This window comes from Trichosurus vulpecula, chromosome 7 (assembly GCF_011100635.1).
Source record: "Trichosurus vulpecula isolate mTriVul1 chromosome 7, mTriVul1.pri, whole genome shotgun sequence".
In the NCBI taxonomy this organism is placed as follows: domain Eukaryota; kingdom Metazoa; phylum Chordata; class Mammalia; order Diprotodontia; family Phalangeridae; genus Trichosurus; species Trichosurus vulpecula.
Window position 1 is genome coordinate 100,251,056 of NC_050579.1, and position 144,179 is coordinate 100,395,234.

At 37.9% G+C, this 144,179-nt stretch overlaps 1 protein-coding gene across 1 annotated transcript; it reads left to right on the forward strand.

Annotated features, from left to right (window-relative positions):
* The first annotated feature begins 13,866 nt into the window (after window positions 1-13,866).
* Window positions 13,867-111,636, forward strand: NOX3 (NADPH oxidase 3). The gene is made up of 13 exons (XM_036768963.1): window positions 13,867-13,911; window positions 14,528-14,623; window positions 14,725-14,835; window positions 16,835-16,919; window positions 44,204-44,349; window positions 46,210-46,391; window positions 52,627-52,756; window positions 65,909-66,001; window positions 71,305-71,558; window positions 73,968-74,130; window positions 86,294-86,440; window positions 92,247-92,371; window positions 111,510-111,636. The coding sequence occupies exons 1-13, from the start codon at window positions 13,867-13,869 to the stop codon at window positions 111,634-111,636; spliced, it is 1,704 nt and encodes a 567-aa protein (XP_036624858.1).
* The last annotated feature ends 32,543 nt before the right edge of the window (window positions 111,637-144,179 follow it).

A 144,179-nucleotide genomic window follows, 5' to 3' on the forward strand; every position in this document is an offset into this window, starting at 1 on the left:
GATGAGCTATAAGGCCTCTTCTTGTTCTAAGTCCTATGATGCTATGAAAATAATCACAATACAAATACTGATAGCTTAGTACTAAAATGAATTCCATCCAAGATGACAAATGGATGGCAAATTGCTTCTTATTGAAAGGGAGAGCTCTTTGATCCTGCTGAGTGACACTGACAGCCTGCTCTGTGTGGTGTGGAATGCTTTCTCCACCTGACATTTTTCATTTCTGATGAAAAAGAGTATGACCCCATTAAAAAAAATTCAAACCTTTCTTTTGGAACCTATATGAATTGTATTTGTCACTTCTCCCTTACTTCCTGGTTTCTGGAGTTTTCCTAACTGATCCCACAGTTTGGCAACTAAACTTAGGATCAAAAGTAAACTTTCAAGCTTGTATTAAAGGATTATGAAATCGCACTATTTCAATAGATACTCATTTGCTTTCTTGTTTGCTATCAGAAAATTCATAGCTGTTATAACAGATATTTATTTATAGAAAGGGATTTTTTTTATTTTATTTCATCTACCTCCTGTCTATTAAATCAAAAGGGTGTAATTCATCATTTGAATCACCCAAGCCCTTCACCCTGCCATGCACTGTGATGTAAAGCAGAGGATTTGTGAGGGTACAGCAAGAAATAGCAGGAGGGAAAGATGGTTTTGCAAGCGATCTCCTCATCACAGATATGTATCTTCAATATTTAGTTGTTGTGGCAGGAAAACAGCAACAAATACATGAACTGTAAACCATCTGGCTTGAAATATGTTCAAATATGAATGTTCATCTTGAAAAATGAAATCTATGGAATTCTGGCATCCACTTTGACTTTTGAGAGATGAACAGCTTGGGTATGCAAAGGAGGGATCTAGAGACTAGCCTTTTTACATTTTATTTTTTTCCTGAACAGAGACATCGAATGATTCACTACCTGGGAAAGAAAACTTCCCCCTAGCTTTTATTTACTTTCATGGAAACCACTATGTCACTGTTGTTCTTAATCTTAGTTACTGTATCCACATAAGAGGATTGTTACAATCCTATCTCATATTTTGAGAAGTAAAAGAAACAAAAAGTATCATCATCTCACACTTCCTGGGGACCGATATGTGCTAGACAAAACACCACACACGTAAAGAACGTGGCAATTAATCCTCGCTTCCACCAAACTACGCTGAGAAGAGAACAATATAACTTTATAAATTAAAAGCAGCCTGGCATAGTGGGGAAAAAACATATAGCTTAGTTTCAGGATGCCTGGCTTTAAGCCCACATTACTTAACTTTTCAGAACCTCAGTTTTAACATCTGTGAAATGGGAATAATTAGACTTGTACTAAATACTTCATGGGTTGGTTGTGATTTTTGAATGAAGTAAGGTATATAGGCAGTTTTGTAAACACGATGCACTGAGTAGCATAAGTCTTTACCCCTTTAAGATTTAGACGTTGTTTTCCCTGAGTTGGAGGTAAAAAATTTAGTTATCAATTCATCTTGCCTTTCCCTTGGTAGTCCAAGGTGATTCAGAAGTTCCTTGAATGTTGGTTTTGACAAAGGTAGAGTAATGAATGGTGGAAATCAAGGGGTTCTATTCATTGCAAACCCTGTTAGCTCCCTAGTCCTAGCCCTTATGACTTCTCACCTGAACTATTTTATTATCCTTCAAATGTATGCACTACTTTGTAACAGAATATACCCTGTATAGACTATACCTTGTGTGTTTGTACACAATACACCTTGAACATCTTAGAAATTCTTCTGGAGTAACTCCAGGTAGGGGCAATCGACCAAACAGAAAATTCCCTGTTTAAAGGATAGCCCCCAGGATCCAACCCAATTTGGAGCATCTCAGACTCTTGGGAGAGATCTTTTCATCATCCTTCTCCCACCAATGTCCTGATATTCAATTTAGCTCAATAAACATTTATCAAGTGCCTACCATACGAATACCACTATATTAGCCAATGGGTATACAAAGACAAAAATTAAGCAATACTTACTTTAAAGGGCTTACATTCTACTAGAGGAGGATATGACATGCACACTAGTGAGTAAATACATACTATATACAAGGTAACTTCAAATGGGAGAGGGTACAGAAAAGGCTCATGGAGGAGATAACTCCTGAACTGTGCTTTAAAAGAAGGTAGAGATCATATGAGGTATAGGCAAGAAGGAGGCACATATCAAAAATAGTATACTGCTTATGCAAAGGCAGGCAGGTGAGATATAGCACAGAAACAGCAGAACCATTTGACTGAAACAAAAAGTATGTAAAAGGGAATCATATAAAATGACTAGTATTGTAAGCGGGAAGCAGATTGTGGAAGGCTTTAAGTGACAGGCTGAAGAGTTTTTATTTTATCCTAGAAGTAATTAGGGAGCTATCCAATATTTTTAAGTGGGTGGGATGGGAGGAATAATGTGGTCAGATTTATGTTTTAGGAATAGCAATTTGGCAGCTGTGTGGAGAATATATATTGGAAAAGGAGAGAGATTGGAACCAGGGAGACCAATTATAGATCTATCAAAATAGAACAGTTGATACATTATAATGATATGATACCAGACCAGGCCATGAATGGAGAGAGGGAGGTGAATTTGAACAGTATGGTGGTGGTAGAATTCAACCAATGTGACTTGGCAACTGACTGGATACTGAGATTGAGGGAGAGGGAAGAATCAAGGATGATTCCTAGGTTTCAAGTTTGGGTCACGAGAAGAATGTTAGAGCCTGTGTGGTTTGGAGAAAATATAATGAGTTCCATTTCTCTCATGCTGCAGAGACATCTATGGGACATCTAAGTGAGAAAAATTAGCATAGTAAGCACTTGATAGACGCTTATTGAAATGATTCCTTGCAAGGAATAAAGATAAGTGAATAGACTTTAGAGACCATCTATTCTAATACCCTAATTTTACAGATAAGGAAACTTGAATTTGAATCCCACCCTCAGACACTTCATAGTAATTGGGAAATGAGCAAATTGCTAAATTTCTCTGGACCTCAGATTCTCCACCTGTAAATTGAAAACATTAGACTCAAAGGAAGGTCTCATCCAGGTCTGAATCAATGATCCTTTAAGAGGCCTCACTGGAGGCACAGGTGGTAAATAGCAGAACCAAGATTTGAACCCAAATCTTCAAGCTTCAAATCCAGTCATCTTTCCACAGTACTGGAATAACTCTGTACAAGTAAAGGATTTTTGTTTTTGTTGTACTGGAGGAGAATAGAGCCAAATCAAGGCAGAGGAAGAGGTGATTTAGAGATTGTTGGTTTGGGTTTTGTGCCAAAGTAGCTCTCTTATGACCAGGACTAATAATTCAGGGCCACAGGAAATCAGCCTTATTGGAATGCTTTCCCCCAACCTCTCACAAATTCATTTTCTCCATTTCTTTCAGGTTCCATCTCAAGTCATCTCCTTTAATGAGAGTTCCCTGGCCAACCCATTACGCTGATCTTTCCCTTTTGAGATCCCCTACTCCCTGTGTACATAATTTGTGCAACAACATTATTCCCCCTCTTTGTATTTGTGCTCTATTTTTGTCATATGTAAATTTTACCTCCTAATTAAACAATTAATTTTTCAAGAATAGAGATGGTATCATTCACCTCTTGGCTTCCTTTTTAATGCCCAAAACAGTGTTACTATATTCACAATATTCTCAGTTAATCCTGGTTGAATAAAAGAAATGTTGAATGAACCAGAAATTAGGAATTGGTTGTTGAATTAGCCTAAATGAAGATTGGCCCAGATGAATATTCTTAACTACAATTGTAGCAAAGATGATTTAAAAATTGGACTGTATAGGGTTCATTTTACTCCAAGAATGAAAACAAAACCTACCCAAGTAATAATAATTGAGATTTATATGCCCATTAAGATTTACAAAGCACCTTCCTCACAATAATTTTGTAACTATGTGATTATTTTTCCCATTTTACAGATGAAAAAACTGAGGCTTCATTAAGCAACTTAGCCATAATTGCAAAGCTGTCACATAAAGAATTGTAATATACACGGAGTTTCATAAATTTTGAGCTAAGAGAGACCTCCGAGGTCATCTAATCCAAACCTCTTCTTTTAAATTTTTTTTCTAACCAAGTTCTATTTTCTTTCTCTCCTACCTCTCTTCCAACCCAATTTTATTTGTTTGTTTGCTGGTTTCTTCATTTATTTATTTATTTATTTATTCATTCATTTATTTGTTTGTTTGTTTGTGTGTTTATTTATTTATTCGCAGGTGAAGAATAGAGGCTCAGAGAAGTAAAATTTGTCCAGAGTCTTGCCCAGTCACATAAGCAGGAAGGAGCAGAGCCAGGATTTGGAATAAGAGGATCTTGGTTCAAGATCCCATACCAATCAATCAGTCAATGAACATTTATTAAGCATCTTCTATGTGCCAGACACTGTGCAAAACACTAGGGGTACAGAGAAACTTAAAAGACAAAAGACAATCCCTGCTCTCAAGGTGCTCACAATCTAATGGGGCAGATAATATACAAACACTATGTAAAAACAAGACATATCTACAGGATAAATTGGAGGGAAGGCACTAGAATTAAGAAGATTGGGAAAGACCTCTTTTAGAAGGTGGCATTTTAGCTGAGTTTTGAAGGAAGCCAGGGAAACCAGGAGACAGAGATGAGAATAGAGAGCATTCCAGGAATGGGGGACACGGAGGGAAAATGCCTGGAGTCAGGAAATGGAGTTTCTTGTCCAAGCTACAGTAAGGAGGCCAATGTCACCAGATCAGAGAGTACAGGAGGCAGGGTAGGGGAGAGAAGGCAGCAGTGACCAGAGATGGAAGAGGTAAGAGGCTGATAAAGTGGGAGGAGGCAGTTTATAAAAGGGCCACCAACCTCTCCATCGAGCATATTAAATAATGTTTGTGTTGCATTTGTTCTTTAATTAAGCTGCTTGAATATAAAATATCAATTTAATTTATAGTTTCCTTTACCGTTTTTCCAGGTTCTTGAGTCTTTCAAAAAGGAGAAATGAAATCGACAAAATGATCACTGTGAATATTCCTTGGAAACAAGGACACCTCAATTGATGTAGGGATTTGAATTCTACTAATCCTAACACAGCACTGTGCACAGGGAGGTGCTGACTAAGCATTTGTTTTGGATCCCGATGATGATATTTGGTTATTGGGAACAGGGACAGGCAGATGTTTCTTTAATGCTTAGTTAGAAGAGAATGGCTTGCAGGTGCTGCTTTTTCTAGGATGAACTCCTCTGCACTATCTACGGGGAGCTCGAGTTTTTAGTATGCAGCAGCAAAAGCTTCCCAATGATCAATCTTGCCCTTGAGGATCAAAGAGTTCCTTTGTTGGGTCAGCCACTCTTTAACTGTGAAACACTAAAGCAGCTAAAAATAAAATGCTGAAGGATTCTAGTCTAAGAGAGCTTTGTAACACAAGCACTGGGGCTTTCTATTTACTATAAATCTGTTTGCTTTTAGGATTTCATCCCTCCAACTTAAACTTTCTGCCTCACTTTCCTCATCTGCAAAATGGGAGAGATAATTGCGTGCACTTCACAGGTTGTTGCAAGGACCAAATGAGATAAAATATTTAAAGCCTTTGCAAGCCTAAAAGTGCTATATAAATTCTAGCTATTATTATTTTTTCACTCAAGAAGAATAATGTAGTATCAATTTATATTGAGAGGTTTTTCTAAAAATCCACATTATCTTTAATTTGGGGCTAAGGCAATTTTTCTCTTCTTTCAAGGCTGGGCTCAGGTGCCACCTCCTACGTGAATTCCCAACCTCCATCGGCAACTGACATTTTGTCTAGATCTTGTCCTTTGCCCCTATCACATTTCATCTTATTCTATATGGATTTTTAGTGAGTCAATTAGCATTTATTAAGCACCTACTATGTGCCAGACACTGTACTAAGCACTGGGGATGCAAAGAAACAGTCCCTGCTCTCAAGGAGCTCATGGTCTAATTAATGTGGGAGACAATATGCAAACAGCTATGTACAAACGAGATATATATGGGATATATTGGGGGTAATCCCAGAGGGAAGCCACTGAGATTAAGGAGAACTGGGAAAGGCTTCTTGCAGAAGTTAAGATTTCAGCTGAGGCTTGAAGGAAGCAGGGGAAGCCAGAAAGTGAAAATGAGGGGAAGAGCATTCTAGAATTGAGGGCAAGCTAGTGAAAATGCCTGGAGCCAAGAGATGGAGTGTCTGTGCTGGGGTGAAGAGTATGGAGGAGAAAAGGCTTAAGAAGACTGGAAAGCTAGGAAGAGGTCAGGTCATTAAGGTGATAAGGAGTCACTGAAGTTTACTGAACCGAGGAGTAATACGGTCAGACCTATGTTTTAGGAAGATCGTTTTGACAGTTGAATGGACAATGGATTGGAGTGGGGAAAGATGAGGTATAGAGACCAAACAGCAGGCTATTGTGATAGTCCAGGTGTGAGAGGAAGAAGCCTTGCATGAGGGGACTTATATACGTGTTGTACCCTCCTCGTAATCTTCATGAGATCAAGCGCTATGTCATTTGTCATTTCATGGAGTCACAGGATCTCACATCTGGGAAGGAACTTAGAGGACATTGACTTCCTGTCAAGAAAACCCCAAATGGGGCCATGAAGAGTTGGACACAACAGAAAAATAACAACCCTTGGTTCTTCTAGGACATACCAGAGAATCATTGTTATTGTTCAGTCGTTTCAGTTGTGTCTGACTCTTTATGACCCCGTTTGGGGTTTTCACAGCAGATAACTGGAGTGGTTTGCCATTTCCTTCTCCAGATCATTTTACAGATAAGGAAACTGAGGCAAATAGGGTTAAGTGACTCGCTCAAGGTCATACAGCTAGCAAATGTCTGAGGCTGAATTTAAACTCAGGTCTTCCTGACTCCAGGCCAGACACTCTGTCCACTGTGCCACCTAGATGCCCCACCTGAGAAGTAGTTCAAGCATATAATAATAATAATAATAAACAAACATTGATAAAGTACTTTAAGGTTTACAAAGCACTTTTACAAACATGATCTTATTTTATTTTTCACAATAGCCTTGGGAGGTAAGTGCTATTATTATCCTCATTTTATCCACTTTACAGATGCAGAAACTGAAGTAGGCAGAGGTTAAGTCACTTGCCCAGGGGCACAGAATTAATGCGTATGTCTGAGGCCAGATTTGAATTCAGATCTTCTTGATTCTAGGTCTAGAACTCTGTCCACTGCGCCACTTCCTTCCTTCCCTTTGTTCAGAGACTTCCAGAGAAGGGAGATATATTGCATCCTCAGGCAGTGCATTCCATGCTTGGACAAATATAACTGTTAGAAAGTTTTTCCTACTATGCCCAAAGGGCTATAAAACCATGCATACCCTTCAACTTAGCAATACCACAACTAGATCTGTATCTCAAAAGAGATAAAAAAAAAACAAAAGGGAAAATAACCTAAATAGATACAAAAATATTTATACCAGCTCTTTTCTGGGGGCAAAGAATTAGAAATAGAGGGGATTGCCATCAACTGGGGAATGTCTGAATAAACTGTGGTATATGATTATGATGGAATACATTGTACTGTAAGAAATGGTGAGCAGTGTGTTCTCAGAAAAACCTGCAAAGACTTACATGAGCTGATGCAAAGTGCATGTACTGTGTACAAAGTAACACCAATATTGTGCAATGATCGGCTGTGAATGACTTGGCTATTCTCAGCAATACGATGATCCAAGATGACTCTGAAGGACTTATGATGAAAAATGCTATCCATACCCAGAGAAAGGACTGATGGTGTCTGAATACAGATTGAAGCATACTTTTTTAATTTTATTTTTCTTGAGATTTTTTGTCTGTTTTCTTCTACAACATGGAAATGTTTGGCATGACTACACATGTATATATGCATACATATATACCTATATCGAATTGCTTGCCTTCTCAATGAGAGAGACATGGAGGGAGGAAGGGAGAAAATTTGGAACTCCAAGTTTTAAAAGTGAATGTTAAAAATTGTTTTTAGATGTAACTGAGGGAAAATAGGATACTAAGTAAAGCATAAAAAACAAAAAAGAAAATTTTTCCTCACATCAGGCTTAAATACATCTCTTACAACTTCTGCCTATTATTCTTCCTTCTCTCCTCTGGGAAAAAAGTAGAATAAGTCTAATCCCTTTTCCAAATAATAGACCTTCAAATACTTGAAGACAGCTATCACATCTCCCTACATCCTCTATGGTATGTAGGACTCATAATTAGCACTTAGCTCAGTACCTGGCACATAACAGGCACTTAATAAATGCTTCTTGATTAACTGGTTAATACTCCTTGTAGAGTTGGAGGGCTAGAATCCTGTCTCTGTCACTTACCATCTGTGTGACCTTAAGCATATCATTTAACCTCTATGGCCCTCACATTCCATATCTATAAAACAGAAGAACTGGGCTAGATGGTCTCTAAGGTTCTTTCCAGCTCTAAATCTAGAATCATATGTTCTTGAGGTTCTCCTGACCAAGGCAGAAAAAGTTTTTGTATCCCTAGTCCTGAGCACAGTGACTTAGACATCGCGGGTCCTTAGTGAATGTATACTGAATACAGTGGTGGACACTGCCTTTTGCATTAACAAGACTGATTACATCCATCTTTCAAAACAAATAAGGCAACATTCATTTCACTGGCTTTCAGGCATTTGTGACTAATAGGCAAGGGAATGCTGTCTAGTTCACAGCACATGTGCTTTTAAGAACCATGGATGATAGCAGTGCCTACTTAAAATGAAATGGTTTGCTTCTTTGCAGAAGTGGAGGATTGTGGGTGTGGAATATTACATATACTTCTCAATTTGTTAATTGGTTTTGTTGATGTGATTTTTTTTCTTTTTAATCTTTATTACAAGATACAGCAAGATGGTACAGTAGTTAGAGTGCAGGAGGATATGAGTTCAAATCTGGCCTCAGACACTTATTGACTGTGTGTCCCTGGGCAAGTCACTTTGCCCTGTTTTCCTCAGTTTCCTCATCAGTAAAATGAGCTGGAGAAGGAAATAGCAAACCACTCCAGTATCTTTGCCAAGAAAACCCCAAATGGGTTCATCGGAGAGTCAGACAGAACTCAACAACAACAACTCTTCTGTGTATAAGGGAACCAAAAGAGACATGTTTAGAGATGAAACTAAGGTGAGGTAAAAACAAATGGTAACTATTAAAATAAGATTTTGAGGGTTTTGTTAGTGAGTTTTTGAGTAAAGCAAGTGATCTTCATTCAGCATACCTAACTTTCATCCCTGTCATTTAGCACAAGATTTCCCCATGTTCAAGATTCCCTGGCATTCCATAAATTTCTTTGGCTACATTTGCATGGGTAACTAGCTCAAAGTGTTTCCTCTACCTCTACATCCTGTGCAGCCTCCATCATCCTAGTCTGCAAGGAATTCCTTAGGCAGTCCTTTGAGATACCTTGTCCTATCCCATGTGCTTCTTTTGAATATTGAAAATAAGGGGCAGAAGTAGTTAACCATATTTGCCATTAACCACAATCTGACCATATTTGCCTTATTCCAGCTTCCCTTTCTCCCTTCCCTGTCCTGACCATTTTTTTCTCCGTCTGACTTTGCCCCAGATAAGCACTAGGAATTCAGAGGGGTAGCAATTGTATCCATGGTCCTTGCAAAGTCCTTTAAAATCACTTTGGCTAAGACAAACCTCATTATCCTAAACAGCAGAACCTGTCGATATTTGTTCATGATGTGTAGGCATAAAATGTCACGAGGAAGCAGACAGAAGATAAGAATCCTAGAGCACCTGGCACCTGCAGAGCCCTCAATGCACTTTGTGTTGTCTGTCACAATCCCCGCATCAGAGACAGAGAGCACAAGGTGCAATTGAAGTTGGCTCTTGTTCTCAAGATAAGAACTGACATCTGAAATCTAATCAACTTGGAGACCAACGATGTAATCTGATGGCTTGGGATGTCTTTTAACTGAGAAAGAGGTAACACCCTCCACAGGTCATGGCTATGAGACTGGAAGGACATTGATGTTTAACAATAAGAGCCTGTATCTAGGTGGCACTCAAAAGTTTTAAAGGGCTTTCCCAACACTTAGCACAATGCCTGGTGAATGGTGGTGGTGTTGTTGTTGTTTGGTCATTTCAGTCGTATTCAACCCAATTTGGGATTTTCTGGGCAAAAATACTAGAGTGGTTTGTCATTTCCTTCTCCAGCTCTTTTTACAGACGAGGAAACCAAGTTAAGTGACTTGCATCTGTGAAGCATCTGAAGCTGGATTTGAACTTGTGAAGATGAGGCTTCCTGATTCCAAGCCCAATGCTCTATCCACAGTATCATCTAGCTGCCCATCCAGGTGAATAGTACACACATAATAAATGCTTATTGAATGAATAATTGACTGACTCACTGACTTCTCCCAACAATTTTTTGCAGGAAATAATATCATTCCCATTTTGAGATTTATTTGAAAAAACAAATACACTGGTCCCTAGTACCACAATAATTTTTAAAAGGAATGTTTAAAAGCCCATGTTTAAAGCTTATGTTTAAATGTCAGAGACTGGACTAGAACTCAGGTCTTCTGGGTCCAAGGTTCTGCTAGTAAACTGCCCTGAGTTGAGAAGAGAAGGTTTTAACATTTATTAAGAGAACTTGTTGAATACTGACTGAATATGACAGTTTGGGGTGGAGGTGGGGGTGGGGTGGATCTTATATTTCTCTTTGGTCCTAACCTTGCCATTCACTACCAGTATGACCTTTGACAAGTCCATGACTCTTTCTCAGTGCCTCAGATTCCGTATCTGCAAAATTAAGGAGTTGGATTAGATGGTGTCTAAGGTTCCTTCCAGCTCTGGGATGCTGTGATATAATTGGCTAAGTGTAGTGAAGTTGTGGTCAGAGTACCTGGGCTCAAATCTTCACTCTGCCACTTTCTGCTTGCGTGATCTCAGGAAAGTCACTTAACCTCTCTGGCCCTCAATTTCCTCATATGTAAAATGAAAAGATTGGACTAGATTACATCTCAGGTCCATTATAAAGATGAATCTATGATTCTATGACCACAGTATTTTCCCTAAAAAGAAAATCTCTGGAAAAAAAATAATGAATTAAAATATGAGCTACCCAAGGCACATTTTCACAATGCAAATCATAACTGCTTCTTGGTAATAAGTCCCATGGATGCTATGAATGAATAATAAATATAGCATCCAGTTAATTCAATGTAGTTCTATGTATTCAAATGGGAATTAGCCAACCTTATTTTTAAAGTAATGATGGACATCTCTTTAAAACTAAGTCATCAAATGATGTTTTTAATGTGGGTCTGGAAATACGCTAAGCAATTAACAAAAATTGTGGCCACCCTTTATTACTCCATAATATGTGTCTTTATTATTTGGATTACTACGTGAAAGATATAAAAGCCTAGAAGTTTTCAAATCTGCCTCATACTCACCAGACCAAAAATAGAAGAGATAGCATAAAACTGTAGGTATATTTCCCTCTGAATTAATTTTTATAACCCAACCAGATAAGACCTCAAAGATATGTAAATCCTAAACACTTCAGGAATAATAACAAATTATTTCACGATGGAAGATTATTGGCTTAGAGGAATGAATATGAAGATTTCAAATCTACAGTAAGTGTACTTTAAAGGAAATGACTGTAGCAATTTCCCTAGCCAAGCTATAATCTCAAGTTAATATTGCCAGAATACCTGTGATTTGATCCATTTCTACAAGGAAACAAATCAGAAAGAAGGCTCGTTTCTGTAGCTTCTAAATAAAATTGAAGTTTAAAATATTTTTACTGGCATGTGAAAACATCAGACTATCCTTGTCCAAGAAATCTTGCTCGTCTCTGAAAACATGCCTGTCTGCTTGTTTGTCCATCTAGGCATCTGTTCATTCTGACATTGTTTATGGGAAGCCAGAAGGCTTGAATGAGGGATGAAAACATTTAGCAACATTTGATTTGAATGAACATTGAACTTTTCTTTCAAATCTTTGATGCTGTACAAAATCAAAGTGTATGTGGGGTAGGGGAGGGAGAATAACAGGAAGAGAGAGGAAGTAATGCATGATCCATATGGCACATAGAGAGGGTCAACCTAGTGAAATGGATAATAGAGGGGATGCCTTAGAGTTAGGGAAAGCTGAGTTCAAGTGTTCCTCCTGACCCATTTTAGCTATGACAAGTCCATACTCTAAGAAAGTCTTTAAGATGGTAAGGTAAGGATGAGTTATCCACCACAGTAGTAAAAGGAGTTTCTGTAATAGAAATTACATATATTAGTATACATTGGTTTATATATTTATATATAATATTTATGTATTGTATATTTATACACATATTTTATACATATAATATGTATAATCATTGGTTTAAACCCATACCATAAAATTCATATTATAATAATAGCTAATGTTTATATAGTACTTTATGATTTACAAGATGCTTTTAATATTATATTTCATTTGATTCTCCCACCACACCTATGAAATACAATGCTATTATAATCTTCATTTCACAGACTGAGAAAAGTTGAGTAACTTGCCCAAGATCACAAAAGATGCCTGAGATAGGATTCAAATCTGGGTCTTCCTAAGTCTAGGTCCAGTTTTTCAATATGCCAAGTTAAATTGAATGTGTATTTAATACACTGAATTTATTTAATATACTGAATGACTATGCCCTTATTCATATTTGAGTGTTGTGTATTATAGACAACAATTAATGAAAGACACATAATAAATGCTCATTGATTGACTGACTGATTGATATATAAGCTATATTGACGAAAACATGGAAGCTAGATCTTCAATGTGTGACCTTGTGCAAGTTTCTTCACCTCTCAGAGCCTGTTTCCTCCTCTGTAAAATGGAGGGTCGGACTAGATGGGCCCCTGAGATCCCTTGTAGCTCTGTCCCTTTTATCCTATGATCTTAAGTTGCAAGAGGAGCTTAAGCCATAAATCAGATAACAACCCCCATATTCCACTTTTTTCCTATTATTTCATCTTCAAAACTTTTGACCTGAACCATCCAGAGAATTATCCCCATATCCCTCCACAAATCTAGCAATAGGTATAATCTGTGTCCTAGGAGGGAAGAAAGAGTCACAAAAGTGACCCTGGTTCGGGCAATTTTAAAGAAATGCCAAGTCTCACAATACTGGCCCTGAGAAAATAAGGCTTGGTAAATATATAGATTGTGTGTGCATGTTAACACATAAATACAGAGTGATGAGGCATTTTCCAAAAACACACACAGCTCAAGCTCATTCTTTTATGTCCATATGTTGTACATGTATAAAATTTCTTATGTATAGCAATTTTCCTGTTCATCTCTGTCATATCCTTCTTCATTATTATCAATTAATATTCATTGAGCTCTCAGTTTTGTCTAGAATCAAAGGTTTTCTAGAAGATGGGATAGCAGGGACAGATTATATAAATACTAAAAATATGAGGGGAAATGTTTTTTCTTCATTTAGTTTTCCAAGTTCTGTTATTTATTTCATGAATTTGTCCAATTAGTTACTATAATCTTGACTGCAACCATGTAGAAAATGGAGTAGAAAGTATATGAGGATAATTTAATAACAACAGCTTTCCTTGCTTGTGAAATATTTTGGAGAAAAGAATCATTAGAAGGAGGTTTGCTTTTTATTTACTTAGGTCATGAGGCATGTCAGCTTGGTGATCTGCTCTTGGCAGGAAGTCCTTAATTAGAAATTCCTAGAAAGCGCATCTCCCAGGAGGTGCCTATTAAGACCTCAAGACAAAAGGAGTTAGTAGGAAAGCCCTTACGAAGGGCAGAAAATCCAGGCTAAGGTAAAGAAAAAGAGTAACTTGCTTCTCAGCATAAAAGCAAAGCCATTCAGATGGGGTGCTGGATTTTGAATGAAAGTCTGTCTGTCGTGTTACTAGTAAGTAGCTCTTTATTTTTCAATGTTACAAAATATGTTAAACATAGTTTGAATTTGAATGTGTCAGAATGTTAAGTGATTTCAAGTGTGATACCAAAACAGAGATCTGATTAGAAAACATTCAATAGTCATATTTAATCTACCCTTAAAGAATTATGTAAAGTTGTTTGTGTGAGCAAGTTCATTTTCAATTATTTTTAAAGTCAAGTATTTTGTTCTTGCATAATGTATGAATTGGCTTCTGGAAATCAAATAAGGTCTTCAAACCAGCCTGTAGGATTGGGGTCTTTGTCAAGAACTTTCTGAGGTTTTTGTCTCCCTTCTAGATGTCATTGACCTTTAGCAAGGTCTTGGGAATTTCCAAACTTCTGCGGTTTTAAAACAGCTTGGAGTACTTCCATGGGTTTTTAAACATATAATAAAAATATTTACAATTTATTACTCTTATAATTACCATTAAGAACAATTTGATAATAAGGAAGGGGGTGCCGCATTTCTGATTAGCATGATGAAATTCTAATTTAATTTTTAAAGACTTGTGAGTGATTCTGAATACAGGAAAAGGTTGATGATGGTATTGATTGGCTCTCTCTCTCCACTCTCTTCTGTATTCCAGCTGTCATGGTTGGGAGGGAATTTCTATCTGTTTATTGACACATTCCGTTGGTATGAAGAAGAGGACGCTTTTCTTTACACACGGGTTATTCTTGGTGTAAGTAAAAGTTTGTGGATTTTTGGAAAATAATATTCCTTTATCATCAACTTCCTTCTTTTTAATGTACCTCTGTTTTTTGTACTTTTATCCACATACAGTCAGCCTTGGCTTGGGCAAGAGCATCAGCTATATGCCTGAACTATAATTGCATGTTAATTCTATTGCCCGTCAGTCGAAATTTCATCTCATTTTTGAGAGGGACCATCATTGTAAGTACCACACCCAACTTGACTTTTCTCTGTGGTCAGCATGATTATTATTTCAGCGTCAGACCAGGGACTTCCATGCTTAATAAATGTTTGTTGAGTTGAATTATCTAAATTTGGAGGAGAAGGGTGTCTAGATTTTTGATTTCATGCACTTAATGGAACTCCCAGGGTAAAATCTCCCTTTACAGACCTTGTGGGGGCAGGTAGGGGGTTCAGTGGATAGAGTGCCGGCCCTGAAGTCAGGCGGATTTCAGTTCAAATCTGGCCTTGCTATGTGACCCTGAGCAAGTCACTTAACCCCTATTTACCTCAGTTCTTCATCTATAAAATGGGGACACATTGGAGAAGGAAATGGCAAATCATTCTAGTATCTTTGCCAAGAAAACCCCAAATGGGGTCACGGAGAGTTGGACATGAGTGAAATGACTCAACAGCAACAACAGATGTTGCCACCTTTCTAGATATTATCAATCTGTAGCCTATAGTGTTACAGAATCACTTGGGGCACCGAGGGTTCAACTGAGTGGCCCATGATCACACAGCTGGAATGTGTCAGAGGTAGAAGACTGCTCCCCTTATGTACTTATGCAACATTGCCTTTCTAATCCATGTTACCCTAGTCAAAAACTAAATGTGCTCCATATAAGTCTTAGTTTGCTCAAAAGATCTGTGTGTGTGTCCACAATGGGGAGCTCCCAGTGTGGGAACTCCTTCCACCAACCCTTATCATACATCATTATAATAAATATTGAGGTAAGATTTGAACTTGAGGTCTTTGGCTTCCAAAATCTGCTTTCTATCCACTGTGCCTCATTCTCTCTACAAGTCTTAACATCCCTTTTAAACTATGGTTTACGTCTTCCTCCAGTGATTAAGCCAGGAAATCAGAATTTCTAGTTATACTCTCACTTCTACCATTTACTCCCTACAAGATATTGGCCACATCATTCAGCCTCTCTGTGTCTCATTGGCTCTGTCTGAAAAATGGAGTTAATAAACTTGACCTGATTCACAAAGGTAAAACTACTATAGCAGCATGAATTCTCACCATTTCAAATTCAAAGAACTTACATAAATAGTTCAGCAGAGAGCCCACAAGGAAGCATCTTACCGAATAATGGAATTTGAAAAGCTAAGTCCCTGGACTTCTCAGAGTTGAATCTTATCCCAAAATCACAGCTTTTTTCTTAATTATACTTATTTCAAAATGTTTAGTCCTCAGCCATACATCCTGCCAAAGAGAATCACAACTTTTACAAAACTACTTTTTGACAAAGGAAAAATGTGGGGTTCTCAAATCTCAACATGAATGGAAATCATTAATAATAAGTTAGTAAAAAAAATCCATATAATCTTTGTAAAGTCTTTCTCTAAGTAGCTTAAAAAATTAATGGGTCATTTAATCTGTATAGGATTATTTTCTATAGATGGGATAAGATATGGATTCTATTTTTCTAAATGCAGAAACCAAAGAATGGATGTTAGCAGGTTTGCCCAAGATCAGTGAGGCTCATTCAGGTGACATGGTGGACAGAGGGCTGGGCCTGGAATCAGGAAGAGTCATCTTCCTGATTTCAAATCTGGCCTCAGACATTAACTAGCTGTGTGACACTGGGCAAGTCACTTCACCCTGTTTACCTCAATTTCCTCATCTGTAAAATGAGCTAGAGAAAGAAATGGCAAACTATGCCAGTATCTTTGCCAAGAAAACCCCAAATGGTGTCTCAGAGACTTGGACATGACTGAAAAATAACTGAACAAGGAATTCAGATCCATCGACTTTATTTTTCCCCCTGAATTTGACTAAATTGGCTGTCCTTCCTTCTTCCTATTGAACATACTGAAGGAAGAAAGAGAAGTGAATAAATCAACTGGTTGTTTTGACATCATATAGACACCAGTAATTCAATGGCAGAGAAAAAGACTGAGCATTCAAACTTCCTGATTCTCATTCCATTATCCATTATCTTCAAAAAAATGATCATGTTTTCCCATCCAGTGTTGCAGAGGACCATGGAAGAAACAATTAGACAAAAGCCTCAAGTTCCACAAGCTGGTGGCCTACGCAATAGCTATTCATGCAAGTAAGTGTTTCATTATTTATGGATTTTCTCTTCTTCCTGATTTATGCGAATTGGGATTTTCCAAAAGGAATTCCTAAGAACTGAGATATGATACCCAAATAATTAAAAAAAACTGAACTAAACTAAGAGAATCAGGGTTTCACCTTGGGTAAGAAAAATCTACAGCAAGGCAACCTTGTGTTAGAACTAGCAAAGTATAGTGACAAAACCCTAGATTTTAATCAAAGAAAATGGGCATGAATGTTTTACTATGTGCTTTCTTTGTGACCATGGAGAAGTCATTCAATCTTTCTTGTGCTCATTTTCCAAATATTCCATAATGAGAGATCTCTAAGCCACTTTCTTTCCCTAAATTCTATGATTTGCCTTCTGTGGGGCCATTAAAATCCAGAAAGAATAATTTGGTATTTAACCTTTTAAAGTCTATTTGCTCAGATATTCTTACTGCCCCATTTTCTACTATTTAGTATGGAATAGTTGATTAACCACTATTTTCAATTATGAATAATTAAGCTTGGGGGTTATTGTACGCTCAATTTCTCCTTAAAAGTAAATATGTCACTTTTTAATATGGTCCAATGGGATATAGCACTAACTGGCGCAATGAATTGCATTTATGGTCACACAAAAATAATTTTTTATGTTGTAACAAAGGAAGAAATGAGAGAAGAAGAGAAGGAAGGAAGCAACGAAGGAAGGAAGGAGGGAGGAATGGAGGAAGGGAGGGAGGGAGAAAAGAAGAAAGGTTGGGAAGGAGGAAGGAAGGAAAAAAGGAGAAAGGAAGTAGGGAAGGAAGGAGGAAAAGAAGGGAGGGAGAGAAGAAAAGAGAGAGGAAAAGAAGCAAAGTTCTAGAAATTTATAGACAGTTATGAAAAAATGGATATAAACTGCTTTGAAATGGTATAAAGCATCATAAATATTTAAGGTAGATACATATTTTTTTCAAAGGCACTAAAATTAGTATATGCCAATATGCACCAAAAATAAAACAAGAAAACAAAGATGTTGAAATGAAGGCTACACAAATGATAAAGAGTTATGATTCAGGACTGTTTCCCTCAAACCAATTTAACTATAAAATGTTTTCCTCATTTGTTTTTATCCTCCCATGCATAGAGAATACCAGAGTAAAAGGAACACTCCAAAACAAATGTGAATTTAATTAAGCAACAAGCTATGACAGACTGTGCAGGAGTGCCAATTAACATAGACTTGGGGTGTGCAATGAGACATGAGGCAAAGATTCTCCCAATTGATTTTTTTTAACACTAGATTAAACTAACCAGGGAGATGCTTTGAAAAAGACTTTGTGGTTTATTAAGGAATAGGGGTAAAGAGATGCAAGACTCAGAAGAAAAAGAGCTAAAAGGGAGTATCAAATTAAACTAAAAGGAAAGATTCAAAGCCAGGAAAAAAAATGGCAGTAAGAACCTCTGATATTTTGTGCTATGAACTGGGCTGGAACAAGGGCACCAGAAGGCCCTTTCCCTCAAGTCAGGGATAGGGATTACCCTCTGGTGCTAAAAATTTTAGGTGAATCCCTTCCTCCCTCATTGAGTAATCACAAACCACTTAGCTGCTGACCAGACCATGAAGAGCATTGTGTTCCTTTTCCCAAAAAACATTTGTCTGATCAATCAGTAAGCATTTTTGAAGTTAAGCATAGTACAGGGCTCTAAAAATACAAGAACAAAAATGAAGCAGTCCTGGCTCTCAAGGAACTTAATTTCAATCAAAAAAATTTTTTTAATTTCTTATGTTAGCTTTGATTTGGTTTCAAACAAGTAAACATAACTTTTGAACATGTGCTTCTAGGACAGAAGAATGGGGAGACTAATCTTAAAGATATTCAGAATAAAAATTATAACAACAATAACAGCTTGCTGGCATAGTGGATAGAGTGCTGGGCCTAGAATCACAAAGGCTTGAGTTTAAATCTGATCTCCAGTTCTATCTAGCTGTGTGACTTTGGGCAAGTCATCTAACCTATTTCTGCCTCATTTTCCTCAACTGTAAAAAGGAGATAATAATAGCACCTACCTCCCAGGGTTGTTTTGAGAACCAAACCAGATAACATCTTCAAAGTTTCTAGCACAGCGCCTGGCACATAATAGATACTTAATAAATGTGTGTTTGTTTCCTTCCTTCCTTCCATATTAACAGTGTCGGGGCACAATAGATTGATTATAATTACTAAATTTTGCTGAACAATCGCCTTACTGGAAGTTCCCCACAAGCTGTTAAAATTAGTTTATAAAACTATATTCACATAAAAAGGCACAGAAGACAAGGCCTGACTTAGGCCACAGAGTTCTGAAATAAAAAACTGCTGAGGGTATCTCAGGCGAGAGGGCCCCAGAGAGGTGCAAACTCTTCAGTATCTGATCAACCCACCCCAATTTTTTTAAAAGAAGAATTACTCCTAATACACCCTACAAAGAAAAGTGAAGTTGAGAAATATAAGATCAGTGACTCTCTAGGAATCAGATAAATGCACAAAGTCTTCCCCAGTGCTTGTAGACAATGAATTGGATTTTCAGAACCACTACAATGGGCTCCCAGAGCCAGATCCTTTTTTGCTGAATAGAATCAGGTTAGTGGCTAAAGGAATAAGTGGTGGTTAAAGGAATAAAAGACATTCAAGCAGTACTATTTTTTATATTTTTTTATATTTAATAGTGTATGTGAACTAGCCCTCTACTATACTGTATTCATTGTTTAATCATTTTCCCCCACAAATTCCTACTGCAATGCCTCATTATGGTTAGGAAACGACCCTGAGTTCTTGAAGTCTATGCCAGTGGACTGTAGGTTCTGGAAGGTTCTTACATATTGGAAAAGCTTCAAGTATGATCCTGCCAGCTGACTGTGTCTACTTTCTGAAGATTTAGCTAAGTACAGAGAAACTCATCGTGAATAGACTGGTCGCATGCTAATGAATGATTTGGCTTTGGCAACTCAAGAATCAAAGAAAATACAAAATGATCCTTATTTCCATGTGGCTGTTTTGTTCTTCCATGATGAATGTGTTGGAAGGGCAGAAAGGGAGCTATGAATCACATTCTTTTTAGACTACCAATGGACTATTAAGTTAACTGTAGGTTTTCTAAATGTTTGATCTCTGTCCAATGACTAATGAATTCAAAAAATCAATTTCACAAATACAATATGGGAGAAGCATGGCTAAACAGAAGTTGAGCTGAAAAAATTATCTGAGGGTTTTAGTGGAATGCAAATTTAATATGGATCACCAATATGAAATGGCAGCCAAGAAAACTAATGTGATATTAGACTACATTAGGAAAGGCTTAGTGTTTAGGAATAAGACACCACATCTAAAGTATATGGTTCAATTCTAGATACCACATTTAAATGAGGGCATTCACAAGCTGGAGAATATCCTTAGGGGAGCAATCAGGAAGGGATTCTTCTTCAGGTCTAAATTAGACTAAAGGGCCATTGAAGTTCCTTCCAACTCTGAAATTCTGTGATCTTCTAATTGACTTACTATAAGAAAATATGAGCTATACCAGTATCAATATTCTCAGGATAAATGAAACCAGAAAACAAAATAAAATTTCAAATTTCAGTTAAGAGGCAGGGCCTCCTTATAGAGGAAAATGAAGAGTTACCAGAGTTCTTTTTTTTAATGCCCTTAAAGAAAACCAGAAAGATCATCTCTTGGAACAATTGGTCTTTTCATTTTGTAATGCTTAATGATGAGCCTGGAGCAGCTAGGTGGTACGGTAGATAGAGCACTGGGCTTGGACTCATCTCTCCAAGTTCAAATGTGACCTCAGACACTTACTAGCTGTGTGACTCTAGGCAAGTCACTTAACCCTGTTTGCCTCATTTTCTTATATGCAAAATGATCTGGAAAAGGAAATGGCAAACCACTCCAGTATCTTTGCCATGAAAACCCCAAATGGGTTCACAAACAGCAAAATATGACTGAGAAAACAACTAAACAACATGAACAAAAAGGATGGGCATAAGTGAAAAAGACTACCTTGAAGATAATTGCAGCTTAAGCACACTATTTTTTTTAGGGATGAAGAATTAGGAAAATTCTACAATGAAATTAGTGAGATCCTTCAAATCAAGTCAATGTACACTATTGATTACTTCAATGCCAAAAAAGTGTAGGAAAGGATGGCAAAAAAAAAGAAAATACTGGTAACTGGAGATATGGGTAAGGTAAAGGTCAGCACTGGGACTGTAAAATACAGCTCAGATTTGAAAAAGGAAAGATTTCCAAAACTTGCCCAGGGGTCATATAGCTATTAGAGGTCAGAGGTAGGCCTTAAACCCAGGACTTCCGGGCCAGCTCTCTACCCACTATGGGATATGGTCTCTCATAAGAAAATGTTTAGATAAATAAATACAAGATAATTCTATGGGGAAGAAGGCAGAAGAAGAAGAGAAAAGGCTTCTTATAAAAGGTGGCATTTGAACAGAATTTGGAAGAAAACAAGGGGTTCTAAGATACAAAAGTAAGGTGAAAGCATTCTAGGCATGAGGAAGAGTTCATAAAAATGTACAAAGACAAGAGATGGAGTTTCATGGATGAGAAACAGGGAATAACAAGTTGTTTGTTTAGTCATGTTTGACTCTTCAGTACCCCATGGATCATAGCACGCCAGGCCCTTCTATGCTCCACTATGTCCCAAAGTCTATCCAAACTCATGTTCACTGCTGCCGTGACACCATCTATACATCTCATTTTCTGCCGTTCCCTTCTCCTTTTTTCCTTTAATCTTTCCCAACATCAGTGTCTTTTCCAACAAGTCCTGTCTTCTCATGTCCTTCCAAAGAACAGTCTGAGTTAATTCCTTTAAGTGTTAGCCAATGGGATATCCTTGCTGTCTAAGGAACTCTAAAAAGTCTTCTCCAGCACCACAACACCAGATTAATTGAACCTAAAGTGTAAGAATGGGAGTAATGTAGAATAAGGATGGTAAGGTAAATTGGGACCTGATTGCAAAGGGCTTTAAAAGCCAAAGAGAAAAGCTTGTGGTTGATCCTAGAGGCAATGGCAAACTAGCCACTGAAGTTGACTGAGTACAGAAATTGTATGGTTAGACTTGCCTTTTAGAAAAAAATTGCTTTGAAAGCTGCATAGAGGATGAATTGGATATAATCTACCCAGCTGAGGCTGGTAGACCAATTTGGAAGTTTCGTACAATAATCTAGAGCGGTAGTGATGAGGATCTGAGGTAGGATGATAATGGGGGTAGAGAGAAAGTGATGGATGTCAGAGATGTTATAAAGACAGAAATTATAAGATTTAGCAACTGGTTAGATATGTGTGGTGAGGGAAAGTGAGGTGTTAAGGATAATAATAAGAGCTACCATCTCTATAGCACTTTAAGGTTTACATACATCTCTTTTAATCCTTACCACAACCATTTAACTTAGGTGCTATTCCCATTTTACAGATGACCAAACTGAGGCCAACTGACTTGACTAGGGTCACGCGGCTAGTACAAGTCTGAGGCAGAATTCAAACCCAGTTATTCCTGATTCCAAAGACAATGCTCTATTTACTAGGCCCACCTAGCTGCCTCTAACACTAGGAGAGGGAATTTTTACTTCAGTGTGTCCAGAGATCCATTGAAATATTAGAATGTAACTTTTTTGAGGAACTACATAGTATTTCTATGTAATAAAAATATGCATATATATACACATATTACCTCTATATGATACATATACATATTATATGTTACTATGATACAGATATAATAATGCTAGATATATGTATATATGATATATATATATATCCTCTGTCTCATAGTTACATCTCATATGTGTATATATAGATGCATGTATATACATATATACAGTGTGTATGTCTATATTTACACACATATACATATCCATATATGTGTGTGTGTGTATATATATATATATATATATATACACACACATACACATATAACCCTCCAACCTCACCCCCTTCAACTGATGGTAGAGATTTCTCTCTACTGGTTTATATGTACATTATTTTTCCTTCAGTGCTTGAAAGATTTGATTTCATTGACATGGTTACTTTCTCCAGCAGTGTAGATCACAACCTTTCCATGACTTAGTAAACAGTTTTATAAATTGCTGTGGTTTTAAAAAAAATCACTTGATGGCTAGCCTTCCAATGATGAGTCTCTTTGCCCAGACTCATGTCTGTCATCAAGCCTGTACTCAAAGATTGTCCAGCTTGGGAGGACTCACCAGACCTTGAGCCCCACTGGCATAGCCTCAGAGAACCCAGCGTCACCTCCACATTACAAGGAAGCACAGGAATGGAAGTAGAGAGGAAGATTTTTAAATACATTTTTTCTTAATTTATACACACTAATACCATACAATAGAAAGGATTTAACCGCATAAAAAATAAAAATCCTAGCCAAAAAAACCTTCAGCTCTAAGCAAATAATAGATTCTGAGTAGATCAAATAGTTCCAGCATGTAGATGTGTATGTATATGTAGGCATATGTCTTATGTGAGTATAAGGAACTGGCAATTACTTCAGAGGTCATAGGTTAGTCAACAAGCATTTATTAAGTGCTTCTTATGTGCCAAGCACAGTGCTAAGCACTTAGGGATATAAAAACAAAAATATGGGCCCCAACCTCAAAGAGTTCACATTCTAGTGGGGGAAATAACATGCAATAAACAGTACATAAAGTCAAATCCAAAATTATATTTTTAAAAATGTCCTTCTCCCTGGCACCTATGTCTGAGAAATGACCGCAGGGACCCATAATTTACCATTTCTATTCTCCAACATTGGGGGTGGGGGCAGGGCAGGAGGCAGTGGTTTTGGAGAGTTACAAAAGTAAAAAAAGGGAGAAAGAAGAAAACTTCTTAGGGATGAGAAAAGTACTCCTGTGACTTCCTAGGGGATCAACAGGAAAAACTAAGCCTTCTAGAGTCCTGTCATGCAAGCAATGCAAACATTTAATTGAAGTTTTAATGTGCTTTTTAAATCTACATTGGTTTAGAAGGCACTTAGAAGTCTGGCAGCAAATCCAGTGCCATCAGCTAAAAACATGGAAATCCCCGAGGTGCATTTTGTGGACTTTCTCTGTAGCTCCCGTACAGAGGGAGCTGCTCAAGCCTTTGAAGAGTCCACGGTGAAAATTCCCAGGATAGGCCCAAGTTTACCAGGCATTTAGCTGAAAGATGCTGCAGCTGAATCTTACCTTAAGCAACACCATCTATTTTCTTACTAAAGCCCTTTTAGAGTTAAAAGAGAGCAGGAATCTTGGAAACACTACCCATGCACATTTAATTAGTGAGCTAACTCCAGAGTTCAAATAAGAAGCTTTTATTGAAGTGGGGTAGAGGGGGAAATTATAAGGGCTACAATTAAGAGTTCAGTTGCCCTAAGTTCTTTTTCTTTTCTTTACAAAAATAAATAAATAAAGAGGATCAAAGGGATAGTAATTGAGGAAGATTCTTGGAAGTCTGGTCAGTCCTTGCTATCTTTCTGCCTGCCTGTCAGTGATAACAATCATTTTGGAGTCAGTCACTTCCTAATTAACCACCCTTTAGAAATGAGATCCCAGGGACAAATTTTGACTAGGCTTCAGCGACCAGAATTTGGCCCCAAACTTCTAAATCTGTGGTCCAATGTCTGCAGGACTGTGTGCTGACTGTTGGGCAGTGTGAGTGGCATTCATTTGTAAATCCCATTAAATCTTATTAACCAGGATCTGGACTAGAGTTTTTAGAGAATTCCCCAAGTGCCTCCAGCAGACCTAGATTTGGAATAATTTTTTTTTATTTTATTTTGATATTTTATTTGGAAGAGGACATGATGAGGGTCAAATACTAAAGAGACGGAATATTTGCAACTCCGGAGTCCTTTCCTCCTGAATTGCCTCTCTTATTTCAACACCCTAGAGCTAAGACCTAGGCCAAGCCTGCTTCTGGAAGACTCCCCCTATTACAGCTTGGCAAACTAATTTTCACAGTTTATTGGGAACTGCCAGTTTGGTAATTGCCTAATACTAGAACCCGGAGGATGAAAGAAACTGAGTCTGAGGGTGGAGTGAGCTTTGCACAGGCCATTATCTCCAGCTCCCTTTGAAGAGTAACTCAAGTTCTAAAGTATTTTCAAATGGAAGGTTCCTCAAGGTCTACCTGGAACAGGGAGTCTAGAATACTCTGCATTAATAAGAACGGAAGGGTGTAAAAGTAGGGCTTGATATAACTGGGGTTAGAGATCTCTGAAAATGATTTATTAGGAGGGGATTACCTACCACCCAGGCACTTCTTATCATAAGTAGGCATGCTGGAAGGCCAGAAGGTAGAAAGCCAGGCTAATCAAAATTCCCATCACCGAATTTACAGAGCTGCCCAAGATTCCAGATAATACTGTTTTGTGATCCTCCCCTCTCCCTTCTCTTCCTCCTCTCCTCTCCCACCCTCCCCACCACTTCCCTTCTCCTCCTTCCCCTTCTCCCCTCCCTTCTTCTCCCCTTCCTCCCTAGTATTCTTCCATCAGTTTCTAATTGCATCCTTTAGCAATATAACCAATAAAAGCCTGTGGCTCAATCCTAGAGGAGAATGGGTTAGAAATTAAAGGTTGGTGCACTAACTTCAGAGTGGATGTGCTCCCTCCAAGGTTACCCACCTCTATTAAGTTAGGTTCGAAGTGCACAGTGACAAGCTGCTCTGGACATGGGGGCAGGACGTTCTGGGCTGTTTCCCTAGGAACAGAGGCAGCTCAGGACAGCTCTTAGCAAAAGGCAGAGAGAGCAAGGCAATCACGGCTCAGTTTTCTTGGGTTCCCCACCCCCCACACCCTTTCTAAAACCACAGGTGCTGGTCAAATTTCTTATTCAGGAAAGAAAGCTTTGAAAATGTAATAATTGCTTTGTCAGGGATGAAGAGACAGGAAGAGCATCCCCCACCCTTCTGAACGGAAGGAATCTGCAGGGCTGCTCGTTGCCATGGAAGTAGCAAAAGAGAGAGACACTTTATTATCAGATGCAGCTCTGACCCTGCGAAGTCAGGCAGCCTCAGGAGCGGGTCTGGAGAGGGGCAAAGCAGAGATGGCCTCAGATATAAGGGCTCCAGCAAAAATGTCTGGGTCCAGATTTGTGAGCGACAAATCCCAAGAGAGAGGTCCCCGTTTCCCCTGTTGCTGTAGAATGAACTTGGGGTGTGGAAGAGGCAATCTGAATGTATTGCTCTCCATCATTTTGGATCTTTGTGTTAAACCCTGGTTTAGTCCTTCAATAAACATTTATTAAGTACCTAATATATGCAATAGTGCCTGAAGTAGTACTCATTAGTGTACTAGGGGCTGGACTACAGATCAGGAAGACCTGGGTTCAAAATTTGACTCAGAAGACTTTTATTAAGCTTATTATTAAGCTCTGTGACCTTGGGTCAGTTGTCTCTGTTCCTCATATGTACAAAGAGGAATACGATTCAGTTGGACTAGATGAGCCTTCTAGCTTTAAAATCTATGGTGTGTGTGTGAAGGGCAACATGGATCAAAAGTGTCTGAGTCAGGAAAACCTGAGTTCAAATCCAGCTTCTGATATGTATGTAGCAGCATGATTCTGGGCAAGTTATTTAACCTCTAAGTGCCCAAGTGTGGGAAATGGTTACTGATCTGTCTTGACAGAGAGTTCCCTTCACTAATGAAATTAGAGGTCTGGTACACAGGCAGCTAGACAGAGGCCTAGAATCAGGAAGACCCATATTCAAATTCAGCCTCAGGCACTTACTAGCTCTGTGACCCTGGGCAAGTCACTTAACCCTATTTGCCTCCGTTTCTTCATCTGTAAAATGGGAATAATACTCGGTCCTACTGTATCAGGAAGGCAATAGCAACGTAGACTATAATTGTCAAAATGCCTATATAGTTCTGTATCACAAAATATACAAGACTCTCCACATAGAAGGTAGAAGAAGTAAACCATTTACTCAGATTCCAGAGAGCCATATCCCACAAGCCGTCTACCCAGCCAGTCCACTTCATCATAACAGCATTTCCTGTAATATAACTTCCTTTTCCTGTCAGGAAGCTCCTCCTACCACATGTGACTTAGGCTTCCTGTGACATAAGCAGGTCACATGGCCTATTAATGGGTGGGAAAGATCTTCAAATCTAATTGCTACTACACCTGCCTCCCAAGGTCGTCAAATGAAATAATATTTTTAAAGCACTTAGCATGGTGTTTGGCACATTTTAAGTGCCATATTAATGGTGTTTTTAAAAAAAAATACAAAATATATAATATAGACACAGAACCTCTAATTCAACCCCCTCCCAACTCATCTAACACTTTGTTTTATACCTTCAACATACTTTTTAAAAAAAACTTTTTTAGTGGGGTAAAAAGACTTAGTACCATCCCTGGAACATAGTAGGTACTATATAAATGCTTATTTTCTCCTTTAAATTTTTTCTCCTTCCATTGCATTTTGCTACATTATGAACACAACTCTTCATAATCTTATACTATCCTTCTCTGTATGATCTTACAAACTCTATCATCTAAACAGGTTTATTCTCTAGAGGATGCCGTCTTTGGCTGGCATATCTCTTATTCCTACACTTGGCGAGGAAATTACGTGTTCTCTGACTGGGAAGATTTTAGGCTCTGCTGATCTCCTTATGGCAATTGATCTACATCAGTTAGGAAATGGATATCATCAGTGCCAATGGCCACGTACACAGATAAAGTTAATACAGATTAGAATGTCTTTAATAAGCGAATATGGAGAGATGGGGATTCATGAAAGAATTCTCGGAAGAAGTGGCTTTTGAGCTGAACCTTGAAGCATGAATTTGCTTTAAATATATGACAGACTTAGAAGACAGATTAGAATTTAATTTGTAAAGCAAATGAAGGGGTTGGACTAGATAATATTTAAGGTCTTTTTCAGTTCCAAATCCTATGGGCATCCTTGCCTTCTACAGAATTCAAAGAGCCATATAGATATTAAATCCATAAACAAGATTCATGGAGTTGATTAGAGACAAGTATTACTTTTCCCATTTTGTTAGATAGACAGATATAAAGCAACTTTCCTGAGGTTACTCAACAGACCGTAAGCAGAGGTAGGAAGGAAATTTGATCACCTCCAATGCTTACTACCTATGTGATCTTGGACAAGCCACACCCTCCCTATGCCCCAATTTCTTCATCTATAAAATAAAGGGTTAGACAAGATTGTCTCTGAGGTCCCTTCCAGCTCTATACCTATGACCCTATGACATGACTCTGTCCCAGTGTTCTATATGCTAGAGTACGTGGTCTCTTATGTTTAAAGTATGTTTGAAGCTATTTCCTGAAGCCACAGATGTTCTTTAGTACAAGGAGGATGTAAGGAAAAGAAGATTTTCCCTTTCTAAAATACAGCATTAAAGTTATCAGGCTTCCCTACTGGTAGCTATGAATTATAAAGACAGGAATATGTACTAGATGGGTGAAGGACATTGAACTTGTCTCCTTAGTTTGACTTTTATTCTAGCTAAAATACATTCCCATGCTAAACTAGAGAGAATCTTGGGAGTATTTAACCCTAAGTTAAATAGTTACCATAACAAAATGCTTTGATCTCAGCCTGAGACTTAGGGGTAGAAAACACAATTTCAACTTGGGGCCACTCTACTTGGCCTTTTATTTCCCTGGGTGTTGGCGGTTATGATTGTTAACCTTCCCTTATCAATGGTGAGGCTCTGGTGACTAAACCTAGAAGTCTGAAATTAAGATGACTTTTTCTGACTCTGAAGAGATGAACCCAGAATATAGTTGTTACTGTTGTTCAGTTGTGTCTGACTCTTCCTGATACCATTTGGATTTTTCTTGGCAAAGATATTGGATTGGTTTGCCATGTCCTTCTCCAGATCATTTTACAGATGAGGAAACTGAGGCAAATAGGGTTAAGTGACTTACCCAGGGTCACACAGATAGTAAGTGTCTGAGTTCAGATTTGAATTCAGGAAGATGAATCTTCCTGGCTCCAGACTCAGCACACTATCCACCGTGCTATCCAGCTGCTCCCCTAGTATATGCTAGCAGGGAACAATTCTCAACAGAGACTACGCTCTGAAGCTGCTGCAGGAACACTCAGATGAGATCAGAAGAGAAACAAGCCAACAGGGATTTGGGGCACGGCCGTCAATAACACAAGGCCATCACCATGAGAAATAACAGAACCAGAAGAATGTAGGAAAGAAATTTTCATTCCTAGAAACTTTTTTCTTTTTTCCATTTCATTAAATGTCTTCACTTTAAATTGTTTCCTCTGGCTAATAAAAGCTAGAATAAATACAAAAGGTAAATACATTGGTGTGGCCTTGATACCCCACAGATTATCTTGACTCTATATAGCTGTGTGAGGGCCTGGGGAGGGAAATATGAAAGGAGAGTGTCTCCAATGCAATGCTATATTGAATTTACATTGGCAGGCTAATTTAGAACCAGTTACAGCGCCTGCCATACAGACATGCCATGCCACACCTACTAGGGAATAGACTCAATAAGAACATTGTGATGACACCAGAAGATACTGATGGTTGTTCTAAAAAACTATCAGCTTAAATTGCCCCTCAGCACATGCACTGCCTAACCAAATGTGTTCCTCACATGTATGTGTCCCCTTATGTGAGATCCCCTTTTTGTGCTCATTCTCCACATCAGTAATGTTTTGGGGGGAACGTGCCTTTGGTATATGGGGGTAATGTTCCATTGCCAATTCTTCTTTCTGTTCTATTTCATTAAATGTCTTTGCTTTGAACTGATTGTGTCCTCTGGCTAATGGAAGCCAAAATAAATACAAAATGTAAATACATCGATGGGGGCTTGCGGTCACACAGATTATCTTGAATTTATACAGCTATTTGGGGAACTGGGGTGGGGGAGTATGAGAGGGGAGTGTCTCAGGTATTACACTGATATTGCACTGGTAGGCTATTTTATATCAAATTACAGGGCCTAGCACAATGCCTTGTACATAGTAGACATTCACTGAATGTTTGATTCATTTTGAGAAGGTTATAGAAAACATTTTTCTTTTGTTTTTTTAAAAAGCAGTTCAATTTTTTAAAAAAAACATTTTTGGGGGGGGCAGGGCGATTGGAGTCAAGTGACTTACCCAAGGCCACATAGCTGGTACACATGTCAAGTGTCTGAGGCCACATTTGAACTCAGGTCCTCCCGACTCGAGGGCCAGTGCTCTACTCATTGCGCCACCTAGCTGCCTCTAAAAAAAAACATTTATTAAGCTGCCAGGTATGCAGAGTATTATGCTAGGATAAAAAAAAACCAAGAAATAATCCCCACTTTCAACGAAATGGTACTTTATTGGAAATACAAAACATATATATTACAAATAATTTAAGATCTCCTAATCAGAGAAATACAAATCACTAAAACCTTAAAATACTACCTTACATCCGTTAGAATGGAAAAAAAATCCAACATTGGCAAGGTTGCGGGGAAACGGCACTTTAGTGCATTAATGGTAGGACTGCAGACTAGGACAAACATTTTGGAGAATAATATGAAAATATGCAATTAGTCACAGAACTGATCCTACTTTTGGAACAAATATCTGGCTCAAATGATTGCATTTGATCTCTCAATCAAGCATTTATTAAGCACCTGCTATTTACTAAGCACCATACTATAGTGTCCTTGAGGACACAAGGTCAAAAACAAAACAAATCCTGTCCCTAAGGAGCTTACATCAAGGAAGTAAAAAACACATTTACATACAAGCAGATACAAAATATTTACAAAGGAAATCCAAGGTAATTTGGGTGGAAGAGAAACTAGCAGCTGGGAGGTTAGGAAAGCTTCCAGTAGAAGATACCACTTGTTAGAATTCTAGCCCTAAAATATCATATGAAGGGGGTGAGGGTGGGGGGAAGGGCCTATGTATGTGAAAATATTTCTAGTTGCTCTATCAATAAATAGAAATCTAGAGGCAACCTATGTGTCCAATAATTAGAGAATAGCAGACAAGTTTGTAGTATAACAATATAATGGAATATTTTAGTATCACAAAATTTAATACATGACATGTACAAGGAAATACACAAAAGCTTATATGATTTGATTTGGAACAAAATCAGCAGAATAAGAATTATATATAAAATAGTTATAATTATGTCTATGTATGTATATATAATATATATTTAAGAAAGAAAAAGAAAAGGGAATGGAGGGAATACAAATGGAAAATGGAGCCAAAAGTTATGGAATTTTAGGTAGGCTCAGAAGGCATCATCAAACAAAAGCATTTTCTTTACCTATTTATTGTTTTGTAATTCATTTGGCTTGGCTTTGCTAAGATTTGGAGTAAGATTTTACCCCTTCTTTTGCATATGTATTCAATTATGTTGTACATAATAATATAATTTAAAGTTATTTTAGGAGGGAGAGATCAATTAGGGGGATTAGGGAAGGCTTCATGCGAGAGATGTAAGGGTTCTATGAGGAGGATATATCCTCTGTCGGGGAAGTAAAAAGGGACAGTGAATATTTGGGCAGATGCTGAAACCAGAACACACAGCTTATGAAGGAGAACAGTGTGAAATGAGACTGACAAGGTAGGCTGATCATGAAAGGCCTTTGTAGAATGTTAAACTGTAAAAATGACAAAAGCTGGAATAACCAATGTTGGTCTCCTCTTGGGATTCAATGACGACTGAGGCATATATTTCTAATTTGAAAGTATTCATAACCTCAGTATGTTAGTACCATGACCTGATTATATTGATGGTTATTTCCACCCAAGAATGAAAAATGAGACATGAAAACAAGTGGCTTCCCAATATGCCCTCATCATGGTGTGACCTGTTACTGATTGGGTACCGTAGTCCAAGGGGCCTGTCATGCTTTCTCTAGTACAATCTATTGTTCCATAAAAATCCCATTGAACTATTTGGATGTTCAGCTCGTTACACCAATACAAGTGCTTTTAGGTACCATGTCTGTGTCTAACTAACACTTAAAAAATTGTAGGAGAGCTGTATCCCTAGAATATGCTGCCCTACATTCCATGCATTTTAAACTGAGACATACAAGTAAATCTCTTGCAGGGATGATGCCTACCAATATTAGGAGGTTTGGCTCTGAAAATTAAATGGAATAGATAGAAGAATATAGCTTTGATACTGGCATGTTATGCTTTGCAATGTATTAAAATTCCCCACACATAAGAGATCCTAGAGCAATGATGAATTGTTAGATATAAGAAATATGATCTGTATTTGGAAGACTAGATGCCTTTATGCTCCCCAAAAAAGAGAATTAAATATTTTTATTTTAATTGAGGATTTTTAAGCCCTGCCAGTATATGTATAATAGGAATTTGAGAGCATGGACTTCATCAGAATGTAATTGCAAAGTAAACAATTGGCACTTGAGTTAAACAGGTTGTTCCTGGGTGTTGGTTGGACCAAACAAAGATATTGAGGATCTCTTGGAAAAAGAAGAAGAAACATAATTTGGTGTCTCCAAGCCTCTAATCTTCCTAATGTTATTATCGCCTCCACCCACATTTTGTCACAATGACAAACTGGCCAAGGTTAGCTGGACGCAACTCTCTTAAAATAATAGAAAGTACAGAGGATAGAGCATGCAGTCCTGCTAGGTCAGCAATGAAAGTTCACGCTGGAACTTGCACCCATGTTATGTTGTAGAAACGCTATTATCATTTCATTACTTCTTTCTTAACTCTGTCACATTGGATGCACCTCAACTTTTCAGAATTCTCTTTTCCTTTAGCAAATGTCCCGCTGAAGACAGACAGGAAATTGAGGAACTTACCTTTTCTTAAATCTGTAGTGGTATAGTACCTGTTCTGTTGCACTATTAGCCAAATTTAATACCTATGGTGCTTATGACCAATACTGGCGTATAATGAAATCCAAATCACTTGGAGAATATAAAGAAGACATTGACTAATGTAATGAGCTATTTTACAGATACGTAAAATGTAGAACTAAATTTCTCTTCAGTGGAAAACCTTTCCAGAAATAGCCATTAATGTAGCCAGGATAGGCACCTCACTACTTAATTCTATTGAGACTCAGCACCTTAGCTTCTGCCCTTTTATAAGCCTCTGAGTCCCACACTATCACTATTAGTGATGAAAAGCAAAGTTTACAAACTTATAGCCATAGCCTTAGCTCAATATACTCCATTATACTGATCTCTATGGTCCTTTCTAGGTCTAAATCTATTACCTGAGGTCCACTTGTACCTGCAATTCAGTGGAATAACATAAGCTTCTTGAGGGCAGCAACTTTGAATTTTGTTTTTGTGGCTCCTGAGCTTAGCACATCATAGTCATGGAGTAAAAGTGACACAGTAGAAAAATTCTGGAGCCAGAGGACCTGGGTTCATATCCTATCTCTGATACTTAGTACTTATGTGACCTTGGGCAAGTCTGTTAACTTCCCTGGATTCCTTGTCTGTAGAATTGGACTAGATGGTCTTAGAGCTCCCTTCTAGATCTCAGCCTGTGATTCTGTGACTTGGTGAATGTTGGTTGAACTGAATTGAACACATCTACCTACTCTCTACATTCTAGCAGAGAAAAATAAAAGCAACTAACCTTGAAGGTGCTGGGAATCTGTTTTTAAAGTAGTGGGGTTAATTTTTGAAAAAGCAATCTGAAAATAACATATTAATCTATAATGATCAATAAATTAATAAAAAAGAAGTAAAGCAATCTATTAAGTGTCTCCTACTAGTCAATCAGGGGCCATTGGGGCAGCTAGGTGGCACAGTGAGTAGAGCACTAGTCTTGGAGTCAAGAGGACCTGAGTTCAAATCCGGTCTCAGACACTTGACATACTTACTAGCTATGTGACCTTGGGCAAGTCACTTAACCCCAATTGTTCTGCCCTCCCCCCTCCAAAAAACAAACAAAAATAAGGGACCATCTCCAATTGTCTTGATCTATATCTGGCCACTGGACCCAGATGGCTCTGGAGGAGAAAGTGAGGCTGGTGACTTTGCACAGCCCTGCCTCACTTAAATCCAATTCACTTGCAAGTCATGGCATCACCTTCCTGATGTCACTGGACCTCATCGAGAATGAAGGACAAACAACAATACTAGTCAATCAAAGTGCTAAGTGCTTTTACAACCATTACCTCACCTGATCCTCACAACAACCCTATGAGGCAGGTGCTACTATTGTCCTGACTTTACAGGTGAAGAAGCTGAGACAGAGGTTAAGTGATTTGCCCAGGGTCGCACAACTAGTGTCTGAGGGCACATTTGAACTTGGGTCTTCCTGACTCCAAGCCTTCTGTCTACTGAACCACTTTCTGGCCAATTAAAAGCATTTAATTTTTCCCACTTAATAGCATTTTATTTTTTCTAATTACATATAAAGATAGTTTTCAACACTTTTATAAGGTTTTTGAGTTCCAAATTTTTTTCTCCCTCCCTCCTTCCCCTCCACCCGCCCCCATACGAGAAGCAATCTGATATAGGCTATACATGTACAATCATACTAAACATATTTCCACATTAGTCATGTTGTAAAAGAAGAATCAGAACAAAGGGGAAAATCCACAAGAAATAAAAAACAAAAAAAGAGGAGAAAATAGTATGCTTCGATCTGCATTCAGACTCCATAGTTTTCTCTGGATGCAGAAAGCATTTTCCATCATGAGTCTAAAGGCATTTATTGAGTATCTACTGTTTGCTAGATATTGGTGATACAGAGACAAAAATTCAACAGTCCCTGCCCTCAAGGAGATTGCATTCATTAAATGCGGAAAACAATATGTGTACATGGAAGTATGTAGATAACATATATAAAACAAATACAAGGTCATTTGTGGGGCAGGTAGTAGTTGGAAGAGAGGGAGAGGAGGGTCAGGAAATACTCTATTGTAGGAAATATCACTTAAGCTGAACATTCAAAGAGACTAAAAATTCTGGGAGACAGAGGTAAGAGGAGATTTCCTTATAGGTAGGTATGACAGCCTAGCTAGCCAAAGCTAAAAAGACAGGAAATGGAATGTGGTATGAGAGGATCCATAAGAAGGCCAGTTTGTTCAAATCCTAGAGTGTGTGAAGAGGACCAGGGCACACCAAACCCCAAATGATTTATTTGTTGTTGCTTAGACATTTTTCGGTCGTATCCTACCATTTGTGACCCCATTTGGGGTTTCCTTGGCAAAGATACTGGAGTGGTTTGCCATCTCTGTCTCCAGCTCATTTTACAGATGAGGAAACTGAGGCAAATAAGGTCAAATGAATTGTCCAGGATCACACAGCTAGTAAGTATCTGAGTCCAGAGTTTTTGAACTCAGAAAGATGAGTCATCTTGACTCCAGGCCCAGCACACTATCCTCTGTGCCACCTAGCTGCCCCTCAAATGATTTATAGCATTAAGCAATATCCATATGGAAAAACCAGAATTTTCAAGTTTCTGGCAATGTTCCTAGAAGTCATCCAACTGTGAGAGTGGAAAATCCTTCTGGGAGTGACAATTTGCCATATTATATTTGGATTCTCTTAGTAGCCTCATGATATTTGGGGGTAGCAAGACATCCCATTCGCTTGCTCTATTTTAAACAATGAATAATGAATTAACTGTTTACCTCCATACTTTAAGGAGCTGTGAATTCCTTAATGTGGGAATTCCTTCCACTGATAGTGATTACAGTCCCATATCTCTTGATCTTCTTGAAAATTTGTCTCAGGGTGACCATCCTACTGATCTGGTGATATGTCCCTCTGAACATAGCAAAGCTTGTCCTCAGATGTCAGGCATACAAATTCCTCCCTGTAAAGTGAAGGTATAGGATTTGATGGACTCTGAGATCCCTTCTAGCTCTACCCCAAAGCCTTTCCAGGTTGGTGGGATTTGCCAAGACATTTCTATCACTGGCGTAGTCTTTGAGAACACAGAGTAACCTCGTGCCACCACAAGACTGGAAAATAGGATTCAAACAGGGAGGGGATGAGAAAAATCAAAGGGAAATAACCTGAAGCAATATACAAAGCCATATGCTCTCTCTTCCCTACACAATGACTTGCAGGGTGAGAGGCTTAAGAGCATTAAATATAGCCACTATTAGCTCACAACAAAAGCAAGACCATGGTGGTTTTCATTGGTCACCCTCAGCCAAACAATGAAAAAAGAATATGTGGAATTTACTGAAATACTGAAATTACACTGGAAACATTCTCCGTGTGTGTCTCTGTCTCTGCTTCTGTCTCTCTTTAAGTACATAGTTGTTTTTTTTCTTTCACCAGTCTTCTGGCTAAGTAATGCTTTTAAAACAGCTTCCAAGGTATATATTTTCTAGCATCTCCAGAAAACTATAGATACAGAAAAAAGCCATGGCAAAACTTGCCTCAATGACAGTCACAATTTGGAAATTCTTGTCATCCCAAAGGAATCCTCCCTTCTGTAAGCCTCTCCAAGCAAAGCCAGCCTTCCCCTCTTTTTTTGCCAGCATTTCCTCCAAGTCCATGATCACTTAGCCCACCAGTATCTATTATTTGAAGGCATTGTTTCCTCTGTGTATATTCTTTTTCTACACCTCTATAAATATTTCTTTATGTGATTCTGAATAGGGCCATTGGGAAAATGCTGATAAGTCTTCCCAAGTGAATTCTCTGAAGACACTATCAGAAGATGGCTAGGATCCTTGGGCCCACCCTAGCTATCCAGTCACCCCCACCCCCACACCAAGCCTTTATTAAATAGCCCCAGGGTGGGGGTGGCATAGCGAATACCTACCTCCCTGCCACTGCTACCAGCCAGTACAAAATACCCCTTCCTTCCTCCTTCCTTGAAAACATTTTGAACATAAAACTTTGATACTAATTAATGAACTAATGTAATGTAATGTGAAAGAAAAGAGTGTTTTAAAAAGTTATCTCTTTCATTCTATTTTTCATTTTGCTCCTTTCCCCAGTGCATCTCAGAAATATCATGTCATGTCCCTACTTTCTGCCTATTCTATTTTTACTGCCTTCTCTCAGGAATACAGCTCTTCACTGGAGTCACTATCAGAGTCATAACTAGGAATTTTTGTGCCTGGTGAAAAGGTAGGGCCTTAAAGAGAGACCATGAGGCCCTGCGTGGGAAGGAAGCAGAGTATGGCCAGTGCAGGGAGGAACAAACCTGGGGTGCAGGAAAGCCTTGAATCCCACCTTCAAGCTGCACAAATATTCCACTATAGTGCATCAGGGATGACTTTCAGGTAAACTAACTAGGTCTAGTCATGTCTTGGAGGAAGCAACCTGTCTCCACAAGACTATGCTTCCTATACCATGCACAATGCAAATGATGAACCTCCACAAGATTGATCTCCTTTAACCCTAAGCTGCATCAAGAATGGGAAGGAAGGAAGGAAGGAAGGAAGGAAGGAAGGAAGGAAGGAAGGAAGGAAGGAAGGAAGGAAGGAAGGAAGGAAGGAAAGAAGGAAATAAGGAAGGAAAGAAGGAAGGAAGGAAGGAAGGAAGGAAGGAAGGAAGGAAGGAAGGAAGGAAGGAAGGAAGGAGGGAAGGAGGGAAGGAGGGAAGGAGGGAAGGAGGGAAGGAGAAGGAGGGAAGGAAGGAAAAACCATTTTTGGTGCCAGATATGTTGCTAAGAACTGAGGATACAAATACAATCAAACATAATAGTCCCTGCCTTCAATGAGCTTACATTCTAATGAAGGAAAATCAAACATAAAGGGGCCCTATGGAGGGGGTACAGTTACTGGCAGCTATGGCAGAATGATTTGAAAATGGTGGGAAAGTACTGGATCTGAGAAATTTGAGGCAAAAGTTCAACTATCAGAATCCAGGGTATCAGGAGCAGAGGCCGAGGCTCTAAATCGAGGGAGTGAAGGAGTATGTTCATAGTGTATGGAATTGTGGAAGAGGACAATGGTCAGTAGGGTGGTAGCCAGACCCAGGCAAGGGAGCTGGGTTGGTTGTTGTCAAAACAGAGCCTGGTGGTCATGGGGTAGCACAGAGTTAGCCGCAGATAGGAGAATGCATCCCTCAGTTTACGCCCCACATCCTCAGCCACCTCAGCTTCCCATTCCCATACCCCAGACTCTTTTGAAACCCTGTCTGGGTTGCCATGGTAACTTCTCTCCTGCTCAGGTGTCTTGGACAGATGGTGATACTGAAACTTTTGAAGCTATTCTGGAAATCTTCCCCTTTGCTTACCTTAGATGTTGGGAGTTAGAACGGATGGTTTCTGCAGCAGAAAACTGTGCCTTGCCTAGGGCTTGCTAGGAGCTCAGGCAAAGACTACTTTATATAACAATAATAGTTTTCATACTTAGCTGATAAAGTGAATGGGGCTAAAACTTTGGACCAGAATCTCTAGGGGACTTACCTGCAATGTAGATATGACTCACTGTTGTAACTTAAGTTTGCTAAGGCATCACCTCCAAAAAGCTTTGCCGTGACATTTGTGTGTTAAAGGGATTTTTTTTTATAAATGTGCTACTAGAAGAGAGAAATGGAATAGAGTGTGAAGGTTATTTAGAGCAGAAGATGGTGGGAGCAAATAGGAGGGAGCCCCATCCATATCAGACAAGGGATCTGGGAAACAGGACTGCCTTTCATTGTCTGACTTTTTTATATCTGATGCCGATAGCCAAATTGCCACTGAGGGAGGAAGTGGCACCCACCTAAATTTCAGTACCGGCACAAATTCCCATTTCCTCTACTCTAATTCTAGCTCTGTCTGTCCCTTGTCTTCTATTCCCACTGCCACTATCCTAGTACAGATCTTCATTACCACCCACCTGGAGAGGTATAATAGCCTCTTGACAGGCCTTCCTGCTTCCACTCTCCTCTCTCCAAATCATTTTTTACAATGCCATCTGTCAGACTTGTTTCCATGTTCACCGATCAGGTCATGTCACATCTCTTGTCGAAACTCCTAAATGGCTCTCTATTGTCTACTGAGTAATAAGCAATTACCCAAAGCCCTCCACAACCTGATGCCACTCTACTGTCCCAGCCTTAATCACAAACCACAGTAGCCTAAAAACTCTCAGTTCTTACCAAAGTATGTGACCTCGATCATGGATTTTGTTTGTGTTACTTGATCTAGTCCAAACTGTACTTCTTGTCATCTCTTTCAATGCTTTTCCACTTCCTCATCAGAAACTGAACTTTTAGGGCCAAAATATGTTGATTCTACTGTCATGGATAATGCAGAAAAATTGTACAGAATTCTGACATAACTGCTTTATTTTGCCTCTGTTTACTTTTCTGTCTACTTTCATCTGTAGTTGCTTTGAGGATGAACTGCCTTAGTTGGGTTTCATGCCTAGGTTTCTGCAGATTTGTTTTCTCTCCCACTCTTCTTTGTTGTTTTGTGAAATACTGTGGCTCAAAATTTTCTACCACTCACAACTGTGTTTACATTCTAAAGTAGTTACATGTTTCATACATGTTCCTCTATCTAACAAAGAAGCAAGTGTTCCTTGGTTGAGACGATCTCTAATTTCCTTTGGGCTCCTCATCATGGTGATTACTGTATCAGCAAGAAGAGAATATACCAAATGACTGGAAAAATCCATAGATGGAACTATTACCAAAAAAAAAGTAATCAAGATGACATTAATCACTATTGATCCATATGACTACTTGCTCATTTCTATAAAATCTTTAGGAGAATTATCTAAGGCACTTGTTCAGGGTATGTTTGCTTGAAAATATGAGGTGAGAGCAGGCAGGCTTTTGGAAATAATTTCCTGCTGAAAACCACATCTTCACAGGCAAACAATGACTTGAAATGAGTAGAGAGTATAAGATACCACGGTGCACGTTGTTAATCGATTATTTTTAAAAGGAATTTTTACTATGTAGAGCTCTCCTCCAACAAGGTATCTCCCATGCTTATGTTAAAATCATGTAAGATTGCTTGAAACATACAGAAATAATTTGTGTAAAGGTATGAAGAAATATCCCAAGGTAATTTTGTTTGGAGATTCTCTGCTTTTTGAGTAAGGGACAAGGAAGGGAAGCATCCTTCCTAAAGGTTGCCACAGCATGCAAGATGTCCTGCAAAATCCAAATGGAAGGAGGATCCCTTATAAATTATGAGGTTCACCAGTTTCTCCTGGTTGTGAATGATTTGTGTTGGTCACATCAATCCCCAGAACACTACAGTGATTCTTTGATAAGATCCATGACTACCCCAAGCCATTTACACAGAGATCCGCTGAATGGATGAAGAATGCCTACCAGCCAAACCATGAATACAACTGTTATATCTACTTGGTCATTTAGACAGTCTCTGAAAAAGAAAAATTATCTCAGCCCAGATTTGGAGAGTGAGAGAGAGATGGCTAGATTGCATTTGAATAATCTTTTTCCAAGCAACAACTTCTTTTCTAAGCAGCAACCTGACACCTCAAACCCACATTAAAATAAACTTTTAATAGTCTTTTTAAAAAACCTTTTGTTGAGCTTATATGACCATAAAAAATAGAATATCATAATTTCTAAAGAATTAAGTTTGCATGTGACTCAATGGTGAATGGAAAAGCACATATTGGAAATGTAGCATGATGCACACAGTTGGTTGTAGCATGTTAACAAAGATGCTTTTAATGCAAGAAATAGTATAAAAAGATATTTAGTAAATGTATTGTGAGAAAAGGAGGTAGGCTAGTCATTTAGCAAGAACAAGAGAAAACAAATGAACAGCTTTAATGATACATTGATACCCATGGAAAGTTAAAATCCCTATTAAAAAACAGAAGGAAGGAAGGAAGGAAGGAAGAAAGGAAGGAAGGAAGGAAGGAAGGAAGGACGGAGGGAAGGAAGGAGGGAGGGAAGGAGGGAGGGAAGGAGGGAAGGAAGGAGAGGAGGACGGAAGGAAGGAAGGAAGGAGGGAGGGAGGGAGGGGAGGAGAGAGGGAAGGAGAGAAGAAAGAAGGGAAGGAAGGAAGGAAGAAAGGAGGGAAAGAGAGAAAGAAGGAAGGAGGGAAGGAGAGAAGGAAGGAAGGAAGGTTGGAGGGAGGAAAGGAAGGAAGGAAAGAAGGAAGGAAGGAAGGAATGCAAGAAATAGTATAAAAAGGTATTTAGTAAATGTATTGTGAGAAAAGGAGGTAGGCTAGTCATTTAGCAGGAACAAGAGAAAATGAATGAACAGCTTTAGTGATACATTGATACCCATGGAAAGTTAAAATCCCTACTAAAAACAGAAGGAAGGAAGGAAGTAAGGATGGATGGAAGGAAGGAAGGAATGAAGTATGGAAGGAGGGAAGGAGGGAGGGAGGGAAGAAAAAGGGAGGTAGAGAGTAAGGGGAAAGGAAGAAGGGAGAGGGAGGAAGGGAAGGAAGGGAGGGAGGGAGGGAAGAAGGAATACTTCTGATCAGGGGTGTGCTGGAATCAGCTCAAGTTGGGTTGAAAGTGTCAATTGTTAAATTTTTAATGTGAGCATTAACAGCTCAGGTATCAGCAACTTACAAATCAGGGCTTAATTTATTGTTTTGCTAATTGTCTTTTTTTAAAGAAAGAGATAAAAAATGTTAGTCATGCAGCTTAAACTTAAAATAATGTCTTATACTTTTTGTGGATAACCAGTTATTAAGCATTTGCCAACACAATCCTGGCCTCCACTTCAACCATTGAAGATGTCAAAACATCCCTCCTGTTGCACAGATTGACTGCCTCACCATAGGCCTGTGGATTACCCAGCAGTTCTAACTCTTCCCTAAAGAGAAAAGGAAAATATAGTAGGAGGGTTAGACACCTCCTGGGTAGGATAACCTGTGGTCTCTCCCTTGAATCTGCTCCCCAGTGGTAGACAACATCTGGCCCCCTCACAGGTATCCCATTCTCAGAGTGTCCACCAATATATCAGTGCCTCTGTGTAGTGACTGCTGACTACTCAACAGATTTCAGAAGCCAAGAATGAACAGCTTTAGAAGTAAAGCCCTCAGGCTGAATGAAGATATGATTTTATTTTTTTGTTTTAAAGTTCAAACGTAGCCATTTCCCTGAATGTTAGCTGTGTAGTCTTGTCCTTAAATACATGCCAAAAAGGAGGGGGGGGTGTCTCTGATATGATATGAAGAGTGGCATATCTCAGTCCATTAGGGATATATCTGATAAATATATCCGTGTATACAAATCTATTTCAAGTAGAGGAATTCCCCATCCTTTAGAAAAATCAGGCATGGATACACAATTAATAGAACCCCAGAGAAAGAATCTTCCTAAAGAAAGAGGCCATGGCCCACATAGTTACTCGACAGAGTTAGCAGGATTCAATGCCAAATCAAATCAGAAATCACAAAGCAAAGAGATCCAAGGGGTAAATGAGAGGCAGGAAAGAGAGGTTGTTAATAGATACCAAGCCATGAAAGTAAGTACTAGCATATGTCCTTCATGGGGTTATCACATGCTGGTGACTGGCAATCACAGTGCTAAGGCATGATCTTGTTCTGGTATAGCACCTAGGGCATCTTCCCCTACTTTAAATGTGATGCACCTGGCTTCATGGTACTCATTGAAAATTAATCCACTAAAACACATGATCAGTGAGAAAAGTGGGACATGCAAAGAGAGACACATACATGGGGGAAATGTGTGGCCAGGGTAAACTTGTCAATGAGCAACTCCTGTATCTGAAACTTCAAGGCCAACAACACAGTTGGGCTATGTAATCACACTGCTCCAGCTGGGCACATCCCCAACTACACATTGTCTATAGTCTCTTCCAGGTTTTATGGGTCATTAGTCCAGTGAGGCTGAGGCTGGATGGTGCTCCATTAGTATGTTTTCATGTCTCCTCTGGTCTCATGGAACCTGAGTTTCTCTCTGATACCAACTCATAGTTGATTTCATCTCTTTCAAGTTCCTGCTGATCATCTCAGTTACTGCCTGTTAATGTGTAAAGACTAGAAAGCCTCTCTCCAGACTGATAGTTCTTTTTCAATAGCAAAAAATACAAGCAAACACATTCAGCCTCAGACTGAATGCTAGCAGAGTGGCTTCCAAGCTAAGATTGTCTATCTTTTGACCCCTATACCTAGACTTGAATCACAGTCCTTTGCCCCAAATAATTATTTATTTAGAGTTAGAAGTTCCCAAGATCCTCTGCAACTTGACATACATACAAACTTGAACCAGAACAAAAAACAAGTAAAAGAGACAGATGAAATAAACCTAATGCCCACTTCACTTGGACCCAGTATATACTTTGCTTAGACACAAAATATACTTTCCCTCAGTTGAATGTAATAGAAAGGTCCTGTTACCTGGGGACCATTCTCCAAGGGCTGCCTCCTCCCACTTACCACCCACCCCCAACCTTTCAGGTATGAGTAGTACAATAGGAAGAATCCTGAATTTAGAATCAAACAAGGTGGGGTTCATATATCCAAATTCTGCCATTTACTCCCTGTGTGACCTTGGGCTTACTCCCTATGTGATCTTTGCCAAGTCTCTTTATCTTTTGGGACTTCCGTTACCTCATCTGTAAAATGAGAGTTTTAGGCTTTGTTCAGTCATTTTGGTCTGATTCTTCACGGCCCCATTTGGAGTTTTCTTGGCAAAGATACTGAAGTGGTTTGCCATTTCATTCTCTAGCTCATTTTATAGGTGAGGAAACTGTTGGATTAAGTGACTTGCCCAGGGTCACGTAGCTAGTAAGTGTCTGAGACTGGATTTGAAGTCACAAAGATAAGTCTTCCTGACTCCTTCCTGGCTTGTGCTACCTAGCTGCCTTCTTGGTATTAGGCTAGATGGCCTTTAATGGTCCCTTCCAGCCTTACATTGATAAATAATCTGATGATCCTATGGCCCGAGGTAGGAGGAGGGAGGGATTGCTGCCTCCTCCTGAACCAAGTGCACCTTCATAACTATCATTTGAGCGACTATGCTCCACCTTCCAGTATGAATGGAGGAGGGTGGCAGTCATGGGGAGGCTTACCTCCTGACCGTTGTGCCATCCTCCCCCATATCCAGTGAAAGCTGCCCCTGGTACAGTTTCAGCTAGCTATGCCTCTTACTAATTGCATGATTTCATGATGCTCACCATCATCCCTGCAAAGTATTATATGAAATATATTTTTCTATTAATGTTTTAAATAAAAATGAATGAAGATTAATTTCACTTCTTAATTTTGTGACTAAAGATTTATTTAGAGAACTTTACAATAGCTCCAGAGAATGGTGAGCACCCCTCTTCCCCGGGTTAGAAAACCAAGATGGTAGGCAATTCTAGAGAGGCATTCCATAGCGACCTTAGCAATGATTCAAGGGAGCCTATGTGAATACCTATACATTTGTCCTGTTTTCCTTTAGCTATCCACATTGTGGCACACGTGGTTAACATGGAGCGCTATCACATTGGCCAATCCAAAGAGGCTGGGGAGCTGCCAAACAAGCTTTCTTACCTTGGCAACAACCCAAATGAAAGCTACCTGAACCCAATCAGGAAATATGACACAGTGAGTTCCCCTCAATGCTTGTCCATTTTTCTCATCTGAGAAATCTTCCTCTTTTGATCTCTCTGTCAGGAAAACTATATTTCAAAGCCTTTTAATAAAAGAGAGCGAGGCAGAGGGTCTGCCAAATGCTAACATCAATTTCAGCTAAAAATGTGAATTTTTTTTACCATAAACTGCTGAGAGGGTACACAGCAAGGAAAAAAGCAAGGAATGGCACTTAATTAGTTTATTGGGGGAAGGGAGAGTAGATTAGGTCTAGTATAGAATGCAATAAACCTGTTAAAATGCAATATTTTACATTTTAAAACCTTGCGTAAGAGAACTTTTTTTTCACCCCGTGTCAGACTCATAACTATGAAGTATCATCCAGATTCAGGGAATATAAATTGGATGTCTTCATTTTCAATTTGCAAATTGTTTTCTTGACCCACTCTTATAGGCCTCATATTTTGGCATACATTTGAATTGCTGGTGGTGTAGATCTGATATTGGGGAAATGAGCTAATTTTATGGCCAGTGTTACCATTAGAAGTAACTGTGACTGCACAGAGAGGCTGATTATTGAAGGAAGAGGATGATAAAAATGTAATCACCCAAATTGTCAATAATCTCCACATACACATTGTGTAAGCTACCTTTTTCTTGGGAACACAAAAAAAAGTATTTTAATGAAAGAGTCCTGGATATGAAGCCTGAAGGCTTAGGTTCAAAAAATCCTGGCTCTACCACTAAGTAATCACTTTTAACAAGTCAGGGACAAGTCTCCTACAGTGTTTTCTAGTCCCACCTCCACCCTAAAATTCTGAGTTTGGGATCTGATTCCACTATCTACTAGTTGTGTGAACCTGGGTAAATCAGTCAATGCCTTTTAGCTTTGGTTTCCTCACCTATAAAATGCAAATAATGGTGATCATGGACACAATAATTAGTAATAATAATATTTTTTTTCAAAGATGCTTAAGGATGTTTAAAAACAGTTTATTCTCTTAAAGGTCTAAACATTCCACTTTTTTCTTGCTTATGCTATTACTTTATGCTATTCTTGAATAAAGCATTTGCTAAAAAAAGGTAAATTTCAGGCTATTTCCCAATAAACTAAAGTCCTTTATAAACTATTAGCTGATTATAACTGAAACCTTCCTCTAGAGGAGGGGTTGACAAACTACGGCCCTTGGGTCAAATACAGTCGTTGTAAATCCTGGGAGCTAAGAATGGTTTTCTAACATTTTTAAATAAAGTTTTATTATATTTTTAAAATGTAAAAACCAGTCTTAGCTCTCAGGACTTGCAAAAACAGGCCAGCTGATTTGGCCTGACAGCAATAGTTGGTCTTTTCTGCTGTTGAGGAAGAAGGGAACTGCTTCTCTAATTCCCTAAGCTAAACATGGTCCCTCAGTCAGCCAGTCTGTCAGTAAACTAGCATTTATTGGGTTTTTACTATGTGCCAGGCCTTGTTCTAAGAGCTAGGGATATAAAGAAAGGGCAAAATAGAAATAACAAAAGCTTGAATTTCTCATACCACTCTACTTGAATTCTCCTATGCGTTCATCATTCTATAGCATATTATACTTATTTAGATACATGGTTCAGCCCCCTACTAAGCTATAAATTCTTTGAGGACCAGGAATGTGCTGTTTCTCTTTTGCCTGACAATGTTGTTGAGTATTTCTTCCTTTCTTCTTTACTTCCTTCTTTCTTTTCTTTGTTTCTCCCTTTCTTTCTCTTCCTTCCTTTCTTTCCTTTTTTCTTCCTTCTTTTCTTTCTTTTATTCTTTCACAAAATATCTTAGGCTCTTACTTTCTAATCTTAACTAGAAAAGTACCTTTAAAACATGTACCAATTGAGATGTTTTTCTTTCAGAACTTAATTACTGAATTCCTAACCACAATAGCTGGTGTAACTGGACTGGTGATCTCCGTGGTTTTGATTTTGATCATGACCTCATCAATTGAGATCATTAGACAAGCCTCCTACGAGTTATTCTGGTATACACACCACATGTTTGTCATCTTCTTCATTGTCTTAATTATCCATGGAACAGGGTAAGTTCAAACTCTATGCATAGATTACAACCTATTAAAACTTTGTGTACCCCAAATGCCTCTGATAGTCATTCTGACAGATTTGTGACACAGATAGAGTTTAGCCATGATTCTGCCACCGTGCAGTCTTAGAAAATTCACTTGATTTCTCTCTACCTCACTTTCACCATCTGTGAAAGGAAAGAGTTTGAGAAGGCTATCTTGAAAGTCTCTTCCGCATCTATACCTCATTCTTGCTTCCATGACCTAATGTTGATGTCACCGTACCAAGAGAAAATATTCCTATTGGAGAGTGATACTTCATAACTAATCTTGCACAAGATTATATATAGATACTCCACCCAATTTTGCAGATGGGAGAAAAGGAACCCAGATAGATTGTGATTTGTCCAAGATCACGGAGTTGGTCAATAAATGGTCAAGCTGGAACTTGAATCCACGTCCCTACCACATTTCCTTAAAAGAACTCTGATTCCTTATTATGAGTTATTGGTTTGAACAAAGCATTTCAAACTAGAGTTGGCAGTCTTCAGCACAATGTGGCACATGGAGTCAAACATTTTGGGGTTCCAAGCAAATTTTACTTGGCCCATCAGCAGTCCTTCCAGGGTTTCACATACACAAGCTAGATCCATGCCTTGATGATTCCCTCCCCTTATACTTGCCTCTCACCCAGCCCCTGTGATTCATTAAGTCTTCCAAGCCTTGTGGTTCCAAGCATCACCTAAGTGGATATGCATTCACCATCCAAAGGGAGAAACATGGGCCACTTTGGAATGTGTGTCTAAGGAAGATAATCACCAATAAGGTGACAGCCAGCACTATGAAATACACTGGGGGAAACTGTTGGAGAAGGAACATCAGAGAGTCACATGCCATCTTCCATCTCCTTCCCAATACATCTCAGATCGGTTCTACTCCTTTAGAAGAGGGCCATACTCATTGCCATCACCATGGTCATTGCCACTGCTGCTGATGCTATCCTTGCAGCTGCTGCCACTGCCTTTAAGAAGCAGCATAGTCCATGTAAATGGGATGAGATTAGGATGCAGAGGACCTGGGTTCAAATCCCACCTCTCTCAATCACTGTATGTACTATACTGCCTTCACTAACTCTATGTTCTGTCAAACTGACCTCCTGTCTGTGCCCCGTGCAGTGAGACAACAAGCATTAATAAATGCTTACTGTGTGCCAGGTAGTGTGCTAAATTCTTGAATTACAAGAAAAAAAACCAGGGCAAAAACAATCCCTGCCTTCAAGAAACTCACATTTTAATGTGCATTTGAGAAATCCACATTAACAGTATTCTATCTTGGTGCCTTCATGAATTTGGGTAGCTAGTCTCTCAGGTCCAGAATGCACTCCCCCTCCTCAACTCCATCCCTTAGGAACTTTAGATTCTGCCAAGACATAGCTTAGGTGCCACCTCACACTCAAAGTGTTTCCTGATTCCCTTCTGTCCTAGTTAGTGCTTTCTCCAATTTAAAATATCTTTGTATTATTTATGTACAGGGTGTATTTGCTGAAATCATCCTCGCAGCAGAATGTAAGGTCCTTGAACAGGAAGACTATTCTGTTTTTGTCTTTGAGACCATGATGTCTTTCATTGTGTAGGCATTTTTCATTTTTTAATTATATCAATCAATAAGCATTTATTTAGTGTTTACTATGTGTCAGGCACTGTGCTAGGCACTGGGAATGCAAAGACAGAAGTTAATCAATTGAATTGAACTGAACTGAATTTGGACATTCTAAAGCATGTTGCAAATGTGAGTTATAATTATGTAATCCAGTGGTTCTCATTTATTGGTTTGCAAATCCCTCGCGGGGTTCATCATGATGGTCAAAGGGGTTCATACTAAAAATTCTGTAGTGTTGCCTTAATCAGTAACTAATTATAAAAAATATTAGGAGTAGTATATCAAATTACCCTGGAGGTTCACAATGCATTTTTTGTTGTTGTTGAAAGAGGTTCATGGAACAAAAAGTTGGAAACCATTGATCTAATCTAACCCTTCATTATATAACACTGGAAAGAGACCCAGAGCTGTTAAGTGATTTGCTGAAGGTTACAAATAGCCAGGATGGAGAAGCCAGGCCTGCTGCTTCAAAGTCTAGTAAGCTTCCCACTACCCTCACACTGCTTAATTCCCCCCATGCATTTCAATCTAATAATACTTTTCTTGTTCAGGGCAGTTCTAGCTGGGCCTCTGGGTAGTTTCCTAAGTGCAAACTAGCTTGTCTCTTTGGGGCCGTCAAGGTCTTCTGTCAGAGGAACTACCCTTTCTCGTGGGAGTCTATACCACCTCCTTTCATGAGGGCTGTTCTTAATGCTGTTACCTTGTAGTCTTGTCAAGAATCTCCCCAGGTTCTGATGGTGCTTCCTTATTACCCTCACCCTAACTGTGCCAATGTGTTTCTGCACTAGGTAAACACAAGAGAATCTAAGTTTGTAGTGGACCACTTGGAATTTTTTAATGTGGATGAATTTGTAAGTTGAAAAATGCAATATTTACCTTGTTGAGAGACTTATTTGGATATAGAGACTTCACTTAATAGGTAGCTAGGTGGCACAATGGGTAGAGTACTGGGCCTAGAGTGAGGAAGACTCATCTCTCTGAGTTCAAATCTGGCCTCAGATATTTACTAGCTTTGTGACCCCGGGTATGTCACTTGCCTCAGTTTCCTCATCTGTAAAAATGAGCTGGAGAAGGAAATGGCAAACCACTCCAGTATTTTTTCCAAGAAAACCCCAAATGCATCGCAGAGTTGGACACAACTAAAACAATCAACAACAACCACAAAAACTTCACTTGATCATGGATGTTTTAAGTATCTAGGGTAAGATGGACATAACTGAAGTCACTTACAAATTCCAAATGGAAGATCTAGGAAAAGTAGATTCACTTGAGCCTATTTAGGTGGGAGCTTTGGGGTTTCTTTTGTAGTTTGTGTTTTTGAGTCACAGCTTTAGGGAAGACTCAGTGAACAAACCTCTCTTTCAATGCAGATGGGTGTTATAGTAATTAAGTTGGGGCTTCTTTTATTCTTCTTTTAAGTGCCTTTAATGATTCTGGCCTTTGTTTGAATGGGGCAGATAAAGTGGGATTTTGCCTTGGAGTGTTTCTCAGCATTAAGACAATCAGAGAGTCATATAATTGTATTTGATGTGATACTGGGGTTGGGGAACTTTCACACACCCAGCCTGGGTGAGATCAGAGCCCTCAGGGCTCTGAACAGGATAAAATTGAGGGGAGCTTGGCGGTTGACTTTTGGGGCACACTCATGGAAGGAGTATTGAGACTCTGGGCAAGATGCAACTGCCCCCCAGCTTTGCAACCCAGTATTGGTGTTTCTCTGTCTTGTGTCTGATTCAAATCACTATGTATTGTGATTTAAATCAGACAAGGCCTGTCTGTTGATGTTTGTAATTATTTGCCTTGAAGTTCAGGGGGCTGAACTTTCCCCCTGAACTAAGTGAATGATTCTTGTATGTTTGATTAAAGTAAGATTGTTAACCCCTTAAGTTGCTTTCCTGAGTAAAGCAGATCAAAGAACCTGTGTTGGCATATTTCTGCGGGCTGGTTGTTGGTGGGTCTTACACCCCTACAGAAGCTGCTAGCAGATTGTCGCTACAATCAGTCCCTATTCTGCAATGTATAGCTGCAGAGAGCTGCCAGGTGCTTTGTGATGTTAAGTGTCTTGTCCAGGGTCACATAGCCAGTAGGTATCAGAAGCTGGACTTGGGCCCATGGCCATTGTTATCTACCAGTAGCTACATCTCTTGAACTTATTAAAGTCTTACAGACCTTTCTAAGATTAAGAATGTTGTTATCCATACAGTAAACTCTTAATAAATGTTTGCTGACAGAATAACTGACTTCCTAAATTAGTCATTCTGTGAATCACCCTTTTTGAAATTGGAGAATTAAATATAACTGCTTACTTAACTGAAAATATTATCCAGACTAGATAGCCTCCACAAAGCTGTCCAGTCAGGATGATTCATGAAGTCCAGATGGTTTCTATGGATATCCAGCTGCTTTCTGTTTTCATACCCTATAAGGTGCAAAAAGTCTGGGTGACCTAAGAAACCACCACAATAATGAGTTTGTGTAGGGTCAGAGTTTCTCAGTTTCTAATATTAATGTTTCCCTCAGCATACCACAATATAGTTTTGTTGATATAAAGGAGAAACTCCAACATGACCTGCTCTAATTCTCCATGCAGCTCCACCAGATTACAGGTGAGCAAACTTGAGAATGGGCTCTGAAACTGGGCTTGAGAACAACTGGCCAAAGGTCAATCTATATTTGAATTAATCATAATCACCCCAACTGGTAAGACTCACTTCAAGTACCTACCTCAGATCTTTTAATGTGACATGAAGGAAGCTTCATAGATGATCCATTGTGACCTTGGAAGACTCTAGGCCATGCAGTGGCCTTTGAAGAACTAAAATTACCTTGCCTTGCCCATCTCCTGACCTCTTCCTTCAAAGTCCCTATATCAGTAAAAGAGAAAGAAGGAAAAAAGTTAAATAAACTTGCAAAAGAAAAGAGGACCCATTGACAGAAAGATAGCCAGTTGATTAAAATCAGCCATCAGGAATTCACTTGAATCTGATTTAGTTCACAAGTTCACCTGAAAGATGTGAGTGGATTAAAAGAAAACTTTCTCTTCTTTATCAGTTCTTTTCTTTTTCTTTTTTTCTTTCTTTTTTTGGGACTCAGTTTTCCCATCTTATAAGTGAATTGAAGTGCCCCACCACTGACTGGCAAAGAAGCTTTGATCTGCTCTGTTTCTTATCTGGGCTGGTTCACCCCCTCCTTAGGCAACCTGGTCACCTTTTGCTTCTGGGGATTCACCATACTGGTGCCAGGCTTCGTATGGACACTGGATCAGCTTTAGCCCTACTTCAACTCAGAGCTCCCAAGCTCCAGTGATCCATCCACCAGCCTCAGCCTCCTCAGTATCAGGGATTGCAGGTGTGTACCACCCACCATCCCTGTTTTCTTTAGGAGTCCTTCAGTAGAACATCATAAAAGAGGTTGAATGCTTTCTGACTTGGGAGTCAGAAAGATTTAGCTTCAAATCCTACCTCCAGTACTTATTAGCTACATGACCATGGAAAAGTCATTTAATCTCTCTCTACCTTAGTTTCCCCACCTGTAAAATGGGTATATTACTACCTATAGTGTCTCTACCTCACTGTTTTTCTCTCAGACTCAAATGTAGTAATTTATGTAAAGAGCTTCGCAAAGCTTTAGATGCTATATGAAAGTGATTAAAAACACTACCCCACAGTGGAACATTTCTTTTCTAGGTATTCAAAATCATTAGTTGCTCCTTACATTCTTAAGAAAAAAAAGAAGGATGGATCCTAGAATTTAGAGCTAGATGTGACTTTAAAGCTTTTCTAGGGAATGCAATGTGGAGCAGTAGAAAGCTTGCTAGATTTGGTGTCAGAGGACCTAAGTACAAATCCTGTGTCAAATGTTACCTCTGGGCAGTAGGGGAACCCATTTAATCTCTAGTCTCCAGTTACTTCATCTATAAATAACTAGGTTGACTAAGTGTTGCCTAAGGTTCTTTCTAGTTCTATATCTATGTATATATCTCTATATATCTATCTGTATCTATATACTATATCTATGATCCTCTCATTTTACATATAAAGAAACTAAAAAAGTGACATGACATGATTCATTGATGGGTCACACTATTTGCAAATAGTACAATAGGTGTTGATAGGTCATAATATTAAAAAATCACAGAGCCAGAATTTGCACCCGGGTCCTCCGATCCATGCTAAGGAAATAAATGACAAAATAGATTCCAAGGAAGCTAATTTATAGGCAGCTACATGGTACAGTGGAGGAGTGCTGGGCCTGGACTCAGGAAAACTCACCTTCCTGAGTTCAAATCCAGCCTCAGACACTTACTAGTCATGTGATCCTGGGGAATTCTCTTAACCCTGGGTGCCTCAGTTCCTCATCTGTAAAATGAGCTGGAGAAGGAAATGGCAAACCACGCCAGTATCTTTGCCAAGAAAAACCCCACATGGGGTCACGGAAAGTGAGACATGACTGAAACAACTGAACAACAACAAACTAAAATATCACTATTCTAGAATGACATGGTCTTACAATGTTACATCGTTGGGGGAAAATATGTTGAAATGAAAATGCCAATGTTTGTCCTTTGTCTTTTGGGCATTTTTTGTATGAGAAGACAGATTGTCCGAAGTCAGACACTGGAGAGTTTGATGCTGCACAATGTCACCTACTGTAAAGATCATCTCACTGAATGGGAAGAAAACACTCAGTGCCCCTTGCCACAGTTTTCTGGCAATAAACCTTCGGTAAGAATGATCCCTTATGACCTTTTTCACAAAAACCTAGTTAAAATATAAATAAATGGGAATTTTTTCTTTTATCTTATTAAAAGAGGAGTATTTTATGTCACCAACAGACACATTCATCTTCTGATTGTTTACAGAGAGGAGCAGTGCAGCGGGTTATTCAAAAAGGCTAAAGATGATTCGTTCCATTTTGCCTCCCTTCCCCATCACTATATTTGATTTTTAATATATTTTTATACTCATAGAAGTTTGTGGACATTCCTGATTTTCTGGGAATTCAAGTGCATACTTCAAGTAAAAATGGAACCCCTATAAAAGACATTACTTAAGAATTTTATTTCCACCCTATCAACCTGTTCCTCCCAACCCCCAACCCTTTCTCCCAACTCTTTTTTGCTCTCTCTTCTACCCTAGCAATGGACAGGTGGACTTTAGTCAGAAGCTTGAGACCACACAAACGAGATACAATGAAAAGAAATAAGTTGAAAAATAGAGGAATCAGCAGAACAAAAATAGGTTTGGGCCCCCCAAAATTGCATGAATGAGATATGAATACAAAAGAATCAGATAATTGAGGAACTAACACATAAAGAATATAAAACATTTAGCTAAAAAAATTCCCTCCCTATATCTTAAAAATACTTTAGGTCACTGTAGTGCATTGTTTTAAAGAGGAAAAATACAAGGAGAAATGTTAAAAACAGAAGGAAACTGAATAGACGTGTCCATTAGACTGTAGCTCTTTTAATGGCTGGTATAGATTCTCTCTATCTTAAACTAAACTATCGTTAGCCACTATCCAACCTGCATATTAATGAAGGACATGAATGCCTCTCTAAAATTTTCAGCTACAGTGTCTCCATAAAAAAATCAATACCCTCCAACGCACCATGAATACAGACCAGAGCCTGCTCCTTGCTGCATGCGCTGACATTAATTATCATTAAAAGGGGGGAAACTCACCCATCTCTCTGTTAACTCTCTCCTGCCACACCTCCTTGCACACCCAAACTCATGTTGTCAGTCTTTCCCATTATTTTTAATGGATCCTGATTCAAAGCTTGTGTGGGCTGTACAATTACCGCTTGGCTGAACTGTGCAGTATTCTATCTGATGTCTAGTAGACCCTGAAAGGAAAAGGCATCCCAAGGACACAAAGAGGTTCCTGCACTCCACTGCATCATACCTACTTTGTCTGTATCTTTCCACTCAAGTCTCTAACTCCATGTAGCTCTTGGGTTCCAATTAATGTAACTTCTGTACAGACAGACTCTTTTAATTCCAAGAACCAGTTTCCATCATATGTAACCCCCATATTAATTAAACCAATCGCAGGGACAAATTATAACTCAAGCAATTCTTCAGCTCCCCAAGACTCCAGGTTCCAAAGAAAGATATTTACAGCAGTTCACGAAGATTTCTGGAACCTTCTTAGCCAAGCAAAGGGCCTTAACATTATTTTAAAAATGTGTTGTGTTTTAAAGCCATTAGTGAGTTACAACACTTCACAAAAGTTTTAGCTGAGTCTGAACAAATGATATAAAATAGTCTTTTCTTATGCTATGTTTTATTTTCAGATGAAGAGAGGCAAAATTCAAGGGACAGAAACACAAGAAACTACTGGTGCTTGCCTAATACTATTTCATTCCTGGTAGAAAGTTACATGAATTTGAGAAACATAGTGTGACAAAGAGTAATTACAAGAAATTCTAATGTCCCATGTACTGCAAAATATTCTTAAGGTATGTCACACAAAAAGCAGCCCAAAATCAATTTTTTAGGACATTTGGGAGAAAAGACTTTAGACCTTAAGACAATGGGCCACATAAAACAAAGATGCCAGGGTACCATGAAACCACTACTATAGAGTTTGTCACCCAGATGAAACAGGGGAGCAGGAAAGGGCAGGGCAGGGCAGGGCCAAAAAGGAGTTTACCTAGATTATCACCACTGGGGGGGGGGGGGCAGGAAGCTCACTGACTAGTAGCTTCCTATGTTAATTATTTTTACTAATTTGTTGCTTAACTCAGTTGTTTTTACCTATTTAAAGAGAAATGAAATTAGCAACCTCTAAATTTTGACACCATAGGGTGACCCTTGATTGTTATCTGGAGACAAACGATGACTTTGATGACACAGACATAATAGAATGTCACATCTGGAAGATATTTTAGAGGTCATCTAATCCAGTATCCTTTTTTTAGATAAAAAGAAACTGAGGGACAAGAGGGTTGAGGAACTTGCCTAATGTTATGCTAAGCCAAGACTAAAAAGAATACAATATTACTTTCATCAAGTAGTTTTTCCACTGCTATGTATTTGCTTTGTTAATGCAATCCTTATGCAGTCTATTAGTTACTTCTGGATATCTTGGCAGACATTTTCTTGAAATTGTTCTTCATACCATGGTGAAGTTGAAAATAATTAATAATAATAAGAGATGTGCTCAGAATCCACACAATGGATAGAGGGCAGGACTTAGAGTCAAGAAGATGAGTTCAAATCCTACCTCAGCTATTTAGCTGTGATTCTGGGCAAATCTATCAACCTCTCAGCCTGTTTCTTTATCTATAAAATAGTGATCATAATAGCACCTACCTCAGAGGGTTGTTGTGAGTCCCAAATAAGATAAGATGTAAAGTACTTTGCTAGCTGATATTATTTTTATTATTATTATTATTAATTATTTTTAATTTCACATTATTTCAATTTCCTTTCTGTCCCTGCTGCATTTGGGATTATTATATGTGTCCCTTAACTACCTGGTTATCAAATGCTTAATGTGTGCATGTAAGAGAGTGCTTGTAATCCAAAATAAAAACCAAATTCAATATTTATAGGACTAGATTCTCTTCTGAAAGAAAATTTGTGGGTGAGTAGTAGAGATACTGGCACAGGAGTGGGGACAGAAAGGAAAATGAAATGATGGAAAGAAGGAAGGAGATAAAGTAACAATTTCCCTATCCTCAAATAAATCTGCACAGTATGTAACTGTATTAAGTTCCTACTATGTAAAATGTACCATATGTGCTTTGGGGAGGCAGCATGTCAACGTGGAAAGAATACTGCCCATACAGTCAGAGGGGTTTGAATCCTTGCTCTGCCACTTGCACTGCTCTAAGATCGTAGGTGAATCTCTTCACCTCTCTAGGGCTCTCTTTTCTCATTTGTATCAGGGAGTTACTCTATAAGAGGCAGAAGATGTTATTTCCAACCTGCAAAATGAAGTAAAAGTGCAAAGGATGGGGAAAAGAAAGTTGAAAAAGATGTCCTTTGGACTTCCATGCTCAGAGGAAAGAGAACAAGAAATCTAGATGTGATCAGTCCTCTCCTAATGGAGTTTATATGGATCAGTTTTCCAAACAATTGTCCCTTTTAGGTGTAAAGGATAAGAAGGGAAACTATAGGCAAACTACTGAGAACATGTATGTGTATGTGTGTGTGTGCGTGTGTGTGTGTGTGTATTAAAAAGCCAAAAGATAAAAAGTCCATACGAGAAGGATTGAGTACAAACTGAGTTGCCAATCAGATAAAACAGCAGTAAGACCTATACAGAGAAAAGGAAAAATGGGTAAAAATTCAAAATAAGATCATAACATACTAAACAAAGTTTATGCTATGAAAGAAAATTAACCTCAATTCCTCAATACAAAAGGAATTCTTTTAATTCCCCAGAAATCATGGAACAATAGCAAGACATACAAAAGAGAAATAAATCTTTTAAACAATCTTAGGATAGAAATTATGTTAGACACCAAAGTTCTCAAAACAAAGACAGAAAAATTCAATAGAGAAGTTGGAACACATAATGGAGAATTCAAAGATTTGAGAGAGAAAATGGCAAATTTGGAATTCAAAAATATAGAAATAAAAGAAAAAATTTCAGAAGAGAAGCAAAAACTTTGCAAAAACACAGGAATTTTACTCAGGCCAAAGTGACTGACCTTGAACAAATGATACACAAAGGTAAATTACAAACCACAAGTACCCAGAGGAGCATGATAAATGTTAAAATCTTATCATATCAGAGGAAATAATACAAGAAAACTGTAACTTTTAAATATGTATTTATCTACTCCGTGGATTAACCCTTGAAATTACAAGGCATATTTTGGCTTAATTTTAGAATCCTAGCACCAAAGCAAATTTTGTAAATGATCAGACTTTCAGCCATGAAGGAACATCAGCTTAGCATTATTAACATAACAAACAGCTTAACATTATTCTAAAGCTACAACAAATAAGAGAATGAAATGGAATAATATATTTTTTAAAAAAGCAACGGAATTTGAGATACAATCTGAAATAACATATCTTACAAAACTGAGCCTAACAATTAATGAAAAAGATAGACCTCCCCAACAAAAGAAATATTTGAGTTACCTTTGTGCCCCAAAAGATGCGAGTGGTCTTTCAGGTTTTCAAAAACTCTACATAATAGATGCACAAAGATAAATAAGTATAATTTCAAGAAAAAAACTGAGCAGTGAAATCATCTCATATTTATAGGCTGTTGCTTAAAAAGAAGAAATTGCATCAAGGGACAAATGGAGGGGGCATTATCAAAAGACAAAAAAGCATCTAGTTGCTAAAGATTTTGAGTCAGGGAAAGGGAAGAGGAAGAGTAGAATGCTTATTTGTGGACTAAATCTCATGTTCCCTTATAAGCAAAACTATATCTTTTATGGTAGGGATAATGCAGTGAGGTATCATAAAAAAAGAGAGAAGATGAGACAAAATGGAGCAAAAAACAAACCCTTCTCTACTGATCCGAGTGCTGAGTGAAAAGGAAATGAAATGGTAATTTTTAAAATATAATCAATAAAAATGTGGAGTTAGGGAAAAGTACAATAAAAACAATGGAGAAAATGTCTGAGATAGAGGTATTGGGCATTGGAAGGTGGCTCCCGCTGTAGCAAGGAAAATTATGCCATTAAAGCAGATAATCATGAGAGTAATGATGAGAGACAGTGTCCTTATAATGGATTTCATCTGGAGGGGAATGAGCACAGTAGACAACTGCTTCCTTTGAGCAGTGGATTCTCCAAACCAGGAGAAGGGATTTGTGGGTCATAAGGAGCATTTGACACCTAGGGTGGTAGAATAAAAGATAGGGTAACCTGATCTGGAAGAACAAAAGGTCCGGAATATCAAGGGAATTAATGAAAAGAAATGCTAGGGAAGGTGGCCTAGCCATCCCAGATCTCAGATTGTATTACAAAGGAGCAATCATCAAAACTACTTGGCATTGGCTAAGAAATAGGGGGTGGATCAGTGAAATAAGTTAGGTACACAAGACACAGTAGTCAATGATTATAGTAATCTACTGTTTGATAAACCCAAAGACCCCAGATTCTGGGATGAGAACTCACTATTTAATAAAAACTGCTGGGAAAACTAGAAAATAACATGGCAGAAACTGAGCGTAGACCAACATCTGACACTATATACCAAAATAAAGTCCAAATGGGTACATGATTTAGATATAAAGGATGATGCTATGAGAAAATTAGGGAAGCAAAGAATAATTTATCTGTCAGATTTATGGAGAATGGAGGAATTTATGACCAAACAAGAAATAGAGAACATTATGAAATGTAAAATGGATGATTTTGATTACATTAAATGGAAAAGGCTTTGCACAAACAAAGCCAATGCAACCAAGATTAGGAAGGAAGCAGAAAATTGGAAAAGAATTTTTATAACCAGTTCCTCTGATAAAGTCCTCATTTCTAAAGTATGTAGAAAACTGAATCAAATTATAAGAATACAAGTCATTCCCCAATTGATAAATGGTCAAAGGATATGAACAGGCAGTTTTCAAAGGAAGAAATTAAACCTGTCTACAGTCACATGAAAAAATGCTCTAAATCACTATTGATTAGAGAAATGCAAATCAAAACAACTCTGAGGTACCACATCATACCTATCAGATTGGCTAACATGACCAAACAGGCAAATGATAAATGTTGGAGAAGATGTGGGAGAATTGGAACACTATTTGTTGGTGGAGTTGTGAATTGATCCAACCATTCTGGAGAGCAATTTGGAACTATGCCCAAAGGGCTATAAAAAATGTGCATACCTTTTGACCCAGCAATACAACTTCTAGGGCTGTATCCCAAAAAGATCATAAAAATGGGAAAAGGACCCACATATACAAAACTATTTATAGCAGTTCTTTTTGTGGTGGCCAAAACTTGGAAATGGAGGGGATGCCCATCAACTGGGGAATGACTGAACAAGTTGTAGTATATGAATGTAACGGAATACTATTGTGCTATAAGCAATGATGAGCAGGTAGACTTCAGAAAAACCTGGAAAGATTTATATGAACTGAAGCTGAGTGAAGTGAGCAAAACCAAGAGAACACTGTAAACAGTATGCAATGACTGACTTTAATAGACTTAGCCCCTCTCAGCAACGCAAGGATCTAAAACAATTCCAAAAGATTCAGGATGGAAAATGTCATCCACATCCAGAGAAAGAACTATAGAGTCTGAATACAGAACGAAGGAGACTATTTTCTTTTTTTGTTTTGTTTTGTTTTTTTTTCTCATGGTTCCTCCCATTCGTTCTAATTCTTCTATGTGAAAATATGTTTAATAGGAATATATATGTAGAGCCTATATCAGATTGCATACCATCTTGTGGAGAGGGAGGGGAGAAAGGGGGAGAAAATTTAAAACTCATGAAAGTGAATGTTGAAAACTAAAAATAAATAAATTAACTAATTAAAAAAATAGGGTAACCTGGTCCTCAGAGCACTGAGTGATCATTGAAAGAGTAAAGGGTAGAACTGGTCATTACAGCTTCAGATATAGTGATGCTCTCTATGCAACACTGCTTTCTTCCTGAACTGATATTTCTAACAGGGAGGTGTATCAGTAAGGCAAGATTCACAACATCGATGGTGATCATGAATGTGCCTGTATAGTTCAGAATCACAAAGTATAAGGGACTGTATAGAAGGCAGAAGAAGTAAAACATTTATTCAGACACCAGAGGATCAAGTCTCAAAACCAATAATTCCAATTCAGCATAGCAACAATTGTATCTCAAAATCAGTAAGTCCACCTCAATGTAACAGCAAGGAAATTAAAACACAATATTGCAGCAAGGAGCCAAGCCATCCTGTAACCATTCCCTCCGCTAGGGTCTTCCTGTAAACACTCACTCACAAATCCTGTCTGCTTACCTGCATCCTTTCCTCCCAGCTTGCAATTCTGAAAGCCCTTGCAGTTCTCTCTCTCCATCTCTCAGTCTCTTCCAGTTCTCTATCTCCATGTCTCTGCAGTCCTCTCTCTCAGCCCTTCCAGCTCTCTCTCAGCTTAATGCCTACCCTCACGACCCTAGGGTTTAGCACCTATTTAGCAAAAGGGTATGGGTCTAGAGCTTAGCACCTAATCAGCAAAAGGTGTGGGCCTGCCTACAAACAAGCATCCTAATCAAGCTTCCCTTAACTAACTCCACCTGAGGCCTATTAAATGGGTGGGGAAGCGGCAGCTAGGTGGCTCAGTGAGTAGACCACTGGCCCTGGAGTCAGGAGGACCTGAGTTCAAATCTGGCCTCAGACACTTGACACATGTACTAGCTGTGTGACCATGGGCAAGTCACTTAACCCCAATTGCCCTGCCAAAAACAAATGGGTGGGGAAGATCTTTAATCACAATTAGCGCCACAGGAGGCATAAGAGAAGAAAGGCACCACAGAAAAAGAAATATTAAAAAGTGAATGAATACATAAAGACATACATACATACATAAGGGGAAGAGAGAATATGGTGAGATCTAAAAACACATTAACATAAAAATGGCATAGAGGAGGGAACTCAGATTTGGTACACCAGGAGATACTTCGTGAGGTACATAAACAGAATAAAGAGGGAACAAGTGAAAGCATGACACAACACAAATGAGGTATAATTCACTGTAGCCTAAAGGACAATAGATATAAAAGAGAGTACAAAGTAAATGAAAACTTCTTGGAAAAGAGTGCCACAAAATAATGTCATATAAGCTAAGATTGTAGGGGTGTGGAAAAGATTCCGAACCATATACTTTTCTGAGTGGAGAAAGTGAAGAGTCAAAATAAGAGTGAGGCTGATGAATTAATTAATAAATAAAACAAAGAGAAATTAATAATTTAAGTAAATTCAAGGACAGTTCAATGGCAATAGAGGAGAGTCTGTGGGAATAGACTAGTATCAAAGTGATATCAGCAAAGTTAATTACAGAGACAGAGTGCTGCCTTAAAGGAGGAGGGGATTAAAAATCAGTGCAGGAGAAATAAATGAAGAAAAACATAAACCTAGCTGGTATGTAACCTTAAATGTGAATAAATTAAGCAATCCAATAAAATTGAAAGGGCATGGCAGAAATTACAAGAAAATTTTAAAAATTCAACAACTTGCTACGTGAAAAAAACATTTCTAAAAGGTAAATATCCATGTGAAATGAAAACGAAAGTTTGGAATAAAATTTCCTACACATCAGCTAATTCCAAATAAGCAAGAGTTTCGATCTTGTGAGCACAGAGCAAAAACAAAAGACATATAATGTCAAGAGAGATAAAGGATAGAATGTTGTACTTATGGGTTCAATGGACATTAAAACAATACCAATGTTTAAAAAAAGTATATGAACCAAATGATATAGCATCTAAATTTTTAAAGGAAATGTTAACTGAATTGCAAATAGACATTGATATTATATAAAACAATAACTGTTAATTTAATTTATTTAATTATTAAGACTTTAATGTCTCAAAACTGGATAAATCTAACAAAAAGATTTTTCAAAAAGGAAAATGTAGAGCTGAAAGCATTGTTAGAAAAGTTAGGTTTAAAAGATTTATGCCATCTTCTGAATGGGGATTTTAAAGAGCATATATATTTCTCAGCATAAACTGGTATCTTTATTAAAATAAAACTGTATATAATTATAAATAAATGTGAAAGGACAGAAATATTAAATATATACTCTCCAGACTATAACACAATAAAATAGTAACAAATACATGAAACACAAGCAAAAGAGACAAACCTAAAGGGAGATAATCATGACATCCTAACCAATGAGTGGGCAAAAAAAAAAAAAACAAATTTTAGAAATAGTAACTATACAAAAGAGGATAATAGTAAAATAACAGCAAATTTAGGGGCAGGAGGTATAGGTAAAACAATCCCATAAGAAAAAAATATATCTGAAAACAAAATTATTATTAACAGAAATTACATATTAACAAAATAGACAGAGGATTAATGACCAGAGTATGAATTTTTTTTTCAAATTTATTTATTTATTTTTAGTTTATACAACACGCGTCTACATAATTTTGAGTTCCAGATTTTCTCCCCTCTCTCCCCCTTCCCACCCCAAGACGGCCTGGAATCTCATATAACTACCATGTATAACTTCGCATTGAATTAATTTATACACTAGTCAAGTTGTGGAGAAGAATTATGACCAATGGAATGAATCATGAGAAAGAAGAGACATAACCAAAAAAACCAAACAAACAAACAAAAAAAACCAAAAACAAAAACAAAAGAGAAGCAAAAAAGGCAAGCATGTAGTGCGCCTCAATCTGTATTCAAACTTCACAGTTCTTTCTCTGGATGAGGATAGCATTCTCCATTGTGAGTCCCCTGGAGTTGTCCTTGCACCTTACGTTGCTGAGAAGAGTGAAGTATGTCAGGGTTGGTCCTCACATAATCCATATATCTCTGGTTGTGTACAATGTTCTCCTGGCTCTGCTCCGCTCGCTCAGCATTATGTCGTATAGGTTTTTCCAGGTTGTTACGAAGTCCGTATCATCCCCATTTCTTATGGCACAATAGTATTCCATTACCTTCATATACCACAGCTTGTTCAGCCATTCCCCAATTGATGGGCATCCCTTTGATTTCCAATTCTTGGCTACCACAAAAAGAGCCGCTATAAATATCCTTGTACATATGGGTCCTTTTCCCGCTTGTGTGATTTCTTTGGGATACAACCCTAGAATTGCTAATGCTGGGTCAAAGGGTATGAACATTTTTATAGCCCTTTGGGCATAGTTCCAAACTGCTCTCCAAAATGGCTGGATCAGCTCACAACTCCACCAGCAATGTAACAATGTTCCAATCTCCCCACATCCTTTCCAGCATTTATCATTTTTTAAAAAACTAAAGATTCAACAAGAGGCAGAGTGTCTCAGTGGATAGGGCAGTGAAATTGGAGCTACTTACCAGCTATGTGATCGTAGGTGGGCATCATTTAATTTCTCTGTACCTAAGGTCCCTTCCAAATGTAAATCTATAATCATTTAATCAAATAAACAATGCTAAAATGAGCATGAAATAAGAATTCTTGAAAACTAGAGGACAAAATAAAGAAGATGGAAAATAGCTTTTAGAAATGATGAAAACTAAAAGCTGGTTCTTTGAAAAATAAGTAAAATTGAGAGACCTTTAGCTAAACCATTTTTTAAAAGAGTACAATGAGGTTGAGATGATATCTAAGGTCTTTTCTAGCTCTAACATTATAGGATTCAGAGACACAACAAAAAATAAGACAAAGTTTCTGCTCTCACGAAGTTCAAAATTTAAGTAAGAAGTTGATGATTATCTGGATAATTTGGTCCAAAAATATCCCATGTGAATATTAATCACCAAGAAGAAGAAGAAAACATTTATTACATTTGACAAAGAAAAATGAGAGACCAGATATTTGGACATCAGGAAAATATGCCATGTCCAAAATTTCTAATAAGAAGACAATTTTAATCATGAGTATGTTTTGTTCATGTACAAAAAATTCTGTCTATGATTTCTGTCCAACCTACTTCTCCAGAGACTCCCAATATTTATATAGGATTAGGAGAATTGCCAATTTATTTCCTTGCCTCCTTCTTTCATTTCTATCCTTTTCTTGTCCATACCTCCTGCCATAATCTTTCTCCTTTTCTCTATCATCACCTCATGATCCCCTCAAAACTGATGGGAAAACGGTTCATTTCTTATCTGGTTCAAGACATTTGCTAAGTCTTTCTGAGGTGGGGATGGTTGGTTTAAATGTGCTTCACACTGTAAGTATAAAACAAACCTTTGGTGGATAAGATTTATAAGATTAGTGCTGAATTTTAGAAGAGAGTTGATGCAGGCAAGGTAGGGCATCTGATGAATGTTGACTTTTGAGGGCAGAATAGACTCAGAGGCAAACAAAAGAGAAAAAAAGAACAGCAAGAAGAAAAACTTACCTATAGCAAAAGTAAAACAGAAGGGCTTTACTCAAAGTAATTGGAAGAGAGAGGTCAGGAACCTGAAAAGAGAGAGTTATGGAAGATTGGAAAAGTAAAGCAATCAATCAAAAAGTATTTATTGAGTTTCCATTATGTAGCTAACACTCAACTCAGTGTTATGGAATTGCAAAAGGAGTGTAAGCCATAGACCTTGTGCACAAGTTGGTGTTAAAGGTGCCAGGACAAAAGTAGACAATGTGGTGAATAAAGAGCTTAGACTAACAATAATGTTTCTCTTGGAAATTTGCAGAGGATAGATTTGCACAACCAAAGAGAGATAGAGTAGAACCATGGGGTCATAGATCTCATGTTCAAAGAGACCTCAGAGTCCATCTAAGACAACACCTTCATTTTCCAGATGAGTAACCTAAAATCCAAGCAGGGTCACTCACTTCCCCATAGTCACACAAACGATGCCAGGATAGAAACCCAGGTTATTCAACAGCATGTCCAGTGTTCTCTCTACTGTGCCATACATTTCCTTGTGAATTACTCTATACATAGTCAAGGCACCACTGCTACATGAGGATTTCCTTCCCAACTGTTAAAAGTTCTTACCTCTTAATTTCATTTTCTACTGTTTTGTAAATATTTCATATTTACTTATCTGTATACATATTGTCTTCCCCCCAGTACAATGTAAGTTCCCTGAGGGTGGGGATGTTTTATTTTTGTCTTATATGCCCAACTACTATTGTTGTTGTCGTCATTCAGTCATTTTCAGTTGCATCCAATTCATCATGACTCCATTTGGGGTTCTCTTGGCAAAGATGCTGGAGTGGTTTCCCGTTTTCTTCTCCAGTTCATTTTATAGATGAGGAAGGTGAGGCAAACAGAGTTAAATGACTTGCCCAGGGTCACACAGTTAGTAAATTGGTAAGGCCAAATTTGAACTCGAAGAAATGAGTCTTCCTAATTCCAGGCCAGACACACTATCTACTGTACCACCTAACTGCCCTATTAGCATAATGTAGGTATTTAATAAATGTTTGTAAATTAAAATAAATAAAATTTGGCCAGTGGAGGCTGGAGATTCTAAGCTTCTTGAAAGCAGGGATCATATCTTATACTTTTCCTATAACTACCACCATACTAAATATGTAAAAGAGAACAGCATTTGGTTAGTCCATTCAATCATTTATCCAACAAGTATGTATTTATTCTTTACAACAGGGGCTATGAGAAATACAAAGATAACAAGAAAAAAGTCTATGTCCTAAAGGGACTTATACTTTAGTAGAAACTTGATTAATTGAATGGAGGAGTAGTCCAAAATTTCCATATTTCGTATATGTCAATTTGGATTGGTCATAGTTTCAAGATCACAGCTTTCCTGATAGCTATTCTTTTCTGTTCACTTGGTAAACCTGGTGCTGGTGTCCTGCATAATGAACCTGGTGCTTTACATTCCATGAAGTGGTATGTGAGTATATAAACCCCCAACTCACAAGGCAGCCCAGGCCAAAGCTATTAATTAGTAGTATAATGTTATCAAGTTGTGAATTCATTAATGTTGCTTTGTAAACCTTGGAAGCATTTATGGTCCTCTCTCAATCAAAGTAGGCTCTCAACTTTCTTATCTTTTCAAAAATTAGATTTTTTTCTAATTAAAATAAAGGTATCATTGATCAAGTAAGTATAAATATCAATACCAAAGGGGCTTAATCCCTCAAAAAAGTACTTCCCATGGACTTCAGAGAGTAATTGGATAGTTTAGCATTTAGTAAAATGATATTAGTTCTTAGATAATCAGCAAGAGTTACACGGGAAACATCCTAATCCCATCATGTCATATATTGGCTTGGTCCAAAGTAAAAATATTGAGATTATATTTTCAGTTCATTTTTTTCTTTCTTTTATTCTCTACAGGCTTGGAAATGGGTTTTAGGCCCTATGGTATTGTATATGTGTGAAAGGATAATTAGGTTCTGGCGATTTCAACAGAAAGTTGTCATTACTAAGGTATGTATGCAGCTTTATGTAGGAATAAAAGCCAGAGTGTAGATGAAAAATTTTTATTAGCCCAAGTTTTAATTTGCCATTTTTATTGCAGAACTGTCTATAATTTAGAGGCTCATCTTCTGTTCTAATAATTGCTTGCATCCTGAGCATCTTTTAGTGTGACTAATTTTATAGAGGAGAAGGGAGGTCTAGTGATCAGACCAGTTTACAGAATTCTGCCAATGGTTTATGAGGTAGTAATGGGATTCCACCATGTTTCTTTTCACTTCAACTTCTCTTTCTGAAAAATAGATATGCTTACTACTATGGTGACATTTTTGACCTAGACCTATCAACTGCTCCCACCTTTACCTACCTTGCCTCTCTCACCCCATACAGTCACAGGAAAGCATCATTTTTCTTGTTTTTATACAAGAACAAATATGTATGATTCATATCTGGAACTACTTGACCTTCATACACAGAGAGAAGATAGTCTGAGATCCAGAAAATCTAAGTAGACACTGAAAAATTTTCTCCTCCTCATAGGCTAGGGAAATCTAGTTGTAAGGGCTTTCACACAATCACAGAACCTCAGAATTATAAGGAAGCCCACCATTAATCCAGCCCCTGTTTGTATAAAACTCCCTCTTATAATATGCTCAAATGGTCATTAAGCCTTTATTTGAAGACCTCATTGAGCTGCCCTATGAGATAGTTCATTTCATTTTGGGATGGTTATGCTTGTTAGGATTTTTTTCCTTATTTAAAACCTACATTTATGCCTCTTTGCAGCTTTCACCCAATGCTTCTTATTCCATCCTTTGGAGACAAGCATAGGATCACAGGAATATAGTTTTAGGATTTGAAGAACCTTACATGTCATTTATCCAACACATTCTTTTTTTACAAATGGGAAAACTGAGACCCAGAGGTTTTAAGTGATTTGCCCAAGGTTAAACAGGTACTAAATATCAGTGTTGTGATTTGAACTTAGGTTCTTCTGACTCTAAGCTTAGCATTTTTTCTATTATGACACAAATCTAATTCCTGTTTTACATGAAAAGCTTCTAAATACTTGAAAATAGGTATCATGCCTCTCCCCCAAGTCTTCTCCTCTCTAGGTTAATTATCCCAGTTCCTTCAACTGATGCTCAGATTTGATCTCAAGATTCATCGCTATTCTGTCTATCCTCTTTTGGATGCACCCCCACCTATCAATGTCTTCCCTAACATATAGTACTCAGACCTGAGTAAAGTATTCCTGATGTTTCCTGACCAGGGCAGACTACAGCAGGATTATCTCCTCTCTGGTCCTGGATGTCATGTCTCTTAATGCAGCCTAAAATTGCATTCACTTTTTCAGATACCATATAATCTTGCTGTCTACTAAAAAGCCCAGTCCTCCAACTTATACTTTTGAGAACTGATTTGTTGAACTCAAGTGTATTACTCTATATTTATTCTTATTAGAGTTCATCTTTGTAGATTAGATTAAGTGTTCTAGGAGGTGAATATATTTGTGGATTCAGTTGGAAAAAAAATCTTTGTTTTAATTTAAATTTATTTATTTAACATATTTAGTTTTCAGCACTGATTTTCACAAGAGTTTCAATTACAAATTTTCTCCCCATTTCTACCCTCCCCCCCCACTCCAAGATGGCATATATTCTGGTTGCCCTGTTCCCCAGTTAGCCCTCCCCTCTATTATCCCACTCCCCTCCCATCCCCTTTTCCCTTCCTTTCTTGTAGGGCAAGATACATTTCTACGCCCCATTGCCTGCATATCTTATTTTCTAGTTGCATGCAAAAACTTTTTTTTTTGTTTTTGAACATCTGTTTTTAAAACTTTGAGTTCCAAATTCTCTCCCCTCTTCACTTCTCACCCACCCTCCCTAAGAAGTCAAGCAATTCAACATAGGCCACATGTGTATCATTATGTATAACTCTTCCACAATACTCGTGTTGTGAAAGACTAACTATATTTGCTCCTTCCCAACCCATCCCCCTTTATTGAATTTTCTCCCTTGACCCTGTCTCCTTTCCAGAGTGTTTGTTTTGGATTACCTCCACACCCATCTGCCCTCCCCTCCATCATCCCCCGGCCTTTTATTTTTTTTTTATCTTCCTCCCTCTTCTTTCCTGTGGGGTAAGATACCCAACTGAGTAGGTATGGTATTCCCCCTCAGGCCAAAACTGATGAGAGCAAGGTTCACTCATTCCCTCCTCACCTGCCCTCTCCCCTCCTCCCACAGAACTACTTCTTCTTGTCACCTTTATGCAAGATAATCCATCCCATTCTAACTCTCCCTATTTCTCTCTCTCAGTATGTTCCTCTCTCATCCCTTAATTTGATTTTATTTCTTTTAGATATCTTCCCTTCATCTTCAACTCACCCTGTGTCTGCTCTCTCTCACTCATATATATATATATATATATATATATATATATATATATATATATATATATATATACACACACATAGATATATACATACATACACATTCACTTATATATATACATAAACATATGCATATTCCCTTCAGCTACCCTAATACCGAGGTCTCATGAATCATACATGTCATCTTTCCATTTAGGAATGTAAACAAAACAGTTCAACTTTAGTAAGTCCCTTGCAATTTCTGTTTCTTGATTACCTTTTCATGCTTCTCTTGATTCTTGTGTTTGAAGTCAAATTTTCTATTCAGTTCTGGTCTTTTCACTGAGAAAGCTTGAAAGTCCTCTATTTTATTGAAAATCCATATTTTGCCTTGGAGCATGATACTCAGTTTGGCTGGGTAGGTGATTCTAGGTTTTAATCCTAGCTCCATTGACCTCCGGAATATCGCATTCCAAGCCCTTCGATCTCTTAATGTAGAAGCTGCCAGATCTTGGATTATTCTGATTGGGTTTCCACAATACTCAAATTGTTTCTTTCTGGCTGCTTGCAGTATTTTCTCCTTGATCTGGGAGCTCTGGAATTTGGCGACAATATTCCTAGGAGATTTCTTTTTGGGATCTATTTGAGGAGGCAATCGATGGATTCTTTCAATTTCTATTTTGCCCTGTGGCTCTAGAATATCAGGGCAGTTCTCCTTGATAATTTCTTGAAAGATGTTATCTAGGCTCTTTTTTTGATCATGGCTTTCAGGTAGTCCAATAATTTTTAAATTATCTCTCCTGGATCTATTTTCCAGGTCAGTGGTTTTTCCAATGAGCTATTTCACATTGTCTTCCATTTTTTCATTCCTTTGGTTCTGTTTTATAATATCTTGATTTCTCATCAAGTCACTAGCTTCCACTTGCTCCAATCTAATTTTTAAAGTAGTATTTTCTCCAGTGGTCTTTTGGACCTCCTTTTCCATTTGGCTAATTCTGCCTTTCAAGGTATTCTTCTCCTCATTGGCTTTTTGGAGCTCTTTTTGTATTTTGAGTTAGTCTATTTTTTAAGATGTTGTTTTCTTCAGTGTATTTTTCAGTATTTTGGGGGGCTCCTTCAGCATGTCATTGACTTGTTTTTCATGGTTTTCTCGCATCCTTCTCATTTCTCTTCCCAATTTTTCCTCTACTTCTCTAACTTGCTTTTCCAAATCCTTTTTGAGCTCTTCCATGGCCTGGGACCAGTTCATGTTTTTCTTGGAGGTTTCTGTTGTAGGCTCTGACTTTGTTAACTTCTTCTGTCTGTATGTTTTGGTCTTCTTTGTCACCAAAGAAAGAGTGCAAAGTCTGAGACTGAATCTGGGCGTGTTTTCGCTGCCTGGCCATATTCCCAACCAACTAACTTGACTCTTGAGTTTTTCAGTAGGGTATGACTGCTTGTAGACTAAAGAGTTCTATGTTCCACATTTGGGGGGGAGGTGCCAGCTCTGCCACACCAGCATTGTTCCTTCCCCAACAACCCCCAGTCCAGACTGGGCTTAGATCTTCAGCAGGCTGTGTACTCCTGCTCTGATCCGCCACTTAATTCCTCCCACCAGGTGGGCCTGGGGCCAGAAGCAGCAGCAGCTGTAGCTGCCCCACCTCCACTGCCCCCGGGGCTGGAAGCCAAACGGAGAATTCCTTCCACTCCCGCAGCTTTTCCCACTAACCTTCTCCGCTGTCTTTGGTGTTTGTGGGTTGAGAAGTCTGGTAACTGCCGCAGCTCACTGATTCAGGGTGGTAGGGCACATTCCTCCCGGCTCCTGGTCTGGTTGGTATGCGCTGCTCACGCTGGGCTTTGCTCCGCTCTGCTCCCAGCTCCCAGCTCCCGGCTCCGTGTGGGATAGACCTCACCCAGAGACCATCCAGGCTGTCCTGGGCTGGAGCCCTGCTTCCCTCTGCTGTTTTGTGGGTTCTGCAGTTCTAGAATTGGTTCAGAGCCATTTTTTATAGGTTTTTGGAGGGACTCGGCAGGGAGCTCACTCTGGTCCCTGCTTTCCAGCTGCCATCTTGGCTCCGCCCCAGAAAAAAAATCTTGATGCCACATTGCCCTGAAAATCAAAGCCAAAACCAGTAACTACCTGTATGCCCACATAGACTTTTGACTTTAAGGAAATATTTACAGTGAATATGGAAGTTCTTTTCCTTTGGAGTTTGAGGAAAATGCAGTGTTAGATTGAGTAGTGTGAGAAGAGTTACAGGTTATTGAGAGGTGCAATTTATTTAATAAAATTAAGTAACTAAAAACCAATAATTAAAAGTAAAACTTGAGCATGAAAAATATATTTGTATATAATTTGTGTAAATATGGCTATTAGGTACTTGTTATTGCTATGTAATAAAGAGTTCTATTTTTATCAAACAAATATATTTGAGTAGGAAATCTTGTTAGTCTGTAGTTTCTTTGACTCAGTTAAGCACATCCCTGGGGAGGCCTAAAAATGTGGGTCATGAGCCATAGCCTATCAGGGGTGAGAAACCTGTGGCCTGGAGGCCCCATCTAGCCCTCTAAGGCCTCAAGTATGGCCCTTTGACTGACTCCAAACTTCACAGAACAAATCCCCTTAATTAAAGGATTTGTTCTATAAAACTTGGTCTCAGTCAAAAGACCATACCCAAGGACCCAGAAAACCGCATGTAGCCTCGAGGCCATAGGTCCCCCACCCCTGGTAGATACCACTACTCCCCAGCTAGGAGCTATCCACATTACAGACATGGTACCATACTTAGAAAAAAAATAAATAGCTTTGTATTTTTCCTTTTTGAAAACATAAACCTTTAAGATGATGGTAAATGCCAAAGTAAGTTCAAAGAGCCTCATGGGTGCCTTCGCAGACCATTTCATTCTTCCTTTCCTATAATTAAACTTGAATGAAAAGGCAAATCACTATCTTGTTATGATTTAGGTGGTAACTCATCCCTCTGAAGTCCTGGAACTTCATATGAAAAAGCGTGACTTTAAAATGGAGCCTGGACAGTACATCTTTTTGCAGTGCCCTTCCATTTCCCAGTTGGAATGGCATCCTTTCACTCTCACCTCAGGCCCCGAGGAAGACTTTTTTAGTGTACACATACGTATGGCAGGTGATTGGACAGAAGCTTTGTTTAAGGCCTTCGGAGCAGAAGCAACATCTTTTAAGGAGCCCTGGATGCTTCCAAGGTTAGAATCCAACTTCATTTTAAAGTGTATGTATATGCATTATAAAATATCATCTTCAGCATGGAAGATTACAATAATAGACAGTGATAGTCTTCTCCAAGGCTGTGAGGGTGTATCTCTTGTATTTCTTTCTTTATTTCTCTTTGAGAATCTGTGTATCAAAGTACTTTAGTAAATGCAGTATAACCTTGAGGAAATTTATCCAAGACTAGTATGGAAAAAAATATTCAAGTGAAAGAAATACTAAATCACGATTGATTGAGAGAGACAGAATTGGAAGCACTTCAGTCCTAGAAGCGTCACATGTGTGTATCCATTCTGTAAAAAGCAAAGAATTACAGAATAACAAAGTATCAGAGTAGGAAGACACCTCTTAATCCAGGGGTAGGGAACCTGTGGCCTCAAGGCCACATGTGGCCTGCTAGGTCCTCAAGTGCAGCTCTTTGACTGAATACGAGATGTTCTGTGAGTCGACATGCTTGTTGATTAATTGATTGACTTGAAGATTTTCAGTGAGGGAGAATTCATGACATACTCAGAGATTACTTTTATGTAATACTCATACTCATATACAGCCTAATTAAATGCTAAGTTAGCTATAATCACCAGGAAATTTTTCCTACATCAAACCATATTTGCCTCAGTAACTCCACCTATTGCTCTTGGTTCTGCCCTTTGGGACTGAGCAGAACAAGAAGAAAGTACTCAGAAAATTTGGCATCCAAAATAACTAACATTTATATAATGCTTTCAGATTTTTAAAAAGCTTTACACGTATTATTCCATTTGATCCTCAGAGCAACCTTGTGAAACAGGTGTTATTATCATCCACATTTTACAAACGAGGAAACTGAAGCTGAGATGTTAAGTAACTTTTTTTAATTATTTATTTTCCTTTTTTTATTTGGAGGGGGGAAGGCAGGGCAATTGGAGTTAAGTGACTTGTCCAAGGTCACACAGCTAGTAAGCGTGTCAAGTGTCTGAGGCCGGATTTGAACTCAGGTCCTCCTGACTCCAGGGCCAGTGCTCTACTCACTGGGCCACCTAGCTACTCCTGAGATGTTAAGTAACTTGATCAGGGTCAGATAGCTGGTAAGTGTCTGAGGCTGGATTCAAATACAAGTCTTCCTGACTCCAAATCATAGCTGTAACCACTATACTACCTAGCTGCTTTCAAAAGATTGGCACCTCCCTGAATCATCAGTACTCTGGTAAAGAAAAGATCGCATGATTGCCGGTGGGAGACTATAAGGTAGGAATGTGATGTATAAGTCAGGGAAGTTCCGAGTTTGCTCTTTTTTCAGGCAACTAGGTCGTGCAGCAGATAGAGTGATGAACCTGGAATTGGGAAGACCTGAGTTTAAATTTTTCCATTGACGCCTACTAGCTGTGTGACTACAGGAAAGTTATTTAACCTCTCTTGGTCTCAGTTTCCTCATCTATAAGATGGGCGTAATAATAGTACCCCCCTCCCAAGGTTGTCAAACAAGCTAACCTGTGTAAAGGGCTTTACGAACTTTAAGTGTTATATCAATGTTGGCCATTTTTATCATCCTTTACCAATGATATGGCAGTATATGAAGAACAGAATTTGCTTAATGTAGCAGAGGTCACAGTATAAATCATTCCTCCTCAGGAGCATCTCATAAACAATATGTTAAAATAGATTAAAACACCATTATCATGGGACATGTTGTATTGCTGGTCCAGTTATCTGTGATGTAGGTAAGGTGCAGTGAGTTCCCTGAGAACAGAGTTTGTAGTGTATTTTCAAGAAATCCAAATGAATGGTTTCCATTACACTTGAATGACATACAATATACCTGCTCAGTTTGTATGCACTAAATCTTCTGATTAAACAAGTGAGAAAGGAAGGGAATTGCATTCCAAAAGGGCAAGATAGGTCTTCCAACACACCTTAGTTCTCCTGCTTTTCATTTGGCCAGCTTAAGATAAAAAGGACTTATTTCTCTAACCTTGATTTCATGGACACAACTTCCAATGACTACAAAGCGAGCCATCACATAGGAGAGACAGGAGGTGCCAAAATTAGTCAATATCTGTCCTTTCACCAATTGAATCTGCCCATAACGACAGTCTCATTGTCACTACAAGGAGGCAGCCCCATACATCTTCAAGTCAAGTTTCAACTCCCCAAATAGAACAATCTTAAACCCAAAGCTTTTGTTTTTGTGTTACTTTTTTTTTCCTTTTTGGACTAGGCCTGTTATTTCACTAGTCCAGGAAGTTCCTAGTGATGAACTCCCTTGACCGATCCCAGAACTATGCTTCTTAACTATATATTAGGTAAATCCTTAAAAGGGGAGTGGGCTCAAAAAGTCATGCTTAAAATCACATTTTCTGATTCTGTTCCTTGAACATTAAATTGTATTTATTTTGTGCCTTTAGACTGGCAGTGGATGGACCGTTTGGAGCTGCTGTTACAGATGTTTTTCACTATCAAATCAGTGTGTGCATTGCTGCAGGAATAGGAGTCACCCCCTTTGCCTCAGTTTTGAAATCTATATACCATAGATGTTGTGGTCCGCACACAGACCTGAAGCTGGACAAGGTATGGAGAAATCATTCACATAGACCTTCCCTGAGCAAAATATTCAGCCTTCTTCTATCATCTGCAAATTCTTGGGGAGGATTTTAATTAACTACAAGGGATAAACTCGAGGATCCTTAACTACACTTATGTTCTTAAAAATCTCCATTCAGTATTATATTTATGAGAAGGGTTATGTCTAATCTTGTTAAAGATGACAAGACATAAATTTTATTGCTCCACTGCCATTATAGAACATGTAATTGCTCATTTTGGTAAAATATGGACATGCGACAATTGGCCGTGTGACGAGACAGCAGTTACATCAAGAGGCAACATTTCTTTGCCAGGTTTGGTTTGAAAATATGGTTGCAATATTGTTATAACATCTTCCACTTGTGAATCATAGAAAATAGCTAGAGATACTACAGGCTTAAGCTTTTCATATTCCTCATTCCCAACTACCTCCTGCTCCCCATATCCCTTCTTCCCTTCATGGTATCACCATTCTCCCAATCACCTAGGCTCAAAGTCTCTGAATTGTCTCATTTCTGTTCTCTCCCTTTAGAGTATGTCAATTGCTAAGTCCTCTCAATTTTTCCTGTGAAATGTTTCTCAGCTCTGACTTTTCCTTTACCTCCTCACTGCTATAACCTTAATTCAGACCCTTATTACCTCTCACTGGGACTATTAGAAGTGACCTTCTGCCTGGTCTCTTACTAGTGGTCTTCTTCTACCCTCTGACTTCTGCTAGTACTATGTCAAAAGATAGGAATGCATTATAAGTGGTATCATTCCAAATTTTGAAACTCCAAACTAATATTTCATAAATGAGTTCATTTGAAAAATGATTGGAATCTCAGACTTATTATAATGTAGGAGTTACCAGAAAGATGAATTAGATAACAATTGAGGAGAAAGAAGATAGCCATTAGAGTTTCTTTTCCTTTTAACTTTGTTAGCAGAGGGAACTCTATCCACCATTGAAGGTCACAATGCTTCTAAGACTTAGTTAAGTCCTCAGGGGCTACTTGTGGCACAGAAAGGTTAAATGCCATCAGTACACCACAGAAACTGATGATTATTACTACTATATTATTATTATTACTTTTATTAATATTGTTATTGTATTACATATTAATATTATTGTATTAATATTATTAATAATTATTGCTACTATAATAGAAGACACATTCAAGGTTTGTCTATTTATTTCTTACCCGCCCCACTCCACCCCCCCAACACATACACACATAGATACACCACCCTCAAGGCTAACTTGGTTCCCAACTATTCTTGAGTTAGTCATCACATCTAGGTGAAACCAAATGAACTTGACCATTGGGAAGTGGGGAAAGAGGCAAAGCTATGAAGGAATTTAGTCCTGTCTAGTCTCTAGTCCCCTTTGTCCATGGATTTTTCACTTTTGAAGGGTCTTGGACTTAATTGGCAGTTAAAGCCTACAGACTCCTCAGCATAATATATTTAATTGCATAAAATATATACAAGCTTAGAAAAGAAACATTGAAAAACAACCATTTCAAAATGTGTATTTTTTTAAAGAAGAAAGTCCATGGTCCTTGGGTTATGAAACCCTACTTTAGCTCCTCCTCAGTAGTTAAATTCAATTCTAATCAAAAAGAGGTCCAATGTACCCCTAAGAAAGTGACTTTTGACAGTCAATGTCAGAGAATAAAAGGGATATTGTACTTGGGTCTTGGGCTCATATCTATCAGTAGTTATCTATGTAACCTTAGGGAAATCATTGAACTTCTCCAAACCTTAGGTATTTGGATTTTTTTTTTATTTTAAATCCAGCCTCAGACACTTGACACACTTACTAGCTGTGTGACCTTGGGCAAGTCACTTAACCCCAATTGCCCTGCCTTCCCCACTGCAAAAAAAAAAAAAAAAAGATTAAAAAAATGGGGCAGCTAGGTGGCCCAGTGAGTAGAGCACCAGTCCTGGAGTCAGGAGGACCTGAGTTCAAATCCAGCTTCAGATACTTGATACACTTAGTAGCTGTGTGACCTTGGGCAAGTCACTTAACCCCAATTGCCCTGCCTTCCCCCTCCAAAAAAAACTCCAAAAAATAAAGACCCCTTTCAACAATTAAATCCTATAAAAATGAAACCATTATGACAATTTCAAGCCTAATGAAACCATTATGATAGCTTCAAACCAAAGGAAAAATGAAACCACTATCCTGGAACAGAAGACACCAATCTTCCTATTCATTCACCTCTCTAATTCCTCTCTTATGTAAGACTTCCTTGATATCCTATGGATTCAGTTAGTTAACACATATCAAGAGTGGCCATGTGGAAAGCACCAGAATAGGTATTACAGAAGATAACAAAGAAATGAAAGGTCTGTTATGCTATTTCCCAAAATTTAACTTCTCTTTCCCCAAAAAGTCAGATTTTTAACTTACTCCTCAGAGCTCAGCAAAACATACATAGTGAATTACAGGTTGACAAAATCAAGAATGTTTGTAGTCATTAAAGATGAATGAATGAACAAATGAAAAAATATTTATTAAGTGCTTACTATGTGCCAAACCTACAGTAATGATCTGGTATTCTTGGGCTTTTGCATCCCCCAAAAGGTTTGTTGTCAAGTAAAATCCAAAAATAAAATGGCATGACAATATGGAAGGTCTATAACCTGTGTCCTATGAAACCAGTGTAATGATGTAGCCCCACAATCATTTCCAGTTCGACTTCACTCAGAATCTGCCAAGAACTTACTTAACAAATATATTGAACTCACAAATTCTTTTCTTTCTCAGAAATTTAAAAAATAAAATAAAATCCTGAATTTTCCCTCTACTGCCAAGAATGTTAAACTTCAGAAGGGGCTGAAGATGTTGAAAATACTAAGGATAGTCAAAAGAGTTTCTTTTGGTATGTTCAAATGGGGTAATGAGAACAGAACTTCAATGGATGGAAGTCTTCCCAAAAGGGAATGGGCTACCTTCAGAGAATCAGAAAATTTCAAAATTGGAAGAAACATCAGTGTCCATAAAGATCAACTCATATTCCCAAAAGAAACTCCCTAAAACATACTCACTGCGTAGGGATCTAACCTTTTTCTGAAGATCTCCAAAGGAAGGAAGAACAATACCTTCCAAAGTAACTGATTCCCTTTTGGACAATGTTAGGAAATGTTTCTTGACATCAAGCCTATTATTTGCCTTTTTGTAACTTTCACCCAGTCATCCTCAGTCTGTCTTCTAGCGCCTAGAGAGCAAATAGAATCCCTCTTCTAAATGGCAACATTTTTGCACTTGAACATAGCTATCCTGTTCCTCCTAAGTCTTTTTTTTCCCCTAATGGTCATGGGAAATGATCTCAAGGCCTTTCACCATCCTGGTTACCCTGTTCAGCTGAGCACTGTCCTTGAACTGTGGTACCCAGAACTTAATGACGTATTCCATATGTGGTCTGACCAGGGCAGATAACAGGGGGACTGCCACCTCCTTATTTCTAGAATCTATCCTTCTTTCCATGATGCCAAGATTGTATTAGCTTTGAGAGGGGCAAGGAGAACGTCACACCGCTGCCTCATTTGGAATCATACAGTTAAAGACATAACTGAAAATGGCCAATAAAAGTCTTGATAAGAATGTATTGGGTGTAGGGTATGGGGGGCGGGGATACCTTCACAGGGCAGGAGATTAAAATAGATGACTTTTAAGGTCCGTTCCATATCCAAGAGACAGCAGACTCTAGTGGAAAACATGGGTTTTGAAAGCAAAAACTAGGGTTCAAATAGCAATTCTGCCACTTCCTGAGATGACAAGCCATTTCTTTCTCTATGACCCTGAGTTACTTTATCCATAAACTGAAGACTTTGACTAGTTAGCCACTCAGTTCCCTTCTAGTTCTAAAATTCTTTTATTGAACTTCAGTGAAATTATTTATGAAAGAAAATCCCTTTAAAATTATCAAAAACTTCATGGCTATCTTTTCCTCATCAAATTCTTATTCCCTAGCCCAGTTTTAAGCCATCCCTCTACACATACAAGCCTCCAGGATACTGGAAAAGCAACAAATCTGACTTTGCTGACAGGGATAAAAAGGCGCCACAAAACTAGGGATGCAAAACTGATATATTTATTCAAGACACCTTAAGAACAGAATTTTTAGAACTGAAAAGGGAGGAGGATAATATGTCCCTCATTTTCAGGGCTCTAGGGAGATTTAGTACAGGGAGGGGGGACATGACGGAGAATGACTATGGAAATACTAGGGCAATGAGGAAGGGATACTTGCAGTAGAGGACTGCAAATTCCTAGCATCGTATGTTAGAGTTGAAAGGAAGTTTAGAGATACTTATATCTAACTGTTTTACATTTCTCTAACCATCTGATCATCTTACATTTGCTAAGGGATGCCAATAGCTGTCCTTTTAACTATTAAACTTGGGAAGAGAATATTTAATTCAATTCAACAAGCATGTATTAAATACATGCTAGGTACCAGTCACCGTGCTGGCAACTGGGAATGTTGTTCGGTCATTTTCCAGTCATGTCTGACTCTCTGTGGTGCCATTTGGGTTTTTCTTGGAAAAGACATTAGAGTGGTTTGCCATTTCCTTCACCAGCTCATTTTATGGATGAGCAAACTGAGGCAAACAGGGTTTATTTAATGACTTCTCCAGAGCCATACAGCTAGTAAGTGTCTGAGAACAGATTTGAACTCACGAAGATGAATCTTCCTGACTCCAGGCCTGGTACTCTATTCACTATGCCACCTAGCTGCCCATAAAGGGGAATACAAAGACATAAAGGAAATAGTCCCTGCCTTCAAAAAGCTTAAATTTTATTTGGGGAAAACAATACATACATAGATATTACAGGCTGACTTGCCAAATTTATACAAAATAAATGCAGATTATTTGCAGTGAGGGGAGGGAGATACTAGTAACAAGGACTAGGGAACAGGAAGAGCACTGTATAAAAAGGAGCACCTGAACTGAGATTTTACTAGGGGTAGGTTAAGTGATTTGCCCAAGGTCAGAAGTCATCAATCTGGGATTAGAATCCATGCATCCTAACACCGTCCAAAAGTTAGTAAAAACCTATCTTTGTTTGTCCACTAGGTGAAAAATTACACACGTAATCTGCTTCATCACAATTTAAAACATTTGGAAAAGTTTATGAAGTGCCCCCATCCCTTTTTAAGCAACTTTATGTTTGTTTGAATACAGCTATCATTAAGCTTATACAACTAATATTTGTCAGGGCCGCCCACGTGCTTTTGCAATATAAATACTATTCCTTCTCCTTAGCTGTCAGCATCTGTATAATTTTAAAAGTTCAGCATAGCAAAAGAAGTACATATTTATCTAACAGCTTCTTCACAATTATAGATCTGGGCTATAGTTTTCAGTTTGTTCCCTTCTGTAACGAGGAGGGGAATGAAATGATGTGAGGGTTTAGAGCTGGAATGTTAAGACTGGATGCTGGGCTGCAATTAGACTGGATTTTTTTCCCTCCATGTGTAATGCACAGGTTGGAACATAAAAAGGCAGTAATTTTTCCTAACAACAAAGCCTCAACTTTCAAGTCTGAAGTCAGAACCTGTTTCCCAATGCCAGTGTTCTCTCAGGTCTTTATAGCAGCAAATTGCCACCTCCTTCCACTCCCTTGCCCTCCCTGCCACACCACCCTTTAAACCTTCAAAATAAAACACAGGAGAAAATTAAATGGGCTGCCTGCCACCTTCCTGGAGTCTAGTAATAGTACCCTGTATTTGAAGCTGCCCTTGGACTCCTAACTATTTTTTTTGGCTGCCCAAAAGGACAGAATACACGCTAACCAGTGAGGAGCTAATGATGACTTGCAATGGAGAAAGTGAAATTAAGCTGCCATATTATTGAAAGGACGTTTTCAACAGCAGCAAGAACGGCCAACATTCTTTTTTGTGAGAGCAGGGACATAATGCCGTGCTTCTTTGAGACGAAGGAAGGAAACACAGGTGATTGAAAAGCATGGTGGGAAGCTACAGAAAAGAAGAAGAAAGCCAAGGGATATAGATGCCCTGTAGATATTAGAAACTCCTCCAACTCCAGTCTAACATGTGTGATTAATTCTGCTTCACCCTCAATTTTTGAAAAGAGCACTTGGAAATAAATTTAGGCCAGTTTACTTATGTAAGCCATCAAGAATGATAAATGAAATGGGGGGCAGGATATGCAAAAAGAGGAGGGGTAAAGGGAAAATTACTCATGTAAGTATATTACATTATCACTTTCTTAAGGTTCCCCAAATATTAAAGACATTTGAGTCACTAGAAATATGACAGTTAAAAAAAGTATCATGTTTTCTCTATTTCCTTAACTACATATGTGTGTGCATGTGTGTATTTGCATTTATATGCATACATATGCCATAGTCTATGATTTTGTTTTTTAAGTGCAATAGATTATGGAAAAAAAAAGAGACCATCACCTTTCTTCATAAATTATCTTCCTTCATTAGTTTAATAATATATAATTGTGATAATGGGTATTTATTTATTGTGCATTCCATGGAAAATGGCCTTTGGGTTCCTAATTTAATAGAATAAACAGATAATTCAAATAAAAAAGGCAGCAGGGGCCAGTGGGAGCCAGGCAAAGAGACCAAGAAAGACAAAAATCCTTGGTCTACTTAAATATATTAATAAAATAAGGGAGGACTTTCTCTCTTTTATAATGAATGAAAAATGTCTTTAATTTAATCTGTATAGTCTGAGAAATTATTTATACTCCTTTTCTTTCACACCAGAGCTCTGCCTCCTGCTGGAAGGGATCATCTGTACTAATCATGTGTGTAGTGGTAAATTGAGTTGGTGTGGTCCAGGTTATATTCTTCTCCTTAGAAGATGCATATAATAATACCATACTTAGCATCTTTCATGGGAGGACTTCAAACCATTTTAGCCTGTACATTATTCCTCACAGTTGCCTCATTAGGAAGGTGGCAAATGTGATTATCTTTAATTAGGATAAACTGAGGCATAGTAAGTCTTCACCCCAGGTCACAGAACAAAGCAGCGGTGCAGCTAGAATGTAATCACAGTCAGCAATGTCCAGAGCTTCATATTAAAGCTAATGATTGTGGAAAAAAAGTCAAAAGTACTGAAGAGCATTGAGAGAGGCTGCGCAAGGTCATACGCGCTTAAAGTGAAGAACAACTTTATAATTTTATTTCTTCTAGGAGCCCCAGAAAGAATAAGCCACATGTGGGAGGCTCCTTCCTGTGGACAAGCCTCTTTGCCACAGAGAATTTTATACTTGCTGAGTTGACCCCAGGCTGTTCTAGCAGAGGTGACCTTTTACATTTCAAAATATAGGCACTTATAATTTGAAGGGAGCTCATTATACTGAACTTCAAACTTTCTGTAAGGCAGGGCACTAATTTACTTTACTGAACCTGGAAGTTTGCCCTTAAGGGATCCTTAAACTAGAGTATATAATGAAGGGGAGGGCGTAACCTACTGGTACAGTGTAGTATTGCAATCTACCTCTAATAGACATTAAGAAGCCCAGGGAAAAGGACAGAAGCTGAGATGATAGATTTAAAGATGGAAGGGACCTTAAAGGTCACTTAATTCATCTGCCTCATGTTACCATTGAAGAAACTGAGGCCTAGAAAGGTTAACTCAGGCAAGATGTGCCCAACTCAGAATTTGAATCCAGGTCCTCTGACTTCAAAACCAATACTTTTCCCACTAGACCACTATCCCTTTTGGAAGATGTTGTAGAGGAGTTTCTCAATCAGGAGTCTGATCACTACTGTGCCAATGTCTGGTGATGATACTAATCAAAGTATTTATGCTGACCCACTATGCTTACTGTGGAAAAAGCTCATACCTATATGTAGATCAGGTTGTCCCAACTAAAAGCCATGAGATTATCAAACTGGTAATAATTGGGAAAGACCCTTAGTCATTTTCCAGTTAATAAAAAACACCAATATTTTTGCCACTGAATGCCCCAGGGTTTAGGAGTTTAGGGACTTGGGAAGATGGAGAGGAAGGGAGACAGAAATGGCACATTGTCGCTGTTATGTATCCCTTGCCCAATAAACAACCATTTGGATCCATCAGCAAACAAGTACAAAAAAAAAAAACCAGAAAGGGCCTATTGGTTCAATTAAATATGGCTGATGCAGATGGCATACAGTTGTCACTGCCAGACTACTATAGGAATAATAAGATATTTAAGGCTCATAATGACCTGAATCTAGGAAGACTTGAATAAGGCTTCCAAAATATCGGCGATTCCAAGGAATTAACTTTGCAAGATTACAGATATTGAAATATAATATAATACATATTATAACATAACATAAAAAATGATATTTATAAGATAATAAAAAGAACTAAACCTAAGATTTGACTGCTTTGGGAAGTCTTGGGTGAGGAAATTAGCCCTTTCTTCTCTTCCTCCCCCCGTTCTATTTTTTCTTTCTCATATTACTTTCTTCCCCTTTATACTTTCCCTCCCCCAAATCCTTCTTTCTCCTCTTTGACATGCTATAAAGCAATATAACATCATAATATGACATGAAATCATAAGATATGGTATGGTATGACATGATATATTTTGTCACATGTCATCATATTATACTGTCAAATCACGTTTTATATGTTATGTTTTATTACTTTATTTTATTATAATAATTTATTAATTACATATGGTACACAAAAGTACTATGAGAGCACTGGAGAAGATTGAAAATATCAACAAGAAATAGACCCTGCCCTCAAGAGGCTTATAATTTAGTAAGGGGATAAGACATAAGCACAGGTAGCAATAATAACTAATATTTATATATCACAGACTACCTGCCGGTTTATTATCTTATTTGATCCTCACAACAACCCTGGGAGTGAGACACTATAATTTTCTTCATTTTGCAGATGAGAAAACTGAGATAAAGCAGAAGTTAAATGAAATTCCCAGGGCCACACTGCTTGTAAGTGTCTGAAGTCACATTTGAACTCAGATCTCCCTGATTTCAGGAACGCTTTGCTGTTCCACAATAAATTACACGACATTGCTATTTAATAAGTCAAAAAACAAAGTGCTGTTTGAGGTTGGAAGGCTTGAGTTATCATTGACCAGGTTAATCAGGGAAGACTTCCAATAGGAGGTAGCATTTGATCTGTAGTTTTGAAATATATACACCTAAGAATCCAATTTTTAAGGAGTCATTTCTTTGAAAGGTCAATGTTCCTCATTATTTTACTGATAATTTTTACATTAGCAGTCTACTATTCCATGTGCATACCAAATACCTCTGAACCCCAATGTCACTGAATTCTTTTGTTTTTTTCCTACAAATCAGATTTTGTGTTTATTAAAAAAAATTGGAGTTTGAAAGGCACACTTCACAGATAGATGTATAAACATACATATGCCTATCCATTGAAGAGATTAAAAAGAATCAAAGTAAATACCCTTTTCCTACATCCAACTTTTCCTTTTCTGCCTGAAGCCCTTCTGCTGAGTCTGTTCAACTTCTTCCATTTCCTCTTGAACCAAACAAGCTCAAACATCACCCAGAAAGCTTAGCATCAGTCATTTACAGAGGAAGAAACAGGAAGCTATTGTGAGGAGGCAAAGAAAACAAAAAGGGTTGGGGAACCCTAGGGACACACACGCACACACACATACACACACACACACACACACACACACATGTTAAGATACAAGGAAATAAGAATTCTATTTGAGGAGAAAGAGTTGATATGGGTTAATATCTTGGAAGAACTGGGATATTTTTTAAGTAAGGAAGATTAGGACAGTATTTGTAATGTTCACGTATGTCTCTCGGCTCATTCATAGTATCACAGGATTCAAAGCTGGAAGAAACTTTAGGGATCATTTGGTCCAACTCTTTCTTTTCCACACAATGAAAGCAAAGCTCAAAAAAAGTAATTAGATGAAGTTGCAGAAGTAACTGGAGGCAACATCAAGACTTGAATTCAGGTCTTCTGACCCCAAATTTGGTTTGTCAGTATTTGCCATGAGTTGGGTGCTGTCTTTGCAATAGTTTGGCTTATCATTCTAGACTTTTTTTTTAGAGTTTAAAAAATCATTTCTTCCAATTTCCTTTAAAACATTTGTTTGCTTATTTTCGTAAGCATTTATTCTCTCTCTCTTTCCTTCTCACTAACCATTAAAAAAGAAATAGAAAACCCTCATAACAAATATGAACAATCCAGCAAATTAAATTTTCTCATTGACTACATCCAATTCTACATTTTAAGTCCATCACAGGCAAGTGCTGTGTTTCATCTTCAGTGCTCTGGACACATGGTTTGTCATTGCATTGACTAGCATTCTAAAGTCTTTTAAAGCTGCTTATCTCTAAGAGATTTTCATTTTAGAAATTGTTCTCCTAGTTTTGTTCACTTCTATTTGCATCAATTCACAGAGGTCTCACTAGTTTCCTTTCAAACTGTTTCATCATTTCATTTCATTTCATCATTTCTTACAGCAAAATAATATTTTGTTATATTCTTATGCCATAATTTATTTAGCTTTTCTCTAATAGGTGGGCACTTAATTTCCAGTTGGAGCTAGCTATACTAGGAAAACCTAGACTTAATTTCTTTAAAAATTATACCCTCTACAGAGTGAAAGAGTAAAGAATAGTAATTCACAAAGTGATGACCATTGTGTATAAGATAAAATACCACCATAAACAGGGTGCCAGCTAAAATAATAAAACTAGAGAAAAAGAGGGCAACTGAGTGGGTATTTCACATTTGATACAGGAATTATTTTCTACTTCTACTGAGGGAAAAACCAACAGGAAATGAAACTAAATTCCAATGGGTATGACTAAGTTTGTCACTGGTCTAAAAGAATGCAGTTTCTCTTATCAAGAATGGCTATGGGGGCAGCTAGGTGGTGAAGTGAATAGAGCACCAGCCCTGGAGTCAGGAGGACCTGAGTTCAAATCTGGCCTCAGACACTTAGCATACTTACTTGCTGTGTGACCTTGGGCAAGTCACTTAACCCCAACTGCCCTGCCTCCTCTCCCCCCCCCAAAAAAAGAATGGTTATAATAGCTAAGTGTTCTCCAGATATTTTTAAGATAAAGAGTAGCTTACATTTGTATAGGGCTTGGCAATTACAAAAATAGCTTTACAATCCCACCACAGTCTTATCATCTGAATTTTACCAATGAGAAAACTGGGGCTTCAAGTGGTTAAGTAACTAACCCAGAGTCCCAGAGCTAGTCAATGGAAGAGTCAGAACTCAGAGCCAAGTCTTCTTACTTCAAGTGCAGGGATCCTCCAATCCCAATATGTTGGTACTTAAAAGATAGGCACCTAACCCAGCCGAATGCGTAGGCGTAAAGGAGACAGGAAAGGGATCGATATCTCAGTGTCTCTTTAGGCTGTGTTCATCTGAAACTAATAGCAGAAAAACTAAGCATTTACTTCAGCAAATTGATGTTACATTTTGTTCTATGGCATTTACTGAATGGAGAGGTTTCGTGTACAGTTTAAAAAAATAGAAAACAAAAAGGAAAAGAAAAACCTTTCCACAATGAGAGTTGCATTATGGCAGTAGACATGCATGCACACACACCACCCACTAGATTTCATGGATGCTGATTATGTCTAGCTGAGGGGAAAATGCAGCCCATTGAGGCTCCCAACTGCAATTATCATAACCTCTGCTCTCTCAGGGATCTGGCTGGTGAAGTGGATTAATACACAAGCTGTAGGGATTCTCCTGGGGACTGAGTTCAAATCCTGAGCTTAGGTCATAAGTAAAGATGAAGGTAGTTAGCGTAATGCTTTATCCCCATCTGAGAACATTGCAAAGCCATTGCATAGTTTGTTATGATTATTAATCTTTGTTCAGGAAAAGCACAGGATTGAATTTAGTAAATTGATCTTTATGTAGAGATCTTAGTAAAAGCCCAAATCCTAGGCATTCCTTGAATCCATTCTTGGCTTTTCAAAGGAAAAGTGTTTTTTTTCCTAAAGGCTTTCAGACACACTGAGATTGTTTCTACATTGGCACAGAGAAGCATATTATTTGCAAAACATCCCAATGTGGACTAAATGTGAACAGAAGGATATGTTTGCTGCTATAGGCATAGATAATTACTAAGAGCATTATGAAAAGACTTCCTTGTCCAATTCCCTGCCTTTTTTCCTGACAGGTTTATTTCTACTGGATTTGCAGAGCTCCATGTGCCTTTGAGTGGTTTGCTGATCTTTTGTTTTTGCTGGAAACTCAGATGGCTGAGAAGGGGAAAACCAATTTTCTGAGTTATCATATATTTCTTACTGGATGGGATGAAAATCAGGTATTAATGAAACCCTGAAACCAGTGGTGTGCTGGTAAATATTTAATAACCAGTTTTCTAAGGGGAAAATGTATACAATCTTTTAAGTTTAATCTTCATTATTAACATTTTCTTCAATACTTTTTGAGTCTGGACAATCAACAAAATAACAAATGAAGCCCTGAACTGTAGTGTTTGCCTGCTTCCAAGGTGTGAACACTCACCTTGAAAATTTAACAAATGGGGGGAGATGGTTTGAGCTGGCTCCAGCATACTCCTACCTGAAACTGAGTATGCCCACTTGATTTTCTAAATGATATATCCAGTAAATAGGAATAATCCAAAAAAGGAAATATATAGAGAGGAACTATGCCAAAACAAGTACAGAGTCAGCCTCTGAATCAAGAAGATTTGGGTCCAAATTCTGCCTCTTACACATATCGGCTGCATGACTCTGGGCAAGACACTAACCTCTCAATTGTTGTTCAGTTGTATCCAACTCTTCATGACCCCATGGACCACAGCACACCAATACTGTCCATAGGGTTCTCTTGGCAAAGATAATGGAGTGGTTTGCTATTTTTCCTTCAGGGGATTAAGGCAAACAGAGGTTAAGCAATTTGCCCAGGGTCACACAGCTAGTAAGTGTCCAAGGCCATGTGTGAACTCAGGTCTTCCTGACTTCAGGTTCAGGACTCTATCCACTCACCCACCTAGCTACCTCCAACCTCTCAGTACTTCAAGCACCTCTCTAAGACAAGAAGCTGCAGAACAAGTGTTGATCTGCCTTGGTGGATCACAGTTCCAGACAAAGCATGACTATATATCTACATAATTATCTGAAGATATTAAAAGATAACTTCCAATATTTTTTTAAAAGGAAGAGAGAAACACAAGGTAAGTGCTAAGAGAAACTCACTAGAACTATGAGAATTCTAGAGTTTACAACTGACATTGTTTAGAAATAGAAAAAGTAAAGGAAGATTACAGAAAACATACTCCCTGAGAAGAAAAAGTGTTGGTCAACAGAAAGCAGTAGCAAATTTGGAAACCTGGGATTAAATTTATCACATGATGTTACATTGTTCACTTCCAGAAACACACTGGACCCTCTGTTCCTAATGGGCTGTTGCCAATTTCCTTAACACCTTTTAGGAGCATAGCAGTGTACTGGGAACTAACTGTACAGATTTCAATGGGAAACTCCCAAAGGCTTACCTTCAAAGATGTGGATTGCAAACTGCGAGAGCTTCAATAGTGAATAATTAAAAACATTCAATTAATTGAAAAGACTATTGAGGATTCTCTCTCTTTAGGCATTCCTATAAACTGTGCGTGTTAATAATATTTTTTAAAAAAGGAAAGCAAATTCTGTGCTGTATATATTTGTAAAGTGCTAGGCTTGGTTTTTACTAAACAGAATAGATGCCAAAAGATGATATAAGGTTTTATACCAATAATGGTCTTTTAGTGTTGGTAATACTGAATGATGAATATTATATCATAAACCTTTGCTTTTTTCTCTTTAAGTGGGACTTATCAATGAACCAATTATTAGAATATGGATTGTGCTATTCCAACCAGTATTTTGCAGCAGGTGGTATTGATATTTACTTCCAAGTAAAGTGTGTTAGACCCAAGGAGATTTGCATTAATAACTGCATTTGCAAATGGATTCTCCATCTCTCTCTTGGTCTGGCCCTGCAGAGCAACACTTTAATTTGGCTCTATGCTTCTGCAAATGAATGAGGGTTTGCTTGGTGGTCTACAGCTAAATGAATTTTTATGGTCTGTTTGCAACACTAGTTAAATATCTTGATTCCTCGGCATTATGTTGAAGTTAGATTTCATTGGAAGCCAAATTTCACACTTCTAGATGAGTTAAATAATGTTAACTACATTTTCTAAACAGTTTTTCTCCTTCATTTAGAAGGCATGTGAATAAACGGGATTTTTGATCAATAATATAGCTCCTTCATATTTGTAGAGTTCTTTACAATTACATAGTCACTGCTTTACATACATAATTAACTCATTTGATTCTCACAAAACCCCTGTGAGATAGGCAGTACAAATACTATTAATCTTATTTTATAGAGGAGGGATTGAGACCCAGAAAGGGAAAGTAACCTGCCCAAACTCACACAGTGACTAAGTAGATGAGCTGGAACTAAAACCTGTCTGTCTGACTCCAAGTATATTGCTGTTTCCAGAATACCAGGCTACCTCTCATATAATAACAGCTAATGCTTAGGTAAGGACTTTTACTGGTAGAGACTAATACAGACAGGACTTTAAGCTCTATAGCAGTGATCCTAAAGATTTTATAATATGATGACAAGATTTTAATGTTAAATTAATACACTGTCACAAGGCAGTAGTTGAACTATTCATTTCCGTTCATTGATAAAATACAACAGCAGCTCTTGGTGTACACATGGATTGGATTGATGGACTTCTCACAATAAATCATTGCTGACTTCTTCTTACCCAGCTACCCTCAGTCTACATGTTAGGAATTAGTTCTCTTCAATGCCTTGCTTTTCTACATCTGCATCTGATTGATTTTAGGAGTTAAATACATTGGGGTTGTGTCTAACATTAGCACCGATTTTGGAATTGTAATAGTGTCTCATTACTTGATTTTTTGATACTACTGCTAAAGCCCTTGCAAAAGTATAGTATGGCTGTGTGGTAAATGCTTATTTTCTGTATTCCTATGAATTAAAATTATTACGTTTTGATGATTTTTATTCTTGATAAAATTGGAAGCACCTTACATTGACACAAAGTTGGGGCATGGTGTACAGGATGGAAACTGCTTTTTCTAAGTCAAACAACCATTAATTAAGTGGTCATCTTACAAATAACTAACTGTCTAACTGAGTTCAACCTTTTTATTGACGTCAGTATCAAATTAAAATTATACAAAAGTCTTGCAAAGGTTTTAAAAATTACCAATCCACAGAATGAATTAATTCACTGAACAATTTTAAAATAATAATCCTTTACAATTGCCCTTAAATTAAATATATGTACATATATGCATATATATATACATGTGTATATACACAAACACCTATACACACACACACATGCACAGTAAATCCTTTATCCCTAATTCTCTATAGGTGATCAGCCAAAGTCCTTATTTTGTTATTTTGACACCACAATCAACAAAAGCTTATTTGTTATATTCAAGTTAAGCTGAATTAATTTCATTTTGAAAATTTGGGTTTTTTATATTTGGAAGTATAAGAATTTCTCTGATGATCTTTTTAAACAGTTTCTCACATGAAAAATACTGTTGCTAGCCTGTTGCAATCTTCCTATACCCACCATGAACCTTTCCATTGTTTTTATATTTTTTTTGTTTTCCAATTGTTAGAGCCTTCCCCTCTAAAGTTATCTTCCATCTACTCTGTATGTATGAGGAATATGTTTATTTATCTGCAAGTTGCCTTCTCCCTTCAAATGTCAGCTCCTTGAGGACAGAACCCATTTTTTTTCTTTATTTCTATCAATCAATCAATTAAGTATTTATTAAGCATTTACCTATTATGTGCCAGGTATTGTGCTAGGTGCTAGAAATACAAATAAAATGAATAAAGCAATCCCTATTCACAAAGAGCATATTCCTGGCCTATAGAAAGTACTTAATAAATATTTGTTCACTGTCTTTTCTGTGATTTATTTGACGTTATTGTATTCCATAATACATAGCTACCTTACGTCACTTGTGAATGTTGATGTTAAAAAAAAAAACAAGAAACATGGCATTTTCAAAGTCACTGCACAATATTCCAAATGTAATTCATTGCAACCTCCTCCCACTCAGTTCCAGGCCTACCACCCAGTGCCTGTTCCAGATATAAGTACTGACCAACAAAAACAATCAACAAATGCAAATTAACAAATACCATTATATTCACAGTATTCGTATAAATAATATTTATTTAAATACCATTGTATTTACTTTACAACTATAAGCCATAATTTAGAAAATAGTCATTTTTTTCTTCTTTTTGGAAGGCCAGGCTAATGTCATTTAAATGGCCATGGATATCAGTACAATCACCATAAAGTCATATGAAATCAGAAGCATCTATAGAACATCTCTGTCGGTGGGAAATCCATTGTCTATCAGGATTTTATACACGGGATTCCCATGACGGTGGTGAGATATAAGTGCCAAATGAGTATGATAAGCAATATAGACTAAAAGGAGGAGAATATTATGATCTAGACTGATTAGGGAAACCTTCACGGGGAAAACCTGTATTAAGCAGAACCTTTAAAGTTGGATAGTATTCACAGGAGAGGACTGGAGTAGAAGAGAGAAGTATTCAACAAGGAGAATTGTGTGTAAGAGTGCACAAGGTGCGTTTCTGGAAGAATAGAGTAAACCAATCTGGCTGGAACAAATAGTTAGGTAGGAGAATAAATAGGATAAATTTGGAAGAAAAAAGTTGAAAAGTAGATTTTGAATGGCCTTAAATAACAAGTATTTGACTTTTGCCTTGTGAACAGTGGAGTTATTTTGAAGGTTTTACACATTGTAATATGACGAAAGTAATGTTTCAGAAAGGTTTGCTGAGTAACAGTACAAAGGACAGGTTGGTAAAGAAAGAAATTGAAGGAAGAGCATCACTTAAGAATCCGCAGGCACAAGGTGATGAAAAATTGAGCCAGTATGGTATCAGCAGGAATAGAAAGAAGATGATGGGTGTAAAAAATATTAAGACAGAAGCATCACACAGACTTAGTTGCTTGATTGCTGAATCAATATGGTGAAGAAGAGAAAAGGGTCAAAGGTGACTCTCAAGTTTCAAACCTGAATGACTAAAACACTGACAGGAAAAGGGAAATCAAAAAAGGAAGTTGACTCTAAGGGGAAAAGGAAGAGTTCCATTTTATATATGTCAATGGGATTTGAACTGACAATGAAATAATAAAGGGCAAATGTCCAGCATGTAGAGATACAGGATTAGAGGTTGAGAGAGCTGTCTGATCTAGAGAGAAAGGTTTGGAAGACATGGTTATGATAGTTGCAGCTAGGATGGATGGAATCTCTGAAGAAGGAAGTCTACTGAGAGAAAAAGATCAGATAATCCAGGAGGAAGCCTTGAAGAATATTCATTTTTAGAGAGCAGAATGAAGCAGAAGAGCTAGAGGAATGGCAGGACAAGAACCAGGATAACGGGGTCATGAGAGTGAGTTTCGAGAAGAAAGGAGCAGTCAACCATGTTCAATGATTTAGAGAAGTCAATCACACAAACAGGTCTGTTCAGATATGTCGATTAGAAGTATGCAGTTTCAGTAGTGGTTGGGCAGAAGTTAGATCGCAAGGAGCTGAGTGAACTGATTGTCAGGAAGCAGAGACGGGGGATGTAGAATACTCATTTGAGCCATGTAACAGTGAAACGTTTACTGCTTACTTCCACGCAGCTCTGATTGTCCCCCCACCCCCACCCCTTCCCTGCCTCCGTGAGAACACCTAATAATGATTAATTTTCTTTTAAATCTCACTTTGAAACAGCACAATGGAAGGGGTACTGGGTATGTAATCAGAGGGCCTATGTTCAAATCCTGTTTCTGAAATGCACCATCTGTTAAATCTGTACCCCTGTACAAGTCACTTAATCTCCTTAGGTAGGCTTCAATTTCCTTCACTAAAAAGTAAAAGGGTTGGGCTGGTTGGTGTCTTGGTCTATGATCCCATGAAATGCATTAAATCAAAAGTCCTCTAATTTTACTTCATACTTAGGAGCAGGGGCCTTTCATTGTTTATCCAAATAATAATATCATGCTATGATTTTTACTTTAGGCTGCCCATGTAGCTTTACATTGGGATGAAAATACTGATGTAATCACAGGACTAAAGCAGAAGACATTCTATGGAAGACCTAACTGGAACAACGAGTTCAGGCAACTGGCTTACAACCACCCCAGGTAAGGTTAGTTCCCCGACTGTGCGTCTTCTGCCCCTCTCTGGGCAAATCTACATTGCTCCTGAAATTGAAAGCCTCTGGATATTCATTGTCTAATGTATATCAGTGTTTCTAAACAAGATTTTTCTTCCTTTATTAGAAAAGGTCAAGGGACAACTAGGTGGAGCACTGAGTAGAGCACCGGCCCTGAAGTCAGGAGGACCTGAGTTGAAATCTGACCTCAGATACTTGACACACTTACTAACTGTGTGACCTTGGGCAAGTCACTTAACCCCAATTTCCCTGCCTCTCCCCCTGCAAAAAAAAAGAAAAGAAAAGAAAAAGAAAAGATCAGAGTTAAAGATGTCAAAAAGTTTACATTCACCAAACTATTTTGACCGACTCAAAATTCTTCCCTCTATATCAATCCAAACTGTAATTTTTCAAACACCCTCAGCTTAAAGATATTTCTTTCCCTGCACATTTTCCAATGAATACATACTTAATTATTCAACTGGAGAATTCAGTTTTGTTGGGCTGAAAACATAACTGGAGCTTCTTGCTTAAAAAGTCTTAATATCAAACAAAGAATTATAGATCATCACTTAACACTCTCAGCTCAGTCACTGTTGTTTGAGCAGTGGGAGTCAGAAATTCTGAATCATTTCCTTGTTTTATTGGGCAAGGTATTGTTTTTTTAAATAAAAGTATTATACTCTGAAGTTCCCAATTGTTCCAAAAAGTTAACTAGTTTTCATAATCAAGCATATGGCCAGAATTTTCATGATATAGCAAGGGGGAAAAAACCCTTTCCACAGTAAATAGATCTGGCAGATAATTATGCAGTACTTTGCAAAGAAACTTTAAAGGTTCTACTGCTGTGTTGGTAGGAAATCCAATCCATAGAGCCAGATTTTCTTTATTCAACTCATTCTCGGTTTTACCATGTTGTTGACACTGACCTCATTGTCATCTTTACCATCATCATCAGAAAGTATTTAATAAACATCTTAATTGTGTATGATGTTATGCAATGCAGAGACAACTAGACCCTATTGTAGACACACTGATACTAACCCCTTTCCATAGTATGATATTCCATCGCTAATATAAAACTAATATAAAAATTAAGGTAATACATGAGTGTACAGTATACTTGCACATAAAGGGCAATGGAAAGGTAATTTCATTATTGTATGAGTATATAGTTCAAAGGATCATAAGATCATAGAGCTAGAAGAGACCGACCTCTAGCCCAACTCTCTTATTTTGCAAGATAGGAAAATGAAGCCCAGGGAGGTCTGGTGACTTGTCCATCCTAAGACTGATGGGACACAGCAGAGACAGCATTTGAGCCAGTTGAACAGGAGAAAAGAACCTTGATAATACCATGCCCAAACCGGATAGTCTTGTTTTAAAAGCTGAAAAGCACCTTAAGAATTCAGGGTAGAGGGAAGCAGTCAACTCTTTCCTAATCAATTTCAGAAAGCTTCAATGAGAATTTCAATAATTATTTAGATTTCATGAGGGATGAGAAATGACTTGAATAGTTCTGAAGGGTCAAGGAAAAGGTGACAAAAAACTAGACAAAAATTCAGCAATAACAAAGCCTTTGAATAGGTATGCTAATAAAATAGAAAGAAGCACAGGGTAGAATCAAGGCTACAGTGAGAAAGAAAAGTATCCAATGGGAAAGGTAAAAAAATTCACGGGTATGGGGTTTATTACTGAAAAGAATTTTTAATGCCGTTTCCTCAGAGCCTCTCATTTTAGAGATGAAGAAGCAGACCCAGGGCTTGATATATCAAGGCAAGTTAAGCCTTAAAGCCTCTTCAACCTTTGAGGGGCAGAGGTGAGTCTAGCCAAAGTAATAGGTTAAAAAGACCATTCTAGTAGTTGTGATGATGATGCACTATAGGAGAACAGTGGTTAAAGTGGGAAATTTGTCCAAATAGGATTTGTGATTCTTCAGTTGAGAGCTATCAAGTAAGTTAACTGGCCTAATGCAATCACAGTGGGAATAGAGTTGAAAGGGGGCTGATAACGGAGATGTGGAGAAATCAGTGTCAGAATTTATAGCTAATCAGGTGTTAGTAAGGAACAGAAATAAGTGGAAGATTACTCAGAGGTTGCTGATGTGGAAGAACAGAGGTAATGGTGCCGACAAGCAATGGGGAAGATGGGCACAGGGGCCATCTTGGAGGGAAGATAAATAGGCTCTAACTGTGCAGTGGTTCTTTAGTATATAGTTTCTATAGAAAGAATAGGGATGGAAAAAAACTAGAATAATAATGCCACTTTATGATGGTACAACAGGCTTCTACTTTCATTATTTTCAACTTTTAGTCAGAAAAAACAATCAATTGCAGAAGTATTTTATAGTCACTTCTCAATTATCCAGGAGTGGGGGTTTTTTTTGACACTGAAGGCTTTTGACTTTTTTCCACATAAAAATCTTGCCTTAGAATTCATGTTGATATTATCACCTACACCTCTTAGAAATGTCACTTATTGACATCTTACATTATCTCTGCTAACTTATCTTACATGCAGCCTGCAGCACGGTAGGGAAGTCTCTTAAAACAAAAACATTTCATTATCTCCCTGCCCAGGAAACATGTGAACCAGAAACCTAAAGAGGAGAGAGAGAGAGAGAGAGAGAGAGAGAGAGAGAGAGAGAGACAAAGACAGAGAGAAACAAGTGATGGAGTATGATCCCTGCCCAGGCTGTTGTTTATTATGATTGCTAAGATGCAATTTTGTCTAACTCCAGCATGAGGTAGACAACAGGAAAGAGACGCAGAAGGAAAGGTTGGAAAAGCCATTAAAAGTTCTAATCCTAGGGTAAGATCTTTACAATTCAGCTCCATTATTTTGTCTGAAGCATAGTCCTAGAAGCATAGTCTCAGATTTTCATTTAAAAGCATAAAAGTGCATTTAAGATCCAAATATAATTTTTGAAAGTTTTTACTGTTTAGTATTTAATGTGCTTCTCCTCCTAACCAATGGCTTATATAACAAAGAGTTGATACTTATTGTAGCCCCTGTTAGCTTTAAAATGTTATGTTATCTTTAATAGAAAGTATACGAAAACTGGAAATTTTTTAAAACATTTTTATTTAAAGTTTTGAGTTCCAAATTCTATCCCACCCTCTCTCCCTCTCTCACCTCCCCCCTCTCTGATATAGTAAAGCAAACAGATATAGGTCATACACGTACAATCATGTAAACCATTTCCATTTTAATCATTTTGTACAAGACTCAAATAAAAAAAATGAAAGGAAGGAAATGAAAAATAGCATGCCTCAGTCTGGATTCAAACAATATCAATTCGTTCTCTGAAGGCAGATAGAATGCTTCATCATTAATCCCTTGAGATTGTCTTGGATCATTGTATTGCTGAGAATAGCTAAGTCATTCACAATTCTTCAAACATTATTGTTACTGTGTACAACATTCTCCTGGTTCTGTTCATTTCACTATGCATCAGTTCATGTAAGTCTTTCCAGGTTTTTCTGAAATCATCCTGCTTGTCAATTCTTATAGCACAATAATATTCCATTATAATCCTATACCACAGCTTGTTTAGTCATTCCCCATTGATGGGCATCCCTTTGATGTCCAATTCTTAGCCACCACAAAAAGAGCTGCTACAAATATTTTTGTACAAATAGGTACATTTCCCTTTTATTGATGTCTTTGGGATATATGCCTAGCAGTGGTATTGCTGGATCAAAGGTTATACATAGCTTTATAGCTCTTTGGCCATAGTTCCAAATTGCTCTCCAGAAGCTGGAAATGTTTTTAAAATATATTTTTCACCCCTTATGAAAAGGATTATTTTAAAAATTTTATTGAATAATGACTTTAGCTCATATTTACATAATGCTTTAAGGTTTGCGAAGTATGTTGTGTATATTGTTGCATATGAGGCTCATAATAGTCCTATAATTTTAAGAAAAAGCCTATGATATTCCCATTTTACAAATGAGGAAAGTGAGTCTCAGAGATTTAGTAACTTGCCCAAGGTAATAAAGCTAGGAAGTGTCAGGGCCCAAATAGTAATCAGTAGCCTCAATGGTGAAATATCTTTTACCAGAGCTCTGGTATTTCAGAGATTAAACAGTTGATATATTTATCTATGTTGTGCCTTCTTGTCTATGTTTCTAATTATTTTTTCTTGTTCCTACAAACTTGAGTGAAACTTTTGTACTGCTGTAGTGATCTTATTTCCCTCACTCTTTACTAACATTTTAGTCAGAAAGGTCTGTTTGCCCTTTCACAAACTCTAATGGAGTTGAGTGCCTTTCAGCCCAATAGCTATGTAAACTTCCTCAGCTTCTTGAAAAAGGTCTTGGTATCTTCCAAAACAGATGGAGGCCCCAGGGATTGAATTTCACTTAATGCTTTCACTATCGAGTATTTCCTAGCCGGAAGAAAAAGGATTAAGATTTTTTAAAAATTTTAACCTTTGAATTTAGACCTCTGTTGCTTACAAGACAATTTCAAGTTCCAGTATAATGAGTAATAGACACATGTAGGCAAAAGTCAATTGTTGTTTTATCCCTGGAATACCAGAGCTCTGGGAAAAGTCATTTCACCAATGAGACAGCTAAGCATCACCCTTCAGAAAGACAATGACCCCTTTAAAATAATTTTGTTTTCTGCTTTGTAAAAAGAAGATTTATGTTTAATGAAGCTTTTAATGAAGAAATCTCGGAAAGAGAATGCCAATAAAATCTAATTTTTAAAAGAGAAAATCTAATATTTAGAAGTATTTCAATATCCTGGCCTTTGTCCAGATATAAATGAAACACACAATCCAATTACTGTTCTGCACAAAGGACAAAGTCACATTAATTTTCCTCAAGATGGTTATTAAAGAGATAAACTGTATTTTTTTCTTATTATGTCAAGGATATGTTTGTTCCCAAGCATACTTGGCTACTCTTGCAAGACTGGTCTGTTCTGTCATTAGCTCATCTCTATCGGCAGAGATAGGTCAGTAGGAATTGGTGGATTTGTTAGTGGTCTAAGAAAAAAGCCTTTGTTCTTGAGGGCCTTTGAAGTGAGAATCTCAACCATTTCTATTCATCACCAGAAAGCTAAGAATCCTTTTGACTTACTCTTTTAAAAACATTTACCTGTTCACTCAAAGCTGTGGCTTACTCTTGCTCCCAGAAGAAAGAGTTAAATAAAAAGAATAAAGGAAAAGGGAGAGAAAACACTTTTTTTAGAAGATGAAAACCAGCACCAAAAAAAAAAGCTGGAAGGGAAGCAGATCAAAGAGAAAAGTGCTAGCTACAAAAAGAAGCAGAAAATTGCAAAAATAACAGTAATAGGGAAACAAATTGATGGACATCAAAATGAATACAAATAAGGAAAGAGGAAGGAAAAATTAAAAATAGATGAAAGGTTGAAAAGAGGAAATATGACAGCTTATACTTTTGTTTTTGTTTGTAATTAATTTTTGTAATTATTAAGGCTTCAATATGAAAATAGAAGTATGATAAAAAAAAACATTTCAGCACACTCTAAGGGTATATATTAAAAAATAAAGTCAATCTACTGACATGCCCACACTAATATCCACAAGACAGCTTACACGTTGTAAAAGCTAGATGACAGAAATCCTTAGGAAATAACTCTCAATACTTTGAACAATGAAAGATCCCCCCAGAATTTGACATGGTGACTCAAACAGAGGCATGAAGGAAGAGTCCTGGGTTCTAATCCCAGCTGTACCACTAGCTAGCTACATGGCATTGGATAAGGTCTATCACCTCTCCTGGCATCATTTTCCTTATCTGTATAAAAGAAAGGGTTGAACATGATGAACTCTGAATTTTCATCAAGCTCTGAATTCTACAAATTACTCAGTGTAATGATATCTGTTAATATATTTCTGGGGCAGCTAGATGGCACAGTGGGTAGAGTTCTGGGTCTGGAATCAAAAAGACTTATCCTCCCAAGTTCAAATCTGGTCTCTAGTACTTACTAGCTATGGGACCCTGGGCAAGTCACTTAACCTTCTTTGCCTCAGTTTCCTCATCTATAAAATGACCTGGAGAAGGAAATAGCAAACCACTCCAGTATCTTTGCTAAGAAAATCCCAAATGGGGTGACAAAGAGTAAGATATGATTGAAAATGCCTAAACAACAATGTATTGTCACCTATACAAATAGGTGTTCTTTATAGTAATTAAGATTGAATTTCACTTCGGTAAGCTTTCTCACCACGTTTTTCATGCTTTTGACAAATGTTTAGAAAGGCAGGCAGCATAGATCCCAAAAAAAGAGAAAGATCACGAACCATATTTTTATCATAGCCAGTTATCTCCTTGATGAGAACACTCAAGATATACCCCTCTAACCTCAAAATTTGTGGCTTTATGGTTTTTTTAATTAAACCAATAAAGTGATCTTTGATTATATTAATTTTTTCCCTTTTTTATTGTAAGTATTATTTATACCTTGCTACTTCAAACATGTCTATTAACACTCTACCAAGATTTAGTAGGGGGTAAAATGCTGAGTAATTAATTATCATAAAGCATTTTGAAATATGAGGTATAGGCTATTTCATAATTCAAATAAAATATATTTTTCTTTAAAAAGTTCATGTATCTTAGAGAAGTCATGCAGAATAGCAGACTGCCACCATCTGTTTAGGACAGTACAGTATTCCATCATTGCTTCTTAACTCAAATCAGAGTTACCTGTACCATTGTTTCTGTACCATTTTATTTTCAATCTTTCATTCATTCATTCAACAAGCATTTCTTAAGTATCTACTGTATGAATAGAATTTTTTCATCATTATCATCTCAAAGGATAATGTCTAGTTCAAAAATGATAACAACATTTTCTTTGAAATTTTTCATCTCTTTCATATGGTTGTTGAAAAATTGAAATTTATATTTTCTCTGGCTACCTTAAATCATATCCCCCAAATTAAACACTACCTTTAATTTTATAAGACTTTTTTTAAATTCTAAAACTATTATGCATGCTTTTGAAAAGAATTTATTTTGGAGAGCAGATTAAGTTGCCCTACTAAATCTGTTAATGTTGTAGAAAATGATAGTATATGGGTTATATTGGATTCTATTCTTACCAGCACAACCTCCTTCAACCACATCCCCCACTTGGCTTTCTCTCTGATTTCTGCTGACTTGTAAGTAATCAGTGTCATTGCCAATTCTAACAGTTTTCTGTATGTATCCAAGAGATACACAGAATACTGACATAAGAAACCCATAGGAATGTACACCTGCAACCAAGACAATTTCTGCCAAGGATAAATGGCCTTTTGAGTAACCTACAAGAATGACCCTAGGCAAAATCTTGAGCAAATGTATGGCCACAGACCAGCCCCTCTTTTGAAACCACTCCATTCTTAGTACCTTCTTACCACTACCCAGCATCCCCAATTTGGCATCTACCCTGACATGCCGCCATATTATCTGTTGCTGTGATGACCCAGTGTATATTTGTTGACTTGAATTTTAGCCCAGTAACTCATGTACTCAGAGCTGTCTATTCAGGCCAATGTCCAAAGCTATCTATTTCCTTTCCTGGTAGACTGAAAAATTTTATCTGCTAACATCAATTTAGGGCCTTCAGCCTTATGACCCCAGCAGTAATTTGAGATCTGAGTTAGAATAACAGGCAGTGGCACTGAGCCTATTGATGGCAGAGGTAGTTTAGCAGGTCCTTTAGCCTTTAGATCCTAGCAGGCTTTAGGGCATTGGGTAGGGCAGTAAGCAATGCCATTGATAATAGGTGACCAAAACTTTAGAGTGGAGTAGTATTGATTTTGGGTAAGCTAGGTGGCACAGTAGATAGGGCACTGTCCTTGGCATCAGGAAGACTGATCTCCATGAGTTCAAGTCTGGACTCAGACACTTACTAGCTGCATGACCCTAAGCAAGTCACTTAACCTTATCTGCCTCAGTTTCCTCATCTGTAAAGTGAGCTAGAGAAAGAAAAGGCAAACCCCTCCAGTATCTTTGTCAAGAAAACCCCAAATGGGATCACAAAGAGTCAGACATGATTGAAATGAGTCAACAACAACAACCATGTTGATTTTGGATTGTGGTGGCAATCAAGGAACATGGGAGAACAAAGGGACTGAAAGGTCTTCCTTCCCCTTTAAAGATTGGATTTCAAGAATCTTCTGCATATCAGTGGAGCTTGCTACTATGGCTACATAGGCACACACTCTGCTACTATATTTATGCAACAGTTCTCACCAAATTACATGTGATTTTCTTTCACAGATTAACAATCATCCATTTTCCCACCTACAGGGTACATAATTGGATGGTATTATCTTCTAATCAGTGTTTCAAACCATCTTGTCCAGTGTCCAGAGGTTAAAAGAGCTATGTTTATATTATATAATTCAGCTATTTTAATCATTAATTATGATGATGAACCTCCACTAAGCTATAATTCAGACACCTCATGATGACCTGTAGGTAAGCAACTCTGGGCTGTCAAAGGTTATGCTGAAGTAGCACAAATCTTGGTAGAACTACGAAGCTTGGAAATGCCTGGCCACATACTATGGATCTGGTGTTAGAGGGCCAATCTGGCTAACTTTGGAGAACCTCTTCAACGGATACTTGGTCAGGAACTATTTTGAACACAGTAACTCATGAAGACCATCTTCTAAGGGTGTGGGGACTCCTCTCTGTCTCAGTGAAGAAAGACCCTACACTGATGGGTATGTTAATTTTTTGGTGTTTTGAACTGCCATCAAGTCCAATCAACAATTTCAGATGGAATTCATTTTCTGAATGTATTTTAAAATTTATGTGTAGGGCTTTATAGAGCTCACCTAAATTTCAGAAGGCCATTTTAGGCACTCAATTAAATTTTGTTCATCTTTCAAGTTTCCTACATTTGTACCTAGGTTTTACTTTCATGTATTATATTGGCCCCTTTATTTTATATTGATTTTTCCCCATAAATAACTTTGTATTTCATCTTTCCTCTTTCCACAGTATCTTCATGGACCTTCTTATGATAAGCTTTCTCTTAACTTAGTACTAGGTAATGAATTTGTCTAGCCCAGAAACTCAGAGGCTCATCTATAGAGAAGTAAAAGGGACCTTGATGAGTCCAACACCCTTATTTTACAAATGAGGGAAATGAGCCCAGAGAGGTCGTAATTTGCCCAGGGTCATACAGCTACTAAGTGTCTGAGGCATAATTTTATCCTAGGTCTTCCTGACTCCAGGTCTAGTACACTCTCCGCGATAACCACACTACCTTGCCTCTCATTAAAATGTTAACAAGGACATGGAATGGCCTCAATTTGCATCACTGGAGGCATTACCCACACCAATGAAAACAATGATTCCTGACCTATTGATGTTGGAGTAATATAGTCAGCAGCTATATATTCAGACATGACTCATTTCTTTTGGGGGGGGGATTTTTTTTCCTTAATAGTATTTTTTCTAATTACATGTAAAGATAGTTTTCAAAGTTCATTTTTGTAAAATTTTGAGTTACAAATTTTTCTCCCACCCTTCTTCCCCTCCTGCTCCACACAATAGTAAGCAATCTGACATAGGTTATATATGTACAATCATATTAAACATATTTCCACAGTAATCATGTTGTGAAAGAGGAATCAGAACAAAAGGGAAAAAACCAGGAGAAAGAAAAAAAGCGAAAATAGTATGCTTCAATCTGTATTCAGACTCCATAGTTCTTTCTCTGGATGTGGACAGCATTTTCCATCATAAGTCTTTTGGAATAGTCTTGGGTCATTGCATTGCTGAGAAGAGCTAAGTCTATCAAAATTAATCATTGCACAATGTTGCTCTTGCTGTGTACAATGTTCTTCTGGTTCTGCTCCCTTCATTCAGCATGAGTTCATGTAAGTCCAGATTTTTCTGGAATCTGCTTGCTCACCATTTTTGGTAGCACAATAGTATTCCATTACATTCATATATCACAACTTGATCAACCATTTCCCAATTGATGGGGGATTTCTTGATCCTCAATTTCCAATTCTTTGCCACCACAAAAAGAGCTGTTATAAATATTTTGTACATGTGGGTCCTTTTCCCTTTTTTATGATCTCTTTGGGATACACACCTAGTAGTGGTATTGCTGGAACAAATGGTATGCACAGTTTTATAGACATTTAAGCATAGTTCCAAATTGCTCTCTAGAATGGTTGTATCAGTTCACAACTCCGCCAACAAAGCATTAGTATTCTAATTTTCCCACATATTCTCCAGCATTTATCATTTTCCTTTTCTGTCATATTAGCCCATCTGATAGGTGTGAGGTGGTACCTCAGAGTCATTTTAATTTGCATTTCTCTAATCAACAGTGATTTAGAACATTTTTCACGTGATTAGAGATAGTTTTAATTTCTTTATCTAAAAACTATTCATATCCTTTGACCATTCATCAATTGGGGACATGACTCCTCATTTCAGTGTAGATCCTTTCCCCACTACCACCACCACCATCCTTTCACCTTGGGAGGCCATTGTAAACAACAAATGCCCCAACCTGTGAGGGTACTAGTGGAGTTCTCTGGTTATCAGTTTATCATCCCCTGCTCTTGTCACTGATACCATTATAATGTCAGAAGAAAGTGAGGAAGCCCCCAGTTCACTGGGCAGATCCTCATTATTAGGATTATCTTCATTCTAGGGTGGATCAATAAAGCTGAAGGGAATTCTCAAATCAGTGAGGTCACAAATCCATTTAAATATTTGAGAGCCCTACCTAGTGGACAATATCAATGGCAACATTTCATCCCAGGGGAAGCTAGAGAACAATCTTGCAGCAGAGATCTCTACGTGTGAATGCCTGTCTGAGATGCGATTTTGTGCTTTTAAATATCACCACGGATTGTTTTTTTCAAGATTTGCTTAGGAGGTGAAAAAAATTAAAGTGTATCAGAGTGAATAAAATGAGCTTTTCATGTACAGAGAAAAAGAAAATGTAGAGCTATGTCTGCCATTTAATTAGAAGTTGACTAGAACCATATTGTATGAATGAATTTTATCTCGCCCATTGTTTTCAGGAATGTAAAAATACTTTCATGTTAATTTGGGTAAATGTGTCCATCTGGTTTCACATTTGCCTGTATGCACACCCTTCATTTCTCATTTGTGCATGTGCATAATGCTTTTACTACCACACTTTTAAAAATTTAGCGTTCAGGTTATACCACATAGGAATTCTATTGGCTGAAATATCTTGCAAGTTTAACTCTTTTAAATACTCAAACAATTAAGTGATATTCCAATATAAGATGGATTCTACTATAACTGGGCAGGCGGCACTCTTGCTTTCATTAGTATGCTTATTATCTTTACATAGCACATTTCTATTCAAAATCAACTAGCCCCTAACTATATCTGACAGCATGATGGGGGAGACTTACCTTAATAACACAATCCCAAATATACGATCCTATTTTACTTTGCTTGTAGTAAGAAAAGCTTGATTTCTAGATGGTTGGTTTTAGAATTCTTTCTTTGGCTTGTTAGACGTATATTTTGGGCTTATGGTGGTACCTAGCATGCTAAGAGAGATCTGGTTCAACTATTCTAGCACTCTCCAAAAAGTAACAGGGCCCAAAATGTCTGCCTAAGCGGCAGATGGGGGTTGGCAGCACTGTGTAGTACTCTCCAATTGCTAGCTATGTCCATTGGGAATACAACTAAAAGAAAAAAAAATTGGTAATACTGCTCATTGACTCTGCACTTACACAGTGACAGGGGACAATAGATTCATATATAAAATAGATTTGGTCCTATTATTTAAAGCCTTGCCAAAATGACTGCCCTAAGAGTGATGAATTCAAAAACCAAGATCTATAAACAGAAATAATACATGGACATGACTACGTTTGATTTTGTTTTATGTGTTTGGAGATAATTTAAAAAACTACTTTGTCCTGTCCCCTAGGTCTGGCTTTTAACAGACAAGAAGGAGGAAAGGAAGGAGGAAGAAGAAAATAGAGATGAGAGTGCAAACCTTCTGAAGGGTCTCAGCAACATTTAGGCAAATATTTAACTAGCAAAGAAGGAGGGGGTGACATGAATTTGGCCTGAAAAGCTACTCTGTTCTGTCCAATAATATAATTAAACATTATTGAGGTATAGCTGTAGTCATTAATGAAAGAATACATAATAAGGAGTTAGAAATGAGTGAAGGTGGTTCCAAACAGAAAGACATAGTAATACAAGAACACTTACCTCAGTACAGCATCAAAGTAACCAACAATAACAATAATCCCCAAAAGACTGTTCTATAAAATATAATAATATGACAAATTATTTGGGAGGGTTTCTAGCTATAAAAAAAAATGTTTACCCAGAAAAGATTAAATCAAGGTTGGGCCTACAATCTAGTCCAGAAATGAACTTTGAGTATGTAGCCCTTGTGTCTTCTTTCTAAGTCCCCATAAATCCAAGGGAAAGCTTCTATTTATTGATTTTATTTGCAGAATGCACTCTGGGCATAGAGTAATTTGATTTCTTTTTTTAAATGGGGCTTAGAGTCTGTCTTTCCAGGCATATAACTTACCAAGCATAAAAGCCAACACATAAAAACAAACATACAATTTAAAGATAGGGTGCTCAAGGCAGTAGGAGCAAGGAAGCCAGGGAGGTGGTAGGATTACTCCTGAGCTTACCATGCGCCCATATATCTACTGGATTTAAATCTCCTGACATACAATATTTTGAATCCCATCCGTCCATAGCATGGCTGAAGTGTTTGGGGGTGGGAGGGAGAGTCCCCAGAGAACATGATAGATATTTAGCCAATGCAGAAGTGAAAAATTGAATTTTCTTCTTCGTTGGTAGCATTTTTTATTATTAAATTCCAAAGACAAGGCTCTTAACAGGTTTAAGTACTTTTGTAGCTCATTTAAATTTTGTTCTCTTCTCAGCAAAGTCAGCAGCACTAGATGGATCAATGCCGATAATGCTGCTTCTATTCCAGAGCCTTATGGATTCACACAGATCTACAGCTTTTAGACTGTAAACTGAAGAGTGAAGTACCCTCTTTCCACATTTCTTTTACTAGGAAACTTTTTTTTAAATTCTAAGTAATCTTGGGTAATTATATTTTATAAGAGGATTTTTCCACATTTACTAAATTCTGTTCAGGGTCTGTAATGCTTGTCCATGTGGACATGAAAGAGAAACTGCCACATCTGTGCTGTAACAGCTCTGTGAGAGTTTTCTGCTTTGTGAATCACAATATTTATTCGTAAATGGTTGTTTGTCTATGGGAAAACATAAATGCTATAGAAGGGTATGCTAAGGTAAAGGAGCTAACAATCATCGTCATCATTATCATCAATGGCTAGAATTTATATAGTGCTTTAAGGTTTTCAAAGCACTTTGCATATATTATCTCATTTGATTCTCACAAGAACCCCATGAGGTAAATTCAATTATTATCCCCATTTTACAGGTGAGAAAACTAAGGATTTGTCTAGGGTCATACAGCTAATAAGTAATTAAGACAGGATTTGAACTCAAAGGAAATTCATACCCTTGCACATAGCAGGTGTTTAATAATTTACTGGAGCTGTGTTCCAAGGATGGGGATGACCTTTGCGAATGTACAAAAATGGAAACATGACCAACAGAGTTAGGGAACAGCTACTTTTCCAGTTTGGCTAGAATGAAGAGATTGTGAAGGAGAGATTGGTGAAATAAATTGGGAGAAGTAGGCTAGAGCTAGACTGTGAAACAACATTTATGTGTACCCCTTCCTGGTCATTACTAAAATGTTAAACTAACATTTATGTGACAATGGACAAGTAGTACTACCTAATATCTCTATGAAAAATCAATATTCTAAGAAAACAAGAGCAACTAAAATATATAAATACATATAGAATGCACACATGACATTGCAATTGTAAGTTCGCGCCAGCCCAAACAGTAAAAATATTGGTTTTTATCAGTTAATAAGCTGGTGAATGTCCATAGGAAGGAAACTAGTGTGGCAAAGATCCTTGAGATCGTGTTATATGAGGAGCTGTCGAAGGAACTGGGGATGCTTAGGCTGAAGAAGAGAAAGCTTGGGGGGGTGACATGATAAATAATTTTAAGTAACTGAAAGTTGGTCACGTGGAAAAGAGTTAGCCTCAGAGGCAAAATCAGGAACAATGAGTGGAAATTACAAAGAGGTAGATTTAGGTTAGATGCTAGGAAAAACCTCCTAATGATTATAGTTATCCATAGGACTGGAACTGCCTAAACAAGTAGTGAGTTCTCCCTCATTGAAGGTCTTCAAGCAGGGACTAGATGACCACTTCTCACATATTGTTTTGTAGGAATTCCTTTTGGGTATTGGTTGACCTGGATGATCAGGAAGGTCCTTTCCAATCAAAAATTCTGTGATTTTTTGATACCATGTAATATTCATACTTTGGATGATGGCATAAACATTATACAGTTTATCAACTACAGCCTTAAATGTGATAATGTAGTTATGAACTACAGGGAAACGAGTCAAGTAACTTCAGTCCGCCACTCATTTTTTTAAGCACTCTACATGCCAGGCACCGAATATGTTAGGCATTGATGATACAAAGACAAACTTAAAAACAGTCACATCCTCAAGAATCTTACGTTAGGGGGTGAGAAGAGAGAGGCAATAATTTAATAATTACAAGGTAGTTTGAAAAGAAAGAGGGTACTGTAACAGTGTGTGGGACCAGGAAAACCTCCCTTATAAAATGGTCAGTGGTATGAACCCTGAATGAAATTAGTGGTACACATGTGAGACTGATATTTAGTATTCAAAATTGGAATAGCTCCTTTGAAAAATGAATCTGGATTGAGAAGACAGAATATGACTCTGATGTAAAAACAATAGTCATCAGTAAAATGTATTTTTAATTGTTATTATAAATATAGCTGAGTAAGCCTTCTACATAGTCACATATATATGCAACTATGTATGTATACACACACATGTATATATTAGCTTTAAAGTTTATAAAGCACTTTGCATGCATTATCTCATCTGATCCTCACAACAACCTCATAAGCTAAATGCTTTTACTATCTCCATTTTATGGGTGAGGAAACTGAGAGGTTGTGACTTGCCTAGGGTCAAACAGCTAGTAAGTTATCTGTGGTAGAAATCGAAGTCTTTCCTGACTGCACGTTTCACACTCTATCCACTAAACCACCTAGCTGCCCCAATATTTTTAAGTGAATTCTGGGAGCAGATAATCCAAGACCAAGGCTCTACAAATAGTGACTACAAGTACAAAACATAGATCGGTCTTAACCTAGGTATAGGGAGGTAGTAAGTCCTAGGAGACAACTATACATATGGTAATGCACCCCCATCAGTGGCATTGCCTTTAAATCCGAAGGTCAGTAATAAAGTCATGCAGACTTAGAGCTGCTATCTGAGGTACCATACGTCAGGAGTGGGCCGATCAGGAGAGCTCCTGCTCAATTTGATGAGGCTACAATTCACTTTGGGCTGATTCCTGGTGTTAGTGTTCCCAATGCCACAACTAACCTTACACTCTCCACAGACCTTGGACACTCTCTTTAGGATTCTTTTCATCTCTCCCTTATGGTAGTTGTTGACTTATATTAGTATGTTATATATACAAAGGCTAGCGACAGAGCACCAAGAACTAAACTTGTCTACACACCTAACACTATCCCAAATGTTTAAATATGGCTGCCTAAAGAAAGGAGCTGGGAGCCTGTGAGAGAGTAGCACTATTATCTAAAAGTTAATCTACATAGATTTCTAAATACCTCAAGGTATGGCACCTTGTAATAACAATGGCCCATTCCAGCCCTATTCATCCCTATAAGTCTTCTCTGGGTGTGGAGAAAGTAGGAATTGGCACAGAGAGCATATACACCTTGGAACAACTTTATTGAATCGAATAATTGTCTGTGTTAGTGGGCATCTTTTTTGAAAAAGAATTTTCTGGAATTTTGCCATGGGGATGAGGACTTTTCAAGTAGCAGTTAGAATTGAGAAAGGAAATTAGTTTAAATGTACTGTAATTATAAATTACTGTAATTACCTTTTGCAAGGTACCTTTGAAAGCAGGGTTGGAAATTGTGTTGAACCATCAGTTCCTGTCACAGATGTCATGTCCTGGAAGTATTCCCTTTTATTAATGACTCTCAGAGGCATAATAATAATTGGAATACAGTTAAATGAGGAAGAATGTGTTGAGACGTACTGGAATGGTTTGGGCTATAAGTACTTCCCTGCAAAAAGTCAATTATTGCAATAATAAAGAGCAGTATTTGAGTAGTTGCTATGGGTTCTAAAAATTTCACTATAGAGTGGCTACAGTGCAGTGGGCCTGGATCTTAAGGATGCCATAGAAATCAACCAGAAAAACTCCATATCTATGTAACATGAATCAAAACTCTGAGAGGGTTTCATACATTCCCAAAGATGAACTAAAATATGACCACTAAGATTATTAGAATTTCTAATCTGCTGATACAGACAACTGGAAACCATTTTAATAGGGTGGCCTTCTGTATCAGTAGACTGGACAGTAATTTACCTGGGACGACTTGGGGGACACAAGGAAGGCCTCACTATTCCAAAATATCCCACAACTTCTGATTCAGGCATGGTCATATTCAAAAGGTCAGGGGCACACAGCCATAATTTGACTAGTGCCAAAAAAATTAACTTTTAAAATTGATACCTTTCTTTGTATTTTCTGTGTCTATCATCATGTTTAGAACATAACTGATGTTTAATAAAATGTTTAAGTCAAATCAAGAAGCACTTATTAAGCACCTACTATGTGCTAAGCACAGGGGATATAAACAAAAGCAAAAGAATGGTCACTTTTCTCAAGGGACTCACAGTCTAATAGGAGAGATAACATGAAAACAACTATGTCCAAACAAGATATAAGGAGATAATTGGATAAATTGGAGAAAATCAACAGAGGGAAGGCACTAGCATTAAAGGGGATCAGGAAAGGCCTCTTGGATAAAGTAGAATTTTAGTTAAGACTGGACAGAAGCCAGGGAAGCAAGAAGAGAGGATTCTAGGTACAGAGGACATAAAGTGAAAATGGTCAGTCAGTAGATGGTGTGTCTTGTAAAAGGAACAGCAAAGAAACCAATGTCACTAGATTGCATCATATGCATGAGTAAGTAAGGTTAAGGAAGACTGGAAAGATAGGAAAGGGCTTTGAACAACAGGATTTTATATTTGTTTCTAGAGGTGAGTTTCCTTAAGGCAGGACATCACACCCAATGGTCTTTCTGCCCTTTCTCCTTTCCTCTGAAGACACAAAGGGCCAGGGCCAGGGACTGGAATGTACCATAAAATAGAATTGCATTAACCCTATTTTTCCATATAAAAACAGTTAAGCAATATCTCCTAACAGAATGATTGTAACTGAAAATGCTTGTTTCCATTTTCGTAGATTAAAGTATTAACAGAAAGAATGAGTGCTTTAATTGTTTGTAACCAACACTGTCAATTGAATTTGAACTGAGTTTTGTTGCCTTTTAGAATTGTTTTCATGTATGTGTTGCATTCATTGTGTATATTATTCTTTTTTTCTTCTTTCTTTACTGTGCCATTTCATGTAAGCTTCTCATGTTTCTCTAAGTTTTTCCTTATTTACTGGTCCTTACAACGCAATAATATTTCGTTGTATTCACAATTTGTTCAACATTCTCCAATCACTGATAATTTTTCCAACTTTAGTGTCACTTATTTATTCAATGATTAACTCATTGAATATTTATTAAGTCCGTACCATGTAGAAGACATTATCCTAGGCACTGGGTATACAAAAACAAAATAGTCCTTGCCCTCAAAGAATTTGCATTCTATAGGAGTAAAACAACACGTGTACAATCATGGGTGCACACAAAGCATGGGCAAGGTATACCAGCACAGTAGTGCTTGAATTACCAATTAGATAATGAGGGCTTCATATGCATGCCTTTTTACACCAATCAGTCAATACAAAATAGATACAAAGTAAATACAAAGAAATTGATGGGAGGGCATTAACAACTGGAGAGATGTGGAAAGGCTTTGGGTAGTCTGGGGATCTTGAATTGAGCCTCAAAGGAGACTGGTAACCCTCACGGGCAGAGACAAAGAGAGAATGCATTCTAGGTTGGGGGCGGGGGGGGGGGCGGGGGTAAGGACAGCCTGTGCTAAAGGCATGGAAAGAGGAGGTGGAATAAAATGTATAAAAAAGACCAAGTTGGATGAAACATAGCATGAGTAATCCAGACTGGGAAATCAGTCTGGAAAGATATGTTGGAATCAGATTGCAAGGAGTTTTAAATGCCAAACTGAGGAGTTATATTCAATTCCAGTTATAATAGATAGTCACTGAAGGTTCTGAATAAGGGGAGTGACATGGTCAGACCTATGCTTGAAAAATATCAATTTAGTGTCTGGGAGGCATGGTGGAACAGGGTGTTAGGGGTGGAGAGTGAATTATATCGGGAGAGAGTGGAAATACTAGACCCTGACAATTGCAGTGATTCACCATGCAGTCTCCCTTAACTTGCTCTCTAGTTTTCCTTTCTTCAAGGGTATTGACAAAATAATATGAGCTAATCTATGACATCATCAAACCCTACTTCCTTATTTTATGGATTGGATCCTAGAACCCCAAGGCTGATGTTCTACTCAGGACAACTGACAACAGCTGCTGCCTTCCTCTTTCCATAACTCACTAGGTCTAGCTCCCTATTTTGGGTAACGTGATATACTTTGTCCATTCAGATGTCCAAGTTACCTCAGGAGGATCCATTCCTTTCAGCAATTTTTTCTTTCAGTCTCTTTTTTTCATCCCAACATCAAGTATTGTCCTTTTACTTTGTCCTTTTAAAAATGCAAATAAACCTGAAAAGAAGCACACATTAAATCAATAATTCCTTAATAGGAATTGGTTTTTATCAAATTAGTTTCCTTTCTGTAATGACAGGAGGGAACCCAGAGCATAATTATGGAAAGTCTAGGTTGAAGAGGGGAGTCTAAAAGTTAGGCAAAAGTAGAAGAGAGAAGAAATAGAGAGGTGAAGACAAACCTCATCTCCCTCACACTATGACCCTGAGCTAGTCTTTGTTCTTCTAACACTCCTCTTATTTTTGTCTTTACTACAGCAGTAACATTGGTGTATTCTTCTGCGGACCCAAAGCTCTCTCCAAGACTCTTCAAAAAATGTGTGGCTTATATTCCTCAGCTGACCCCAAAGGTGTTCATTTTAATTACAACAAAGAAAACTTCTAGGTCACATTTTGTAGTTTATCATTATGTTTCTACATTGATACATTATGAACATGTATGTATATATATGATTTTAATAATGCATATATCTTCTGAGAATGTAGATCACCACTCTACAACTTCTTCTCCTGTGTGATTCTTGTCCATGACTTCCCACCCAACATATTGGAGGCTTTGCTCTGGTTCTTTCAGCATTGTCCATCCATTGCTTCTAATTCTCCCCCATATAACTGACCCATTCCCTTTATGGGCGTATATGTTCTTTTTTATATTTACATGACTTCTTAGAAGTGGTCAGCACCAAAAGGTTTTGGGATATGTATACTCGTGGTGCCCTTACCCTTAGCATTACCGTTCTGGTTACTTATAATGTTGACTCTTCTCAGATCATATTGTTCTGCTACCAAATTCGTAGCTAGATAGAATCACAAAGAAAATTAACATGAATGAAAGGAGTATTTGTGGCAGCAAATAGTTTTTGGATCAATGAGAGCATTGTGCAGCTTTCCAAATATGATGTAACTGAATCTCTTCTTCTTATCCAATTCTGAACTTAAATCATTGCCAATCTGCTTTGTTTGTGCAAGATATATATTGCTGGACTAACTCAACTGCCCATCTCACTGCAATGTACATTTTCTTTCACTTGTTTCTGTGCTGTTGATAGTTAGACCAATATCTTTCATATCATTATAAATTTCAATAAGACTTTGTATTATTGCTACATGCAATGAGTATAATTTAATGTGAACAGAGCATTTAAAATTACTATCAATAATAAACTCTTGGGTTTGGGGGACTCTGCAGGATATCTTCCAAAACAGCAGGGGGGAAAACATAAGCTCATATGTCTTACATCTTCTATGAAGTCATTACTAAGAAGATTATTGAACACAATTACTGCCAAAATCACACCCATCCACCATAGTCTTTCATTATTGTTATATATGCTTGGGAGGCACCTTGTTGAAGACAAGCCTTGAGGTCTGTATGTGGTTTATCAAATCAAATGCTTTGGAAAAATAAATAAATAATATATATCACATATTATGCCTTTCACAATCACTGCGTGGCTTTAAAGATATGGTTGGACTACAACCATAGGTTATACAAGACAGCAACTTGGGTCCCTTCCAACTCTCTAAAGCTGTGGTTCTAGGCAGCTGGAGTATCATGGATTTAGCAGGGCAAGAAATCTTAAAGATCATCTAGTCTAGGGGTTCTTAACTTTTTTGTGTCATTGACTTCTTTGGCAATCTGCTGAAACCTATGGATGTTTTCTCAGAATAATGTTCCTAAATGCATAAAATAAAGTACATAGGACTAAGTATATTGAAATGAAGTTATCAATGTTTTTTAGAAAATAAGTTCACAGTCTCCTGGTCGAGAGTTTAATCTAATTCAACCATCTTATAGGGAAGGAAACTGAGCATTTTACTAGAGTAAAATGAGGCTATCTTTCCCTCATTCTGGACACTCCTTCTCATTAGGTCTTGTTGACTTATTTTATTTTTATTTTATGGGATAAAACAAGCATTTACATAACACGGTATAATTAAAAAAAGATTGCACATTAAACTGAAAATCTATTATGTACAATTTGCTATTCCAATTACATATATAATAAATTTACAAATATATAATTTAGAATAAATTTCATTTTTTCTTTTTTCTGTTAAACTCTTGATTTATATTGAGCTTGTAGTCCACTAAACTCCAAGATCTTTTTTTATACTAGTAATTGTCCAGTGACAACTCTTCAGTCCTTTATTCTCATAGTTGATTTTTCAAACCTAAGTGCAGGAATTTACATTTATTCCTATTGAATTTCAGCTTATTACAGTCAGACTATTATTCTAGTCTATTACTTTTTTGGGATCTTGACTCTGTTGTTCAATGTGTTTAGCCATCCCTTCCTGCAAAGTGGATTACTGTATTTCCTTGCCATCATTTAAGTAATTTATACAAACTTAACCAAATAATTCCAAAGAAGATTCCTGGGATGCTCCAGTAGAGACCTCCTTGCAGGTTAACAGTATTCTGTAATCTATCAACATCCTCTTTTGGTCTAGTTACACCAACAGTCCCTAATTCAGTTCACAGTCATCTAGCCTGCATCTCTTCATCATGCCCAAAAGGATATCATTAGAGATTTTGGCCAATGCCTTGTTAAAAATCAAGCTATGCTATGTTTATGGTATTCCTCTGATGTATCAATTTAGTAGTCCTGTCACAAAAAGAAGCAAGTTTAATCTGGCATGACCTTTTCTTTTTTTCCCTTTTTTTGAGATTTTTTATTTTTAGTTTACAACACTCGGTTCTACATAATTTTGAGTTCCAGATTTTCTTGCCCCCCTTCTCCCCTCCATCCCCAAGATGGCATGGAATCCGATACATCTTCTACATATAACTTCACATTGAACTCATTTACACAATAGTCAAGTTGTAGCATGACCTTCTCTTGATGACTCTATGCCAATTCCTAATAAACATCACTTCTTTTTCTAAATGCTCATGAAATGTCCCTCCAATAAGACATCCTAGAATTTTGCCAGAAAGTAAAGTGTTTTGCTCACCTCCAATTTGAAAGGCTGCAAAGTACAGATTCCTAAGTCTGGAGTCATGACAGTTGGGTATCAATCAGACACTGTCAAGCTAGTGGCTTTATCCCTTTGATATTTTTCTTGCCCCTGATATAACCGTAAAAAGCCTTTTATACAATCTTCAGTGTTCATTGCCAATTTCATCTTATCCTGTTCCTAATGCTATGCATCGAGGGCCATGCCACTCTTCTGATTTGACATCAGTTCACCGACTTTGCTTCCTTCTCTTGAACATGTCTTTTAAACATTACACTCCTCAGTGAATTTCCTATGCATTTATACATTTCTCTTTCTTCCTCCTTTTATTCTTTATCAGCGATTCAGATCCACATCTTCTTTGCAACTCCTGCTCTTGAAGAGCTGTCTAGAACACTGAGAAATAAAATTACTTGCCCCAGGTCGCATAGTTAGTAAATGTCAGAGCAAGGGTTTGAACTCAGTCCTTCCTGACTACAAATCCAATGTCCTACCCATTTCTCCATTCTGCCTTTTCTTAGCTAATGCTAAGTCACTGATAACTAGCTTTTGTGTGTAGCCTTCAGGCATGAAATCCACCTGTTTAACAGTAAAATATCAAGACCATGCTTTCTGAGCCTATAAATGAGAATGTCATACGCAACAGAGGCAAAAGCCTTCCTGAAATCAAAACAGATTACATTTATCACATCCGCCTTATCTTTGTGGCCTGTCACTCTATTGTAGGAGGAAATTAAATTGCCTCATATTACTTTCTTTCACAAAACCATGTTGGTTGCAATGTAATGCCTTGAGCTCTTCTAGATGATTGGGAATTGGTGATTTCTTTTGCAATCTTCCCAGGTACTAGATGTCAACACTGTAATTTCTTGGTTCATCCTTTCTTTTCCCTTTTCTAAAAGAAAGCCACACTTGTTTGATAAGCCTCAGGGATTTCTTCTATATTCCATGTTTCCCTAAAAATAATGACTAGGGGCTCTGAAGTAATATTTGTTCATTCCTTTAAGGAGTGAGCCAATAAGGTGTTATCAAGGTATATAGATTTGAATACAAACAGGTCTTGAAAAGATACATGTATGGAAATATAACAATATATTTCCCCTTTTCCATTTGGCTCTCCTTCCACTATTCACAATTGAAAATTACTGAAGTTGCAGTTTGCATTTGATCTTTCAAAAGATAGAAATTAAGATCTTAAAAGCCTCTCCTTTTCACTATCTCATTACTGTCTTCCCTTGCCTCTCCATTCAGAAGCATTGTTTTTCCTTTAGCACTACTAAATTTGTCCAATTACAAATGTGGGTTGTTGTTTTGTTTTGTCTTGTTTTTGCCGCTTTTGTCTTTCTAGTTGCAACTCATTTCTAGCTTTGAAATTTCTAATCTTCCATATGCCACCATATTACCCAATCTTGGGGCCACCATGCCCAGCTATGTCCAAATCATGTTGTCCGAACTCTAGACTCTTCTCAGCTGAAGTCAGATTCCTGCCCCTGAAAACCTAGGCCCTGATTGGTGAGCTAGCACCTTATCTTACCCATTCCCAGGCCCAAAACAATAATTCCGGGGGGCGGAGCCAAGATGGTGGCTGGCAAGCAGGGACTTGAGTGAGCTCCGTTACCGAGTCCCTCCAAAAACCTATAAAAAATGGCTCTGAACCAATTCTAGAATGGCAGAACCCACAGAACAGCAGAGGGAAGCAGGGCTCCAGCCCAGGACAGCCTGGATGGTCTCTGGGTGAGGTCTATACCACACGGAGCTCGGAGCTGGGAGCTGGGAGCTGGGAGCAGGGAATGAAGTGGAGCAGAGCCCAGCTTGAGCAGCGTGGACCATCCAGACCAGAAGCCAGGCGGAGGGGGCCCTAGCGCCCTGATTTAGTGAGTTACGAGACTTCTCAACCCACAAACACCAAAGACTGCGGAGAAGGTTAGTGGGAAAAGCTGCGGGAGTGGAAGGAGTTCGCGGTTCGGCTTCCAGCCCCGGGGGCAGCGGAGGTGGAGCAGCTACAGCTGTTGTTACTTCCGGCTCCAGGCCCACCTGGTGGGAGGAATTAAGTGGCGGATCAGAGCAGGGGTGCACAGCCTGCCGAAGATCTAAGCCCAGTTCGGGTTGGGGGTCCTTGGGGAAGGAGCAGTGCGGGTCTGACAGAGCTGGCACCTCCCCCCCAAACGTGGAACATAGAACTCATTAGTCCACAAGCAGTCATACCCCACTGAAAAACTCAAGGGTCAAGTTAGTTGGTTGGGAATATGGCCAGGCAGCGAAAACGCACCCAGATTCAGTCTCAGACTTTGGATTCTTTCTTTGGTGACAAAGAAGACCAAAACATACAGCCTAAAGAAGACAACAAAGTCATAGAGCCTACAACAAAAGCTTCCAAGAAAAACATGAACTGGCCCCAGGCCATAGAAGAACTCAAAAAGGATTTGGAAAAGCAAGTTAGAGAAGTAGAGGAAAAATTGGGAAGAGAAATGAGAAGGATGCGAGAAAACCATGAAAAACAAGTCAAGGACTTGCTAAAGGAGACCCAAAAAAATACTGAAAAATACACTGAAGAAAACAACACCTTAAAAAACAGACTAACTCAAATGGCAAAAGAGCTCCAAAAAGCCAATGAGGAGAAGAATGCCTTGAAAGGCAGAATTAGCCAAATGGAAAAGGAGGTCCAAAAGACCACTGAAGAAAATACTACCTTCAAAATTAGATTGGAGCAAGTGGAAGCTAGTGACTTTATGAGAAACCAGGATATTATAAAAGAGAACCAAAGGAATGAAAAAATGGAAGACAATGTGAAATATCTCCTTGGAAAAACCACTGACCTGGAAAATAGATCCAGGAGAGATAATTTAAAAATTATTGGACTACCTGAAAGCCATGATCAAAACAATAATTCCTAACCGTCTCCTAGATATGCCATCCTCATACCGTCCCACTCTTGCTCTCATATATCTGATATCCATTGTCTTTCCCTATTGGAATGTAAACTCCGTGAGGGCAAGGTCTATCATGCTTGCCTGTATTTATATCCCCGGTGCTTAGTGTGGTCTCTGATACATAGTAGGTTGCTAATAAATATTTTTTCTTTCCTTCCTTCCTATCTTCATACTGTCCTTCATGTCTACCTTTGTTCTTTCCTTCCTTCCTCCTTTCAATCACATAAAATCTTACATAAATAGTATATTTAAGCAACTGGCTTTCTTGTCTCTCAGTAATACTGTACATTGTCTCTGAGCACAAAACAGCTATTTTCCCTAAACAATCAGTGTTGTCTCATTAATTTCCATTGGCTCCTTACTAAAGTACAAAACCCAACAAAGTTTGTTCATTTTCTTTATTTTTCTTAGTGACTTTTCTTCTCTTTTCCTTTCAGGTCTAGTTTTTGCTTTTGTTTTTGATGTTGTGATCCCATTCCTCAAGATACCTATTTACTTTTAGATCTCAAACTGGTTCTTTCCTCTTAACAAGATATAAATCAAATATAAACAATATCTACCCTAATTAATTCTTTTACTTTGTATATTAGGAAACAACCCACTGAATTGTCCTTCTAAAATAGATCTGAGTAGTGCCAGGCAAATATAACACAAGCTCTAACTGGTCCTACTGAGCCAAAAAGACTGAATACAGGTCCATCAAAGAACATGTTCACTTGTCACTCAAGAATCAGGCTAAGTTCAGAAAGACTCATCCTCAGAAAGTTATTTCCAGGTGATTAATTCTTTGAACACAAAAACCAATGCTCTATTTCTGAATTTGTCATGTGGTGACCATAGTAATATAAAGGAAAACAATGTAGAAAGACTCCAAGACCTTGATCAACACAACGACCATTCATGGTTTCAGAAAACAGATGATGAAACATTCCTCTCTATTCTTGTCAGAGAGGTGATGAACTGATGGTACAGAATGGACATATTTTCGAGCATAAGCAATTTTAACTGTATTTGTTACAAATTGGGTTTCTTTTTTTCTTGCTAGCAAGTAGTATTAGAGAAACAAAACAAAAACAAAGAAAAGAAAGAAGCATCAATAGAAACATTTAAAATACACAGAATACAGTGACTACAGTAATGTAAGTAGAAAGAATAACCACACACGTGCAAAAAAAAAATCAAAAGTAGATGTTGCAAAATTATAAATACCAAGCAGGGCTTGAAAGAAGTCACGAGAAGATACTCCCACCTCACCCCTTTGCAGAAGTGGGAGTTCCACAAGTGTTGCTCACATCACATATTTTCAGACTTTTTCAATGTAATCATCAGTTATGTTGATTTTTTTCCCTTTTATTTTTCTTTGTCTTTAAAAAATATTACTTGTTATATGGGATGGCTCTCTGGGAGGAGGAAGGATACTGGAGAAAACTATAGTGATGTAAAAAATTATATCAACAAGAACTTATTCAAAAACCAAAGAAAAATTTTTAAAATACACAGAATGAAAGAAAAAGAAATTCAGAAGGGCAAGAAAATAGAGTAATTTTGTTGCTGCTGTGTCAAATTCAACATATACTTTTTAAAAACAAAGTGTATGTAACAGAATTTCATGCTTTTATATATAATCCTCTTTTTTGTTCTTTTATACATATTGTAATGGTATGTTTGTAGACAACAGTTAAATTCTAATTTAAAAGGAAAGGGAAAGTTTGTTTTTTAAATAGTTGGCATGATGTATTAGAAAAAACATTACACTTGTAGTCCAAAGCAACCTCAGTTCAAATCCTACCTCTAGCACAGATTATATGACCATAGGCAAGCACATGGGCTCTCTGAGCCTCAGTTTCCTCATCTGTTAAGCAGGAGTTATGCCTCTGGTACCTATTGCATAGGGTTGTTGTATTGAATGAGAAAATATGTACAGAGTGTTGTGTACATCTTAAAGAGCTATACGGATGCCAGTTATGTGTGAAAGGGCTTTGCTCATCGGTGGAGGGAATGCCTCCATCAACAAAATCACTGTTTTTTTTAAAGTACTGCTTTCTACCAGCACCCCTAGATCGTTCCTGACCCATACTTTTGGGAGAATTAACCAAAGATATTCTTATCTACCCTTTCATCTTAGTTTAGGTCTTAAATTGACTCCTCATCATTTCAGCTATATTCTTATTAACTTCAACTTTAACTTATAGACTCCCTATCTATTTACCTGTCACCACACTCATAAGCTGGTCTAAGTTGGCTGGGTAACCATCTGAGTTAGTACATTAGTATGTATATGCTAGACAAATACTACAGATGGATAACAGACTTAAGGGATCTCAGAAGCCATACAGTACAACCTCATCATTTCACATATGTAGAAACTGAGGTCGAAGGAGAGATAATAAAGTGCATACCTGTTTGAATCTAAGTCCTTTGACTCCAAAACCAAGGATCTTTCCACTTCACCAGGAAGAGATCAAAATTCTTTCAATGATCCCAGCTTACTGATTGCTGCAAAAGCATGTGTCTGTGAGTGTGCAGGTACACATATGTGTATATTATTCATGTATGTGCACATTTGTATGTGTCTATGTATGCATAGACACATATCTATTTCTATACATATATGTGTGTGAATATGTGGGGCATTTGGGGTATTCACAGAGAACTAGCACTTCTAGTGTGAGGGTTTCCTGAGCCCCTTTCAAGGCAGCTCACCCACCTTTGGTGTCCACCTTCACTCAGTTTTCATCTGTGGCTCCAAGAAGTTCTAGCATACATAACAGCCACACCCTGGTGTGCCATCTCAGCAGATAGGCTAAACCAAGTTGAGGGTAACTGACAAGCTCAAACCCCTTGGTGAGTTAGGGGGATGTCTACCCCAAACATGTGAAGGCTTCCCCATAGAATGGGCAAAAGAGAACAATTAATTCCAACAGCCATGAAGGTAGCTGAAGCAGGCACTGTGGAGAGCTTAGAGTTTGGTCAATTTATCAGTAGGGCAAGATTCATGACTTCAGCGATGACCATGAATATGTCCATATAGTTCTGAATCACAAAGAATAAGAGATTCTCTAGGTAGAAGACAGAGGAAGTATAACATTTATTTAGACACCAGGGGATCAAACCCCAAAACCAATAATTCCAACCCAACATAGCAACAGTTGTATTCCAAAGCCAGTAAGTCCACCTCAATGACAGCAAGGAAATTATAACACAGTATTACAGCAAAGAGCCAAATCATCCTGTAACCTTCCCCCCTGCTAGGGCCCTCCTGTAAACACTCAGGAATCCTAACTGTCTGCTTGTCTTCATCCTCTTCCCTCTGGCCTCCATTCTCTGCTCTGCACTCTTTCTTCCCCTTGAAGCTCTCTGAGTTCTGTAGCTCTGTAGGTTCTGTAGCTCCTGAGTTCTGTCATTTCTTAAGTTCTATAACTCACTAGTCTCTGAGCTCTCTGCAAATTCTGAGTTCTATGGCTACTTTCTGGGTATATATAGTCTCCTTAGAGCCCAAGGGCTTCACACCCAATCAGCTAAACTGTGTAGGCCTGGAGCTTAGCACTTAATAAATAAAGAGTATAGGCCTGACCACAAACAAACCTCTAATCAAACTTCCCCCAACTAGCCCCACCTGAGGCCTATAGAATGTGTGGGAAAGATCTTTAATCACTGATTGGCATCACAGTCAGACTTCAAAGACACCAAGGTCATCTTCTGTATCCTAGGTCATTGCCAATCATCCTAACCTTCGTCTTGCCACTGGACTTCAATGACTCTGGAAGAGAGAGTGAAGCTCGTGACTTTGTGTAACTGCCTCACTTAAATCCAATTCACACATGAGTTGAGACATCACCTCATGATGTCATGATATTATTAGTCCTCTTCAAAATGAAGAACAAATAACAATTTGTGTGTATGGTATATGTGTGTATACATATGTATGTATATATTTAATGTGTTTAAGTATATATACATACATATACACACATCTATAGAGGGGTTGCAATTTTGTTAATGAGAAAAAATCCAAATTTAGCCCCTAGATTATTCTAGAGCTAAGGATAATAAGAATTCATATGGTAATGAGTCAACTAGCAGGCAGTAAGATGACCTTCAAATGAGTATGATCAATCCTAGACTCTGTGATACTCCTGTTACACTTGGAATCTACTTTCTCCTAACCTCTGGCTCTTAAAATTCTTGCCTTCCTTCAAGGATCATCTTATAGTCCACCTCCTTTAGGAAGCCTGTCCTGATCCCCTTAGTTTTTAGTGAAGTCTCTATCCTAAAATTAGCATCTATATACTTATCTGTTTACATGTTGTATCCCCAAGTTGAACATCAAGAACGATTTTTCATTTCATTTTTTTAATCCCTAGCACCTAGCAGATTTCCTTATACATAATAGAGACTCAAAAAATACTTGTTCAATTAGACTGGGGAAGAGGAGGGGGAATTTAGTTGATACGAAATACCTATGTGAGGGCTGCCTGAAAAAAAATATATATACATGTATATATACACACAAATAAATGTTATATATATATACACATATCATAAATATATATGTATATGTATTAGTTTGTTAGCTATTCAAAAATGTGAGGTTTTAACAGCAACACAAAATACTCTCCCACAAAGCAACTCTATCTAGGATTCTTTAAAACAAACTTCTTAGCCTCTGATAACTTAGGATCTGGAGCTCTGGAGCTCTAGATCTTGAGCCAGAAGGCTCCTTAGAGCTCTTGTAATCCAATCCCCTCATTTTATAGATGCCATTATAGCTACATCCCTCAGTTAGCATGTGACAAACCAAAGTTCCCCTAAACAGTTCCAAAATTCATGCATTCAAAGATTCCAGATTCTAAGGCATGTGGGTTTAATTATAGAGAAGGCTTTTTTTTTCAAACACCATGCATAGAAATCCTTACTGTGGCTGTGTCTGGGAACCCCATCTCCCCACACCAATGATCAAAAAATGGATCACTCTCAGGTTTCCCAGAAGTATGAGGTCAAAAGGACTTAAAAGCCCCTGCCCTCTGCACAGATTCCCTAAAAAAATAGCTGGTGATTCAAAGCACCCATGATTATGCCAATTCGAATTTAAGAACTTTTCTCTTCAGGCAGGGTGGCCCCAAGGAAACTACACAGTACCTCAGTGAATCAGTCATGGTGACAACCTCTTCTGGCCATCAACTTAGTCTAGGATGCATTTCTATATCTCCATCCAGTCTCTGACCCTATGCCCTTTGCTTCAGACCTTGCCTCTTCTCTTTTTAAATTACACTCCTTCATTTCTCTAGCTCCTTTTACATTTTCCCAGTTCCCTGCTGCTACACAACCCTCTTGCCCCAACCCCTACCATTTATTAGTTAACTTTGTGCAAACTGCTATACAACTGGTATAAGAGAAGAGTTCCAAAATGAAGTAATGTTGTTGTATTTTAGAACCATGCATCTTTGTTTTAATATTGCTTAAGTTTTTTTTCATTTTTTTTGAAAATGTCTACCTATCAGGAATGATTAATGTGATGCATAGAGGAAAGCAGCAGAGTGAGTGGAGAATTAGAGCCTGTGCCAGTTCACCTAGAGGCATTTATCTTTTATTTTTTCCCCTGGTGCCTGTGCTGAGCCTGAGGGTAAGCTGACACTTTTTTTAAAAAATGAATTAAGCTTTATTTTCTCTGTGTATGTATGTGTGTGTGTGTGTGTGAGTGAGTGTGTGCGTGTGCATATGTGTGTGTTGAGAACCTTGAAGGGAATGAAGAATGTGTGGCGCCTCCAATATCAGCTGCCATTGCATGAAAGAGAGAGGTGACAATTTCCTGTAGATTCACAATGATTGTTTTAATGTGGCTGGATTGGAGGTAACAAGCACAAAGATATTGCACTGCCAAGAAAACAGGAGCTTTTCTCCCCTGGCCTCATGCAACATGATGTAACATTTAGCTTCTGGCTTCGCATGGCATCTCTTGGCTGCTTTGATTTATTCTCACTTTTGCAAATCACTGTGGTATGCTACCAGAGATGCATTTAGAGCCCTTGTTATAGTCCATTGAGGAGCAGAGCTGTTATCACCACCAGAGGAGAATTTCACTTGTATCAGGGGTGAGTGACCTAGAAGAAAAGAGAGGAAATAAAAAAAAAGGAGCAAGAATATAGATGTTATGCTTGGATGGAATTGTATTTACCTTGATTGAAAACTCTTTTATTATGAACACAATTTGGATCCAAATGGAAAATAGAAATATTGGGCTCCCTGCCTTGCCGGGAGTGGCACTGAGCACACAGCAGCTACAATAATGTAAGTGCATATGTAATGACTGTGTTATTGTGTTTATATATGAAAACATTATACGCAGTCAAAGGAAATGAAAAATATCTTCCTGCATTTGCCCAGTCAGCTCCTTTAGCAGAAAGTGCTCAGAGGCATGGAGAGAAGCAAGGGATAAACAGAATCTAAAATACAGTAGGAACTGTGTCACCTTATCTTACAAGGGAGCAATGTGGCAGCACCCCACCTGTAAAAGGGAAATTCCAGTGGGGCTCTGGCACCTTCAGAATATTTGCTGTTATATCAATTATGAAGAGTCTCCTGATAAATAAGATACATAACCCACTACCCGGCCAACTATAGAGCTCAGGTACTTGGTGCTAACGGCATGGGAACATGAAGGAGATAGCTTGCCAGTCCTCAGAGTGTTTATAACAAACTCTATTCCACTCAAACTGGCCTGCTACCTATTCCTTACATACAACACTCCTTCTCCCACCTTTTTGCTTTTGCACAAATTTTTCTCCATGTCTGCAATGTACTCACTCTTTACCTCCTTCATAGAATCCCTCTCATCCTTCAAAGCATTACCCAGCTGCCACCTCCAACATAAGACTTTTCCTGATCTTCTCCGTTATTGTCATTCTCTGCATCTTCAAATTGTTTTGTATTACTTTGTATATCCTTTTTATTTACTTACTTGTATATTTAATTACTTATACTTGTATTCTTAAGAATGTTAAGTCTCTTGAAGGCAACAACTATCCCATTTATATGTTTATATCATAAGGTTTAGGTGTTTGGGGCTGTTCCTAATAGACCAGTGGATTGGTAGATCATCCACTGAGAATAGAACGAGATAAGGCCCTTCTAAGTCATTTAACAGATAACAAAAGGAGATTGACTTAGCCAATGCAGGAAAGGCACGGAGGACACCTCCGGTTGATCTAGTGAAGGGGAGCTCTCTTGCCTGATTTGTATCAGAGATGGTATCTGGAGCTCCTCAGGGATGCCTTATACTCAGGCAACAAGAAAGTGATGTCAACAGCTTGAGCCTTTAGGCTCTTGAGTCAATTGAGCATGGTTTCAATACTTTTTAAGGAAAAACAAGCCCAGGTTGCATGTGAGCATGGATTAGAATGTTGTACCAATCACTAGCACAGCCCCTTGCCACTACCACTACTAGGACAGTGTTTTATATGCAGTTGGTTCCTAATTAATGTTTGTTTAATTGAACTGAATATGGTTGTAAAGTTAAGACAAATACACACAAAAAGTCACTAACAATACAAGGCCAGAGGTAATTATGAAATGAATGGTGTGATATAGGCAATACATTTTCTAAGCAAAATATTTTAGGAAATCAATTATTTCTTAAGTATAATGTATACATTTTTTCCTGACAAGTTCAATCCTAAAGTATCATTTTCTTCACTTCTCAAGCTTTCAAGTCAGGCATGTAGTATGAATCATACAGTGAAATAAATGGAAGATGACAATATTTCTATCATATTATTACAATAGCCCAAGTATCTCTGTCCCAATTGGAGTTTTCACTTTCAATTCAAATAATATTTCAAACACTCCTTGAGAAGCTAGTTCCTTCAACCTATTGTATCCACATACAATGAAGGAAAACATACGGAAGTTGTGGGGGGCAAGGACTACATTTTTTTATATTCCCATTTTCTTGCTTTTTTGGTTGTTGTTAACATGGTGAAAATGAAGACCTGTGATTTTATCAGTGGGAGGTGGGGATGAGGAAGGAATTCCAGTTATCGAACCTCTGTACATCAAAGCAGATGGGCAACCCTTCTATAATACATCAATAAAGACTTTCCCTACTTAGAGGCAACTGATGGAAGAGCACGTAGAGTGCTAGGGCTGGAGTCAGGAAGACCTGAGTTCAAAATGGTCCCAGATACTAACTGTATAATCCTAGGCAAGCCACTTCACCTTAGTTTCCTCAACAGTAAAGTGGATATCATAATAATAGCAACTATTTTGCTGGGTTGTTGTGAGGACCAAATGAGATAACACTTGTAAAGTACTTAGCAGAGTGCCTGACACATAGTAGGTGCTATATAAATACTTAATCCCTTCCATCAACCCCAAAGGACGAGTGACTTGCCTTCATAAGCTACCATATGTAAGAGGCATATCTTTGACTCGGGTTTTCCTGACTTTGAGGATGATCTTGCACATAGTAGGAACTTAATAACTGTTAGCTGAAATAATCTCTACCCTCTATAAGCCAAGTTGGATGCAACATCTTTCTAACGATGACCTACCTTCAAAAAAGTAGCATAAGGGGTATCACGAAGGAAACATGATCTGAAAAGGAGGTAGGTTAGTCACTGGCTCTGAGATCAGAATAGGGGATGAAAAGAAGTGAGGGATAACTGCATATAAATATAATGAAGTAAACTAATAAAATTCCCAGGAAAATCTTTTTTTAAAAAAGAATTTAGGAAAAGCTAACAGAAAAGAGAGTTTATTCTAAATTCCTAAGGGCTATTACCTGGCTTCTCTTCTACATGCTGTCCAGTATCATTTAAGCTTTGGACATATGCTATGAAAATCAACAAGTGTCATATTCAGTGTACTCTTCTAGTGATAAACTGTTACACAATGAATTTTTCCTTCCAATATTAGTGACTTTTTTTTTAAACTGCATCAAATATAGCCTTTAGGAAATATGCCCTTTTTTCCCCTAGCCATCAAATTTACAGAGAATAGCCTACTCCCAAGATAATTTAGGTTTTTGTCCAGTGGCCTAGAGGATAGACTGCGTTGTTTCTGGAAGAGATGGTGAGGAGAGTGGTGTGTCACATTTTCTTTTCCCTTGAAGGACCTCTCTAGGATATCATTAATTCCAGGAAGCTTCAACTCTATTGTCAGGATGATGTGTGGGCAGAATCAGAATCAGAATCAAGGTACCTAGCATTGTAAGTCAGTCACTGAAGCCAAAACAAATCAAAACAAAATAAAAACTTGAAGACAAAATAGGCTGGGAAGGTGAGTACTGACATGAGAGATAGAAAATAAGTGAGTTTTTCTTCCTCTGTGCTCTCCACTACCACACCAGTTGTTTGCCTGTTGCCTTCCCCATTTGAACATGAGCTCCTAATGAGCAGGAACTTGTTATTCACCTTTCTTTCAATGAGTACTCAATCGATGCTTTTTTAGTGAATGAGTGGGTGAGTGATTGAAAAATGTGTACAACTAAAGGCTAGAAACACAGAAAGGCTAAAAGAAATAAAAGAGAGGTATTAGAAATTCAGTCAGGTAGTTTCATATCTTCCTCCTGTTGCAGTCAGAGCCAGTTACCAGCCCTCTAAGAAGAAACCAACAGGCCATGACCTGATCTAGCTGATCCCAAAATTAGAGCTTCTGTAGGACAGCGCGATGGGGGCCTGGCACATGTGAAAACACCATCACTTTGGTGAGATTGTGTCATCCACCTGGAAGACACTAAGGTTTTCCATCTACAAGTATGAAGACTGAAGCATGCGTAAACATTCTGTGTTTACCATGTATTTAGGAGGAAGTTGTTTCTACCGCCTTTGAAGCCAGAAACTTTAGATGCCTGAGTCAGCACCAGCCACTCTATTTTTTGCATTCATGTCTGAGAGACCAAGGCGACTCTTTCATTAATGGTTTCTGGAGACAGAACTATCCTTTAGAGGTAAGGGCCATAGAATCTTCTCCCTCATGTCCCCAGGCCATATACCTTCCAGAGAAGCAGGCCTGAGTCTTTCACCTTTTTTGTTTCTTCTTTTCCATTCTAGGTACAAGAATTAGAGTTTCTGATCTGGACTGGAAGTGGAAGCCATGGGCATCCAAGTGTCCAGGAATCAGTATCAGGTGTTATAGTCTGCCTGATAGCCATACTTGAGAAGCATGGGCCCAAGGGTCTGGGATTCCAGCCCAGCAGAAGGTAGTAGTGATGTCAGATTTGGATGTGAAGTTCTGGGATCAGTGCAATATAGAAATTGAGCTAAATTGTGAGCCTTAATCCCTCACACCACTCTGCCTCCAGACACTAAATTGGTATAAGGGGGAATTATGCCCCTGAGGTATTAGGAGAAAACATTTGTACATTTTTTTTCTTCCTGTATCTTTGAAATAAAGATCTCTTTGTAAAAACTATTTGATATAAAGTGGTGTGATGGATCTGGGGTATTAGTCCCTGGGGCCCTTAAATGGAAGGAACATTGTCAGTCAAAACTATCCAATGACTGAGAAAAGAGACACCATTAACCCACTGGATGATACAGGAGATACAATAGGCCTGGGCCTGAAAGAATGGGACCAGAGTCAACCACGTGAGAGTAGCACACCTGGTAGGTCCTGATACCAGAAAGGTCCCATATCTTCATCCTAGAATTTCCATCTATTATCATTTTTATTTCTTATTTATGCAGAACATTAAGGTTTATAAGGTGCTTTCCTCCCAACAACTCAAAGATGTGAAATAGTAGTATTATCCCCATTTTAAAGACAAGAAAATGGACTGAGTTTAACCTGGTTAAGTGGCAGCTTCAGAATTCTAATTCATTTGTCTTGGCTTCCACTTATAATATTGCCTCTCTAGTGTGTTAGAGCCTAGCACCATGGGTATTTGGCCTATATTCCACATGGAAGTATTGTGTCATGGAGGGGAGGGGAGAATACACATTTCCTTTTGGGTTTTCTCTCATTAATAATAAATGATGGAGTAGTCTAGCAGTGTGCTGATAAATGTTTAACAACCTGATCTCCAGAACAAAAAACATTTACCCATGACACACTTTCAAGTTTAATCAGCATTATGGTATTTTTCTGCATCACTTTCTTAAGTCTACATAATCAACGAAACAATAAATCTGACCCTGATTTGTAGCATTGCCAATTTCCAAGGTATAAATATTCATAATGGAAATTTAACAATTGGCCCTCCAGCCAATTTAACAATTGACTCTAGCACACCCCTGAAGCTGTATCAAATTGTCTATAAGGTCTGAAGAGCACTAACCTTAGAGCCAGAAGACTTGAGCTCAAATACTGACACAGACACCTGGCTAGATCTTCAGTCTGCAGGGTCCTCATTTATAAAGATGTCAAAGTCTTTGCTACTTATCTCAAAGGGTTGTTGCAAGCAAAGTGCTTTGCAATTCTCAAAGTGCATTGTAAATGTGAGTTATTATTATTATCTAAAATCTTGGTAGGATTTTGCTCATTTTTAGTATTACAATGCATTTCTTCTATGTTGGAAGTCGCCATTGACTTAACAGGGGCCTGAAAAAAGATTGCCAGAAGAGAACAAAATTGGAGGCTTTTATGATTGTCAAATTTGTGTAAAATTCTGGGGTAATGAAAAAGCTAATTCAATAAGAATGTCACCACCAATTTGATCTTTTACTTCAAAATAATGGTTGGTAAAGGATGACTTCCCAGGTTTCCTTTTTTTGTACAGGGATGGTCTTATCTCTGACATCTATTAGTTTCTTTGCTTCTCATGCATTCTAGGGCAGTGACTGGTGAGAAGCAGTGTGCTATTTGTTACTTCCACTCCCACAACTATACACTGAAATTTTTGTTAATAGTAATTGGTTGGAAGTCCTAAGGAGAGCAGAAAAAATGGGAGTATGTGTGAATAACTCACCTCGATGACTGAATTAGGGTCTGTATTTAAAAAGCACAGTTATCTCTCTCAGTTGAAGGAATGGAAAAAGTTGAAAAGTTTTATGTGATTCTGATGGAGCACTGGGCCTTACCATCTGACCCTTTATTATTCATCAATGATCACTGGACATGGCCATTTGTTCCACCCTTGTACCCTGAGGACCACTGTGCCTTAACATATTCCTCAGCACATTGCCATAAGGACTATGGGTCTTTCCACCCATCCTGAAGCTGGACCCTATGTGTTTTGTCTCCCTGTTTTAGAATGTGAGCTCCCAGGCAGCTAGGTGGCACAGCGAGTAGAGCACCGGCCCTGGAATCAGGAAGACTTGAGTTCAAATGTGGCCTCAGACACTTGACACACTTACTAGCTGTGTGACCTTGAGCAAGTCACTTAACCCCAATTGCCCTGCCTTCTCCCCTCCAAAAAAAAAGAATGTGAGTTCCTCAAAAACAGAGACTGTCTCATTTTAATTTGTGTTCTAGCACTTTGCACATAGTATGCACTTAATAAATGTTTTTTTTTCATTTGTCATCATCAATGAGACAAACCAACAGAAAAATTTTAGGAACTAGAATAGACCCTAACATATTCCACCTCATTGACTTATGTACACATCTCATAAGGCAAGTTAGAGCAGGGATAGACAGAATCACCTTCTTGGGGGAGGATGGGGAAAAAAGAAAGGTTTCTAGAATCAATTAAGAGCCTTGAGGACCTCTGGGAAAGATCATGGACTAATATTCATGCTATCTGCATTTAATAAACTTTATATTTGAAATGGGTTATCATTTAAATACAAGTATGTGGGGCAGCTAGATGGTACCGTGGATAGAGCACTAGCCCTGGAGTCAGGAAGACCTGAGTTCAAACCTGGCCTCAGATACTTACTAGCTATGTGACCCTGGGCAAGTCACTTAACCTGAACTGCTTTCCCCTTTAAAAAAAATGAAGAAAAGTTAAAAATGCAGGTACATGGAACAATTAGGAAGTGGCTGGTTTTTATATGAAAGCTTTTCAGCCCCCTATATGCTGATCACTGTGGATTCGGGCATGTATAATAGTAGTGACACTGAGATTCACTATAATGTATTTGGTTATCTCCTAAAGCAGATAGAGGAATTTACCCTTAGAGGTGAAAGAAAGACATTCACAATAAACTATTCTGTCAGGTATGGGTCTGAGAGTTACAGTTGACCTTTCATAGTTATGCTGGGACAAAATTCCCTTAGCTCTGTACTTACTCCCTTGATCCTGTGTAAAGGTCAGAGATTTTTTGGAATAACCAACCCATGTATTACCACTTTCCATTATTCAAGCACTATAATAGCAAGGTCTGTGGTCTAATAGGTAAGAAACCTTCCCATTCAAAGGAGAGAAGGAGAATAATTGGGTATAGGTCAAAGGATCTCATCACTACCTTCACAGGGCTACCTCCTTGACCTTCCCAGCAATCTACATCAATCAGGAACTGGTTTAAAATGCAGATGTACAACCATAAACACCTTTGCCAGGATCAAAGTAAAGTCATAGGAAATAAACAAGGCAAATTTATGGCCCCCAGGGGTTCTACCTCACACAGCAATTTCCACTGCTTACAATTAAGGCAGGATGCCGTTATTTTCAACTTAGAATTAATATCAACAGGTTTTGGAATTGGTTTATAGCAGTAACATAATATGTAACAATAACTCACAATATCCATCTTTTGGACCCATTAAGCTCATAAAAAAGGTTTCTATCAGTTCCCAGCTCTTTTCTTTTCTTCCTAGTATTACACATCACAAAGTAATGTGAATGGGTCCAAAATCACAAAAAAATAAAATACCAACATGGTGAGATTTCCTATAGAAAATGAGGAGGTGAGTTCATCACTTAAATAGGCCACAGCAGCGGGGTTCAGATTTTTAGGGGACAATTTGCAAAATTAAATTACTCATAATGCATATTTCATTCCATGGTGTATACATGATATATTTTGTTTTATTTTGTTTGAAATGTTCATACCTGATTGGAGGATATACAATGTTTACTAGAGGGCTGATAAGGGGAATAGTTCCCATTCAGGCCCCTGTTTAACATTTACAGCATCGTTTGACACAGAAGGAAAAGCAAAGTAATACTGAAGCTAATACAATCATGACAAATACTATATATTATACCAAATTGAAGATTCCCATCCTTTTAGTGGACCTCTCTTCATTCTGGATGTTCATATAGCACCCTTTTGGTCATGCCCTAACACAATGGGTGAGTTCCCTGGAGGCTGAAGGTAGCTGTATCACATGCACCTGCATTCTTAAAACCACAGCTCTTAAGTCCTAACTGACATGTTTACATTTCAACAGTCAGCCCTAGGAGAAAATTAGCTCAAAGCAAAGCCATTTACTCAAATAACATAGGAAGAAGATTTATCCTCTCCCATAATCCTAAGAAGCACTATCCCACTAATATTCACATTGTCAAGGAAGAGAGTAAGTACAACGATCACTCATGAGGGGCCCACACATGATGAACACACATGGAATAGCAACTCAAGCCTTTGACCTACAGGACCCCGATGTCTTCTAATGATGTCCATGAGTTGTCCCTTTATGGGCAAGATGTCTTACCTGGCTATGCTGTACCAATGGGTTTTCTGGGTCTACTTACTGCTGGCCCTGTTCCTCAGAAGAATTGGAAGGGTCTGCTCTCTATAGGAAGCCTTGTTCTGATGGTTGGTAATAGTCTACAGAACCTCCAGGCTTTTTGCGAAGCTGAAATTCATTAATAGGTCATGGCCAAGCCCTTTCAGATATAATCAGAACTTTTTCCCTGGAACCAATGCCGAGCATATCCAATTTGTCTCTCTCAGAGTCTAAACTCTGAGGATTTCCATCTCCCAAGTATGGGAATCCCTGTTCCAGGCAACAAGTCCTCTTTTCAAATATCTCTCTCTCTCTTAAGGAGATTAGGGTTAAGAAAGCAATGGCCTTAAATTCTCCTCTCAGGCTGCATGAAGGCATAAATCCTACGGCCATTTTTTCTGTTGCAAAATGAAACTGCTAACAGGCAGGATAGGGTGGTTTCCTCTGCCCCTGCTGCACTCTTCAAAAGGTGAAATAAAGTCCTCAAACACTAAAGGTGGTTTCAAAAGCTGAGTAATTCCTCCATCACTGTCTTCTGGACTCAACTCCACTATTAAACTTGGTCATTCTCTCACTTTTGCATATCAAAAACAAGTGGGTAGAGAATTACTTCCACAGCAAATCTGACTATAATCCTTCAGGGCTAAAATGGGTCTTTAATTAAATAAATGGAGGACTTCCAAGTATTCCTGATGAAAACACCAGAGCTGCATAGAAATTTGGAAATACTAAACAAGAAGTAAAAAAGAAGGTAAACACAGGTGAACAGTATAAGGAACTAAACAAAGAAAAACTGTTCACAAATTATATGAGGAGATAATAAATATATCACCTAATAACTCTCTCAATATCAGGGGTTATAGAGAGAGTCTAATTTGACAGAGGTCCTGAGAGTCTTTCTGTAATGTTCTAATTATCTTAAAAGACTAGAAAGAAAGAGGAAGAAGAAAATACTGGGGTAGGGGGAAAGAGAGAGGAAGAATGGAAAAAACCATCTTACATCATTGGAGTGTTCAAGTAAAAGTCTATAGAAGCAAGACAAAAGGGGTGCTAGGGTGCCCACTCAGGCAACGCTTGAACCTTACTCTCATCTAAACTGGTCAAAGTGGAGAACACATGTTTACATACATGTGGGTATACATTTCACCCAGTAGGGAAACAGGAGGAAAAGATGTTAAGGGAAAGGAGGTGAGTGACAGAGAGAGAGAGAGAGAGAGAGAGAGAGAGAGAGAGAGAGAGCGACCAGATTGAGGGAGGGAGTAGTCAGAAGCAAGAAAAACTCTTAAAGTAGGGAAAGAAACATAAAGAAGGAAAAGTATATGAGAATAGGATTGAGGGAAATACACAACTAACAATCACAACCATGAATATGAATGGTATGAATTCACCCATAAAACAAGAGAGATTAGCATAATGGATAAGAAACTAGAATTTAGCAATATGTGGTTTAAAAGAAACATGCATGAAATAGAAAGATACATACAGTTAAAATAAGGAGCTGGATCAGAATTTCTTATACTTCAAATGAAATTTAAAAGGCAAAGGTAGCAATCATAATTTCAAACAAAGCAATAGCAAAAATAGACCATGCTATAAGATACAAGGTGAAACATATATGCACTAAAGGTCATAGCATTTAAATGCTTAAAGGAAAAGTTAAATGAGTATATTAGGAAGGCAGAATTTATGATTTCAAAGAGAATCTCATATGTGCCTAAAAGGTCCGGAACCACAGGATATAAGGAATTCTCTAGGCAGAAGGCAGGAGAACTAAAGCATGTATTTAAACTCCACAGTAACAAGCCCACAAACCAGCGTCCCCATTTTGATATTTTCATCAAAAGCTTCCAGGCCCAATAAGTCCACCTCACAAGGGTAACCAGGAGGCCACAGAGAAGTGAGATGGTATAAGGCAAAATCGTATACATGCTTCCCCTTTATGGTAAGAAGATTACCCACTAGCCTCCAGTCAGCTCTGCTACCGGCAGCTCAGCTTCAGCTGTAGGCATCTCTGGCCCCAACCAGAAGAGAGAGAATCTTCAAGGTGTCTTCTCCCCTCTTATAGAGTTTTTGACATCATCAAGCGCCGCCTGAACGACCAGTGCCGATTGGTTCTTGACTTGGCCCCTCCCCCTAGCGTAGACCAGGTTAACACACCTCCCCTCAGCCAGCCCCATGACTCATCACACAGGAAGTTCTCTGATTCCTGGCATGGTCGCTGGGCTTCCTGCCCCGGAAGAGCAAGCCCCAGTGTCCAGGGAAGCTCAATGAGGTAAGCCAAGTCATTCAAAGAAAACAAAGTCCATTCTGGTTACAATGAGTTATAATGAGAAATAGACAGTAAAACTATAATAATGGGGGACCTCAATTTGTCCCTTTCTCAAACTAACACAAATCTAACAAAAAATAAAGAAATGAAGGACATGAATAAAATTTTAGAAAAGTTAGATGTGATAGACCTCTGGAAGTTGCTGAATAGGAATAAAAGGGAATACACATGGTACTCAGTTGTGCATGGTGCCATCACAAAAACTAACCCTGTATTTTACCATAAAAACATCACAGAGAAAAGTAGGAATATTAAATCTTTTATCAGATATACTGCATTAAATTTATATTCAATAAACAATCTTTAAAGCAAAGATTAAAAATTAATTGGAAACTAAATTATAATACTAAAAGATGGTGTAGCCAGAATGGCCTTTGTTTTCTTTGAATGACTCAGCTTACCTCATTGAGCTTCCCTGGACGCTGGGGCTTGCTCTTCCGGGGCAGGACCAGACAACTTCCTGTGTGATGAGTCATGGGGCTGGCTGAGGGGAGGTGTTAATGTCTATGCTAGGGGGAGGGGCCAACTCAGGAACCAATCGGCCCTGGTCATTCGGGCGGAGCTTGATGATGTCAAAAACCCTATAAGAGGGGAGAGGACAGCTTGAAGAGCTCTCTTTCCTTTTCCGGTTTGAGCCAGCGACAGTTACATCGTCAGTTACAGCGACAGTTACATCGTCAGTTACAGTTGCAGCTTCAGTTACAGACACAGACACAGCTGAGGCAGGAGCTGCCAGTAGCAGAGCTGACCTACGGGAGGAAGCTGAACAAAGACTTCAGTCCAGTGGGTAATCTTATTACCATAAAGGGGGAAACATGATTTTGCTTTACGCAATCATGTTTCTCTGTAGCCTCCTGGTTACTCTTTCAAGGCGTACTTATTGGGCCTGGAAGATTTTGATCAACATATCAAAATGGGGCTTCTGGTTCATGGGTTGGTTACTGTGGAGCCTAAATAAATGTTTTGATTCTTCTGCCTTCTACTTTGAGAGTTTCTTATATCCGGCGGTTCCGAACCTTTCAGACATGTTTATGATCCTCTTTGAGATTATAAACTCGGCACTCCTGATACAGAGTGGTAAAAAAACAAATGACAGAAGTATTCAATAACCTCATTAAAGATAATGACAACAATTGCACAACATACCAAAATTTGAGGGATGCAGCCAAATCAATATTTAGGGGAAATTTTCTATCACTAAGCACTATCATCAGTAAAAGAGAGAAAGAACAAATAAATGAATTGTCCACAGAATTTTTTCAAAAGACTTAGAAAACTGACAAATTAAACTCCTAATTAAGCATCAAAATTTGAATCCTGAAACCAAGGACTAGATTAACAAAAGTGAAGGAAAAAAAGCATTGAATTAATAAATAAAATGAGGGGATGGTTTAATGAAAAAATAAAAACAATGAAATAGACAAGCCATTAGCAAACTTGATTTTTAAGAAGAAGAAAACTAAATTACCAGTATCAACAATGAAAAAAAATTCATTCACAACCAATTAAGAAGAAATGAAAGGTTTTAGGAAGTGTTTCACCAAATTATATGCCCCCCAAAAACTGACCATCGAAATGAAATGGACATTTACAAAAATTAAAAAGAAATCAGCATGATTAACAGAACAGGAAATAGAGGACTCAAATAATTTTGTCTTAGAAAAAGAAATTGAACAATCCATGAATGAATTGCAAAAGGAAAAAAAATTGAAAAAAAAATAGTAGAGTCCTGCCAAATTGCTTCTATGAAACAAATATTGTTTTGAAATCTGAACTAAAAAGAGTCAAAACAGAAAAAAAAATTATAACCTAACATCCCTAACGAATATTGATGTAAACTTTTAAAATAAAATATTAACATGAAAACTGCAGTAATATATCACAAAGATAGACTGTAACCAGGTTGGATTTATGCCAGGAATGCAAAGCTGATAAAATATTAGGAAAAGTATGTCTAATTGACCATATTAATAAGAATAATAAAATCATATGATCATATCAATAGATGTAGAAAAACCTTTTCAATGGTTTGTAATACCCATTCCTGTCAAAATACCAGAAAACAAAGGAATAAATGGAATTTTCCTTTAAATGATAAGTAGTGTCCCATCTAAAATCAAGAGCTAGCGTTATCTGTAGTGGAGATAAATTAGGGTGCTTTTCATTAAGATCAGAGGTGAAGTAAGAATGCTCATGTTCACCATTACTACTCATTACTGGAAATGTTGGTTATAACAATAAGACAAGAAAAATAAATTGAGGGAATAAACAAAAGCAAAGAGGATACAAAATTATCACATTTTGTAGTTGACAATTTACTTAGAGAACCCTAGGGAATCAACTACAAAATTAATTGAAACAATGGACAATTTCAGCAAAGTTGTAAGATATAAAATAAGCCCACATAAATCATTGTTTCTGTTTATTACCAACAAAATGAAGCAAAAAGAGAAAAAGAAATTCCAATTAAAATACAAAATATTTATACCTACAGTCAGTATAAAATACTTGATAGTCTACCTGCCAAGATACACATAGAAACCATATGAACAAAATTACAAACCACTCTTAAACAAATAAAAGACAAGCCTAAATAGCTAGAGAAATATTAATTACTCACAGATACACTGAGCCAATAAAATAAAAATGACTAGTCCAACTAAATGAATTTAGTCCATCAGTACCATATTAATTAAACTACCAAGAGATCACTTTATAAAACTAGAAAAATAATAATAAAATTCATTTAGAGGAACATAGGGAATTAAAGAAAAAAGTGGGAAGAGAGGAAACCTAGCAGTATCAGATCTCAAACTTGCTACAACACAGTAAGCATCAAAGCAATTCAGTACTGGGTAAGAAATAGAGAGGTTGAGCACTGGGGTGGATTAGGCATAGAATTAAACACAATAGCCTAACGTTTAATAAACCTGACGATCCCAACTATTGAGACAAGAACTCACTCTTTGACAGAAACTATTGGGAAAGTAGGATATCGGTCCAAATCAAACTAGGTATAGTACAACATGTCACACCATATACCAAAACAAGCTCCAAATAGGTACATGACTTAGATACGAATGACGATAGCATAAACAAATTTAGCACAAGGAAAAAAATGACCTGTCAGCGAGGGTCACGGGAGGTAAAATAGACAATTTCAACACCATCAAATTGAGAAAAAAAAAATTCACAAATAAAACCAATGCAGCTAAAATGAGAAGACAAGTGGCAAATAGTGGTAGGAAATATTTGCGACAAGTTTCTCTGATAAGGATATGTAGGTGGTTTGGTGAGGGGAGAAAAGCAGAACAAAGCAGACTGCATAAAATACAGATCATGTATTCAACATACTACTTATTTGTCAACACCCTCTTCTTTGGTGTAAAGAGGGAGACAAGGAACAAAGAGAGGGAGAAGAATAATTTTTAAAAAAAGATAGAATGAGGGAAAACACACAATAAACAATTGTAACCATGAACATGAATGAGATAGACATCCATAAAAGGGAACCTGGTAGCAGAATATACTAGAAAGCAGACTCCAACAATATGGTACTTAGGAGAAACACTCATGAAGCATAAAGATTTAAGCAGAATTAAAATAAGAGTCAGGGACAAAATCTAATATGCTTTAAAAAGGGAGAAGTAGCAACTATGATCTCAGACAAGAAAATGGAGAAATATGCTTGATTAAAACAGATAAACAAGTACATTACATTAAGACTAAAGGAATTATAGAAAATAAAGTAGTATCAGTAAGGATAGTGTTTTTGCCTTTTTGTTGGTAGAGTTTAGGAAGGAGGAGCTAGCAATAGTGTTCCCAAAAAAGAAAAGAAATGGAAGACAGTCACTGAAACATCTCTAAAAAAAATAGAGGGGAAGAACAGAAAGTTCATAGGGAAATATAAACAGAAAAGCTTTGAAAGTGAGGTGTTAAACATACTATACTTTTAAAGTGAAAAGCAAGCTATATGTAACGGAAAATTCATGGGTTTGTATGTAGTCTTCTTTTTCTATTCTACTTTATGTATTTAAAGGCTTCCTTTTTGGTGTTTGTTAAATTCAGAATTTTAAAAAATTTCTAGAAAAAAAGCCATTGAGTATCATGATAGTCTCTTATGTAGTCTAACATATTGAAGGAACAGGAGAAAGATTTCCATATTTTTCTGTTATCTCTTTTTTCCCCTTTCTCCCATCCAGTTGGCTAGACCAAAAGCTAAAAAGGAAAAAAAAACACAACAACAACAAACCTTTCTCAAATTAGTTTCCAATTCAAATAATTCTTTTTAAAGTAAATCCAATTTTATTAGGAGATGGATTCATCACATTTACACATACACATGAAAAGACAAGAAAAACAAACATTTTTGCCAACACACACATTCATCCATACAACCAAAAACGGCGCAGCATTTTCAGTTAACTTTTCTGGGCTCCATGCCAGCTCTTACAAGTTTTCCTACTCTTTTACAGGGACGGGGGAAAAGGGACTGTCTTATCTCTGTTTCTTTTTGTATTGCAGGTTCTTAATTCTAAATGAGGGTTGTTTGAGTACTTACTGTCATAGAAACAGTTAAATTCTGTTTTAAACAAACTAAGGCAAGAAGGTAAGGTGCAGTAGAGAAGAATATTGAATCTGGTGTCTGAAGTAGATTCTAGTAGATTCTAGTCTAAAGAAGAACTAGATTCAAATCCTATCTCTATCCCTTTCTACCTGTGAGAGTTGGAAAGGTAACAACTTGTCTGGCCCCAGTTTCAGCACTGGTAAAAAAAAAAAGTGGGTTAGACTAGATGGCATCTAAGGACCCCTTCAGCTCTAAATCTTTAATCATATTAGATAAAACCAAGTGCCCTCACCAGCAAACAACTACTTTCTTTCCCAGTTAACTTAGATACTATTACAGTTTGGATTACAAGGTTCCCCTGTTTTGGTTCATTCTAGTTACATTATATGATAATCATTATATAGTCCTGATGAGATTAAATAATAATCATTTAGAAACCTATTAATGCCTGAACAATTAGCTAAATAATATTGGCTTTTCACTGTAGTTCAAAACTAGGCTCCTGTTGACTGTAGTTGTGTACTAAGTTAAAGCGAAGCAGCTTAACTCCTTCCTGATTCTTTGGTTGGTGATGACTTAAAATGATGCTGCCAGGAATCCTCAAACAACCACTTGAGGGCAGATCCATCATTTCTAATGACTTCTGGACAATGGTCCAAAGGCTCCCCAATTTACGAGCTTTAGGACGGTGATCTAAATCAGGGCAAATAATGGTTTCAAGTCACTAGGATGCACTTAATCTTAACTCTAAGGTCCCCCTAATTTATGAGCCAGTTACTGGGATCCTGGATGATTAACACAAATAAAGATGACTATTCCATAGCAGAAATAATTTCAAGAACAAAAGGTCCCAAGAAAACTAATCAGTAGGAAGTAGACCCTTGAGCCAAACATGTTGCATTGCTAAACTCCCAGTTGTGGTTTTGCCCTTGAATTTTACTCACCATTTATATTTAGCCACCCAAAATCTGCTCCTGTTGAAACCATACTATTAAGTGCATATTGTAATAACATGTTTGGGTAAGAGTCACAAAAAAAGAAATGCCCATAAGAACTTACAGGGGAAATTAATATTACTAAGCAAATGTTTGTTCTTTCAGTCCTGGTGCCAATTTAAATTTTTCTATAGCTTTAAATTTTTTTCCTAAAAATGAATTAGAGAATGTATACAAAGTTCTCCTACCTATTTTAAGTCTTATATTTGGCAGCAAATGCCTCTCTAAATAAATGATTTTGTAGTATGTAAGGGTTCATACTAAGAAAGGGAAAGGAGAGTCCACATGGAAAAGTTAAGTATTAAACAAGACCATATATTAAGTTAGAGTTGGAAGGGACTTCAGATGCTATTGAGTTTAACCATTTCATTTTATAGATAATGAAACTGAGGCTGAGAGAAGTTAAATGATTTGCAGCTAGTACACATCTGAGGCAAGATTTGAATTTGGATCATCCTAACTCGAAGCTCAGGACTCTTATCTATGCACCACTTACATTCTGTGCAGTTGACCATTGCCTCTGAGCATGCTGAAAATCTCCAAGAACTCATTGTAGGCAGCATGGGGGTAAACTCCAAAGAAAGTTTTCCAGCTTTTCCTCCTTTTATACAGGAAAGGTATTACTTTTAATGGGACTTAATCAGCTTTCCCTGAGTCCCAGAGATGTTAGAGCAGTGTTTGGTAGGGAAGCAAAGTATTTTCTGTTATTTCATCTCCTAGAAGTATACTTTAAGACTCATTGATAAGCAGCCATTAGCTTATAACAGACAAGAAACAAAGGGGGGGAAGGAAGGAAGAAAAGGAAGGAAGGAAGGAAGAAAGGAAGAAAGGCAAGGAAGGAAGGAAGGAAGGAAGGAAGGAAGGAAGGAAGGAAAGAAGGAAGGAAGGAAGAAAGAAAGGAAAGGAAGGAAGGAAGGAAAGAAAGGAAGGAAAGAAAGAAAGGGAAGGAAGGAAGGAAAGAAAGGGAAGGAAGGAAGGAAAGGAAACAAAGGAAGGAAGGAAAGGAAATGAGGAAGGAAGGAAAGGAAGGAAAAGAAGGAAGGGAAGGAAGGAAAGAAAGAAGGAAAGAAAGAAAGAAAGAAAGAAAGAAAGAAAGAAAGAAAGAAAGAAAGAAAGAAGAAAGAAAAGAAGGAAGGGAGAGAAGAAGGAAGGAAGAAAAGAAGGAAGGAAGGTGTAAGGGCAAGCAAAGTGGGACTTTTTATTGTTTTTTTTTCTTTTGGAGTGCTTCTCAGCACTAAGGCAATCAAGTGCCTTCCATTGAGTCTTACCTTTGTTTGTAGGAAGGCCCACACCCTTTTGCTAACTAGGTCATGGGAGGTGTGAAGCCCTCAAAAGGTGTGAAACCCTTAGGCCCTGAAAAAGGGTATATGTACTCTGAGGGTAGCCATTAAGCTAGGACTCTCAGAACTGCCTGATGAGAGGTTTTACTTTGTGGGGCTCACTCACTGGAAGAGTGTCATGTAATTTGACCAGATGAGACTCTGGGTAGCTGTTAAGAAGTCCCCAAGCTTTGAAAATCCAGATGTTGGTACTTCTCTCTCTGGTAACTATGTATGTATTGCTATAGTTAGACGGAAGCCTGTAGGTTGATCTGTTTATATTTTTTTCTGTTTGTGATTTCCGTTTGTATTTTCTCTGAAGTTCAAGGTGCTGACTTTTTCCCCTGAACTAAGTGAATGATCTATGTATGTTTAAAGCGAGATTGCAAACTCCTTAAAGTTGCTTTTCTCAGAAAAGCAGATCAAAGAACCTCTTCTGGTAGCCCTCCTGTGTGCTGGTGTTATTGGCCTTACACAGCCACAGTAGTGGCAAGTAACATTGTTGTTAAGGAAGGAAGGGGAAAAACAAGCAAAAAACTAAAAAATAAAAGTGTTATGTTTGTTCATTGCGTCTATTTCTGATTTAACTCAATTCCGATTAGCCAGTCTCCAGACTCTAATGCATACAATAAATGCAGGTTAACATTCCCTCAGGTTTTTTGTTTGATATTTGATATGTTGCAGGATCTTACAAATATAAGATGGGCCAGCAGACAGCATCCTGATACTGGAACTGGCCCACAATATAAGGGACTAGCCTAAATGAAATCTAAGTCCCTTCTGAGATCTGAGATGATTCCTTATAGTGCTATGCTAGCTATTATTATTTGCTATTATCAGTATTTCTATATGATAGAGGGGTCATTGGGTTATAGTGGACAGAATGTTGGATTTAGAGTCAAGAATATCTGACTGACCTGTCAGATTGGTTAACATGACAAAACAGGAAAATGATAAATGTTGGAGATGTAGGAAAATTGAAACACTATTGTATTGTTGGTGGAGTTGTGAACTGATCCAACCTTCCTGGAGAGCAATTTGGAACTATGCCCAAAGTGCTATAAAAATGTGCATACTCTTTGACCCAGCAATACCACTTCTAGGGTTATATCCCAAAGAGATGATACAAGGGGGAAAAGGACCTGTATGTACAAAAATATTTATAGCAGCTCTTTTTGTGGTGGCAAAGAACTGGAAATCAAGGGGATATCCATCAATTGGGGAATGGCTAAACAAATTATGGTATATGAATGTAATGGAATACTATTGTGCTATAAGAGATGAGCAGCAGATAGACTTCAAAAAAACCTGGAAAGACTTACACACACTGTTGCTGAGTGAAGCGAGCAGAAGCAGGAGAACATTGTACACAACCACAGCCACATTGCTTCTGTGATGAGTAACTTTGATAGACTTGGCTCTTCTCAACAATGCAAGGTTCTAAGAAAGCTCCAAAAGACTCATGATGGAAAAGACTGTCCACATCCGGAAAAGAATTACGGAATCTGAATGCAGATTGAAGCAAACTATTGGCTCTCTTTTTTTTGCCTTTATTCTTTTATTTTTGGTTTTTTTACATCTTTCTCATGGTTCCTTTCATTGGTTATAATTCTTCTTTACAACTTGCTTATTGGGAAAATAAGTTTAATGTGAAGGTACATGTAGAACCTATATCAGATTACTTGCCATCTTTGGAGGAGGAGGGAGAGGGAGGGGAAGAAAATTTGGAACTCAAAAACTTGTGGAATTAGGTGTTCTAAACTAAATTAATTAATTAATTTGAAAAACCCAAGATCAGCCTGGTTCTAATACTAATATAGTCTCAATGGTGTGATCCTGATGTGGTTTGGGCCCAGGGCATCAAATCTAGACCAGAACAGTTTAAAACCTTCAATATGACTCCAGTTGATCTTGAAACAATTTCAGAGTATGCATTTAGTGCAGACTCCATCCCTGGAATTGAAGAGAGGGTAGGGTACAGAATTTCAGAGTAAATAGCCTTCTCACCACATTCTCTATCTTCATTCCACTGCTATGTCCTGGGGTACTATACTACAAATATTATTATGATTCATGAAATTTAAAATAATAGGTGTAAAGAATATGTGGGATATTGGGACTTTGACAGACATATTTGAAAATAAAGCTAGGCTTTTTGAGGCTGCATAGAAGTCTGTGTCTAGAAGAAATGGAAGTGGGTAAATCACATATGAAGAAAGGGGCTAATAAGAAGGGACAACCAGTCGAGACCAGTCTGTGAGTTTAAATAGCTCAAATAGAAGCAGTAAGCAAATTGCTACAAGACAATAAATATAGCAATCAATTATAAACTAAAAACATGGAATACTGGAATAATGACTGTGGTTTCAGGGAGTAAGATTAGGATGTGTGAATTAGTCTAAGTATGTTGTTGTCCTTCTTCATCCTGGTGGACCAATGACATTGTCCAAGTTTTGATGGCTTAGAATGAGTGTAAATAGCAACTGTTTCTGTTCTGGCCAGAAACTTTGAGAGTCTTCTCCTCCCAGACTGACATTTTTGTGATGGTAAATTAGACCATCTTTTGTCTCAATTCTTCCCTAGCCCTTAGTCATTGAATGGGTATTGTCTGAGACAAATTGAGGCCTATTAAATGAAAAACTGGAATTGCAGAGAGTCCAAGCTCATTGTTGAAGTTTTTAGAGGTTCTATCTAAACCAATCTCACCTCTAACTGAGAAGAATGAATCATAGATTCCTCATCCTTCACTACCCACTCTCAGTTATTCCATATATTCCATCCATTTTTAAATCTCACTGTTTCCTCCTTCACAACATCTCTCACACGCATTCCCTTCCCTCCACTCATACAAGCCACAAGCTCTCATCACTTCTTGCATGGACTATTGGAGAAGCCTTCCTCTCTTCTGCATTTCTTCCCACTTCAATCCATCTTCAACTCAGTTGCCAAGGTGATTTTTCTAAAGTATTCTTAGAAAAGTTCTTACCTCCTAGATCAAGTACAAACTATATTTAGATTTTAAAACGCTTTGTAATATGTCCCCTTCCTACCTTTCCAAGCTTGTTACTTATATTTTATTCCCCTCTACACTCCCTAAGATCCAGCTATACTAGTCTATCTGCAATTCCACAAACAGACCCCTCCATTTCCCATTTTTGTGACTTTGCACAAAAAGGCTATATGGGGACTACCCCCGTGCTTGGAATGCTCTGGCCTCTCACCTCTGCCTCTTAGTTCCTTCACTTTGTTCAAGAGTCAGTTCAAGTCACACTTT

Bases quoted from the DNA above. Each gene is read 5' to 3' on its own strand.
- NOX3 (XM_036768963.1), top strand. From the start codon at position 13,867: ATGGGGTGCTGGATTTTGAATGAAAGTCTGTCTGTCGTGTTACTA. The intron at 14,836-16,834 runs GTAAGTACCACA...TTTCCCATCCAG, and splicing joins TTTTGAGAGGGACCATCATT to TGTTGCAGAGGACCATGGAA. The intron at 44,350-46,209 runs GTGAGTTCCCCT...TTTTTCTTTCAG, and splicing joins CAATCAGGAAATATGACACA to AACTTAATTACTGAATTCCT.